Source organism: Gavia stellata, chromosome 8 (assembly GCF_030936135.1).
Source record: "Gavia stellata isolate bGavSte3 chromosome 8, bGavSte3.hap2, whole genome shotgun sequence".
In the NCBI taxonomy this organism is placed as follows: Eukaryota; Metazoa; Chordata; class Aves; order Gaviiformes; family Gaviidae; genus Gavia; species Gavia stellata.
This window is the reverse complement of record NC_082601.1, coordinates 24,839,747-24,977,535: the sequence shown is the minus strand read 5'-3', so window position 1 is coordinate 24,977,535 and position 137,789 is coordinate 24,839,747. Positions and strand designations below refer to the sequence as shown.

The 137,789-nt window shown below is 41.2% G+C and overlaps 4 protein-coding genes across 7 annotated transcripts; 3 read left to right on the top strand and 1 right to left on the bottom strand.

Annotated features, from left to right (window-relative positions):
* Nucleotides 1–35,549: 35,549 nt before the first annotated feature.
* WIPF1 (WAS/WASL interacting protein family member 1) lies at nt 35,550–48,385 on the top strand. 2 transcript variants are annotated; one of them, XM_059820295.1, is made up of 7 exons: nt 35,550–35,606; nt 37,142–37,271; nt 39,504–39,656; nt 40,881–41,645; nt 44,462–44,674; nt 46,368–46,481; nt 47,810–48,385. In XM_059820295.1, exons 1-7 carry the CDS (start codon nt 35,556–35,558, stop codon nt 47,863–47,865), a joined length of 1,482 nt encoding a protein of 493 aa, XP_059676278.1. In that variant the 5' UTR covers nt 35,550–35,555; the 3' UTR covers nt 47,866–48,385. The 2 variants fall into 2 exon arrangements, with proteins under 2 accessions (XP_059676278.1, XP_059676279.1); XM_059820296.1 differs by lacking the exon at nt 39,504–39,656 and having other exon boundaries at nt 37,142–37,270; nt 41,081–41,645.
* A 17,120-nt stretch (nt 48,386–65,505) lies between these two features.
* GPR155 (G protein-coupled receptor 155) lies at nt 65,506–97,574 on the top strand. Of its 2 annotated transcripts, XM_059820366.1 has the most exons (16): nt 65,506–65,612; nt 71,700–72,205; nt 77,575–77,974; nt 79,342–79,507; nt 80,801–80,956; nt 82,025–82,108; nt 83,432–83,552; nt 84,869–84,953; nt 85,036–85,126; nt 86,212–86,437; nt 87,080–87,181; nt 88,921–89,054; nt 90,597–90,692; nt 92,431–92,495; nt 93,249–93,386; nt 95,530–97,574. In XM_059820366.1, exons 2-16 carry the CDS (start codon nt 71,746–71,748, stop codon nt 95,750–95,752), a joined length of 2,547 nt encoding a protein of 848 aa, XP_059676349.1. In that variant the 5' UTR covers nt 65,506–65,612; nt 71,700–71,745; the 3' UTR covers nt 95,753–97,574. The 2 variants fall into 2 exon arrangements, with proteins under 2 accessions (XP_059676349.1, XP_059676350.1); XM_059820367.1 differs by lacking the exons at nt 93,249–93,386; nt 95,530–97,574 and having other exon boundaries at nt 90,608–90,692; nt 92,431–92,464.
* Nucleotides 97,575–99,986: 2,412 nt separating this feature from the next.
* SCRN3 (secernin 3) lies at nt 99,987–107,549 on the bottom strand. Its single transcript, XM_059820285.1, has 7 exons — nt 107,492–107,549; nt 107,165–107,346; nt 106,194–106,393; nt 105,288–105,500; nt 102,538–102,700; nt 101,992–102,172; nt 99,987–101,190 (listed from the first exon to the last, which is right to left on the bottom strand). Exons 2-7 carry the CDS (start codon nt 107,263–107,265, stop codon nt 101,035–101,037), a joined length of 1,014 nt encoding a protein of 337 aa, XP_059676268.1. The 5' UTR covers nt 107,266–107,346; nt 107,492–107,549; the 3' UTR covers nt 99,987–101,034.
* Nucleotides 107,550–107,825: 276 nt separating this feature from the next.
* CIR1 (corepressor interacting with RBPJ, CIR1) lies at nt 107,826–131,654 on the top strand. 2 transcript variants are annotated; one of them, XM_059820490.1, is made up of 11 exons: nt 107,826–107,917; nt 108,779–108,873; nt 109,415–109,488; nt 109,736–109,741; nt 110,696–110,709; nt 110,806–110,861; nt 111,222–111,270; nt 111,475–111,592; nt 126,799–126,905; nt 128,369–128,454; nt 130,159–131,654. In XM_059820490.1, exons 1-11 carry the CDS (start codon nt 107,846–107,848, stop codon nt 130,931–130,933), a joined length of 1,452 nt encoding a protein of 483 aa, XP_059676473.1. In that variant the 5' UTR covers nt 107,826–107,845; the 3' UTR covers nt 130,934–131,654. The 2 variants fall into 2 exon arrangements, with proteins under 2 accessions (XP_059676473.1, XP_059676472.1); XM_059820489.1 differs by lacking the exon at nt 109,736–109,741.
* Nucleotides 131,655–137,789: the final 6,135 nt, after the last annotated feature.

Below are 137,789 nucleotides of genomic sequence, written 5' to 3'. Positions count from 1 at the left end.
CAAATCCAAATGCTATGAACAAGGCACCATTCAGATCTTCAGTTATAAGTTATGCTGAATTCGTTATGCTGTGTTTGTTTCAATTCTGTTGAGAGGAGAAAAAGAAAATCATGGCAGATTAAAAAAAAAAAATTACTCTTGTTTTAGTAGCTTGTTTTTGAAGTGATGAAGCAGGATTCTCCTTTCCCATCTTCTTTTTTTCCTATCACTTATGCAGGTCATCTGCTAATTATTAGCAGCTGTGAAACTATGGAGTTACATAAGCATAACTAAAAGTCAGTGGAGCCTTGCATCGTTCAGCAGATCTGTCCATCACAATAACAGATCGGGTTTGTAACTCACTTGACACAGGTATCTAAATCTGAAGAGGGCATCAGCAGGCATGGAAAATTGGGAAAGCCTTTAAGTCATACAAATCAGATAGGATAATGTGTTATTTTATTGTTGCCACAACCTGTTGTCCAATTATGCATGTGCTTTGCTGTTCTGTGAAGAGAGCTGTGTGTCAGAGTAATACCCTGTAACAGCTGAGCCTGCCAGCTACATAAAGCTGAATTGTCTGGGCAGCTTTGCTTGGAAGATAGGTATGGGTGCTATGCCTGGCCGCAGTGGAAGCAAGACAAGTGTGAGTGCTTGTGAATATATCCCAAATTAGCCATGCTCTGTGGTATGGCTGAATACAACAAACTGTCTTAAACATTAGAAAAGGCGCCTTTACAATGGGACACGTGTAGAGCTGAGAACTTGGGATTTCTTGACAAGGGAAATACCTGCAGTGCACAGAGAGTGTGCTGGCATGGACAGCTCAAGGCTGGCAGGTCCAGACTGCCCTCAGGTTTATAACACTGGCTCAGCACACTGCAGGATTTAGTTAGCATGAGTTTCTTCTCACCGAACCTTGAGGGTATATAAAACTTCATCTTCTGTAGTTCTGAGTATTAAATCATAGACTACATGTAATGAATTTTCTGATCCAGACTCCGGTTTTGTTTTCAGATTTTTTGTCTTGTTTTTTCTTTTGCTGATTTAAAGATCTCCACAGGCAAGAGAGACTGTGAAAGGGTGAGTGTAGTATTACAAATGTGCAAAAAAGTCCTTAAAATACTTGTTCTTGGGAATTAAGAAGGTAAACTGAGTTCCAGCAGATAGAGTCCTTCCAGACCAGTCTGTGCACCCAGTGGCTCAGAACTGTGTCCTGGTTCCTTCCTCAAGAAGTGAAAGAGGAGTTTGCCTGAGCTTCCTTTTTTTCCAACTCTTTTTTTCTTTCATTTTTTTTCTTTTTTAAAGCAGTGATGTGAACAGTTAAGTTTGAGAGCCGCTGCCCTAGATCAGTGGTGTCTCTGCTATTTCTGCTGGGAACAACAGACAGTGCCTCATTAGCTCACCTCACTGGCAGGCTCTGAAAATGGTGGGACCTTATAGCCACCCTCAAATTACCCTGGTCCCAGAGGAAAGATGTAGGTGCTTGGAGGCAGCTTGCAAGCTCCAGCTGCTGAGGTAGTGCTCCAGAGTTGTAAGAGGGTGGCATGAATCAGGAATCTTGTTTTATGAGTAGCCTAAACAGGATGGTAACTGGTTTTGTAACTAGTATCAGCTAGGTAGCTTTTAATAGAAAGACATGGATGATGAAAAATATTGAGGGGGGGGAAGGGAAGGATTGCTTATTTTCCCCCTCACCTCCTACCTGAGGATATGTTCTTCAGCTAGTAATTCAAGGATACTACTTTGACACTCTTTTGGATTAATTTGGATTGCAGTCTGGCAAATGTGGACAGCATCAGCCATGCAGTACTAAGCTCTGCAGTCCTCTCTTCAATTTACCCCCAAGTCATCAGTCCTCCCATGGCCATCGCATCAGTCACGGCTCTCCTCATGTCCTGATTTACCCAACATTGACTGACCCGCTTTGCCTAACATATTTCCAAAAGTTTTTTTCTGGTGTGGAAATGCAAAATAGAGAATTTTCACTCTTACTTTCACATTTGAAGCTACTGAAAACAGTCTTTAAAGGAAGTATTAAATGTAAACTATAAAGGGTGCTGTGTGTTGCATATGTTGTAAGTAAACAAACCATGTGCTCATGCACATAAGTGAGTTTGCATGACTCAATGTATTGATCTCCTTATAGGTATCTCTGTTTGGTCAGATGTTCCTTCTTTTTCATATGATCGTACATCTTGTCTTTGATTTTAAGACTTCTGAGATAAGGAATGCATGTGACCAATGCCCAGTAATATACATGTTCTATTCCAATGGGATGAAATGAAAAATTATAGCAATGTGGTGGTAAGGAAGGTATGCAAGTATGACTATTTCAGTTTTAGGGAGAATACTGTTCATCTGAGGCCACAGAGGCAACACCTACTAGTATATCATTGTTCCTGTCTGCAGGTTACATTTTCAATCCACCCCAGACTAACACTACTTTGAAACTGAGAGAAATATATTCCTTAAACATACAACTTTTCCAATCCATAGTTCTGGTGACATCTTGGAACCTGAAACTCTGAAAAGGCAGCAGATAGCCCGAAAACTTTGTTCTAATACTAGGCAGCAACAAACCACAAGGAAATAATTCTCCCTTGGACCTTCCGGCTGTATTTTCAAATAAAAGTTCTGCATTTCATCTGAATAGGTGGCTTAGGGAGGGACAGAAAACTTGTTTCACGGCACAACTTTAAATAGATTATTCTTAATTTAATTGAGTAGAGTCCCTTGGGTGTAAATGAACAACTCATGTTCTTGTCTTGCTTAGTTTTAATTTCAAAGAAGATGATGCTCTTCAAAGTGAAGCATCTTACTCTGAAGAGTTGTTGCATACTTATACTTACTTATCCCCTTAAGTGGAACCAGAGCAGTATTTATTTCCTCATTTATTGGTTATCCTCTTCCTAGCAGCTCTCTGCAGGATCAGTGTCTCCAAGTTTTATTACAGCTTTTTCTTTTTTCATTTGTGCATCCTTAAAGTGTGCATGCTGACTGGAGTCAAGAGGAAGACAAATTAACTTGAGCTGCTATAGGGAACTAGAAAATGAAGTGTTCCATAACTGACAAACAGCTTGAGATGACTGGACAAGTTCCCTCTTTATTCATCTAAAATGTGCCAGTTGTTTAGCAGAACATCTCTGATAATGCAAGTGAATTGCAGGGTAAAACCCAGTTGGATGTCATCATGTGCAGTACTTAAATGAGAACACTGAGGGATTTTGTGCTTCCAAGGGAAAGAACTGTCATTGTTGTCTTCTGGTTTGTGTTACTTTAAAAGTTCCCCAAGAAAGCTTCCTCTTAGGAGGAATAATGGAGTTTATAGTTGTTTACAGTAAGAGCGTTATATGACTGCTCTTTTTTGCTTAGACTGAAAGCTCTTATTCTTCTCACAAATATGTTTGTTCACTGTCTGCTTACTAATCAGCGAGACTGATGAGGCATTAAAGAAACCATGGTAATGATACCACATGGTATATAATACCACAGCATTTACAGCTTCCAAGGCCTTTACTCCAGGCCATCTGCTTTGAGGTATGGATAGAAGTAAATGAAAACAGAATGGAAAGACCCTGCAAGAAGGAAAAGTAAAAAAGTGTATTTTCACCTTCTTCCCTTTATATAGTGATAAGGAAGTATCCCACATTTCTTAGCTGGGCATGACTTTATGCCCTAGGAAGTGAGAACAGACACACACCAAAAAAAAAATCACTCTGGACTAGCAAAAGGGCTGGTAGGTGCAACCCTGGGTCCAGTCCTGCCCTTGATGTAAGGTTGCTGTGAGGGGTCAGTGCTGAGAAGTTGAGCAGGATTGCTCCAGGCAAGGTCAAGACAGCGTTTCCTGGGGCTTTCCTCTGGGCTGTTTTCATTTAGTCTTTTGGAGGTGCTCCCTCTTTTCTCCAGTGTACACTGCTGTTTGTTTTTGGAAATCACCATCCTGAAGGTAGGATCACTCTCTCTTCTGCTTTAAAGCTCCAGTGCCCTTGGCATCTTTCTTCTAAAGTTTTGGAGGGTTGCTGACATGTGACTGTACCGGGGAGGAAAAAACCCAGAGTATCTGTGGGTGTGTTTCATGCAATAAACCTCAGTTCTGTCCAGTTAAATTGTCACAAATTGCAGTCTGACTTCTCTGTATTTAACTGTGGCACGTTCAGGTCCTGGATTCTTCATTTCTCATTGGAGTATGTGACCCCTAGTATCACTGCCACTTTCTGTAATGTGCATCGGTGCAGGATCTCGGACCCTGTCGCTAAGGAATCCTGTCTGGCATAAGGGCAAGTATAAAATAAGGGCTTTTTTTTCAATAGTTCTTAAGGTTATAATCATGGAAATAGCCTCATGGACAATCAAAGGTCTTCAAAACTGGAATTCCCAAGACTGACGCAAGATGCTGGCTTTGGCATTAGGAATTGAGAGAACAGTCCTTGTCCCATTTAGCGGCAAGAAGTCCAAAGTTAAATATGTCACAAAGTTTACTTAAATCCAAACTGTTAATGTCATGAAACCTCAAGTAGGTATAAACAGCCTGTGTCACAGCTGGTGTAGCCGAGCCCCTGCTGGCAGTGTGTAGCGACAGGGAATCGGGTGAAGAAACACCTTGAGACTCCTGCGGCGTGTGGGGATGCTTTGAGGCATTACCGAGGAGAGCCAGGGAGTATCGGCTCTCAATTCATCCTCCGTGAGGGACCGTGCCAGGATGTGCTGGCTCTGCTGGGATGTGGCCCGCAGACCAACTGGCAGTATTGGGCTCTACCAAAATGCCTGTGACTAATCTCCTCAGCTCCCCCAAGGGGCCCATGCTGTAGTCTTTCCCTTACTCTGGGGCAGCCATAATTTTTCAGGCCAAGCAGGAGGGTTTTAGGAGGCCCCTGCTGCCTTCCTCTGCACCGTTCTCTTAGGTCACTGCCGCGGCGCAGCCTCGCAAGGGAGCCAGCCAGCTTTGCTGAATATAGTCTAGAAATTGGACTGTAAGGCATTTCTGTTCTGTTAGCAGCAACTTTTCAGACAGCCATGCTTCAAAATACACAGTGCTGGGGTTTTCTGTTGTGCATAGGTAACACCCTCAGAGCCATAAGCCCTATACTTAGCTATAAATTTAATTATTCTGTTTTCTGAGCCTTTTGCTATTGGGAGAGGAAAGAAGAAAAACACATGCAGAGTGGGATACAGACAGATGATTACAAGTTCAGTTATATTCTTGTGTGGAACTTCTGCTAATGAGGGAGACCTGGTGCCAAGCCGTTTTGAGCCAGAATATCATACTACTGTCTCCACTCTCAATCTCAACCTGCATGTTTGGGAGCTTATCCTGATTGCCAGTTCCCAAGTGTGTTACAGGAACTTGCATAGCCAAGGCATCAAAAGCCTGGCTCCTTTTATTTGTTTAGATGTGGGGACAACAGGGTGTCCCCATACACTTTTGAGGTAGTGGTGTTGCTTTGACCTGTGAGTGCAGTCTCCTGACAACTGACTCAATTTCAGCAGCTGATGAAACCAGGTTTTGATGACCGGCAATATAGGGCATTTTATTTCTAGATCAGCAGTTTATCTCTAAGCCAGGTGAGCTGTGACCAAACTTTGCTTTCTATGAGGTTTAGCATAGTCTAAGTGCAATGAGTCGGTAATCCCAGGTCTGCAAGAAAAAAGTTCCTGCTCAAAATGGCATTGAATGCCTTCCACACTGAAAGCCATCATGGAGTAGTCAGATTGTGAACGAGGATTGAGACTGTTCCCTGATAGCTAACAAGTGATCCTTTCAGACCAGGGCCAGCACTGGGCATAGTGGTGTGCACAGTCTCGCTTGGATGTGTCCCATGTAGCTACCCCTGATGTGCAAGTGAGATGTAGGATCTCTCAGTAGGGCTGAATTTTTCACTGTCTAAGGAAACAGAGACCTTCAGCTTCCAAGGCTGTTATCTGGATGCTTTTCATGGACCCTGCAGTTCCCTGTTATTTTTTTAACTACTGTTCTCCTAATTCATAGTAATAAACTCTCTTAATTCATAGTAATTGCATAGATAATTAGATGAGAATGTGGCATGCAGTGGATATACATATTCATATACTGAACCTCCCTTTCTCCTGTTTATTCTTAGGAGAATATTGTTTTCAATAAATATTAATGAAAGAAAAACACATGATCTGATATTGCTCATCTTACTCAGGCATAGTTCCAATCAGTGTGGGATTGCTGGCACTCCTACCTGAGCAAGGAGTAAAAGATCTCATCCATTTTACAGCAGAGAAGCTGCTTCTGTTTTAAAATGGCCCAGCAAGTACGCCCAGACTCTGATCTGTGGCTATATTTGGCATCCAGATATTCCTGATGTGGAATATACCACCCATGGGAAGAACGCAAGAAATGGACTAAAGTTCCCACTGATTGGGACTTATTTTCCCTTAAAAAAAAAGTAAAAGGACATGAGCTTTGGATAGGATGCCCCTACTATGAAATGGTGCACAGTTCTTTTGTCTCTAGTGAAATCATGACAATATATACTCCTGTATTATCCTGCTTGTAGCCAGCTACTTTTCTATTTTCTACCTAATCACAAATTTTCAGTCCTTCCAGTATGAAGGGGAAATAAACTAAGCAGAAGTAACAGCTTGAAACCATAGGGCCTGTGTCAGATGAAAAATTGCTCTTGTCTATAAATATTGGGTTTGTAGCTTTAAAATGTGTGGATGCTGTGGTAGGTCATGATTTCTAAGGTGTAGATTTGTTTAGCTGTGTTTGTGTGTACATATATGTATGTGTGTATATATATGTACACAAATGCTGATGGGAAGTTTGAATATAAAGTATTACTCAGATTTAGGTGTGATCTTTTAAAAACACTTTGTTTTCTACCGAAATAACCAAGTATATAAAATTTCTTCATCAAATTGTTCATACCTGAAACTTTGTAAACTTTAAGACTCATGGTAATAGCTGAAGACCAATTGCTCAATAATAAATGCCTTTTAATATCACCGTCATAGCAACACTCATATTGACAAAGGTACTTGAAAACTAGGCATGCTATTGGCAAAGCATAACAAACACTGCTCTAGAAAAACAGCTAGGCAGTTTTTACTGGGCAAAAAGTGTTGAAAATACTCTTTGGCGAGATAGCATACATTGTTTCTTATGTTGGTGGACCTGTTGAGTAATCCCATATTCTTTGATCAGGTCAAAGAGAAAGTGTGTCTTAAGCTTATTGTATAAAAAAAGCTACAAATGAAGAAATTAAGTTTTATGTGAAGTATTGTAAGCAACAACTAGTGCCATTCCTTTTAATTAAACTTCCTTTTTGGTTCCTGAGAACATATTAAGGTTATTAGAAGTATCCATAATGAGATGAAGAGACTTCCACAAAGATAGAGTTCTCCTTTTAGAAATGTATCTTATGATATCTATCATAATATATGTGCAGTCCAGAACTTTTCTTAAGCAGTCTGTTAATATCTTTATTATCGGGGCAGGGAAGGCAAGTAACTTTGAGAGCAAGGTTTGTCAGTTCAGCAGTTTTCATTCAAGTCAAGAAATACATAGGTGTTTCTAGGCATATTATGTTTTCTTAGTAATGGCTTTTATTTACGTGGCTGTTCTCTGAAAGGGTAACCAGTGGCTAAAACCAAGGGTGATAGCTGAAAATGTAATGTCTCATACACACGTGGCTGTGTAAAGGGTTTTGTCCCAGAGTTTGGGTTTTTTCCTGGTTTCAGACAGGACTGGAGCAGTGTGAAAACTCTTCATCTTACACACACCCATGTGACTACAGAGGGGGAATTTGCCAGAAAATTTTTGACCTTCAGATCTTGTTCATGTCCTGGATGAAGGACAAGACAGGTTCTCTGTTTTATCTGATATGATTCTCCCACCCCCAAGGAATGCGTTAGTATTTCATTGCTCTGAAGAAACATAGTAGGCAACATTAAATATTTACATCTCTCTACGAAGTCACACGGATGCCACCAGGATACCTAGCTCTACATCACACATGCTCTAATTCACCCCAAACACCCACTGTTTACTAATCTCCAGCCCCCGTCTGTGCCGATAATGAGCAAGAGGAAATGGAAACAGCAGGGATTATATGCTACTGAGAAGTCCCAGTTTCCATGCCTGGTTGTAATTCTTTCAACAAACTCTTGCCGACTGTACTCCTGCTTTGAAGTTTGAACACCTCTGTATTAGTGCTTGGCTCTGGTGATTTGGCAAACAGATTTGGGGGTTTTTTTGTAGTTGCATATTAGCAGCTCCACCCAAGTGCTTACTCTTGCACTCGCATGTGTTGTGTGTGCTCAAGGTAAGGAGCAGCACAGATTGTTTTGCCCAATCACTGAAATATTAATTGCTCATATTTGCTGGTGACACGTACCTGATAGAAAACAGTCCCCACCATATCCACTATTCTCTGTGTGTATAGCCTTAGCCATATTGGTGAAGGGGGTGAGTTTCCATACAATGAATAAATAGGGCCCATTTTTATAAGGCAAGTGGTACGTGTGGGTTTTGAATGCTGGGATTCAGCATGCTCCATTAGCCTGGATCACCACATCCAGTATGCTCAATGTGTGGAGTTAGGGTAGTGCAGGTTTCTAACCTAAACCAAAAATCTCAGAGCCTGTGATTGCCTTTTTATCCCCATAGCACAGGACAGCAAATTATTTGTGTAAATGGCTTTACAGCTGTGTCTATTAACATCCCTGTGTAGCTTATCTGCCAGGCCACTAGGCAACTTGTTATTGCTGCCGGGGTGGTCCTTTATCCGTAAATCAAATGCTATTTGATCTCGTGGCAAGTGAAGGGAAGTGAATTTATGGTCTTAAAAACAACTTGAGCCATCTGCAGGGTTACTAACACATGTCTCCGTTAGGTACCCAGGTGTACATAAGGAAGAGCTTCAGGTATGCTTTCCACTCAGAAGATAGAGATGGTTTTGTCTTGTGTATATACAAAGTGAGATGCAGCCTTAGTTACAAGCAGTGGGCTTATGTAAGATTACTGCTGAAAATCCTGTCAAGGCTTGGGTCCTCTGGAAGGTGCCAGTCAACAGATTCCTAATCTGTGACAAGGATGGAGAAACAAGCGGTCTGTTTACAGAGGACAGAATTTATCAGGCTTCAGATGTTTCCCTTCGTGTCTTAATGGTCTGTGGTCAAAGCTGACAGATCCTCTGGTGTCCGTGGTAGCTCAGTAAATCCCGCTGCGTGAGAGGTCTGTGGACACGGCGAGTCCCCACGGTGTCACACAGCTGCCTTTGCTGTCCCTGCAGTGCCTTCTCCGCGGCCCCGCTGAAGGGCATGCCGAGGTGCCGCCTGCACTCTGAACTTGGCTGAAGCAACACCCTGGGAGGCCGTTTTCCTTGGAGGTAGCTTAAAAGCAGCTGGGAGACTGCTGCAAGATGCCTGCTGGGCAAACAAATTCCTCCCATCTTGAACAACCCGGAGTATCTGGGGGGATATAAAACTGCATTTGCCCCACCAGCGACTCCAAGCGCAGCTCTGGCGTGGTCCAATATACGCAGCTAGATCCTCACACAGCAGTTGACACATTAAAAGTGACTTTGTAAACGTAGCCCCTTCCTAAAATGGAGAGAAATAACCAGTCTCTTGTGAGGGATTTGGCTGTCTGAAAGCCCCTGGGCGAGCAGCTGGGGGAGGACAAAGAGGCAGTGTGCTGAGAGCAAACATGGCCACTTCCTGAACTCTTCAACTTCCCCTCGGCGCCTCTGAAGCTCAGGGTCCAGCATATCATGTCTCTGCACGCTTACCGAGGGGAAAACGCTTAAGCTGCATGCGTCTCTCTGCTCTCAAGTGTCTTCCAGCGTAAATAATACCTTGGCCATTTGGCCCAAAACTTTAAATGGGGTCAGAGCAGGTGCATCTGCGGACATGTGTTTGCACATGCAGTCCTGCTACAACCGCAGGAGCTCAGATGTGCATGCACAAGTAGGCGTGTGTGCGTCCAAAAAGAGTCTGATGCAAAAGCATCCATTTTGTGGACCAGTCTTTTTTCAGTCATGCATGTATTTCCTTTTGTGTGGGCATCCTCTGTACGTTTACACTGAAAATACTTCTGTCTCTTAGATGGGTGTGATTCGTTCAATACTTAGCTGCTGAAGTTCCTTGAATTGGAAAGGTTTGTGCTGGTCTCACCTTGTCAGCCTGAACGGATCCTCTCCTTTCCCAAGCTTGTCCCTTTATCCAGCAACTTTTTATACTGTGTCTGCCTACTTCCAGAGGAAGTAGGATTATCCTTGCGCAGCTACTCTTGCATAAGCACAGAACTTGGCAGCAGGCACGTGCTGCTGTGTGAAATCATGTTTTTTGTTGCCCCCTCTTTGCCAGAGGTCACTACTCCTGCATCTCTGTGGATAGGAGGGATCCTCAAAACCATTGCTACTCAATGTCCAGTGGGATCAGTCAGATGTCTTTACCTGGTACAGTTTAATTTAAAAGATGACACTTTTATTGGAAACCTTTTCATTTATGTAGAAATTACATAGAATGCATCAAACAATGGGCAAAGAAGTCATCCCGTTGGTTTGCTCTGGGCTTCTCACTGTAAGCTGTGGCCTTGTGTTACAGCCCGGGTAGCAGCAGAGCCAGCTCCATGCTAGCAGTTGTCCCCTGCTGTCGGAGAGTGAGAAAAAGAAAAAAAACTAATCAACTTTTGAACACTAGATCAGTTCCTCAATACGGTCCATGGCACAGGCTGTGGGACCACTGTGCCAACACACCTGAGAAAGCCGTGGGGCACGGTGGGAGAAATGAATGGCAGCGGGAGGACAGCCATAAACGAGTGTTGCTGCTGAAAGCTTTGCATCCCAAATGTACAGCATCGCTGTCTCTTTGCTCTCTTCCTGCCTTCAGGTTCTTCACACCCACACTTAGGTGCAGCTAAATCCATTCCATGCCCCAGCACAGATGTTTGCAGTCAGTCTCCAAGGGAACCCCTCTGGCCGTGTAACCCATCCGCTTTCACTCACTCCTTGCCGGGCTGGTCAGTGCCCCAGGCATTGCCTGTTGTTATTTCAGTTCTCACTAAATAAAGGGGCATTTAATTGATCTCCCCCCCTCCTTAGCCTAATTGAAGGGTGTTTAACATGCTCCACAAGGAGCATCTTCCAACAGAACAATATCTCCTTGCTGACCCTGGTAAGACTATTCTGCCTCTCCTCTGACACGGTAGTCTTCAACTTTATCTCCAGGCTGTGTCAGCATTTCTGGTGTTGGTACCATTTAGAATTAGATTGCCTTTCCAAAATTCATGTGTCTTTAAAAAAAATTCTGCCAAAGCACTACCTATTGACTAATCCTGTAAACATACTCTTCTAATCCAGGACTTTACTGTCCTTCCTTTTGTGACATATGTTCAGGCCTGTTTGTCCCATCACTAGATGACAATATATGGGTGCACACTGCTCCAACAGGGAAGACAACCTCTACTCTTCTGAAGTCATAAACTATTTTTCATGGGACTCAAACTCCTGTGAAAGCTGCTTGCTATGTTCAAATGAAAAATATTTCTGAAAATTGATAACTGCATCTATTTGGATACATCAATTCTTTACCACTCTGAAAATTTCATAAACAAATATCCTTGAACTGAAATTTCCCACGTCTGCAATGTGACTACGTTCTCCGCTATTGCATTTGTTTCCTCTTTAAAAGAAGAGGGGGAGCACTGAGCATACTGTAACAGAATCACATTCAGTGTTTGGTATTAATACAAAGAAATAGTACAAAAAGGTCCATTGAATCATGGAGTGACTCAGAAGGCAATAGAGAAGGGCTCTTTGGCTGTGCAGAAATGTCAGTGGTTCAACATGAGAGCAGAAAGCTCTTAAATATGCTGTAAGGGATAGTTTTACTTTTAAAAAGTAAGCGAAGTGAGTCTAGCAAGGTGCGGTGAGGAAGTGTGGTGTCACATGCCGCTCTACAGGAAACGAGATTGAAGTTGCTGGGGAAGTTCAGAACCGGGTGACCTCCAACGGATTCGAATAGCACAGGTTAGTCCTCTTAAAATGTCTCTCTAACCATCCTCCATGAGTTCTGCTTACGTATTGTCACAGATTTTTGGCCGGGGGGGGTGAAAAAGTGGTCAGTATGGCGCTTGTGTTAGCAGGTAGCGAGCGATGTGGCCTTTCAGAGCAGGACCTTATGGGGCAAAAATAGGAAGCTCGTTTGTGAGTTAGCTTGGTTTGTGAGAAGCTTGGAGCCCGCCTTGCTGTACCACAGCAGTGTGGACCTGAGTCACATTAAAAGTGTGAATGAAATCTTCTCAGTCTTGTTAGGACTTTTATGTAAGGAGCAAAAAGTCTGGATTTTTAATAGAAGTGTTCAGTGTTAATAAATATCAGAGAGTGCTTTTCCAAGCACAGATTAAAGCTATTGACTCTAGTTTGTTTTGGCTGTACCAGGTATATAGCTGTTCTGTTTGGGTTTAGTGGTGTAGACTCTTGTTAAGGTTTTCTCTCATTCCTGGTTGAGGAATTCCATCCTAGCTTTTTTGTGCTGGAGGGTTTTGGTTTGGGAACGCACCGTATCAGGAATGAAATGGTACCAGTTTGGTGCTGGAGAACTTGGGAGCTCTCAGAGGGAGACTGTTTAATGCATGTACATTTTGTATTCCTGCACAACAATACATTCGTTACTTTTAAATATTATTAGGCAATTGTGATTAATTAAATATTTTCAATGCAAAGTTGGGGTGAAAGTTAAAAAGAAAATAAACTTCAGGATGACATAATGTAGAATATTGTAGCAGTGCTTCACAGAAGCTGAACTAAAACCAAATCCTAGCGCGAGGCGCACGTGGTGCTGGGAGAGCGTGGGGGGAAGAGGAGGTGACGGCTGCGCAGCCTGTGCCGGCAGCGGTGGTCGATGGCAAAGGTGCAGAGACTCCCTGGCTTGCTAGGCAAGGTCGCAGCTTGCCAGGCGGAGGGCTTTGGACAGTGGAAGTGGCCATGATCCAGCATGAAGTGCAGCTGTTGGGGATGACAGATGCTGTACCAAGGGCATGCCAGAGATTAAAATCGGAGATTTGAGTGTCAGGCAAGTATTCCTAGAACTGTCCATACTTCTTCCCACATCTTTTTAGAAACATTTCCCTGATTCTGTAGAAAAACAGGCTAAGTTGCACTGCTGTTTTACCCTCCTCATACCACCTAGTGCGTTCATCCTGATCTCGGCGTAAAAACGTCTATGTAAAATGAAGGCAGTGGCTCAGGAAGGACCAGGCTGTGTGAGCGGGGAAGTCCTCACCTCTTCCTGCCCGGGGAGGCAGATGCTGGGCCTGGGTCTGGCTCTGCTGTGGGGCACTGAGGGTCTCAGCAATTTGGGAATAGCAGGGCCCCGTTTCTGGCAGTTTACCGCTCTGCATCTGGAATCCTCAGCAGCCTTGCGAAGCTTGCTCTTAGGTTTTGAGCTTTGGAGTTTCACGTGCAGAAGGCTCTGGCCTTAGCTGGGCTTCTCTGCTTCTGTAAAACTGGCAAGTTTTGCAAAGAGAGCCAAAGTTCTGGCCAAAGTCGGCCTTTCTGCTTTATTAGGGTTTATAGCCTTCACCAGCGCACTGTGAAACTCAACTCTGTTTAACTAAGAATGTGATTTAAAACCAATTTACTAAAATCCCGCTGCAGACATTTTCATTTCAGCTTAATCCTGCCTTATAGCAGCTCATCTCAAATAGATTAGGAGTTGTTTTAAGCTAAATATAATGGCTCGTAAATAACATATTTGAGCCTCCACGCAGTGGTTTGCGCCAGGTATTTGATATTTAATTAAGAAATAAACTGATACACTTTCCTAAATAAATAAAGCTTAACACTTTTACTCTGCTACCAGGAGTGAGCACAGGCAACCAGGACTGAAAGAGGAGGGAAAGAGTGGGAGAGGGTGTAGGAGAGGGGGAATTTCGGAATGGGCCCCTTCCACCAGTTTGCATTATGAAAACCAGGGAAAGAATGTTTCTTTCCCTAACAAATTAAAAAGGAAATCTGCAAAAAGAGGAAAGGGAATAAAGAGTATAGACTAAACAAAAGGAAATAAATATGGATTGGAATGAGAGAGAAGGAAACCAAAAAAAGAAAATAGTAAAAAATGGAACCAGATGGGGACAAATTCTGTGCTCAGGAAAAAAACCTCCTCTTTTACTGAACTTCAGAAGGAAGAGAGACTCTGTATACATGTTTGCACACATTCATAGCATCTATGGAAGACAAATTCATTTTTCTGTATTTTTTTAATTATTTATTTTGGTTTCTTTCCCTTGGGCAATATTAGTATAAACATTTGTAAGTTTGAGAGAGCCTCAAAGTTAGATGAAAGCAGCTTTAAAGTATCCCTAATTCTGCAAACAAACAGAATAAACCACTCGGAGTGCCACTTAAATCACTGCCCAGTTTTGCCCCCCAAAATCTACTCAGCTGCACTGCTCTGTTGACTTTGTATCTGCTGTGCACTTGGATCCACAGCACAATGTTGTCCTACTCTCTGCAAGGGAAAAAATAGGAGTTAAGATGTGCAACACCAACTAATGCAAACCTGAACTGGATAGGCCAGCTTCAGAGAGTTTATAGCAGGATCCCCTTGTGGGTTTCATTTCACCACATAGTGTATGCAAAAGTTTCATACCAGGGAGGGATTGGAGTCTCGAGACTTTGATCTCTAAATAGAAGAAAATCCATAAAAAGCTGAATGGTTACTGTTCCTATATTTTATTTTAAATTGACTGGATTGTTGAAGACATTTAGTTGTTTTAATATTGAACACATCAAATGGACAAGGGTATCTTTTGCTGGGACATTATTTGTAGCACATCTCTGTCACATCTTGCTGGCCATTCCCTCCCCCTTCCTTCCCCCCTGCACTTGAATGCAAGTGCTACAAATCATTCCTGTAATTAGCTGTTAAAAGTACCTAGAGGTTGAAGGAGGTCCCTTTTACTTTTATTTAGTTGATTTGTTTCAGCTTTTGCATGCATTTTTCTCTAGCCTCAACTATAGAAAACTCCTTACTACAAAGCTGTTCAGTGAACCATGGCTTTTTTAAGAGGAGCAACTGTAGCAGTGGATAACTGTTCAGTCTTACCGCCACATCCATGCACACATGTTTTTAGGCTTTTCGGCTTTCATTCCACCATTTATACCGGCTTTTACTATGCTATGCTGAAGGCAGGGGAATTATCTTAAATTTGTTTGAGAACAAATTGGGTCCTTTGGCCTCAGGGACTGATATGGAGAGCACAGTCAGTGTATTTTCCTGTTCTGATTCCTCTTTAGATGGAGGCAGGCTCCTCTTTACACACTGTCAGTTTCTTGTGCAGAATTTCTACTTACACAAGGAAATGCGTAATAGATATGTACCCAGGCTCTGTGGTCCCCAATGTTTCAGTTTCGCAATTAATAGTTCTTTTTTTTTTCCTTCCTTGCAGGAATGTGCAACCTGGGCAATGTTATTGTGATCTAATTAACTTCAGCAAGCGTATCCTGGACTGAATTTGCCAGGCCTCCTATTCTGTGCAAGCATCTGTCCTGCTGGTGAGGAGGTACGGAGCCCGCGGGGTTTGCACCGGGAGAGGGACGGGAGTGGGGAGGAGTCACTCTGTGAGCAGCAGCACAGGGAAACGTGTCTCCAGCATGTGTCATCCCTGGCCTACAACAGTCAGAAGGCATAGAGCCATCTCATGTCTTGATTTGCAGCGTGGCGGTACAGGAGTCATTCTTACCCAGGGCAGGATTAATGGCAATGCCAGTTTACTGACATGCTCTGACATGGCACACCTTTCCTAATGTCAGATTTAGGTGCTTTAGGTTACATCAAATTTTCTGCCAAATCCACAAGCTTTTAACACGTGCAGTGGGTTTTTCTCATTCCAGTAGCACAGGACTAACAGTGGAGGGATTTAGGACTTCACAAGCAGGTCAGGAGACCTAAGATAGATTTGACCAGGCACTGTGAATTCGTAGTTGTCCTGACTTAGAGCAAATGACGTTACACTTGAAAACTGCACAGTGAAGGCTGCAATATTCAGAGTTTGGTGCTAATGAACAGAAACAGTATGAAAAGGTCCACTGAGACAGATAGTGAATCAGAAAGAAAGAAATAACACCAAGTTTACTTTCTAATTTTTTTTTCATTGCAGCAGAGGCTCAAGCAGAAAGCATGTGCTGTAGATGGGCTGCACTGTGCTCACCTAGAGCTGGTGCAGTCCAGCAGATCAAATATTATTTCCTATCACAAATCCACTGTGTTGTAAGCCCTGACTGTGGCTTCGGTGTGATTAGTGGGCCAGGTAGAAACTGAACCTGGGAGGGTCCCAGAGGCGCTTGGGATTTTGGTTCCCTGTAGACATGAGCACAAAACCATTCTGGGCTGCTTCTTGATAGGGTCTATTGCTGGTCCATGTGGGTTGACACTTTGTAGTTTCAGCAGTGCGCTTGCTTTGGAAACCACAGTCTGGAGAAATCTGGGTGCTGGGCTTGGGAGATGTGAGAGGGAAGAGTTAGCTCCAGGAACAGACAAACGTCTCACTTCATTCGTGGCTCCACAACTCATACTGAGCATGACGAACTGCTGTCAGGATGAGGATTGGCGCAAAGCCTTAGTATTTGGAGAGTTAGTCCACATTAGAAGACCAAAAAAGGTGGTACTACTGTGGGATCAGTAGCCAAGCACACCTGTTTGGACACTGTGGGTTAGAAAGGATGGTCTGTTTGCAGGAGGGAGACATGCAGATAGGGAAAATATGGGTATTTTTAAATTGACATTTATATTTAATTTCAAATTAGTAAATTGGATGCTGCAAAAGAACATACAATGGACTACTGAGATAAAGATGGTGAGTTGTGTCACTCTCACCCATTTCAAATATGATGTGGGATTATGGAACATCCTAGGAATAGCAGTAATGATGAGAGATGGACCAAATACAGCCTGTGAGGAAAGACTGGAGGAAATATGATTACTTAGCCTGAAGAAAAGAAGATCAAAGAGGCATGTAAAGAGTTTTAAAATAGCTACAAAGAGGAAAGGAATAAATTATTCTGCACATCAATTATAAATAGGATGAGAAAAAGCAAATGAAACCACAGCAAAGGAGGTTTAGATTAGGTACTGGGAAAAGCTTCATTTACCTGTAAGGGTAACACAGTAGGTGACTGAGGGATACTGCAGAATTTCCATCATTGGAGATTTTTAGGGCGAAAAGAGAGAAATACCTGCCAGGAATGATATAATCGATAGTGACTCAGGGGAAGGGTAGATGCCCTCTTCCAGCCCTGCTGCCTGTCGTTCTGTATCTCAGTCTCCTTGTTGACAGTGACTTTAAATTTTTCTGGTTATTGATGAAAGCTGAATAGTTATTTTAAAGGCAATAAACACTTCCATATGTGTGGTACAGTATATCCCATACTCCACTTTTCAGGGAGGGAAGGTGACATGCTGTTCCTGAGTTTCCTGAGGAGGTTTTGCTCTTCTAATTTGGGAGTCAACAGATAAAATGAGTGCATTATACTGTGCACTGCAGGAAAGTATTGAGCTGTTATCACTAGCAGCTGGCAAGGTAACTACCAGGTCTGCTCCTGGCTTAAGAGGGAGACCTGAAAAGGCAGGCTGTGCTGCTTTCTCAGCTGAACAGTTGTGGGAAGACACAAAACTGCTCATTTTTATCATGGATCTCAAAACTCTGGTACTAATGGCAAACTTAAAATTCACGCTGGCTGTGCAAAAGCGGTTTGGTCTGCATTGAACGGCGTTTCCTAATAGCCAGCTTTGATGGATCAGGGCTCGCCTGAAGCAGCGTTTGGCTGCAGAGTTGAGGCTTTGTTCACACAGCAGCCCTGGTGCTGCCGTACCCCTTCTGTGCAGAAGGTGGGCTTTTTCTCTGTGCAGTGGTGCCTGGACCAGCACCACCTGTAACCCGGCCCTCTGTGAGCCAGCCTGCTTATAAGGGCCTTGGCAGATACAGAAGAAAACAGTGATCCTTGCAATAGCATTTGTTTGAGGACTGTCAGTCATCAGGACTGTTTAAGAGAGTTTAACAGAGAAAGTACACTTCGTGAGAGTAATAATGTCTTATGACCTGATAAAACCAACGCAAAGCTTCCTTTCAGCTGTGGGTTTGATCCAGATACAGTGGCTTTCTGAGTTCGGAAAAAGTTTTCTTTTTATCTGGAAGCTTGTGGCCTCAGATTTGAAGTGGTTCTTAACTCTCTGTTTGATTACCAACTCTGGTTCTAAAAGCAGAGATGTTCAGAGTAGTATTTCAGTCTGCCATATGCTAAACTTAGTTTTCAAACTTACTTAAACCCAGTTTGGTTTTGCCCATGCAAGCTAGCCAAACCGTTCAGCCAGTTTGATCAGGGTTTCAGCCGCATTTACAGGATTCAGCAGATGTGGTGCTAACTTTAGCTAGGGTTTAACAACTGTGACAACCACTCTTATTACAAAGAGATTAAAGGGGAAATTGCTGCCACCCTCCAATACCTGCTGTTTCAGGGCACCTGCAGTGAGCACTCTAGCCTGCAGTGACAAATCTGTTTTCTCCTCTGAACTTTTGGTAGATTGGCATTAGGAAGGACAAATTTGAGCAGTCCTGTGGAGTAAGAGGACTTGCCAATGAATGTTCTAAAGAGGAAATGCAAGTGTTGAATGATGGTATGTGGCTGCTTTTGGTTTTGCAGGTATGATTTTTTGTGGCAGTGGTATGCTATACCTAGGGGTTTGTTAGATTAAACAGCACCAAACTAATATTTTTTATGCAAAAAGCTGCATTCGGACTACCAGCAGGAGCTCAGCTAGACCTGCTGTCTTGCATGGAGGCAAATAACCTCCAAAACCAGCTGCTCCCTGGGCTCCCAATGAGCTCCTGCATGGAGCCGGCTGTCTCAGAGCTGCCAGCTAACACGGAGGTGCGATGCTCACTGGGCACCGCTTCCAAAAACCTGGCAGGAACCAGGAGCAGCTGCCCGGGGTACCTTGTCTCTCCTCCAGCAATGGCGTGTGGCTCCCATCGAATTCAGGCAAGATGTGGACTTGTCCCTGTAGTGCATTCACCCACCTAGTGCGTCCACGTGGGTCTGACTGACCTGTGCAGTCAGCTAGATATGACCTCATGTGTGATGTCACTACAGTCCCCTGCTAAACCTGTGCCCTCAGGGCAGGCACCAACATGGCACACTGCCTTTGACTACACTTGCTGCATGGAAACACTTGGTTGTCGAAGGTCATGGAAAATGGTTGGAAACAGAAATATTTCAAATAACATGCAGATAGCTGAATAGAATCTCTTTCTTTTAATTAACAATTACTTGGGCAAATGCTCTCTTTTAATGTGTGTGGACTCAACCACCTTCACAAGTAGAAAGTGGGGGGTGCTCCAAGTTTCCACGGGGTCCAGCCCGGGTTGCTGCAGTAGGCAATGTGGCTGCGCTGTATTTCTTCTCAGGAAGGCAACGCAGGACATGCCTCCCCTTTGCATAGGGGAAGATCGACACTTCTTGTGCAAGCAAGACTTTGCCCTGCCTATTTTTTTGGCAGAATCCATTAATAATCATTCTTTCCAGCTTCTCCTCTTCACTCGCTAGCTAAGTACTTGCCATGTGCAGCTGTAAAAAGTTGTTTCCAAAGAGAAATAAATTGGAGCAAAGACTTCTGTAATCGGAGACGTGGAGGAAAGCAGAAGGGCGTTTTCACTTTGTTGTCCTTGGTTGCTTTGGGTTTGATTTGTGCCATGCTTTAAACTAATTTCCCTTTACAGGACTTTGGGCCCCGTTGCTTGTCCACATATGTGTCCTCCCAGAGTTAGCTCTAGCGGCACCGACTCGCCCCATGTCCCTCCTGGTACCAGGTGATGATCAAGGCAGCGGGAGTCCATAAGAGAGCCCTGTGCTGGGTCAGCAGTGTCATGTCAACTCGGTAGCAGAGCTAGGAAGACGTAAGCATCTATCAACAGGATTTCAATGCCTCAGTTGGAAAATTTCTGTTTGGATATCAAAGTTAATGATTACAGTTATAGTTTTTCAGGACATTTTTATTGAAAAGCTTTTCTAATTAAAACCATTGGTTTATCAAAACCGTTTTTTTTCCTGAGACTGAAGGTGAATTTGGTACAAAATTTAAATTTCAGAAATTAGAAAGTTCTAAAATTATCTTTTAAAAGAAATTTAAAATACCTAAAGCAAATGTAAGCTTTGCTGAAATTTGCACTCCTAAGAACAAAAAGGTAAAATTTCAATTTTGTTAAATTTAATTATTTTTTTAAAAATCTTGATTGAAGTAAATATCTAGTCATGTCTCAGACTTTGACAGGACATAAAATTAGTTTCCTACTTCTCTCTATTTTTGTTTTTAATCCCAAACCCACATTATTAAATCCTCTAACATACCAACATACACAAATTTTAGTGTCTCTCCAGGTAGAACAGGGAATCTAAATTCCTAGACTGATTTAGTGTTTAATATAACATTAGAATTGCTTTGAGTCTAAAAGAACCACAGACTGATGCAAAACAGAACTTGTACTTTGCCATATATTAGTTAATTGCCAAGAGAAGTTGAGAAGGATATTTCATAAATTATATCTTCAGAAAATACCTTATAATTATAGGGCTTTCAACCGGAAAATGAAAACATTAGATTAAGTATGGACAGCTTAACTGTGTGCCCTTACTGTGGGTGTTTAAACTGGCATCCTCTGCTGCAGATGTGTACTGTGTACCCAGATGCATATGTGCAAATTTCATAATCCCAATATCAAGGCTGAGTCTCCAGTTAAAGTGCCAGAAGTAAAATCTGAACCTTCTGTTTGAGTGTTATCTCACCTGTATTTCATAAATACCTGTATTTCATAAATACCAAGTCCTGCTGCAAAAGTAGACAAAATTCCAACAGATATGTAAAAATGGCTTTACAAAGCTATTTGGAGTTGAATTTTTGTTGTAGCTCTACTCCAGTAAATGAAATAAAATGTAATTGTGGTTGGTCAACACTCTCATCTCTGCTTAGCTTATAATGGTAAAAATATGAAGAATATTAGTATTGCCTGGATTTTACTCTTTGCATTTTGGCAGCTTTTTTATGAAATAATTGAAACACTCTTAGCTGTACCCTTCTTTTCCAAGTGACTTTTGACATTTTTTCTTGCCAAAAGGCAGCATTGGAAATACTTAACAGAAAAATTAATCCTTGTATTACTCAGGATGTTTTCCAGATTGGACCAAATGGAAATTGTTGGTGATAGGAACAGTGCATGAGCACTGCGGGTGACTTGCACACATGCAGACTCAGACGCTGAAAGCTAAGGTCTCTCCTACTACGCATGGAGAGGTATTCAATGCACTGTGGATTAGATCTTTACTGCTTCGCAAAGAGCCAAGCTAAATCCAGAGGAAACAAAATTTCAGGTCTGTCCTTCCACCGCTCCAGCCCTGAGATAGCAGCCACTAGGACATCAGGCTCCTTGCCTGGGGATCTCTCTAAACACCAGTCCACCAGTTCCACCTCCCTCACGTGTTTCAATTCACAGGGCTGATCTAGAACTTAGCTCCATGCTGGCCAAAGAGTGTGGGTGTCTCCAAGCACCCTCCTGCCTTTGCTCCTCCACCCATCCCTCCAGTTTGCCCCTGGCTTGGAGGTGACCTGCTGCAGGGCAGTCACCAAACTGCTAATTTGCTCTGGAGCCGCTCTTCCGAAGAAGCGAGTCTAGAGCAGGAGATCCCCTGCAGGGTTTCTGTACGTATTTCCATTTGGTAGCAGTTTGTTTTGTCCAGTAACTCACCTTGGCAGCAGGGAAGTGCTCGCCAGCTCAGAATAAGGCATGCGATGGATTCAGTCGTTCAGTATCCCAGGAGGAAAAGACAATTCTTTGTCTTCCCTGCTGGTAGTCTGCTTTAGCCCTAGAGCTTCATCTGGCAGCCCTCATCGTTTATCAGATTCGCATTACTACTTTGGGACTGTATCTTCCTCTGGTATAAGAATTTGTACGTCTGGAGTGAAACTAGAGCAGTTTCTATCAGCTAAGGACAGCTGATACATTTTTTTTTTTTTTTACTTGCATTAAAAAATTAGACTTTTAAAATTAAGCTTTTCTTCCTGTAGTAATATAGGTGGTGAATTAACACAGTTAATATGGGTATGTTATAAAACTTATGTTCTTTAAAACAGAGAAAAAGATGGTCTGTTTTAGTAGATTTTATATATGATAAAGAACCAAACAATATAGACATAATGGCAACCTTCAATCTACTTTACTTAATGGTTATCTAATCTGTTAGTTTTGTACAAGCCATCTAAATATAGGTTTTGAGTTGTCTTATTGGATAATTTTTAATAGCAATAATGTATTGCTTCCTTTATCTATTTCTCTGAAGTTTCTTGCTGGATTCCAACCAGGCAAATAATCTGGTGGTGCAGGAACGTAACATTTTGGACTTGTTTTTTTATATGGATTAGAACAAGACATCATTTGCCAGTATATTAGGTGATTGTGTAAATTCACAAGTGAAATAATGTGCTCTCAGCAACACTGTTGCTTTTCTCTGTTGTTTTTAAATGAATCTGTTTCAGACCAAAATATGTACAGTGGGATATTTAAGGCTAAAATTAATCTCTTATTCTTAATTCACTTTGGGTTTGGATTTTTTTTTGTATTGCTTTGGACACAGTTTCTAAGGTTTTGCAGACCCTTTTGAAAAGATGATCACCTTTTGGCCACAGTATCTGAGTAGTCTGGGGTGAGCTAAGGTTGGCTCCAACATGAAGAAGGGCTGATTGAAGTCCTGGAGTTTGAGGAGGGGGGTTGTTTGCTGAAGTAGACCCTCTGTTTGTTTCAGATTGCTTTTTGCCTCCTCTTTTCTCTCCCCTTTATTTCCATCCTGATTCTAAAATCTCTTCCACAGATTTGTTTTTATGTTGCTGAGAACCTTTAAAAATAATTACTGAAGCCATAGCAGCCCATCTGAAAGCTTTCTGAGACGCAGTATGAACTAGACAGCAGGCCAGACCTCAGAGGGCAGAGGCCCTCTTCCAAGCGAGGAAGAACGGATGCTGTGAGTTGCTTTGATTGCTTGTGCAAACGGACAGTTTGTCGTCCAACTCCCTGCATGTGCCCAGCATACGCCCCCAGCTTCACATAGTTCAGGGGTTTCAGGCTTCGAAAGTGATTTTCATTTTTAATTACTGTAAGCTAGTTATTACAAAAGTTATGTTAGAGAGAGTTTTGTTGCTATTCTGAGAGGAGGATCTATGATAAAATACCAGTCATAGCAAATACTAAAATCTCTTAAGTATGCAAAGTAATGGTGTATTTTTTGTGTATTCATTTATACCTCAATAAGCTGAAAATTTTCCATTGCTTTATTTGCAAACTTGCATTAATTCCTTTGGGCATGTGAATTATAAAAAAAGTAATTGTTTTGTAACAGCCCAGCAGAGCCTACAAATAACTTAACTTTTCCTGGACATGTTAATAGAAATAAGCGTTTAAATGGCAGATCAAATGCTATTTTATAGCTTTTTGCATCAGAGGTCAGAGAAGGTTTGCAAACACAGGAGGTACAAGTCATTTGCAGAATGAGTCCTGATTTAGTATCTAGTCAGTTTATGAGGTCTGTGAGTTTCTGTTCAGTCTGTCATCTGTGAGTAGGGCACAGAGGGAATGTTATGGGGAATTTTTCAATAGGTCATGGTTCTTTGAGACAGATGACAGTATATCTAGCTGGTTGCTCTCCCCAAGTTCATGAAGCAAGATGCCAGCAGTGCTGAACACAAATGATGGCATCTCTGTGCAGACTGTGGCTGTGGTCCTTGCTCCACCAGCCTTCTGCATCCAAAAGACGGTGTTGTGGGAGCCAACGCCAACCTTGATTGCTGACTGTGACATTCCTCAGATTCATTACTTATGTGCAAATACGATTCAGTGCCTCACAAATGATCTGGTTTAATGGCTAACCCTGAGCTACAGTGCAAATCCCTGCACAGCACAGAACATCAAGAGACTTCACGGGATGTACTTTTCTTAGTCTTCAAGTGTGATCATCCCAAATAATAAAAAGACTTTCAGCAAAGTCATAAGGTGCAATGGGTCTCATCCAGTCCCCTCTGAAAACTGGCCAAAGCCTTTCCATGAACTCTAATGAAAGTAAAATCAGACTCTCCGTCTCCACCCATTTTAGTGGAGGTTTGGAGTCTCAGCACTTTGCAGCCTCAAATAATCCAAAATTAACTTTCAGAATGGAAACTAAGATTATTTTTTTCTTTTTAATTAAAATCTCTACCAGACCTGGCTGCCTGTTTCTCACAAAACTGATTTATGGGGCTTGCCGCACTGAACCGAGGCTTTTATTGACGGTAACCTGCCTCTGAGGTGGTATTCGTTTTTCTGAACTGTCTTTGGTGGAGCAGGCTGCCTTACATTATGCAGATCTGGGGTTGGGTTTTGTTTTGTTTTTCCCACACTCCAGGCAGATCAGTCTTTGATTGCTCCTCTAATGACAGGTATTCAAGTTACTCTCTAATTCATGTCGACACCTGGGCTGTAAAAACTCTAATGCACTCTTGCTTGTGTAGTTGCTCTTTCCCTGCTGACTGCCCCGGCCACTTAACTTTTTGTTTGGGCTTTTGATGTGAAATCTGAACTAATCTCTGTGCACTGTAGTTTTTCAACATTCTTATAGGAATATTGCAATATTTACAAGAGAGAGGGATTGGAAAACGGTGTTTTAAATTCATTCCACATGTCTGGCCCTTATAGGCCTCAGATTTCCCCTTTAGAGGTAGTCGCTATTTTAATATTACTTTATAGATGCTGGCTTTAGTAGACCAGACACAGTTCACTGTGGGTTTAGTAAGACTTAGTTGATTGTGATGAAGAAAACACTTTATGTTACAAAAGCCTATTTGAATGCTGAAGCCAATTGAATTTTAAATCTATGCCTACTGAGAAGTAAAATAATCTGACAGCGTGTGAGATCCTTGATCCTTTTCTGTGTGCCTTCATTATAGTAAAATGCTTTCGACTGCAGCTTCATGTCGTCCTGTTGGTCAGAAGAGAAAGGTGAATGAAGACAGCTTCAGCAATGGCATTACACAGGTCACAACGTTATTAATCTAGTGCTCTGGGCATGGAGAGGATGCGGTGTGGGGTGCCCCAGAGCTCCCATGGTGTAACCTGACAGGCTCTGCTCAGGATTTGCAGAGAGAAGCCCCTCCTTATCACCACTGCTGTGAAGGGGACCCATGGCATGCCAGTGGGCAGCTGTGGTCAGCTGAAGTCCACCAGCAAAATCCCAGGGCTCGCTCACCAAATTTGGTTCCTATGACTTCTTTCCACACTGGCTGAAAGTTGCAACAGCTCAAGTGTCAAAAAAAAAATTCAGACTAATTTCTGGTGCTTTTTGGCCCATTATGCCATAAAGCAGCGGAGAGAAAGGAAAAAAATTCCTCCAGACTTCTGTCAATTTGATGCAGATGGCAGAATTGCTTTCATGCTACACAAAGCAAACAAGTGGTCAGACCTGTAACATCCTAGGAAAAAAAAAATGTGGAGCAATAGGTGGAAAGGCAAAAGGCAGGGCTGCTAATGTGAACAAAAGTTATTTTCCCATGGTAACAAGCTGGGGGCTCAGAGGGCCAGCCCATGCCTTTCCGCTCTGGGTCACCAGGTGTGGGGTACGGGAAGCATCCCTTCCTGCCACCGCCAGGCCACGAATGACCCTGTTCCGGCCGCAGAGCTGAGCAGTGCTGTGTTGTGAGGATAAGCTGGTGGAAAAAGTCCTGTTCTTCAGGACTTCTTCCAACTTAACGCAATGCTTTTTGTTCTGACTTAGGACTGAGTGAACCTGGAGGCAATTCTCAGAAATCCTTAATTTCTGAACTAGCCTGTTCACCCTACCAACAGCTCCTAGAGCTTAAGACAGCTAAAGTTTTGGGGGGAAAGTTGTGCAGCGAAGTGTGTGCTGCTAAATAGCCACATGACACTGAGTGATCACCTCTACAGTAATGAGACACTGGAAAAAGCAAATCCATTGGAGAGAAGCTCTTGGGCTATGTATTAGGAACGGTATTTTGTGTACACAAAATGTTCACAAGAAGGAACAGGTGAGGGAATAAGATGGAGAGAGACATCAGGTCCTTCTTGCCCTGGGTATGTTGTCCCTATGTGGAGACCTTGTCCCTACAGCCTCTCCAGAGCCCCATAACAAGGGTCCCTTTCTTCAGGGCTGCACGCTGAGGTCGCCTCCAGCCTGGGTGAATCCCTCATCGGCCGCGTTGGGCAGCGTGCCTAGGATAACACAGCCTTGTGCCTTGTTTCAAACATTCGGGTTGACTACAGGCTGCCTTGGATGGTAGGTGACTGAATATTGCAGGCAGCTGTGCTCTGGACAGCTGGAGCACGAGCTCAGGCACAAACAGCTTGGTCCTTAACCATCCCTTCTGCCTGGGAGAGAGGGCGAAGCCGTTTGCTGTAGGGCTGTTCTTTGTGGAGGGGTTGGGGGAAGGGCTTTTCATTTTTTGGCAGGGAGGCAGGCAGGAGTGGGGAGGGAGCTGTAGGAGATTGCCATGTCTCAAGTTGTGTCCTCCTGTCCCGAGGGCAGTAACTGTAGATTTCTCTGCTGCGTTTGGCCCCAACCCCCTGCTGCGGAATGACACACACGTGCTTGTTTTAAAACACCGGCGAGACTCCCTCCCGTGGTGCCCGGTGCAGCGGCTTTGCCATTTGCAGGGCTGAGGTCCCGCTCCCCAGGACAAGGTCGCTGTGGCGGCGGGTGTGAGCCAACTCTCAGTGTCTGAGCAGACGGGAATATTTCTGTACATCTCCTCTGAAAGCACTGGCTGAAAGAAATTCTAGGAGCATGGTTTGGCTGGAAGCAATTTCTGTTTTCAGTGAGTTGGAGAGATACTTTTTGCTATAGTGTATTTGCTCTTACATTACCAGTAATGTAAGAGCTTTTCTCAAGTAAGAGCTTTTCTCAAGTCAACATCCAAACACTTAAACTGACCAAAAGCTTTGCTGCTTCTTCCAAACAGTTGACTCTGTTGGTGACTGGGGGCAGTCCTCCAAAGCTAGCCATTGCCTATGATCCTCTGCATATCTTGAAAAATATGTCACTGAAAAGAAAAATACTTGGATTAAAACAACATTCTGACACCATAGTGGCCTATTTCTTAGCTGTAATTTTCCATGGATGCAGCACGACTGGATTTTTGCCATGTAACTTCTGCTTGCTTTTGACAGATGAGGTTTGCTGGATGCAACTTGCCGTGGACCATGAGTGCATCTGGTTTGTTACTGCTTTTGGCACCCTGTGGTCATGTTCTGGCTCAGTGGTCTGATAGTTCACTTGTCACTGACACCCCACAGTAACCTGCTTTGTTCCTGTTTGCCTGTGATGGTAAGAAGTATATTGGAAGTGTTTAGGGGGTTTTAAGCCTGGGGAATTGCCCAGTGTGAGCTGCAGCCAGTGCTGCCTGCAGGGTCGCTGTGCTTGGCTGGGTGCTCGGGGATGAAGGAGGTGAGCATGAGGGGTGGAGGAAGATAGAGATGCCATAGGGTTGACAGGGTGCAGATGCTTGGGGTAACACACGCAGACATATGAAAGCACCTCACAGCATCCTCTCATTTTTTTTCTAACTAGTCTTGTGCTTTGTTTGCTGTTGTGGTTATTTATCTTACTGCTCCTCACTAGCTGCCCAGCACCTGCACCTTTCACATAGCTCAGCTACGCTATTGTAGATGTAAAAGATTAGAACTCTGCAATTTATTGAAAAGGGTGTCTAAAACCAAAAAATATATCATCTCTCTGCAGCCGAAGTAGGGCTGAAAAAATGCTCACTGTGATACTGGCTTGACATGTGTTTCTTTGCCAAGAACTGCCCCATGCTCTCCTGCCAGAGACCTCCAGGCTCTTGCTTTCCTCTTCTCTCCTTTTTGGCCCCTAACTGCAGCAGGATGGCGTTGGATCCCCCAAGCCAGTCACTGCCGAACTTGTAAAGGTGCACTTGCCCGTGGCAGATCTTCCTGTTATTGCCAGCTCCTGTGTGTCACTCAGTTTGGGTGAAGTCCTGTTTTTGGGCCACACATACCTCATCCGCTTTACACATGGTGGGCCCATGAACGAAGCCTATCATCCGTCACCGCTCCGAGGGCCGTTTCTGGAAAGGGAAAGGAAGCTCTGACTCAGGGTCCGGGCAAGAGCTCTCCAGCATTGCTGGTACCAGCCACTTTCTCTGCCTTGGCATTTTGCGTAGGGGGTGGCATTTTTCAGTCTGGTTGGAAAGTCATACTCACACCACTCATTTCAGGTACTGTGGAGAGTTTCTTTGAAATGCGAAAAGTCCCAAATAAAGTTGGCTTCCTCTCTCTGGCAGCAGCAGCTCCCCAGAATTTCCCTGGGTCTCATGCATCCGAAGTAACTTCTCCTCTGTTGGTCTCTCTTTTGGCTGTCCAGTTCTCTGCAAGTGGTTTTAAGGGTGAAATGTTAGTGCCTCCTTTCGCTACCACAGCTTCCTCCAGACAGGATAGGACAATTTGCATTCTCACACCCTTGTAATGTCCTTTCTCAGGCCACAAAGTCTTGTAATCCCTGCACCAAAAAGAGTGTTGTTTCAGCTAAAAGACCAGTCACTGATATTAAAGGACCCAAAAATACTGGGAGTAACATTTTAGGTGTCACTTTCTTCCTCCAGAGCTCCTCAGCTTCGAAAGGTTTATCCCAGTTAGGAGGAGGAAAATTCAGGCTCTCCTGCTGAGTATAGGGTGGTTATACAGCAGCCCCCCTGTGTCTCAATTAACAGTTGTATCAGGTTACTTTAGAGCCTGTCAGGCTTTTCACTCCTCTACGTGTGAGTGACTGAGGCCAGAGAGTCTCCTAAATATTCTTTCTTCACCCTATAGGGGAATTCCTCTTCGGTATATTCAGGTAGCTTCATGCTGTACTGGGTTTGGTTTGGTGCCCTCATTGAATTCTTTAGGGGCTTAAAACCATCCATCTGTATATTTATTTAAAGGTTTGTACAGATTTAGAAACTTTATTAAAAAGAGAAGAAGAAAAATACCTGATTTTTTTCAAATGGGATTTACTGGCATGGTGTTGCATGGGAGGAGTGTCTTCAGCATCCTCTAAAGCTCTAATTCACACCTTGCTGCACTCCCGCACCGACTCCCTTAAAGCAGACAGCCCCTCTGGCATTTGGAGGATACAGTGGTGGAACGTGGGATGTGTAGGCTTACTAATGACACGGATCCACCAAGGAAAGTCAGAGGAGGGGAACTCGAACAAATTTCATGATATCATGGTAACATTTTTTATCAAAATGATTTGCTAGTTCTGTACTCTGTTAAAAAACGGCTCATGAAAAAATATTGTGGTCTGTATGAAACTGATTTTAAACAGTTTTCCAACTACTTCGTAATGTGTTTACAGTTAGTTGTCCTTTTTGTTTTGAGAGCTATCTTACTAAAGTACTTGGCAACCTAGCACAATTTCCTCAAATTCATATTTTTTTTAAATTTTCCCTTCTTTCATTAGCAGGAAGTAGTGCATTTTGAAAGAACCAGATCAATACCAGTTTGGAAGTTAGGTCCTTTTGCATAGAAGGCCTATCAGCGTTTTAATTGGCGACTTTGGGGTTTTTTTTCCCTTAAGTTCTATCAATTCTATTTTATTTCTACAGTTGTTTGTTCCTTCCTCTTTTTTTGCTTGGAAATTAATCATGCAGGAAATGATTAACCGCAGTGAGCTGTCTGTCTGCCTCTGACTCAATATGTTTAAGAGGGGGCGCCTCGAAGCAGCTCCAAATGGCTGACTAGATGCAAACTGCGCTTGCAGTCCAGTTGTTCACACTGTCCATCCCACATTAAATGTCACATTTCTTTTTAGCATTTGTGATGCTCCTGAAATCATTTCTGAAGTACCAAATTAAATTTGTGTTTCACGGAATTCAGTTTAGTGCCACTTTTGTTTATTTACGGATTACTTCGCTGACCAAGGGGCTCTTTGCAGAATGCAAAACATATACTTTCTCTCGCCTCTATTTTGGTTTTTAATTGAAATTAGTTTTTATCACGATGTGTTGCATATCATAATACTTTAATACCGTTTCTAATAGTGACTGCTGGGTGTGCCTGGTAGCTTCCCGATGCAGCTGTGATCCTATAATTTACCTGGGATTAGGCGGGCAGCTCTGGGGCATCTCGTTTGCTAATGGCTGGGGTGGCTTTCTTAAAAGGCGGCAGATGCAGGCTGCGTGCGCGCCCTTCTCGAAGGTCGCCCGTGATCCGCAGGAAGGCTGCCCTGGCACTGGGGTTGTAGCTGAGGCGGTGCAGAGCGAGTGCGAGGACTGTGGAGAGGTGCTGCTCATAGTCATGGCAGCCCCAGCCGGGGCTGGACCTCTGGAGGAAGCGGCGGTGTGCACGGCGCTGCTGGCGCCTGCCTCGCAGCGGGAGAGCAGCTGCTGCTGCCAGCTGTGGAACTCCTTCTCTCTTGCTGACAATACAGACCTTTGTGTTTGGGGCTCAGGGGCTGACGCTGTGGTGTACGTGTGTGGGTTAGTTACCGTAATCCTTTCTGCTGCACAACCGATGCTCATCTAGATATAACATTTCCATATAGCTTCTTAAAAGCTGTGATAATTTACACTACTGCCTAGAAAATACGCAAGGGCACGCATCCTGGGTTTCAAAGTACCGATACACCTTCAGCCTTGGTCTTTTGGAATTGGTTCCTTTTCAACACCCTGCAGCACCAAGTGTTATAAGAAACTTGGCTGTTAACAGATTTGGTAGGTAAAATTTATTACTGGGTGGATCGGTTACTATTTCAGGTATTTTATAGTGTCAGCTGTTAGCGATTGAACATAATATCCATTTCTTAAATTCAGCTCTTTCCCACTGACCAAGAACAAATAATGAACTGAGTCCATTGCTGAAGTGTAGGACAGTAACCAAAGCTTTCCTCTAATTACAGAGTTACGCTTAGCATCTTAGGACATCTCTACGCTCTGCGCAAAACAGTGATCCTGAGAATCAGCAATGCAAAAAGCAGCTGCAGAATTCAAGTTCAGAATTGTGCTGACTCAGTTGCTTTGCTTCTGCAGCCCGAGAGGTGCTGCTCATCCCAAGGTTCAGCCCCAGCACTGCGCTGTTGTGCTGTGTGGGCAAGCCCCCAGGTTGCTGCATCTCTTCAGTACATTATTATTCTTCCTACAGGGTTACAGTGATCAAATTTAAAAATCCAGAGAGCACCTTTTTTTTTTGCTTACAAAAAGTCAGACAAAGAAATAGATTGTACAAAACCTAAAAACCAAACAGCAAGGGTGAGTTAAAGCTTCAAAGATAGAGCTGCCGTTTCTTGCTGCAAAGTTTCAGATTGAATTCCTGAAACTCTCTCTCAGCAGCATGAGCAGAGTCAGTCAGTGACAAAAGTAAGAATGAAGCAGTGTCGTAACTTACGTTTTAAGCTAAAATTTGACAAACTGGGGTGTTTTACTGGCTCGGTAAGTGTACGCGTTATACTTTTGGGGGGGGGCAGGTTTCTGAGTCATGCCATATGATCTCTTTTCTGATGGCTCCTAAAGGAAATGTGTGCTCTAGAACATCGTGAGTAAACAACTCTGCAGGATGCTTGCATAAAACTTCAAGCCAATTCTGCCTGAGTTTGGCCTATTACAGAAGATTGTCTTGTGCTTCCAAAACACTGTTTTCCAAACCCCCCTGCTAACTGCCCTGGAGGCTATAGGGCTTGTTCAGCAGTAGCTAAATGCTAAGCTCACCAGTATGCAGCTGTGTACCTCATTTCCACTCCTGTCCTGTTGAGAAAGCCCTTCAATACCCAAAGAGGTACTAGCTAGTGTGCAGCTGGTGACTACAGGTACATCAGAGGATGTCATCCCTCCGGAAGATGGGATAGGGAAGAGGGGGCACCCAGTGCCTTTCTCCCCCTTACCTCCTTGCAAATAGTGGGTGCAGGGAGGGTTTTGGAGAGGCTGGGTGTGTCCATAGGTCGTGGCTTCCCCTCAGAGAACTCAGGCTTTGAGTGTTACCTTGCTTCCCCTCTGTCCCCACCAATTCCTTAAGAAGCAGTTCTAAAACAACCGTGTTATAAGGGAAAGAAGTAGAACAGACCAGCACAAGCATGCAGAAAGCAATTGCTTAACTGACAAGGGGGTAGAAAAGTTATGGCGTTTGTAAAAATACTGCTTATTACGGAAAGCGCTTCATAGACCAGCTGGCTCACTTGCGGCATTCAGGTCTGGGCTGCCTTAAGGAATTCATTTAAAAGTCTGATATCAAACCAAACTTTATTCTGCCTGGTCTAGAAACTTTCCCGTGGCACGTGGAGTGCCAAAAAGACTCATGGCGCGTTATCCAGACTGCTTTGGCCTCTTATCAAAGCAGCGCAGAGAGCAGAATTTCTCTTTCTCTTTTTGATCAGTTGAAGGTGTTAAAAGCTTGGTGAAATAGCCTAATGGCACAGTTACACTAGAGACAACTGCAGCTGTGAAAAGACTGTGTTAAGAAACAGGATGGTTGTGGTCTGCTGTAAGAAATAATTTTCCTGTTGACTATTTTTTTAAACAGGAAGCTGAAGAACAAAGCAGCGTTAGTCTTGGTGCTTTTAATAGGCTTCAGATTTCAAATACTGCATTTAGGATAAGCAGATCAGGAAAGGATAGGGCTTTGTGCAGAGTTTTACGTAACAACTGAGAGCTAGAAATACAGAAGACAGGAATGTAACTGAATTCAGGCAGAGCCTCTGAATGCGAAGCTGGTGCTTCTCTGGAGACACCGTAAGATGTGCAGTAATGCACCAGAGGACTGATGAGAGCGTGCCGGTCCATTTGCAGGACTGTGCGAACGCATGTGTTTGCACAGCACTACATAGGCTGGGCTTCGCACAGTTTCCTCTTTGTCAGTCAGTCTGTCCATCCACCAGCTTCCCCTCTGCTCTGCTTGCTCTTTCGCAGTAACTGGAAAGAAAAACAGTTTCTGCAGTATGGGAGAAGAAAACCTGCAAACACTAGAGACAGTGGTAGTGCCTCACGCCACTTTGAACTCCATGGATTTTTCTAGATAGTCAGCCAGAGCTAGGAGTGATGTGTCCAGCTCCTTTCCAAGCCCTTTCCCCCTTTCCTCCCTAAAGATTTTAGACAAAATCCATTAAAGTCTTATTTCAGAAAAGCTTTCTTCTCAGGAAGGTAGCTCAGCAATATTTTTTTTTTTTGGTGGGTGTTTATAGTTGTATTCTAATTCTTTTGAAGCTTGAGCATCTGGCAAGATAAGTCTGTACTTCTAACCATTTTTTTCTCACACAGATATCATGGATTGTCTTAGAGCCATTACAGACTTTGTAGGTGGTGACTCAGCTCAAACCCTTACTACAAATGCCATTTTGTTCCGTTCAGAACATTTTCCTAATGCTCGTTTAAACTGTAAAGGGTACTGTACCTAGCATGAAGTTGATTTAGCAAATACTGTGCTATTAATGTTCTCTTCGGTTTTATCAAAAACAGTTAAGTGACTTCAGAAAGTAAGAGCTGTGTATTCTTGTAAGTAACTGCCCTGGGGACCTCAGTCATCAGCCTGGGGTTGTCTGGAGAATAACCCTTATTCCTATTTATTTCCACTGTGTTTACCTGTCTTGTGCAAATGTTATATAAATAGTGGTAAATCACTGTTACTAAAGCTGGCTCAGGTGAATGGGCAAGAGCAAAGCGCATGCTGAAATGCCATAGCACCATTAGAAAAGCCATGGAGCCTCTGATAGGCACAGTTCCAGCAAGCAGTGGGCCAAAATGCCACAAAAAGCCCTTGTGACTTGAAAAAGTTTCCTTGATGCTTGTCCTTTCTTTTTTTTTTGCTTAATATTTTCATTGCAATGAAGTCCTACATCTCAAGTAGGGTAGGAAGGCTCTGCAGAGGGATCTGGACAGGCTGGATGGATGGGCTGAGGCCAATTGGATGAGGTTCAACAAGGCCAAGTGCCGGGTCCTGCACTTGGGTCACAACAACCCCATGCAACACTACAGGCTTGGGGACGAGTGGCTGGAAAGCTGCCCGGCAGAAAAGGACCTGGGGGTGTTGATTGACAGCTGGCTGAAGATGAGCCAGCAGTGTGCCCAGGTGGCCAAGAAGGCCGATGGCATCCTGGCTTGTACCAGAAACAGTGTGGCCAGCAGGATGAGGGAAGTGATTGTGCCCCTGTACTCGGCGCTGGTGAGGCCGCACCTCGAATCCTGTGTTCAGTTTTGGGCCCCTCACTACAAGAAGGACATTGAGGTGCTGGAGCGTGTCCAGAGAAGGGCAACGAAGCTGGTGAGGGGTCTGGAGCACAAGTCTTATGAGGAGGAGGCTGAGGGAACTGGGGTTGTTCAGTCTGGAGAAGAGGAGGCTGAGGGGAGACCTTATTGCTCTGTACAACTACCTGAAAGGGCATTGTGGTGGGGTGGGTGTTGGTCTCTTCTCCCAAGTGACTAGTGACAGGACAAGAGGAAATGGCCTCAAGTTGCGCCAGGGGAGGTTCAGGCTGGATATTAAGAAAAACTTATTTACTGAGAGAGTGGTCAAGCATTGGAACGGGCTGCTCAGGGAGGTGGTGGAGTCACCATCACTGGAGGTGTTCAAAAAACATGTAGATGTGGCACTTCAGGACATGGTTTAGTGGGCGTGGTGGTATTTGGTTAATGGTTGGACTTGATCTTAAAGGTCTTTTCCAACCTTAATGATTCTGTGATTCTGTGAAGTGTGACCCTTGTAGGACTGCCCTAGGTTGGAAGTTCTGCTTGGGGTGGGGAAAAGCGGGAGCCTGGTCTCCAGCAGGGAAGCTCGGGGAAGGCTGAGCTTTAGCAGCTGGGCTTTTCCCTCTGCAGCAGCCTGGGACTGAGAGGCCGGGCTGCCTGCTTGCTCTTCCTCCTCTGGGAAAGTGCACAGAGCATGACTGTGTGTGCTGCTCCTGAGGAGGAGGAAGGTGCATTCAGAGGTGATGATGGAGCTTGGAGTCTCCAGAGCAAGCAGGGAGGAACGAAGCAGCCTGAGTCTTTCCTAGAGCTCTGCTGTTCCACCCTACCCATAACAGTGGTGGTGGTGGGGAGGAATCTTCCAGCAATTTAAGGGCTTTAAAAGGTCATCAGCTCTTTCTGAGTATGATCTTAAAGAGATGATGCCTTCTCGAAGGATTGATGGTATAGCTATGGGATTATCCTGAAGTACTTCCACAGGAACAAGATTGTTGGATTAAACAGAGTTCAATTTTGTTATTGCATTTTTGTGCATTGCCATAGCAATGCATGGGTTGTGTATATGTGCAAAACTGGGTATGTATGTCTGTGAGTTTGTATGGCAATGGGGATCATGTAGGGAGCCCTATTTAAGAATGCAGCTGGTTTCCATACAATGAAACGTGAAGTGCTTTTTACAGATTGTTTAGACTTAGAAAATGTAGCAGATAAGCCTGTTAGCTGCAAGGATGTTTTTTAGCTGAATAGGAATATATTTATTAAGATTTATTAATCTCTGGGCCTTGTGCGTTTCTGTGTTTTGCTGTGCAGGTTTCTTAGCAAGATCAGACGAAGCTCAGCCTTCCACCATGCCCGTGCCTCCCCCTCCAGCTCCCCCTCCGCCCCCAACACTGGCCTTGGTAAGTTTTACAGGAGGTAAATGTACAGTATACACTGTCCTCTGTCGCTGCTTGTCATACTGAATGGGACGTCCAGAGGCATTGAGGTGTGGACGAGGGTATGCGTGACATTTGGGGAAAGCTCTCTGACGTTTTGTTTACAGTTGATGATTGATCCTACAAGAGGGACCATCGTTTCCACTCCCTTCCAGTGCCCATATGGATGTCACTAGCCACATTCATTCTCCATCCTCCTCTTCTCCCCACGCTGGTGGTTTGATCTGGTGTAGGGATCCTGGGTGGAGAGGCACAGCTCCTCAACAGCTTGTCTAAGTCAGGGGAATTGAAGCCTTGCTCTCCCCTTGCCTTTCTCCAGCCATGTACTCCCACCTTCTCCCTTGTTCTACTCTATTACTTACATGACCCGAGCTGGAAAAAATCAATCCTATTGTTTAAATTTGGTAAGTATAGTTTTTAGCCAGCATAGCTCCCTCAGCCAGCCTGTGGTACCAGAACACAGGATCCACTGCTGGCACAGCATGGTGGGTGAGACTACGTCAGACCTGATTTAAGTCAGCCTCAGCTGGAATAGAGCTTGTGCTGTGTTTGCCCTCCAACAGTCAGTGACCTCACTGACAAGAAAGAAAAGGCTTCTTGAAATGCCATTGTAAAGTACTTGGATATTTTCATAGCAAAACTCTAGCTGGTTACACAGATAGGTTGGGCTGTGCTGCTGAAGAGTCTTTTCCCTCATTTTCCACCATAAGCAAGATACGGACTCTCTGGTCCCTCTGTGGCAACTCTCACCACCTTTCAGGAAATTTCCATAACACTGATCTGATAAGTTAGAAAGCTTTTCAGGAACCACCATTTCCTAGAAGAAATAACCATATATACATGCGTGTGTGTGTGCGCATATATGCGTATGGTTTTTTGGGGTTTTTTTGGTTCTTTCTTCTAAAAGTGTGTCACCAAAACATAGACTGAAAAGAGAGGACCATTGAGACAGATGTCATGCATCTAAAGGTTTTATTGGGTCTATTTGAAGAGGCCTATATTGTTGAAGTGGTGATTGCCATTTTAAAGTATTTCTAATAAAACTAAAACAGTAGATAAAGCTCCATCTTTCTTCTGATTTATCCAGAATTTGTATATTAGGAGTTCTCACTACAACTTTCAAAGATGTCCACTTTTTTGTGTAATCAAGTTATGTGTGTAGTCTGTTCTTGTTCAGTCTCCAGAATGGCAATTTGCCACAGATGTGCCTTGGCTTTAAAAAATCAGAGACTCTAAATCTTGCGTTGAAAAAATGTGAATTCATATAAAAGTGTTCTGTTTCCAGTGAATAGTGTGGGTTAGAATAGCAGCAGTGTTTGGGGTCTTGAGTCAGTAACAAGGCCGGCTACCTGTAACATCTTTCACAAAACCAGACGTGGCATGCTACCCACTCCAGTGCTGTTAAAACAGAAATTGAGATCTCAAATAACTACCATATTTGAGCAGAACTTTGTAGTTGAGGTTTACTTTGCCTCCTCATTTTTAATTTTATTTTGCAGGCAAATACTGAAAAGCCATCCCTAAGCAGGTCAGAACAAGCAGGGAGAAATGCTCTATTATCTGATATTACCAAAGGAAAAAAGCTAAAGAAGACTGTTACTAATGACAGAAGTGCTCCGATTCTAGACAGTAAGTATGATTCTGCATTTTGGAGTTTCTGTATGCATGAATGGTTCTACGTATCTGAATGCAGAAAATTATTTTATCTATCATGAGATGAACTGCCATGAGAGAAGTAGGTAAAATAAAATGCCAGAAGTTGGCCTGCATAAAAATAAATTCTGTTCATCATGGATTAAGTAAGCTGAGAAATCAAGTACTGCTTATGAAATGCAAGTGTTAATTTGTTTGCTTACTCTCATAAAGCAGTTCATCTTCTCGTTTGCGTAAATCAGAAAACTATGCAAACCCTACTAGGAGCTCTGCTGAAGAGCTGCAGCATATCAGGCAAACAAAACCCCCATCAGGGCTGTGGAGTGCACAGAAAATAAAGTGGAATTTCAGACTCTACTTTTGCATAAGCAGTATAAAAATAAAGGCACCCCTGGCACGACACCATTGGCTTGTTAATGGCCCCAGTACCACTTAAAACCAGAGCCAGGAGCCGCAGCCCCACCTGTGTGTCACTCTGCTGCACAGTTTTGCCACTCCTGGAGTGACTCAGGGGTGTTATCTTTTTGGCAGAGCCTTGCTGCTCAGCCTGCCCAGCCGCGCTCTGGCACAAGGCAGCAGCTCCACTTACCTGAATAGAGACAAGATCTCCATCCAGCTGTGCTGCTACTGTGTCTCGCCATACATGTCGGCAGGTGCCGAGAGGAGGCTGGAAAAGCCCCTGTAGCAAAAGTATTGGGAAGACAGAACAGATACAGGAGATGAGCTACGTCGGAGGACCAGCATTTATTGCCTAGGGAGAGAAGACACTTCTACACACTGATTAGCAAATGCGATACAACTCAGTCCAGGTCTGGCCATGCAGTTAAAGGCTGGACTGTGATAGGAGGATGATGAGGAAAGAAGGAAATGCCCAAAGGAGTGTGACCAAATAAGAATAGTTAAAAAAAAAGATACAGTCCCGCAGTTAGCCAGGTACTTAGTTTTTAAACACTTAAGTATTGTCTCTGAAAGCAAAGTTACATGTTCTAGCTATTGTAATGAGCTGGAGAAAAGCATTAAGGGGATTAAAGGGAGGGGTAAACAGTAAGATTAAAATGATGCAGCCTATTATCTTGTTTACATGAATTAGCAAATCATGATGAAAGACTGAACCATAGTAGCAGCATTTCTCCAGAGGTTCACACCCTATGTGAGTCAGCTGAACTGAGCTAACACGCTTAAGAAAAGAGAAGGATGATGTGAAACATTCCCTCATGAACACATTCTTCTTCCTTTTTTCTGGGTGGGATTATTAGAAGTGTTTTTCATCCACAGGTTTTAATTACTTTAAAGTCAGTGAAATTTTTACCCACCCAAAGTTGTGGAAATTGAGATGCGAAGAAATTAAGCAATTGATCCTCAGCCATGTAGCCTGCCATCTGAGAGCTGATCTCCACAGGTATCCCAGCCTGTGGGCCTGCTCATTTTGCAGTGATGCTCTGAATAGGGCTCTTTCCCTGTATTTGTAGTTGTTACCTGTATATTGTAGTTCTAGCATCTCAGTGTTGTCACAGCAGAAATATTGACATTAGAGAAATGGGAGAGGAAGGGTTGATAAAATAATTCCTGCCTATTGGAAAAATTAGCAGCCAGCGAGCATGTCAGTGCATTTCTGGACCTACAGGAAAGTCATCAGAAATGAAATCTCTCCCTACTAGGCTTTCTTTAAATAAGTAGATATGTTGTAACATCATCAATAGCGACAGAGTTCTGTGCGTTCCCAGAAGTGATTGCCAGAGACACCTCCAAGAGAAAGGACACCTCTGTCTTCCTCCTTCCTTCCTCATTTCTCGTGAGATTGCCCTGTCTCTCAGTTTTCTTATGGAGAAGTGGAGGGGAAGGGTAAGAGAGCAAAGGTGTGAAGAAATGGGAAGCAGCTACAAAGACAACATGATATTCTCAGAGGTCCCATCCATGCTCAGTTCCAGATTCTCCATTGTGACTCTTTCTCTGCTTTCCACTCCAGAGCAGACTAAAGGAAAGTGATGGCTTAATAAAACACAGTGGCTATTTTTATTGCACCACCTCTTCCATGGTGCAATAGTGGTGGTGATGGTAGCTGTGATGATCCAACCAGAACAAGGACTTACATGTTTTGAAAGCTCATCCATTTTTCCGCAGCTACAAGCGTTGCTCTAATGAAAGAGATGACTTTGCAGGATCAGTCTCACTTCTCTGCCCTAACGTGGGGGATTTTTTTCCCAACAGAACCCAAAGGACCTGGTGGAGGTGGCGGCGGTGGCTTTGGAGGAGGTGGCGGTGGCAGCGGCGGGGGTTTTGGTGGTGGCGGACCACCTGGCCTTGGAGGCCTTTTTCAAGCAGGAATGCCAAAGCTCAGATCTGCTGCGAGTCGAGATGCCGGTAAGAAAGACCTTGCAGTTCCAGTGTGACAAAGTAAATGACATTGCTTAAAACCTTCAAAGTACTGCAATAAATTACCTGCTGGGATTAGAAAAGTCTCCAAATATCTTAGGCTCTTAGGAAACGTAATTCTCAGCTTGAATCTTGTTTTATTCTTAATACTAGGTTTCATGAGGGAGAAGTGAGACTCCTCTTTCCACCCATCCCACTGGTTATTGATGAAAACTAAAAATCTCAGCAATGTTGAATTGCTACCTGCAAAGTAGTCAGGCAGACTAGGTCCTGTCTTAGCTGCTGGTGTGCAGGACCAGAGGGAAGCGTAAGAGGATTCCAGGTTGATTCTCCCATGTGCACCAGAAAAAAGGATCTGCTTTCCAATGGAAAGTACATCTGCGTCAGCTCCACAACAGCATCATTTACCACTTAGGGAGTGCATGAGGCATCCCAGCTGGCTGGTACGCACACTGCAGTTGGAGGCTTGTCTGGGGCATGCACTGTACTCTTCTGGCTGGCGAAACAGCTGCCTGAAGCCTCGTGCCCCTTGAAATGAAGGAGATCTGGGGCCAGTGAGTTTTGTAAGGTTAAGGATGTAGGATTTCATGCTTGTTGAAGGAGTGGGCAATGGGGGCTGTTGGGTGTTGTGAACCTTACATATTTTATAGACTAACGTAACTTTTCAGCACATGTGTACAAAACAGTCTCTTAGAGCTGGTGTTTTCTATTGTGTCATGGTCTATTTTGGGAACTCGTATTAACACAAAAGTTCCTGGCATCACAGAACAGTACTTCAGCTGCAAGGCTGGCTGCCTTCTTCCTGACGTGCACAAGCACATCCTTAGACAACAGCTACTAGAAAGGGCTGAAAAGAGCCTTTTGCCAGACAGTTGTTGTTAAGTATCATTCAGAAGCTAAGATTTCTTTGCTTTCTGGTTGATTTCTTCCCTCCCTGTGTTATTGCTTGCTGTATGATGGCTGCATCAGTTCTGTTACCTTGCAGCCGCTTTGGTCTCTCACAAGTAGTCCCTGGTAAGCATTATCAGGATGTAACCTGCTACTCCGGAGCGGTTGCCCACCGCTATCAGACCGGCTGCTGTTCCTGGGTGCCAAGGCCTGAGGGCTTGCGTGCCCGTGCCGGGGCTGACCCCCTTGGTGTCTGCAGTGCCTTAGGCCGCAGCCCGTTAGCAACTGCCCGGTGGATGCCGACGCCCTCTCCTGTGTCCGCAGATGCCGGGGGAGGCCGCCCGCCCGCCCTGCCGCCCGGAGGCCGCTCCGCAGCCGCCAAGCCCTTCTCTCCGCCGAGCGGCCCGCCGCGCTTCCCGGGGCCGCCCTCGGGGCCGCGGACCTCCGCTCCCGAGCCGCAGAGGAGCCGCATGCCGCCGCCGAGGCCCGACGTCGGCTCCAAGCCCGAGGCCGTGCCGCCCCCGGTGCCCAGCACCCCCCGGCCCATCGCCTCCAGCCTGCACAACAGGGGCTCGCCGCCGGTGCCGGGCGTGAGCCGGCAGCCCAGCCTGGGGCCCTCGCCCCCGCCGTTCCCGGGCAGCCGGAGCGCGGGGTCGGCCGGGCCCCTCCGGCAGCCCGGCCCCAGCGCGCCGCCCGCCTTCTCCGGCCGGCCGCCGCTGCCGCCCACCCCGGGCCGGCCGGCGGAGGACAAGCCGCCGCCCCCGCCGCCCCCCGCCGGGCACCGGCCGCCCGCCGCCCGGGAGGCGGCTCTGCCGCCGCCGCCGCCGCAGAACAGCAAGCCGCCCGTGCCCTCCGCCCCCCGGCCCACCCTCGGCGCCCCGGCGCCCCCGCCGCCCCCCAGCAGGCCGGGGCCGCCCCCCGGCCCGCCCGTCCCCGGCGGCAGCGACGAGATGCCGCGGCTGCCCCAGAGGAACATCTCGCTGGGGTCCTCCTCGGCGCCCGGCGGCGGGGGGGGCCGCTCCGGACCCCTGCCCCCCCCGCCCAGCGAGAGGCCCCCGCCGCCCGTCAGAGACCCCCCGAGCCGGTCAGGTAGGGAGCCGGGGCGGCGCTGGAGGGCGGGGGGAGCCGGGGGGGCTGAGGGTCCTGGGCTGGGCGGGGGTTGCACAGAGGGGCGCGGTGGGATGAGGCGGCGATTCTTTTCGGCGAGGTGAGAGCTCGGTTTGCCCAGCGGTGGCGTCGGCCGTGCCCCTCGGAGCGTAACCCGGAATCTTCAGCCGTCCCGCGCTGATGCAGCCCCGCCGGCGCTCCACCGGCTGCCACCCGGGAGGCGCAGCATCGGCCCGCCGGGGCCGGGGCCGGGGCCGGGGCGCCGCCTTTTCGCCATGCGCAGAAGCGCCGGAGGAGGCGGGCGCGGCGCGGGGCAGCGCCTTCCCCGCGAGCCGCTGCCGTGCGGGCACCGGCTGGGCACGGGCAGCGGGAGGCACGGGGGGCTCTGCGGTTGGAAGCGAGGGTTCACGGGCACCACGGTGGCTTGAGGAGAGTCACGGTGCGTCACCAGCCTGCTCACGTGTGCTTTTGGAGATCTCGGCAGCTTTCGTTGTAATTACTGTAATTAAGGAGGGTGGCAAAGAGGGGGTTCCCCATTATCTTCTTTGGTGCAAAGAAGCTGTTTTATCCAGCTTCTGATAGGTGCCAGCCTTCGCCTTCCTGAGTCACCCAGCGTGAGTTAGTGGCGGCGTTCTTGTGAATGGAGGTTTGCAGAACCCGACCTTCTGCGTGTTGGGAGTCACGAACACTTACAGCCAAATAACGCTTACAGCCAAATACAAATTATTTTAATAAAAGACCTAGCCGACAGTTGTTGAATATAATGGCAGTTGTTACAGCGTGACTAACTGTTGTTACTTACCACACGCAGGTTTCAAATGAGATTAAAAATAGAATTGTCTCCTTTGAGTTATTTCATAATATACTTTGTCCTCTGTGACAACTATTGTTCGTAACTTTTAAGAATTGCACATCGTAACTTAGCTGTCTTAATACCTGATGGTTCTCCCTTTGGAGATGAGAGAATTCAGGCACAAACAGCCAGGCCCTGTAACATCAGGAAGGGAGAAGCATCGCACGGAAGGCAATGCTGGGAAGCTCCATAGAGTTGCCTTTCATTTCATCCTTTGGAATAAAAATCTGGAATCATCTCAAACCCACCCAGTCCTGGACAATAGAGATGAATGTCATGGGAGCTCCCACAGGCAACAGCCTTCTCTATTGCTTTCCAGCTCCTTGAACCAGCCTGGATCTCCTATAGCACAGCACCTGCAGCAGCCATGCAGCTACAGAAAATACGGGCCCCGAAACCGTGCTTTGTGGCAGTGGTTGCCAGCCCAAAGGATGGCACAATGCCAGCGCAGTAAATAAATCGGAGAAATCTTGTCATGTTTGACTGGGAGCATGGATCAAAGCTGCAGAGCGCGTCTGCAATTATTCAGACGATTCCAAGAGCTTCTTCCATGATGGCCTCTGCTTCCACCACTGCTTTCCTTGTTGTTTTTTTTCTGAGGCAGATGGCTTTAGCAAATCTGCACTACCTTTGTGCTGGCTTAATAAGTAGAAGGAAGTTGCGGCAATAAATTACAAATGTAAATACTCGTATTCTGCGGCGGTTCAATATAGATCATGGGGTTTAGGTAGGTTTAGAGAGAGAGCAAGCAAAACTATTCTGAAAGTTGCTAAATGCTTCTCATTCTTAGAAACCATTCCCTAAAGGAAAAATTTAGTAATTTGTAAAAAATGAAGGGGGGAAAAAAAAAGACAAAACCCCACAAAGTACAGCACGTTTCTTGAAGCATGTTTCAACGCTTGTTGCTGGAGACACGGTATCTGCTGCTCTCTTTTTCAAAATGTACGCGTGTAGTTAGATTTCATCAGGACAACGAAGCATTTCATAAAAATGAACATAATTGTCAGTTGCACAACCGTGCCAAACAGAGGTAGCGAGACCTTTGAACACGCATAGTCCTCCACACCCTCTGCTTCGTCTCCTGTCCTAACCATTGGTACCTCTCTCCCTGGCAGCAGCAGCTCTTGCCTTTATTTACCAGCTCCTCTCAGAGAAGCGCCCTTCTCCTGCCCTCAGGACAGCCCTGGTCCTGCGTTACGTGGGCTGTGCCTTCATATTTGACCTGTCGTGTCACCATGCCAGTTACTCAGATACACAGACACTGGGAATGCTAGTCTACGTCTGAGGTCTGTTTCCAGTTTAGCGGGAGGTTTTTTCTCTGAAAAACCTGGCATGCAGCACATACGTTTATAAATGAGCGAGCTGATTCAGGGCTGCTTAACACTGTCACTCCTGGGCTGAATTCCCCTGTGTGCCATGGCAGACCCTGGCTGTGACACCCAGAGGGGACCACCCCTATGGACAAAGAGCCTCTGAGGGTAGCAGAGCTCTTCTCCTACACGTCCTCTTGCCTTGCAGTGGTCCACGGGAAGGGAATGGGCTATGGTTTGGACCTCCACAGTACCCTGAATTCCAGCTGTAACTTCTGCTCGTTGTGGCCAATGTAATTTAGAGTGGTTTAAAAGTGGCTTCAAGGACCAGCACCTCTACAGAGGCTTCTGTAGCTGAGAGAAATGGGAATGTGGGCACTGAGGTGTATTTATGCTTAGGTATACCCTGCTCCCCTGATCTCTACTGTTCAAATCAGCATCAACTCCCGAGGGAGTCCTGGAGAGCAGGGAAGTGGGTGCTGACGTGATTTCCCCTTGAGGCCGAGGGTCCCAAGGCAGCCCACCCTCCCCGGTTTGTTAGCGGGAGGCTGTGCGACGCAGGCAGCGGCTTACCACTGGCTGAATAACCCCTGGTGCAAATGGCGTTTGTGTGCTTGCTTCTTGTCTTGCTCCAGGCCCGCTCCCACCACCTCCTCCCATAAGCAGGAATGGAAGCACTTCAAGGGCTTTGCCCGCTACTCCCCAGCTGCCCTCCCGGGCAGGGCTGGACAGCCAGAGAGGTGGACCACGACCGCCGCTTCCCCCCGACCGGCCAGGCTCGGCAGCGCCGCCACCACCACCGCCGCCTTCATCAGCTGTCAGAAACGGCTTCCAGGACCCAGGTGATGGTAAGCCATCCTCCCAGTTGTTTGCCTTTGATAGAGACTGTGTAGCGGCTTTTGGCCTTAATACGTCAAAAAAGGTTTGGGATAGAGGCTTTGTTTCTAGTGCAGACCTTTGATTTCTGACCAACCGAGGTGTCATTTGGGTCTCGATTAATCCTGCCAAGTAAGAACAGAGTAAATATGCCATATGTAGAGCAGAACTGCGAAGTTGTCAATACAGTCTCTAAAATAACCCTTTGAAAAATAGCCTGAAAAAAAGAAACGTATTCACCGTGCTTTGCTTTGCTACAATACAGAAATAAGGCCTAAGGGGATTGTTCTGATGCTTAGTAGCTACACTAAGACTCTTTGGAAGTCAGAACAAGTTAGGTGATGACTCAAAAGCTGAAAAACAGATGGGGGAAGAGATTGTCAGAATGCTGCTGAAAATGTCAAGTATCTCTCTTTTTGCTAGTGTTTATTGAGAAGGTAAGGTCCAAGATTGCTGTGTTTTAAAGATTTATCGTGCTTTTCTTTTTAACTGTTTTCTATTTACAAAGGACAGATAAATCTTTCAGCTAATTACAGGAGGCCAAAATTGGTATTTCTGACATTTGTAAGGTTAGAAAAAGCAAGCAGAAAATAAAACTCTTAACTCACGCTTTTGAAGCACCTTCACGCATCAGATAAGGCAGGTGGGTCACAGACACATTTTTTCCTACACAAGTCATTTGCAGGGTTCAGAACGTGCAGCTTCTTTACACACTGGTTTCTAATTGCAACCATTGGGAGTAAACATAGAAAAACTGGGCGCCAGCAAATAACCACATGTACAACTGCCAGGCAAAACTTACTCAGCTGTTCATTACATTATGCAATAAAATATAACAATATTGCCAGAAAGTTATGGTTGCAAAGACCTGAAGCAACCAAGTGAAGAAATTACAAAGTTTAAGATAGCGCACACTTTCTTCCTTGGGCCTCCAAATTCAAGTGCAGAACAGAGCTCCGTAAACATTTCCTATTATTTCAATGAAGAAACTGATCATCTTGCTTTATTCTTTAGAATCCTGTAGACTCAGTAAGTACATCAATGGGGCCCCTGTAGGCTCAAGAGATACAGTTTCAACTGAAGTATTTTTTCATTTTTGACACTAGTTACATACAGGTTTCTCTGTCATCGTAGATTTTATCATAATGGCCCCAAATTTTCTTTTTCCTCTATAAAAATAAATAAAGAAAAAACACCGCTGATAGGTCAGTGTGCTTTTAATGATGCTTTTGAGCTCTGTATATCAATAAAGTAGGAATATCAGAAAATTCTATACCCAGGAACAAAATACGATTCTGAAGTAGGAGATGCTATGCATTTCCGGTAACACGTATACGTGTGTGTGTGTGTGTGTGTTAAAAAAGCAGATCTATTATACATGGAAGGGAATGTAGCACTTATTTCAGTGGAATTGTGGCCATTTTCCTGATCTGTGATTTTGCATTAAATTGGCTAAATGATCAGTTAAGTTCAATAAGAATTTTCATGCTCAAACTAACCTAAAGCATCTTATTCCCTGACTTCCTAATAGGATGCTGGTTCAATACTCAGCTACGTAATCGTTTTGCAATATAAAACATGTATTAAACAAAATGTTAATGTCAATGTACTTTCCTGACGCTGTGTCACAAAACTAATGAGTAAATTGCATGGGTTTTTTTTCAGATGAATGGGAAAGCAGATTTTCTTTTCATCCTATATCTGATTTGCCACCTCCAGAGCCATATGTACCTGTGAACAGAAGTTATCCCAGTAAACTAGCAAGAAATGAAAGTAGAGGTAAGTTTGTTCCACTTCTGCTGTTGGAATTTCAGCATATCATCCTAAAAACAACGTGGGTGGGGAAGAGACTGGATGCTGAGGTTTCAAAACTTCTCAGACTAACAGCCTGGTCACCGTTCCCCACCACACTGAAAAATCTAAATGCAGGTTTGCAGGCACAAGCCTTCTTAAACTTGTATTTGAGGGGGGAATTGTTTGTTTTTCAAGTTGGAACATGTATTGTAAGAGACCACCCCTGCCATTATAGTCAGCCCTTCTGCTACAGACAGCCAGAACCACAAAACCCCATAGGACTTCCTCCTCATTTCCCATCTAAATTCATGTACAACTCATTTATTTTTGTGCCAACATCATGCTTGAGTTTAGTTATCCTCCCTCCTTGGTGTGTGAAACCCCTAATATTTTTTAAGACAACAGTCATGTCCTCCTCTCAGCTTTTGTTTTGCTGGGCTGATTAAATCAGAATGTACTGCGCTCTGCTTCCAAGCTATGTTCTCTGATCATCAGTGTTGCTTCTGTGTGTATTTCAGTTTGATTTTGTCATTTCCAGTCAGTGTCACATGCTGTTCCAGTTCAGGTCTCAACCGTCTTCTCTACAGCAGCATAAATGTTTCCTGTCTGTATTTGTGGTGTTTTGCCTGATACACCCAAGGATCAATTTACTACTTTCACAACCAGTGACATCGATGGCTCATAGTTATCCTGTAATCATCTGTACACTCAGATGTTTCAATCTCTCTCCTCTTTCCAAATGTTTAGGATTTGATTTGGAGCAGAAATTCCTGTTAGTCTCTGACCCTTCACTTTGCCCTGCTAGCTTTCATCCCGTTTGTATTACTCCATGAAGAAAGGCAAAGTAATATATGCATTTTTTTATGTTTCCTTTCATGAGTTTGCAATGATATATAGGGAAAATATAGGGAAAAACTGAAGAGCTTTGAAATGTTACTCTATTTAGAGCTTGCCACTTTCATTGAAATTTGCATGTGTTGCAAGTAGCCCTGAGAAGGTATGTGTTCGCATAAAACAGTAAGGCTAACAAGAGCTATCAATCTGTTTTGAGAAGGAGACAAAGGTCTAAAATGCATATGCTTTCCAGACATTTGGGGATAGCGTTAGTTAAAAACTTTCTTTTACACTGTTTGAAGTTCTGTTGTTGTTCAATAAACTAACCAGAAACTCTACAAACATTTTTTTTTTAGTAAAATGGCTAAGCATGAAAATGAGTAGATCTTCACCAGTTACTGAATTAATGGCTTAGATGTAAACTCCCACTTTAAAAGAAACCTGGAGGAGTAACACAAAACACTTTCTTTCTCTTCTAGGTGGCTCTGGCCGAAAAGAAAGAGGTGCCCCGCCGCTTCCGCCTATACCAAGGTGAAATGGGTTCTGGCCCATCTTTGGGCGACGTCTGTTTTCAAGTTTCTTTCGAGTCAGCTCTCCTGTCCACATCATTGGAAAGTTGTCTGTTTTGCTTTATTTCCACTTTTGGCTTGTCAGCTGGAACAATCTTCAGTCTCTATTACAGAAGTAATAGATGCAGCTTATGAACTATAGTTGCTCAAAGCTATAAATTTTATTTGCTTAAACTGCAGGCTGTCATGAAAGACATTTTGTGGACCATACACAACATACGTGCATCATACTTACCGCATCCAGCCCTGTCCCCTTGAGAGCTCCACGAGAGGTCTGGCTTTGAATTTAATGAGAGCTGGAGCAAAGCTGTTTCATTCACTTTGGGTACAGTGGCTGTATTATTTGAATGATAAAGTACAATCTATTTTCTGTTTAAAAAACAGTTGCTGGGGAACATCGTGTAGCCAGGAGTCCCCCGGAGCCTTCTTTCCATGCCTAACTTGGCCCATCTGCTTCTGCAAGCCATAGAGCTACTGCATGGTGACCAAGAGTTCATCCTAAACCTTTTCACTTCAGCTTAGCCAAGCAAATCTTATTTTAAACAATAGATAGCACATCCTGCCCCGAGGATGGAGTGTGTCTGGTCTTGTTTTTATCTGCGGAGAATCTTCCAAAGAAAAGCACAAGTGAAAAAATCAGCAGCATAAAAAGACCTTTTTTTTTTTTATCCCTCTTTCCTTGTGTTTTAATAGTGTTATGCTTTTAGTCACCTGATTCTTTCCTGCTCTGGTGTGGACCAACCCGCAGTCATCCATGTCCTGGATTATTGTAATGCCCTCTACCTGAGACTACATGCAGAGTCCTCAGAAATTAGTCTTGGTGCAAATGCAGCAATTACTGTAGTTGCAGGCTCCTTCTGTAAAGCATCGCTACCACCAGTGCTCCACAAGACTGCTTTCCAGTTGTTTCTTTGGTGCAATTAAATAACGGGGTTTGACTTAAAAAGCTTCTTGGGGCTTAGGTCACAATTCTCAAAGAGATTGTATTTGACTTGTGTTACAGTAGAGCAGCTGAGGTCAAAAATGTGCGTAAGTGAAAGCCCTTTGATGTAGTGAAGGAGGTCTGGGGTTTGTGTGTTCAAGTGGGAGCATCAGCTCCAAAATTTACTGTCTGCACTGGTTCAAGAGAAATGGGAAGATTTGGCCTGCTGAGTTTACCATGAAGCCTGTCCTTTCAAACTTTGCTGAAAGGAGTCTCTGCAGAGAGCTGCAAGGCTTACATTAACAGAAGAGAGAGTAAAGTATTCTAACATTGTGACGATTGGTTAATATGTTTAATGGCTTTTGACTTTTTTGTATATGAGAAAAGAGTTCATTGTATGAGTGCATTTTACAAATGGATCTAAACGTGTATAAAATGCCTTTGGAAATGAGAGGAAGATTATAATTCTGGATTTGAAATATTGCTGAATTTGTTAATTGAACTTCTGAAGGTTAGCTCTGAAAAAGTTCTCCTCTGTCTCCTCAACAGTTTCTGTTTCTTCAATGTACTCCTTGGGATCTCTACCAAGCCTGTATCAGCAGCCATGCTTCACAGGGTGTTGCTCAAAAAAAAAAAAAAAAAAAGAAAAACTAGTCATGTAGGTTAAGAAAAGTTTCTGTAGCAGGGGACACATTATCCTAAGTACGCTCGGCGGCTAGAATAAGGTCAGTCCTTGAAAATCTAGGGATTTTGGCCGAAGAGAGTCTGGACCCCACTGAAGTGTTTGCGTGTAGGGCTTTTTGCTCTGTCAGTGGGCGTGAAGGGGCAGATCCCCTTTCTGCCCGGCAGCCTGGACAGTCACAGTGAAGGCGATGAGACAGAGTTGGATTTGGCCAGATCAAATTTAATTTGGCCTTTTCAGTGTTTGTTTACAAAATCTTGTTAGCTGTGATAGCATTTGATTATGTACCTGTTTTTCACATTTTTATATCTAATGACCTATTTTAAGTTACTATTTATGGTCTTGAACCTGCAATTAAATGCGCAGGCGCAGGGATGTATCTACATCTAATTGCAGGATCGTGGCTGTAAGAGTTTCTTAAACAGATATTAGGGGGACCTCCATGTGACAGGTGCACCTTGGGATCAAACCTAGAGCAATACTGAATTTGTATATGTATTTTATGGATGTCACTTAAACAAAGTGCCTGTCTCTTTGGGATATTATTATGTGAATAGAAGTCCAAATAAGATTTTTAGGATAATAACTTAAACAATAAATTATTGTATTCACGTTTTTAAACTGAAGCACTTATAACTTTCTAAGGAACAACATTTTGAATTTAAGAATACAGTATTTTCAGTACCTTGACCTGCCAAATCCTTATTAATATCCAAATAGCTATGCAGCCAAAAAAGAAACCCTCCCAGAAGCTATACCTTTTTTGTAACTTGCCTGCTTCCAGCATGACTGTTTTACTTTGAGTAAGTCAATGAAAATGCTGCGCATTGTTCTGCCAACTCTGCATCATTCAAAATACTCTATATTTGATCTTTTGAGCAAGGTTTTCTGACCAGAAATTCTGGACCACTACCAAAGACTTGGCAAACCAGCTTCAGTCTCACTTCAAAATGTGCTGTGTAAAAGGCCCTCAGTCAACAAGCCAAGAAACCTGAGCTGCTTGGGTTTTAGGGCTTCTTTGTACTATAGAAACCTCTTCAGAGTGGATGTTCGGCATATATGTAAAATAGCTTAACAATGGAGAAGGAGGTATTTTTTACCTAACAACAACTTTACTATTTATATCTTTTGCTATAAAAGCCCCTAGATATATTCCAGAACAATGCAGCATTTTATCATTCAATATATTGCTTCATATATCAGTAGCTAGTTAGAATATGATCAGTATTAAAGTATTTATTTCACTATGAGGTGTTAAAAAAGAAGAATGCAAAACATATTGAATCAGTGGTGCCTTATGACTTTTTAAGTCAACTTTTCTGTGACTCATTAGAAAAATTAATAGGCGTTGCTCTTCCAAGTCCTAATGTACATAGTGCCAACAGTAGCATTATGCAGTGTTTGAGCCAAGTCCTGCTGTGGTAATGTGCTCAGTCTGCTAACTTCAGATTGAGCTCAGCGTATGGCGAGACTATTGGATCAATATTTAGGGGAGATGTAGGTGGGCACTGGTTAACCTCATGATCAGTTGTTAATACTGCTCTGGAAATTTAACCCTTTCCCAAAACCAGTGTCTCACTCTGCTGTCCATACAGCTGACTTCAGCATGGTTACATAGGTTATTAGAGGACTAAATTTGATTCACTGCTTGCATATAAGATTTAGCGGGTTTGTTTCAATGGCATTGTATTATAAACCTTCACTCCTCAAACTATCTTTTTATGTCATCACTAAGACTCGCATTGCATGACAACAGCCGCGGATGTTCATTTTTGTTAAATTCAAGTCAGTAAATAAAATGGGAATAACTTTCATACCATGTGGCAATAATTTCTGCTCAATATTTTTGGAAGAAAAGCACATGTTATGTCTGTTATGACTTTCTGCACCAGCCATTGGGAGAAGAGGTCACAGTGATTAATGTTCAGAATTGTTAAAGGTAACGCAGCTTGTGATTCAGGAAGCATGTATTTCTGTAAATAAACTACTTCTTAAATAAGGTCGCAAAGTTCTTGTTTAGAAGCCAGCATTTCCCAACACTAAAAGAATCATAATAACAATTTATTTTTTTTCTGCAAGACTGAACTATTAAAGAAGTTCCTTAAATTGTCACTTAAAAAACTGGACGGTAGTTTCTCCTTGCAGCAGCAACTGTTTATGTGTCACTTGTAGAAGTAGGTCTCTGTTGGCGCAGAGGATGAGGGAACTAAACTGCTATCGTGCTTCACATGTATTGTAACAGAACAATTTTCTGTGCAAAAGCGTGAAAACAGAAAGGGTACTTTTTGCCTTGGAAGCAAAGAATGGAGTTGAATGATCAAACAGGGATTATTTCAAGCAGAATGTCAGATCTCAAGAGACCTAGAGAGGGCCCCTCAGCCACAGGACGCTGGAAAGGAGAAGAGTGCTGAAGGAAATACAAACCAATTGGCTGAATGTTGCTATCGATACTAGAGTACAAATCACGATATAAAATGTGCATGTGCGTAATACCACATTGCAATAGTGTGAACACCATTGTCTCTCAGTCAGGTGCAAACAACCTGTTACAGCGGTACATTGACTCTGTATAACATATATTGTATGAACTTCAATCTTTCAAATGTATTCACCAGGTAATAAGGAGAATCTCTTACCTAAGAGATCCCCTAACATATTAAGTGTAGCTAGTTCATGGAATGGTTCTTCATGTACATTGGGAGAAAATGGGGATCTTTTAGCCTGTAAGGTGGAAGTGTCTGGACCATTCAGTTAAGATGCAAACCTGGGACAATGGCAAAAAGGTGAATGTTGGAGTTACTCAGCAGAAGCAGGGCACACATACATGATCTCAGTGGGTGAGTAGGCGGCAGTTAGGTAGGCAGACTAAAAGGAAAAAATGGAAACCGCATGTCTTAAAAAAGGGAGTAACCCTTCAGTATGTCGCCATTTTGAAATACAGTTTGTCTGTGATAAATGTTCTTCAGTGTAAAGTAATGCATGCAAAGGAAGACCTTTAAATTTGGACTTAAAAAGCCACACAAGATTATGAAAGAGAGAGAAACATAATTTAAAACACAGGCTGAGCAGAAAGTAACATGTTTTTATCAGATGCTTAAAGTTTGAGCTTTTTATAAAATATTAATCTAGTTCTGTGAATATTTTTTTGCTTGACATTTATTTTGTATGTGATTTTGTTCCCCTTATTTTTCTGTCCTATGCCAAATAAATTTTACTTTTATTTAATTGGTGGTGCAGACTGTTACACTGAGAACAACCACGGTTTCTTCCTTGACAGAAACACGCATCGGCTTTAGCAGGAGCGTAAGAGTGAGCCTGCAGGCAGCTGGGGCGGGTTGTCCTCCTCCCCCTCTGCCTGCCATTGCGCAGCAGCACAGCGGTAATGCTCAGAGGACTTTGGGCCTCCATACAGTAAAGATTAGACACCTGCAGATAAGGAGAAATAACAAGTTTAGTTTAGGATAAAGAATGATTGAAAATCTGTCGTCAGTGATGCCGTACCTGTAGATGGCTGTTGTGTGAGCTATGGGCATTGGCTCTGGGCAAGACAAGCTAGGCACTTGCCATGGGGACATGACATGGAAAATCACTACTTAAGCAGATTTTTGTTCCTCTTATGTCCACTCGCTAGGCAGAAGGCTGCCAGAGAATATCAAACAAATGAAACCCTCCTTTTGACTTTGGAGCCCTGTTCTTGATCTTCGATGTTAACCTTTTCAGATAATTTGGACCAGGTTCATCACAGAAAGGCCCTTTAATGAAAGTCCAAAGGAGGCTCAAATTCAGGCTGCACTTCCAGCTTCTCCTCAGAAATCAAAAAGGTCGTTTAAAACCCTGAGCTAAAAAGCTCTATGCTGTAACTCATCTATCTTGCAAAGACTTAGGCAGCAGGTTTACTCTTAGGCACATGGTGGATCCTTTGACATCTGTGCGGACCACTCATTGACACTTTCATTTTACAGGCTGACTGGACAGAGACCTCGACTTTCTTAAAAGGCTACAGACACTCATGGCTCAGATGTAGACTAGAAGCCCACTGGTCCCGGTGCCTGGGCTATATAAATAGAAGAGCCATGACAGGGGGTGAAGGCTGTGAGTTTGGGAGCCGTAAAGGAGCTGGCTCTGCCGGCTGAGAGACCTTTGTTTGCAGATCTTAGTGGCAGTAGCCTTGAACTAGAACTTGGAGGTATGAATCTAATAATCAGCTAGTTGGACTGTCTATCTCATGTTTTACCAAAGGAAACACAGTTCTTTCTGGTTTTCAAGAAATTAAATTACTTGCTTGACTTTGGGAAGAGGGAACTGAACTGAGCATGCTGTGACATAGTCATAACCACAACATAATCCTTCCACCACTTAACTAAAAAAAGCTGTTGCTTTAAAAGAAACTCACAGAGTGCACTGTAAAACAGTTCTGAGTGCTCCCTGCAGTTGCAGGAAGGCTCACATGTTGTACACAGCACACACAAAAATATCCAACTCCTTTGATCACGGTTCAACAATTTCCAATGACCTTCCTGCCTTGTGTGTGCGGGCTGCTCCCTTCTGCCCTCTCACCTAGTCTGACTCTATTTTGCATTGAAAATAGTAAATTGGTCCTAGCCAGTTATTGATTGGGGGGCTAAATATTGGCCCATACATCTCTGTACAACAATTAATGTATTATTTAGGTTAACTAACGAAATAGACAAAGAGCCTTCAGGATTTGTTTTTCTCTGGCTAACAGCAAGTGTAATGAGCAATTCTTAACAGCTCTTTCTGCTGTCTTATGGTTCTCTGAGAATTACCCAAATATGTAACATGACGTAAACTTGATTCCAAGTTTCATTTTCTGTTACTCTCTTAGAGGTCCTATACATTTTATTTTATACATAATGAAACTGTGTGGTTTACACTTTTAAAAGAGCTCATCCTTTTCACTTGTTGAATAGGACCCTCTGTAATCCTCCTAAAAAGTTCACACTTACTCTTCCAATCTGTAAGTGTTGATATGCTGGTTGATACGCTTTTGGGGTGTCTGTGCTGCTTGGTCTACATGTGTTTACACAAATACAGACTACCAATCAAAAACTTTGTTGAAGCATAAAAGTAAACAGGGTGGCACTTTGTGTCCACACTGTAGATATTGCAGCAGCACTGGGAATAAAAAGCAATAGGAATAATTTCTGTTTCTAATGTGAGCTAGTAAAAGCCTCTGAACACATGGATTACATCCACTGACTAATGTCCAGGTCTTATAAAGACACCTCTGAGCAGAATGATTGTTTCACATTGTAGGATGATGTACTTGACTTCATCAATAATAACTAGCCTTTTATGTAACTTCTGGAAGCGTTCCTCCAAGAATTCATTAATGCTGCCGTAAGACTCAGAAGATGCTCATCTGACGACTCCCTCCCATTGCCTTTCTTGTGCCTAGGAAATCTCCCAACACAAGCTTCATTAGTCCAGTCATTTGTATCCTAGCAATGTAAGTGCACTCTTCTTGTGTAGCACACCCATGGTAAGCAGCCCTGCTATCACTTCCCAAAATGAGGCAAAACTGCTTGTTGTCTATCTTACAGCCCCCAAAGGCTGTAAGGTGGCAGCTTAATGGAAAAGACAATGTCTCAGTTGTGTCTTTCAGTTTCCATGGTCAAAACTCTCTGGGAAAGACTGCAGAATGGATTCCTTCTGTAGTGGATTTTTCAATTGTTAAATTAAAAAAAAAAAAAGCTACTAGTTTATTCTGTTCTTTCATAGGTAGTGTAAACAGATATTTGTATGTTAAAATTTTGATACCCAAGGATCTTCATTTCAACAGAATTAGGACACAATCATTTGAAACAGTTATGAGCCTCCACACTTCTATTATTTCCTGCATTGGCAATCAGGCTCTTAACTATCTAAAAATTTCAACAGCAGTCCAGGTACAGAAATAATCCTGAGGAAAGGATGACTGACACAAAAATATTTTGATTAAAACACAGAGAATAAATTGGGTGGCTGCTGCTGATTCTTCTATCTGTGTCCAACATCAATCCGTCTACTGAACAAAAACATCAGTTCAGATAATCACTACTTCAATCTTAAAACATGTATTTATGGATTAAGATACAGCTTCTGCAGCAACTACATTCAAAATGTAAAATAGAAATCTATCATGAATGCTGTCCATATGATATTGTCAAACTTTCTACTCCACTCCAATAGGGCACTTTTTAATTTTCGTAATTTTTCCTCTCTGTTTTTACCACTCTTTTTTTCTTCCTCAAATAAAAAAGTTGTTTCTCCAAGAATGCTAGAGTTTAGCCTACAGAAATACCTCTCTCATTTTGAATATGGGCCTGTTCTTGTTATTTAATTTTTTGCTAGAATACAGTAGAAATCTCTGCCTAAGCACCTCTAAGGCAGGCAGAGGGGCTGAGGACAGAGGGGCTGTTGGTTGCAGTTCATCCTTTCTCTCGCCAAAAAGGGAACCGCTGATCCCTCCCTGCAGCTGGGGCAGGGCTTTATCACTGTGCAACTCCCTTTTCAAAACCATTCCCTTCCCAAAGGGGACCGCTTTGGCTATGTTTCACATTTACGTGTGTGCATAGTTGTTTGGCTCCACGCTTGTGTGAACACCATACTGATAAGGCGCATAACCAATTCCCTTCTGAAAATGTTTTTGTGTTCACGCAAAGATGGGTATTTAGGTAGTTCTTCTTCTCACTTCCTACCTGACTTGAAGTAATCATGTGAAAACGAGTCTCTCCTGTCCTCCATTCTAGCAGAAATTTTTGTAAATTCAGTTACTGGTGAGCTCTCGTCTGCCCTGTGGAGTAGCAGAGGGCACAGGGGAGCCCATCCAGCTGAAGGCTGAGCACTCCCAAGCCATGAGACCAAAAGGCGGCTGAAGCACTCAGAGTGCCTGTGAAGAGAGCAAGGTAAAGGCTATGGGTGAAAGTCTAGGCTTAAAACCCAGCCTCTGTCATATGTATGTTGATACTGGAACTAGCGTACCTCCTAAATAATGTCCATTGCAGTGCTTGTCAGAGACTGCAGAGCCGGTTAGTACTTTCTGTGCTGCCAGAACGCCAGCCCTTGCTGCAGACTGCTCAAATCCTTCTGTTGACTCTTTTTTTCCTCCCTGTTTAAAATAGAAACGTTCACTTCTGCTATTTGGCCAGTAGCTTGGGTTACTTAAGAAACTCTGGGACCTTTGTTGGAAAACATACAGATATCCTGTTCGTTTTCTCTAAATATATAGTTTATTCTCCTCAACTGCGCCTGCAGGACTCCTGCAGCACCTTCATCCAAACACCTATCAACTGTGGGGTTGGTGTGTTTGCTCCAGATTACTGGTGATTTAAAAACAAAAATCCTGCTGCGTGCTTTAAAAGAATCACCACATACCCTCTGTGCCAGGACCTTCATTCCTTGCCCTCTTACACATACTGGCCACTTGTGTAGCACTGGGGGGGGAATTGTAGATCCATTTTTAGCTGCAAACATTTGCAATATAAGTCAAAGTACAAGCATGCATTATAAAAATGAGAAACTTTCTATGTTTGCATTTGCTTTTAACTAAGCAGTTGGGAATAGGTATGATGCACCTCCAGCCTAGGAATTTCTCTTTGTGCTGAGAAATACTCCACCTGTGATGCAAGAGCAGCTTTGGGTCCAGGAAGTTATCTAAACTTTGCATTCTGAGCAATCAGAGGCTCAATACATTATGTCAGAGCATGTTAGACAGCCAATTAACTGCAAGAACATTCCCTGCAATCATCGCCAGGGAATTTTATTTTAAATGCTTATTTCTAGAGCTCTCTTGTTTTACGAATTTTTTTTAGCTACCTTTTATTTCCCCCCCTATTTTCATCCAGGAAATTATTTATTCTTGTGAAAGGCTCTAGTTTCCCCAGCAGATGACAATTATGAGTCCCAATGGCATAGTTTGCCAAGCCCTGCTGAAGCAAATGGGTGAAATGAGGGCTTCCTTGAAGCTGGGGCATCATTCCCTGGCTGCAGCTGGATGAAGGCAGCGAGTGTGGGCCCAGGGCTGCGAGCGCCGACTCAGTTGCAGAAGCTCGCTTCAAAACCACTTCGCTCACTCCATCGGCTGCTCGCAGCACGAAGGTAAGCTCCGTGGGCTAGCCGGCTTGCCGACTGATCACCTTTTCTTCCTCTTCCCACTCGCTTCTGGCTTTGAACCCCTGTCTCCTTCGGAAGTTGCGTGCATTTCTTCGCACAGCGGCTGCTTCCGAGCCCGGCCCGCCGGGGGGGCACGGCTGCGGGACAGCGCTAGGTGGCACTTCTGGCCGCTCCGCTTCATTCTGCGTGTCCCAGCCAGGAGCGCGCCTTTAATGTCAGTGTCAAAACTTGGGGATTATGTCAGCTGGAAACGTTTCGCCACTGTTTCACTGCTTGTGCGATAAGCAATTCGTAAGCTGTGGTCCTAGTATTTAACTACCAACAATTTTGATTGTACGGTTTTGGTTATGAGCATATGGCAATGTATAGTTCATCATTTTAGGAACCCTACACGTCGTTCCACTGTTGGCACAGCGGCGTGTTCACTCCAGACGTATACGGCTTGATCTTCCACACAGTTGCACAACTCTTAGGCGCGTAAAATTCCAGTATTAGCATAAAAATGATGCAACAGAATAACACGTCTGACTCTATTCTGTTTCAGTTCAACCAAAAGCAGCGTGCTATTAGACCTAAAGAAATAAATTCTTTAACAAATAAAGTTTAACTGCAGCTGGAGAAGAAGAATTAAAAAAGATACCTTTTATATTGAAAATTTCAAGTGGAACTAACAGATAGTTGTAAGAAAGCCACTCTGACAATATCGCAGTCTTAAACCCAATATTTACTCAAATATTTAACAGAAGAAATTCCTTTGTATTGTGAGTCAAAGAAATAGAAAACACAATCAGTCTGGCAATCCCTATGAGATTAAAATATTGGCCGTGACTTTAAATGAAATGCCAAATTGCTGAACATAATCAGGAAAAGGTATGAGGAAGAAACAATGTCAGGGCAGAATCTGTAGGTTACAGAGGGAGAAGTATGAAAAAAGTATGGGTACAGCAGCTTTACGCGGAAGAATTCAGGAAAGGTTATATTAATACTCTCCTGTGACAAAGTAACAGAAAGGATTGAATGCTATAGCAGGGGTGAAAAGAAGAAGAAATAAATGAACAAAAAACTACTGGATTTCTGCCAAAGGAGACAATACACTACAATCAATACATTTGTTGGATAATGTTTAAACTGTGTTGGTGTAAGTAATAAATAGTGGCTTGAAAAATGGTGGGATATGATGTGATCACAAATGGAAACTTAGTAAGTGGAGAGAGTTTACAGAGATTTAGGTCATATTCTGAAAATATTTCCAAAGCTTTTAATTTGTGACGCCAAAAGTGGTTTTGTGGTTTATTTGTTTGTTTTGGGGGGGCTGGTTGTTTGTTTGGGTTTCTTTGCTAATCGATTGCTTGCTGAATAAGCAACAGGTGCAGCAGATCACACATCAGAAACAGCTTCTTTAATCAGGGCAGCTTGCTTTAACACAGTTCTCCTGAACAAAGCAGCATTTACTAACTTGTATGCAATACTGATAACGCTTCCATTTTTTGTTTCGGAGGAAGCAGGTGGAATTTGCGTAGTCTTACAGTGACTGAGCAGTGAGAGTACTGAGAACATGTAAGTAACAAGCTGTGTATGTCAAAATGAATGAATGGGTTTTCTTAGGTCAAGAAAGAGCTGCAACTCTTATGTCCTGTTCTTAATAATTTCACCATATACTGTTAGTCATGTAGGTATGTGAAAATGTAAAAAAATATTTTAAGTGTCTACATACTGTAGATACAGCTTTAACCATAATATGAGGCAAATGGACAAGACTTGATAATAATTTTCCGGATAAAGCACTCGAAACTGCTACATTAAAATAGTGATTTCTTTGCGTGACTTTTGCATGCTTCTCATCCGCACCCCTCCCCCAGTCAGACTGGTTAACTTGTTAACTCCTCTTTGAGTACTTGTATTTGACTTCAGCAAACTTACCTTCTTGCTGAGCCAAGTAACAGGTTGATACTCTAGCACCAATGATGGAATTTATACATTTAGGACGTCTCTGCAACATTGTTTTGTCTCCCTTGAGAGAAATGTCAGAAAATATCTCACAATATTGGAATCATATGGGGCTATTCTGAACTTTACTGAATTCACTGCAATCCAATTTGAACTTTTTTTCTTTACTTTTGGCTTTAGAGAGGTGAATTTCACCATGCACAACATCTACTGCTCTTGCTTACAATAACAATCCATTTCAACAGACTTGAACATACATAATTATTACTGAAGTTTTAGTTTGACTTTCTGCAAGCTGACTGTATTAGCTTTATGTATTTTCTTTTGGCAGATACAATATTTTGAAGACTATAATTGCACCTACAGCTCTGTGACATACCAGTAACACATGCCTTGTCTCAGCCACAGAACAAAGTGGAAGTGAGTGAATAAGGTACAGTAAACATGGACTTTGCAAAACCAGCTTGAACGTACACGTTGTCTTATAAAAGATACTCTAACAAAAATACCAATTAAGTTGTCGTAACCAGCATAGATAAAAAGGGGTACTACTGTGAAATTGTAGATGAGCAGATAAATAGCCTTCTTGAGAACGAAGATGTTTTACAAAAGCATTCCAAGGTAATCAAAGTGAATGTAAACATCCTGTGCATCCCTCATCTTTTCTGTGTTAAGAAGCTTCAAGCTCATGGGTAACAGCATCTGGCTAGGCATTCTCCTGGCCTCTGGGTTAGATTGCTCTCAGGGACACAGATGCTGGATTTCTCATGGTGTTTAAGCCTCAAATGTTTGGGAAATTCTTTCACAAGACAGTTAAGTGCTTTGCCTTTGACATCCCCATCCAGAGATGAAATCCAGAGGTCTATTGCCTGTCTGCAGATTAATTTTCCTCAGGTTTCCCTTGTTGCTTAACTGCCTCATCAAACATAGGTATATTGTAAGCTATAGTTTATTTTCCAGTAACCATGTGAGTCAGTGTAAATGATCAGACACATCTAGATACAGATAAGCACTTCATGTTCTTCCTGAACATCCTACGCACAACTGCAAGAGAACAGACGTTAGAAAACAACAAACTTTCTGAATCCTGAACAAAGTTAGACATGCATTTTCAGATGGAGTCAGCTAAGAAAACTTAACAGAGGTTGAGCAGAGGTCCCTGCCTTGTGCATTATATCATCAATTCACCTGGTAAGCAATGAGCAGTATGAGAACAGTACTTCTTCCAGTACTAGAGTTACGAGGCCATGTCGTCTGCAGGCATAATTCCAATTTTCATACAAAATATGGCTCACAGTCAATAACCAAGGAGCACTGAGTAAGTATTTTTCCTGTAATTGAATGTAAGGAGATTACCTAAGAAGTGCTAGTCTCTCCACCCATTGTTGTAATTATTGTGTTAGTAAGATATTTAGATTTTTCCATGCTGTTGAAAACTAGGTGCACAGCTGTCTGGAAATCGCACTGAGATTATACCTGTAGATTTCCAGACAGATTTCATCCTGATGCATTTGCCAGCATTCTTGCTGTCTACTCATCCTCTGTATTCTTATTTCTGTCTATTCTTAGAAAAGTCACTTTGTTGTAATATCCTACTGAGAGGTTATTTAGAGAGATGTTGGTGCTACATTTTCAATCAATAGTGCTGCTTTGAAGCTCACCTGACACTTCCTATTGTAAGGCAGTGTTGTCTTTCAGTTATCACCATACCATAACAATTTCGCTACAAGTTCCATGCTAGCCCTCTGACTCTTTCTAGAAAAAAACACACTGTTAGTTTTAGTATTTTCAACAACAAGCTGGAGAAATGTACTTGCTTACAGTAAATTCTTGAAGGCTTTTCTTCAGAATACTCCAGTGTTTCAGGCTTTGCAGCAAGCACTTGCAGTTTATCAGTAAAGTAGTTTTCACAACAAGTACAAAGATACATTTGTAATCCCCTGAAAATCTGTCTAACTTGGCTCAGTTGTATGCCTTTGAAAAATACGTTTACATGTGGTCACTGCTAGATCTTAAAAGCTAAATTATCTGAAGCCTGCGCTCATTGAGAGGGTTAAGCCTCTTGCAGCTCTTGTGCGGGGCCAGCCTGTATAGATGTAATTGTCTTAAGGTAAATGAGTAAGATGAAAGCCACAGATCAGCAGGACAACTCATGTAATGGTTGCTCTAGCTGCTTTTCACTGGTTGAGCTGTTGCCCAGATCAAAAAGCAGGAACTGTCTCTCCCATACACTCGGTTGACTACTTTGGTGGCACATAAATGGATGGAAACATCTGATTTGAGTGAAAACAGAACAAAAATTAAGGGGGAAAGCAGTTCATGATTATGTAACGGGTGGTATGGGAATGCTCAAGAGGATCAAATTAAGATTTTGGGGACACCTTTCCATTTTATGTTTACTTAGTAGCTATTGGAAAACTTGGCTTTGCAATGCCAGTAACGGTGTTTTCTGTGATTTACAGTTAAATTGCCAAAGTTGAGTTGCCAGTGGTGGAGGATAGCTGTGATCAAGAGCTGATGGACTGTATAAATCTGTCCTCTCAGTAGTTTGTAGACAAAAATCTTGCCTCTCATGTAGATTAGTCACACTATTATAGCTATGGTCATCACTAGTCCAAATGTTGGGGGTTTTTTTATTAATACAGGGGGGCTTTTTGATATTTCTGTGGGTTGGGTGAAACTCCATGAGAACTGGTGTCCATGACTGCCACCCTTAGTTTACAAACACCTTAAAAGGAAAGTAAACCCAGGGTGCTGGAACACAAAGAGGCTCCCCCCAAAACAAAGGTACATTCAAGGGCAGAGAAGAACATGTGGCTCAAATAAAAAGTCTACAGAGCTTTGATTAAGTATTGGGTGAGCGGGGAGGAGGTTTCGAACAGTGAGAAGATACTGTAGAAGATAGTTGCTTTGCTGTCCTGGGAAGCAGGTCTTTGTGCAGTCTTTGGGAATATGCAGGAGTATCCTGTGTATTCAGTACTGCATTAGAAAGGATTCTTGACTCCAACATTAAGTTATCATTGCTAATTATCCAGGTCAAAACATGCTAACAAACTGTGCTCCTAACAGTTCGCAACCAAGTGGAGAACTGGTCATGTAATCCAGTGTTTTAGTTACTCATGGTGCTGTTCTGGTCGTACAGTCTGGTTAATAAAGATTTCATGTTTCTTAACAGGGTATGGGGTCAAATCCTGGTGCTCTTCTCTGTTCGTCTCAAATGGCTGCATGTCAATGACAGATAGTTGCTAGGCTGCTTATAGTAAGTTTAAAAAAAATAAAAAACTTCAAGAGGAAATATGTGATATTGTCCTAATTATTGATTTCCTTGCATATTATTTTCCCTTATTTTTCCTTAGACAGCAGCTATAATTCACACAACTTTCTTGAAATAATTAATCTAAATTCTAAATAGAATTTTATTGTATTTTTCTATTTTCTTTATCTCATCCTGTGCCTTTGGTACTACAATTTCATACTTTTGCGTATTTCCATTCCTCTGTGTTCCCCAAAAGAAAACACAAGACCCAGGTCAAGTGCACTTTCCTGATCCAGGAGTGTGTACATGCTAGAGCTGAGATGGAAATACATCCCTCTTTCCCATAACTGCTCATCCCCTGGAAAATCATGCTGTTGGTTAGTGGATATTGACAGCAACCAATGAGCAGCCTATCCAGCCAAATGTATGCTCCTGTAAAATAATGCACTGAAGGATGATCATATTTTAAAATACTTTATTAAATGCTGAATCACTAGTGATCTTTTTAAGAGGAAGAAATGAGTTCAAAGGAAGAGAAGGCATAAATGCTTGCCAAGATTTCATAGTACAGTCTGGTATGCTTCCCTTGCTACTCTCCAGAGCATGTCCCTTTAAGGCATGTCATTTCTATAGGGAAGAGTGCAAGGCAAAAAGCCAAAAAATCTGAAAGATCCTGTTATACTGTACTTCTGAAAACTAATCCAAATCAGTTTCAAAGTGGCCTTTGTCAGGTGCCAAACAGAGAAACTTTAACATTGAATAAATTAATGAAGGGGTCTTCTTTATTAGTGTTAGCACCAAAAAAAGTCTCACCCTAATGTTACAGCAGGAGAGTGTTACCTAACAGGCTGTACCACCTTCCAGTAATAAACATACATTTGTTGGCATGGCTTTGGTAAGAGCCCTCACCGATCTTTCGGTTAGGCTGTGTTGGCCCAACGCAGAGACAGGATGGGGACAGTAACGAGAGGCAGAGAGGAGGCAGGCACTGACTTCTGCATCAGCATTGCTGCTAAATGTCAGTTGGGGTCGGTATAAAGTGTATACATTTTTAGTGCGGCAAGACAAGAATTAACTCATTCAGCATCGGTACCTTTAAATTAAAATGAAAGCAGACATACAATATCAGTAATATAGTACCTTCTGAGAGTTTCCAACTGACATTTTTATCCTGACAAGTTTCCGTCCTTGTCTGCATGATTTATCGGATTTTCTTAACCATTTCCTGGCCTCTCATTTAATTCCCTTACATGTTATTTTTGTTGTTACTACTGATATTGCTCTTCTTAATATATAGTATCTTGATTTGTTTCTGGTAAGGTTCCTGTAAGTATTCTGACAGTAGAACTTGTAGACTGAACCGACTATGGGTCAATTTATTTGATCATATCTGAGACAGCACTTCATAAATTGTCAATCACATCTTTTTTGATTGTTTCCCCTTTCCCTCTGTTTTGGTCTCCTCTGGATGTTACATGACAGGGGAAGAGGAACAGTTCTTTTTCTGCCCAAAGTTCCCAGTTTGGAAGGGGAAACCACTGAGCACGCAGACTCGGGATGGCAGGAAAGCTCACTTACTCCAGTTAGCACACCTATTGCCATATGTCTGCGCACACTTACCAAGTAAGACAAGCTGGTTTGGATCAAATAAACTATGGAAGAAAGCATACAATAGACATAGTTTCACACTTGCTGTCTTTGAGGCAGCAATATCTGGCTTAGCTCCTAGAAAAGGGTCAGCTTGAACTGCTCTCTCCTTGGCTGCGTTAAAAACAGGAAGCATTAGAATGCAGGATCCTCTTTTTCAGCAAGAAAATCTTTGGTTATTACCAGCTTTTAGTTTTTACTGGGGAAATCATCGACTCTCTGACCAGCTTTGAGGAACTGACACCATGTGGAAAACGTCGCATTTTATTTCTGGTTTTGTTTCTAAGCACTCTAACTGCTCAAACCGTTGAAATTAGTGTAGAAAGTCCAGGGATCGGGGCAGCCTTCACACCAGGCAAGAAGGCCAAGCGCCAGCCCTGCTATCGGTCCGTGCTGAGCTGACAGCAGCAGCCCTGTCTCGGGCAGATAAATGTCGCCTTGGCTGGGGAAGATAAATGTCGGTGAGCCCCGCACTGGCCTCTGCTGAAGCTGGGGGCTGTGTTTTCCCTCACATCTGTGAGCGGAGGCTCTGCCCCGATCCTCCTTACCCCCGCGGGGAGGCCTGGGCCCGGCTGAGGGAAGGTGGCAGCGGGCAGTTCGGTCTGCCCCGGGTAGAGGCCGAAGGCGGCGGGGGCTGTTCAGCTCCTGCCAGGGAACGCGGCTCCCGAGAGCGGGAGAAGCGCTAGGGGTAAAGGACGCGGCGCGGGCAGGCCGTACCCGGACCTCCCGCCCGCTGCCGCCGCCGCCGCCACGGAGGGCTTCGCCCGGCGGCTAAAGGGTCTAGCCGCGCGCCGCCGCCATCTTGCGGCTGATCCCTCCCACCCGCCTGCGTCCGCCGGGCCGCCCCGCGCCCCTGCCCGCCCGCGGGCCCTGCACGGCGAGGCTGGGCGCCGGCCCGGGCCTGGCCTCCAGCGCGGGGGGCGGTGCGCGGCAGCGGCGCTCCCTCCCGGGGCGGAGGCCTCAGGGCCGGCCCCGCCGGCTGCGAGCGTCGGGCTGCCGCTGGCGGGGCGGGCCAGGCCGGGCCAGCCCTCCCCTCCTGGGCCTAGGCACCGGCGGGCTCGGCCTTGGGGAGGTTCTCACCTTGGCGGAGTGCAAATCCTCTATACGTACCCTTGTGCGGAGGCGCCTACCAAAAGCTAAGTAGGTAAGCTGCCCGCTCCCTCCCCCGACTTGTAGCTTTATTTTCTAGTGAGGCTGCTGTCACGCAGGACGGTGCTGTTTATCTTTCGGGGGTTTCTGAGTGAAAATGCTGTGTGCTTGTAGCTGGGGTGACCGTGGAAGGGAGAGCAGTGATGGGCAAGGAAGGGGCAGGCTTTGCTGTGGCTTTCTCGCTGTAAATCAAAGGGTGTTTCAGCCCTATTTGGCAAGTGGGGTAAGTGAGGCACTTCTTAAGGAGTGCCAACAAGAAAATAGAATCTGTATTTTGAAAAACGTTTTGCCATTTGCTTCAGAAGTATGTATCTATCTGTTGACAAACCCTAAGATGAGCCTAACTGAAAATTAAGGGAAGGTATGTTCTCCATTCATTTTTCTGGCTTGGTATTTTGTGCTGTTGGCAACTGTTGCTTCATTTGGTCTTGTCTGAACACCCACACTGACAGATTCTGATGTAGCTTTAAATGTTGCTGTTGTGAGCTCTGCCAGTGGTGTGCTCAGGGCAGGCCCCGGCTTCGCTGGGCTTCCTGTGCATGCGGCTTCCCTGGCTTCTCTGCTGTGCAGGTGCTTTCTTGTAATGACAGCATGGAAAAAAAACTGAAAAAGGAAATACGATCTTAAAGAACAACTGCTCAGAGACATTTAAGGTCTGATATTTCTTGTCGCGTAGTCTGGATTTCAAGCTAGTGGTGGCCCGCTTCTGGGGTTAATTGCCATTACAGTATTATCCTGTATCTGCTTTCTTAGCCCAGCAGAGAGAAAAGTAAAACCTGCGGTTAACTTACAGGAATAGGAACTGCAGTAATCACTTCTTCCCACTTTTATCATTGTAACTCTCTAAATTGCTTCCTCTTTGACTTACTGTACAAACTTTTATGCTAACATGGATATGGTACACTCTTATCTGAGCTGAAGGCAAGGTACTAGAACTGCCATAGATGGTAACTCTTCCTGCCCTGATTCCACTTTCAGCCTCCTGAATAAAATAATGTGTCATCCTTGGGATGTTTCTACATTGCATTAAAGTAGGAAATGAGGTCACGTTGTGGAATATAATTTATGAACAATGTGCACAGCCATGCTAGTGTCACCAGAATTATCCTGAGAGTGATGATCAACTGAAAGCTTGAGAGTGAGAGACCAGAGAGAAGATATACATTGAAGTATCTCTTCTATTCTCTCATACTGTCTTTGACTTTCATTAAAAAGGAAGATGAAAGGGATTTTCCTGCTAGAAAAGGAGACAACTTCTCTATTTTGGTACTCAGAGAGGAACCTGATGTTGCTTAACTCACAGCTGCTGGAGAATTCAGTTTCTGGTCTGGTGAATTTTAACACTTTACAAATATTGACAACCTACGAGAGAAGTGGGCAAATACCAGTGCTCCAGTTTGTTTCAAGGGAATTGTAAACTGCACTTGTTCCTTGCTCTCTGTCTATTGTTGGTCTTCATACCAGGCTTCCTCTGGTGCTGGCTGCGCTGTCTTTCCTTAGAAATGCAAGCTGACAGTCTGGCTGCAAGCAGCTACGCTTGACACAATCGATGGCAGATAAGGCAGCCTTATTCCTAAAAGCTTTGTCTTCATTGGCCTGCAGTCCCCAGCAATGCAGCTGTGTCTGAGTTTTCAAGGATTCGTATCTCAATCCTCAATCCCTGAAGGGATAACCACAAAACATATTGTCGTATGGAGTCAAAGCTAAGTGCTTTCCTTTGGGACTGTGTTATATTTCCTTATTTTAGTGTCATTTGACTAGTTAATTTGTTACGTTTACTGTAAGAACAGATGAGTTTCTGTGTAGAATATATAAGGCTTTGGTTTTGCATCAGATCAATATCTTTGATTTCATTAAGAACTGTGATTTGAAGACATTTTTGCTCATGTGAGATGCTCATTTGAGTTAAGCCCCAGGTGTGATAAGGCTGTATGTTAAATCTGTGATTAGTCATTACGTAATCTCACAACAGTTATGTAAATGCATGTATTCTATATAGCAAAAGGGGCCGAGAGATGTATTCACTGTGTTAAGCAGCACGCTGTGCAAGAGCTTGCATTTCTGGAAAATACCCACGGGTCTGCAATAGATAATCTGTCTTAAATGTTTTGGGATGTGCGCCTCTCTGGAGCTGAAGAGATGATTCACACTCAAAGCCCTCTGAGGAGTGCCAAGTAGCTGCTTCGCTGTGATGCAGTTTTACTCTTTGAAACTCATGTGGTTCACCAAAAATTGGCCCTGACTGACTTTACAAGGCCCGTTGTAATGAAGTTCAAGGTGAAGATAGCCTGAAGGAAGGTTGCAGGAATATTTGTGGCACTTTACAAAAGATGGTTGTAGGATGTGTGGGTGTATATCCATGTCAGTTTTGATCTAGTGGGGAAGATACAGGATTTAGCATGTGCTGCTGACTGATACAACTAGAGAGTCGGTCTTCTGCATATTTATTTAAGTCCTGAATTATAAAATGGAGACAAGGGCACTTCTATATTTTGTAGCGATTTTATGAGGAGAAATAGTAATTTTAATACAGAGGGAAGAGAGGTGTAATAATTTTAATACAGAGGGAAGAGAGGTGTTTATTAATTTAGGCACAATTTTGGTTGAAAAGTATGTAGTATGTAGCTATATTGATAGATTCCCCTGTGAAGGCTTAGTTTGTGCAAGCAAAAAGCCTGGATAGCTCAAACCACTTTTCAGGAGAGAAAGATAGGAAGGAGATGTTATAGTGGTAAAAGTCTATATAACTGTATGTAGACTGTGGCTTTTGTCAGCAGGAATATCCGAAAAAAAATTTTGTCATTAGTATTGACACGGTGGTAAAAGATACAGCCTTGCATAGGAAGGCACGGGGGATGAGAAGGAATGGCAGAATTTAAAGATAGGTACAGTCAAAGTACACTTCCACTACAGATCAAATGTTGCATTCGGTTAAAAAAGCTTCACGTTTATCTTATTGCTGAAAAAATACCTCAACAGAGCAGGGAGTAGGTTGAACATGTTGCACAGCCAGGAGCCTTACCTCTATGCAGCGCTGTAACCTTGAAGAATTTGAGGTGGGGCTGTGCCGAAAACCTGCTTTTCACCATGCAGCTAGTGTAGAATGTGGCTGGCTTCTTTCAAGAACTCAGTGTTGGAAATCTGTCTCTGAACCTCTTCTGGACATTTTGCAAATCACAACAACTTCCTTAAGTTTTGCTAGTAGAAGAAATGTTTTGTTGTCTGCTTTATTTATTGCAAGTTTTTCCATCGTTCTATGGTAGATAATGCTTTGGGCTTCTGGTCCAAATACATCTAGGCGAGTGTACCATCTATAACATCAGAAAAATACAATCTTGAAAATAAGCCTTGCTTGGAGTGAGACTCATTTGCCTTGGGAGAAGAGGTAGCCAAGGCTACTAGACAGATTTGGATGATGCAGCTGCTCAGTCCAGATAAATTACAACAGCATTGTAGGATTTCTTACTAAAAGCCTCAGGCATAAATAAAAGTAATGAGTCAAAGAGTTTATGCTGCATGTGAATATGTGTATGCTGGGTGCCAGGGTGTGAAATAGGGCATACAAGATCTCACCTATGCTCTGCCTTGATTTACTTGCTTATTTACCTGGCTGTTATGAGTTCTCTATTCCCTGAGGATAGGATACAAAGAGGCTGGGAAGACTCTTAAACCAGTCATAAATTTGGGCAGATCTAGCCATTGTGCTGTACAAAGCACTGGTTTGGGAATCTCAGCTTTGCCACTGATATGTTAAATGGCTTACAGCAAATCAGTCCGCCTTTGCCTTAGTTTCTGTCTCTACAAAATGGGGTAAATGATCTTGGCTTCCTTTCCAGAGTACTTTAGGACTTAGTCATGTCAAAATTTTATATGTAGAGGTAGCTCATGGACTGCACATTTTTCAGAGCTGTATCACCAAAGCCATATCTGTTTCTGGCAAGACCTTAAATTGACTGCTGAATATGGGTGTTTGGTGTCCTCTCTCTTCATCTGAGTTGCAGACTTTACATGTCTACTTGCACATAGAACCTGCTGTGCTATAGTCAAAGGGGATCGCTGGTAACAAGTGAAGATCAGGAGTCGCAAGACATATCTGTTGTACATGAGTACTTCATTTAATGCATACTTAAATGTCACTGTCACGGGCCTAAAGAATTGTATGTAGGAATATGGGTAAGCAATAGCGTGATGAATTAGATCAATGACCACTGTGTCATATGAGGATCCCTTGCTAACTGGAAAGTGTGTCATTAGCACATGATACTGAAACATTGGGAGAGGTCGAAGTTGCACAAAGCAAGGTACAAGCTTGAAGGGTAATATGATGATTTGATCTCACAGTCTTTCTTGAAGGTAGAGAGAGCCTTGCCAAATGTTTTTGGGCAGGGTGGAGAAGCTACAATTCTTGGTCAAATGTATCTTCCTTGCCTGGCACTCGTGTTCTTGTAAGGGCTATTCCTCTTGTTATTCTGTGATAGATTTAAGAGGGCATAAGTTTAGACTGTAAAAGAACATGAAAGCAAGTGTATTTTGATGTGTGGAGAATGAGTCTGTAGAAGAATGTACAAAAAAAGAACCGATACTGATCGACTATGAAGATTTTTTCCTTGCAACAGATTTAGAGATGAATATGAGTTCAGTAAGTTTGCATTTCCCTCAAGTTAGAGGATTTTGTAACCTTTGTCACTCGCCCCTACGAAAATAGGTATATGGCTATATATATCTTTTTGGTAGAATAGGAGAACAGGTTCAGGCTCATTGGGCTTGAATTGACAGCAGGATATTCACAAACGAGATCTTGGAGACAGGCTGAAATGATAGTTTTAACAGAAGAAGATAGGTCTGGATTAGAAGGAGAGATCTATGACTTATCTATTTATAATTGAATAAGTGCTTATGAAAATACACAGGCAGAGGATGTAGGAAGACAAAAGAGGAAGAAGGAAGGAGCCCTATAAGCACCCACAGAAATTTAGAGGGATCCTCCCATGTAAATGTTGTAGGAACAAGTAGAGATGGGAGGAGAATTAGGAGGAGCTGTAGTTACAAAAGATATGGGAAGGGCAAAATTTCAGAAGATGATGATTATGATAAAGGTGTATGATGGTCACAAAAGATGAAAATGGAACACCAGTTCTGAGAGTTTAAGAAGATTTTGGCCTCTCAGGATTTTGGTAAGAGCTGTTTCAGGGGTAGAACCTGGATTAAATAGGATCTAAAGGTGGAGGTGAAGGAGGACTCCCAACCATGCGTAAAGCTGAGAGTGTGGGAGCAGAGGTGAACAGCAGTAATTAAAGGGAGGTCAAGAATGGGATTTTAATATTGGGAGTTTAAAGTGTATTTTTATTGTGAAGGAAAAAGAACCAAATAGGACATGGTCTAGGGAGGACCTGAGATAAGGTATCTTGGGGCAAACAAAAGGAGTTAGAAAAGAAAACTAACAATTTGATAGTTGCAAGCAAAGAGTATGTGAGAATTGTAGTTGGGAACTGACAGTGAGCTGAGGAGGTAAGAAGGGTTACAAGTTGCTAACGAGTATGTAAAGAGTCTCATGCTTTCCTGTTAGAGAGTTAACTAGGCTTGTAATGGTAGTCCAGGAAAGCAAGGAATGTACACCGAGAATTTAGCAATTACTGTTTTCTGAAACAATGAGTGGTAAGTGCTGAAGGGCTGTAATTTGTTCTAAATTATGCTTAGATCCTAGAATAACAACAAAAAAAATCCTTGTTATATCTCCTTTCCTTCCAATGGATATTTGGCTTTTTGAATGCCCAAGCTACATTTAGTTTTAATATTTCAGTGTTACGCTCAAATTTCTTTGGGAATTTTTAGCCTCTGTCAATTGCCTTGTTGAATTGTGTGGACTTGTGAGAAGATGTCTGAAGATGATGTGTGTATGGAATGATTTTTCAGCATTCATCTTTCTCAGTGTTGTTTCTCTGTGGCTACTTATTATTTGTCTCATTATTTATTTGTAATGTAAGTGTAAACTCTTCTGTCAGCAAGCCTGATACCATAAATATTCACAAACACAGTTTTGGAAGTTAATAAATAAATACTTTTTTTTTTTCTTCTTTTACAGATGAGATCATTTCAAGCTCTTTTTTTGGAAGAGGTGGTCAAAGGAAATGGATAACTATTCAGACTTCAATACAAAGAACCTCTCCTCTTCAGCTAATATGTCTCTTTCTCTGCCTGGACAAGTTGGACTCAATACCACTGGCGGTACTCCTTCTATGTCAATAAGCAGGCTTTTCCCAGCCCTGTTAGAATGCTTTGGAATAATTCTTTGTGGCTACATAGCTGGCAGAGCCAACATTATCACGACAACTCAGGCCAAAGGACTGGGAAATTTTGTGTCTCGTTTTGCACTCCCAGCTCTACTGTTCAAAAACATGGTGGTACTTAACTTTTCTGATGTGAATTGGTCCTTCCTGTACAGTATTTTAGTTGCCAAAGCTGCTGTGTTTTTCTTAGTCTGCGTTTTAACATTGTTGGTAGCCAGTCCTGAGAATAGATTTAGCAAAGCAGGTTTGTTCCCTATTTTTGCTACACAAAGCAATGACTTTGCATTGGGATATCCAATAGGTAAGTAGTTCCTTATGCTTTCTTCTTTAAAACTATTTTTCAGTGTTCTAGACATGTTTGCTTTTATTTTTCCATAATTTGAAATTGACTTCTGGACTGAAGTTATGAACTATCTAAGCCATTTCTCAAGTCACATTTCTTGACCTCAGACCATGTAAGGGAAGAAAACTGTTAGCTGGTATGAATGAGACAGAATTTAAAACAATCCAACTACTGTTATCTATGTGATCTTGTCATGTTAAAGTAAATCAGATGGGGGGGAAAAAAAGGATTTAAAATATAATTTCAAAATTGGTATAATTTACCTTATAGTTACTGCAGGTTAAGAATGCCCTTATGTGAAATTGCCAGCGTTTCCCTCAAGACCAAAATTTCTTGCTTTGCCAAGTATGAGCCTGTACCTGTGGCCTCTGAAATAGCTGTAGTGGGTTTTTTACTAATTTGGCATTACCTCTTGATTTAGCTCAAAGAAAATATCTATTTATAATGTTGGTGCCTACTGGTTGTGGAGTGTGTGTGTGTGTGACAAACTTTAAATCTGTTCAGAAGAAACTTCTAATTTTTGTGCTACTTAACATAATCTATGTAACCAATCATGTTTTATCCCTTAATCTTTATTCTATTGTGGCCAGTAGACATGCTTTAGGAGATAGTCTTGGAAGAAGTCTGTCTTTTAAAAGCAAGATTGCTGCATGATTTGTGGTAACTTGCATTTGTGTATCTCAAATTGGAATTTTATGCAGCTGTGATGCCATTCTTGGGATGTGTAACTAACCACTAATCCAGTGGAGATAAAACAAACAAACAAAAAACAAAGAGGCATTCAGAGTATAACTTGTATAGCTGTTTACTCTTGTTCTTGTAAGCCTGTATTCTAAATTCCAAGCAATATCAGTTATTAAACTGAATTTTATGCCGATATGCAAGACTATTATTTTCTATCCTTTTGTTAAGGAAGATTTTTTTTTTCTTTTTCCTTTTCATAGGTTTTCTTAATGGTTTGTTCATATGCTTTTAGTCATACATACTATGATACTTGGGAAGTGATCTGGAGTTGTAGCATGCTTCTCCCACCTGCTACTGTCTGAATTGCAGTGCTTTTTACCTGCCTTGGGAGGTTCTTTCATGCCAGTGTAGCTTTCAGTGCTGTCTCTCCCCAGGGTGACCCATGTGGCTGGTGTGGGAATGCACACTGCAGGTATCAGTATTCTCAAAATACACCTCAAGTGGAAGGCATTTGGAGAGGATGCCTGGACTGTGTTTTATGTTTGCTGCTCCCTGAAGAGAAAGTACTCTGCCTCTCAAATTCTCTTGAGATCACTCTTATCATCCAGACAAGGTAAAGAACAAAAAAAAAAAGCAAGTTTGTTCTAGCAAAGCAAAAAGCAAGATATTTGATTACCAAATTGAAAATACAGTTACAAAAGAGAAGCTTAAGCATGCAATTCCAGATTATACATAACAACAAGTAGCTCCATATTTTAGATTACTTGAGGAGTTGGGAGTTTTATTCTCCCTATTCCAGGGCAGCATGCTCAGGAGAATCTTGAATCTTTCTTACTCTCTTCAAATTCACTGGAAATGTATAAAATATAGATAAATGCAATTGCAACCTTTTTCTTCTCTAGATGAAAATACCTTGTTTCCCTCAGTTGCATCTCCAGAGATTTATTCTTCTTGAGAGAAATCAGAAGTGTATCACAAATAAGGCTGTGAGGATTATGTCGTTGTTTCTTGGTACTGGATTAAAATGCCAATTAGGGTTTCTCTTTTTTCTGTTTTGAGGTTGTCTGAAGACATTTCCATTGTATCCTTCTAGTTAAAACATTCTTTCTACTTTGAATGACTTTCTTGTCAGACTGCATTTTTCTTCAAGTATTTCCTGATTTATAAAATATGATTCATATTTCTTCTGTGTACAATCTAGCTAAGTTCACAACATTTAGTTCATTAAGAGCTTTACTGGAATACTTAATGCAACAGTAACACTTAAGCGTGGGAGAAGCGTGCTACAACTCCAGGTCACTTTCCAAGTATCATAGTATGTATGGCTAAAAGCATATTAACATACCATTAAGAAAACCTGTAAAAAGGAAAAAAAAAAAAATCTTCCTTAACAAAAGGATAGAAAGTAATAGTCCTGCAGATCAGGGTAAAATTCAGTTTAATAACAGCACTTAAGGGTTGGTAATTTCTCAGAGCTGTTTATTTTTTCTCAGAGCTGTTTATTTCCTTTCCTGTCCTTTCCCTTCTCCCATCCCCAAACTTTCACCAGCGTTTGGTTCATGCTGTCAGGTGTGCAGACTTTTTACTGGTAGTGGCTTCTCTGAAGTGTTTGCAGGACTAGGCAACTAAGAATGCCTTGCTTATTTCTTTTTATGTATGATGATAGGTAGTGTTTTGAGCAAAAACCTGATCGTTTAATGGAAATATATTTTTAAAGGCTGCTTCAGTTGCAATTTGTGAAGGAAAAAAATTAGTATTGACAAATCTGTGTATTATAATAACACTACTAAACCAGGCAGTTTGAACTCTCTTTAAGAGATAAATAACATCCTGAGTTTTCATCCCATGTAAATTTTTTTCTTTAATAATCACTATGCTATTTTTTGCTGTTGAGCAAAGATTTGCACATAGGAAAATTAAAGTTTTCGAAGATCACCACTCTATTTTTCTCTAATAACTGTTATGACAATTCTACACTACAAACTGATGTTGGTTCGGGGTGAAAAACAACTGGTACAGAGATTTGCTAGCAGACCCCCCGATACCGATACAGATGGAATTACTATGATAGAAAGCTTTGTTTTTTTGTTACCAGGTGAGATGATACAACTCTGACAGAACAGCTTCATCTACTCTCTGCTGTTGTATTGTTAAAGCTTAGGTGTAGCAGAAGTGTTGTGTAGATGATGGCCTAGTTACCATGACTTTAATGGTGCTGATTGTATTAAGCATGAGCAACTAGTGTGTGATTTATATGTAATTTTGAGCATCTGGGATGTGCAAAATTGTTTTTTTAAAAAGTATTAAAAGATCTTTAATTTCAATTTTTTGTTATGATCAGCAAGCAGGCACCTTGATTTAAATAAATAAACATTTTTCACCAGAGATAGAAGTTGTGGGTTATTTTCACTGTCTTAATGATTCCTTAAGAGTGATTTCTTTTTTTTCCCCACTGACTCAGCAGTCTACATTGGTTCCACTTTACATTACTCAGTAAAATGCATTGTGACTTCATACATCAGTTAAATTACTTACAGAGCTTAATATATTGTGTTAAGTGTACAGTTTCACTTTGCCAAAAAATAATGATTTATTACATTTTTCACTCAGACATTGTTTACATATGACTTGTGTTGAGTTGCATTTGAGTGAAATGGGCATTCTGTATAAAGCAGTATAAAAGCATCACTCTAAGGTTTGGGGTTTTAGAAAATTTTGAATTACATAAAAAGTGTCCAGCATGTTTACAGTGGTTTTATTTATCAGAATATATTTAGTGTTTAAAGGTGGCTTGTTAAATGCAGTAACTAACTACAAACTTGTTTGTTCAGCAGTTTATTCAGGAGTTTAGGACAGGTAGCTCTTGTATGCGTACTTTAATCATGCCTTGTAAGAGGAAAAGCACCTTTAGTGCTTTTTCTTATGTACTGGAAATCAATTAATTGCAAATATCAGTTTATTCAATCTAAAGAGGAGGCTGTTTATAGTAAAAGCTGATTTAGCACTTAGGAGATCCTGTCATTCCAGATGCTTAACCAATATGAAGGTTAAAATTTTGAAATTTTTGGATTTTGAAAAGCATAGTCACGAGGGAAAACTTTTTCAGAAGAGAACAGGTTTAGTATACAGGGAAATGGAAATACATGCAACAGTTGGCTGCTTAATGATCTTAAACTTCATTTAGTACTTTAAGAGTGCTAAGTTATCCTATAGGAAGGTCCAGTAGGTGTATTTATGCAATAGCGCTTCCTTTTTTTTATATTCTTTGTAGTACAAATAGAGCTGCATGTTAAGATACTTCTGCCTGGGGAAGAATGTGTTTCTCTCTAACTTGGGTAGAAAAAACTAAAATGGAAAGCATCACTCTGCGTATTTCTGAAAACTATTGGAAATAACAACATTATAAGGCAGGTAAAAGGTAAATGTTATCTTTCCAAAGTAGTTTGGAAAATTAACATGGCATTCTTACACAGATAAGCTCTCTATTGTTAACCATATAAAGAGCAATTTTGGTAGATTTAATTCATCATTTAATACACGTATAGGAAGTACAACAGTATAGACTTAGAAGTTTTAAAATAAAGTAATTTCACTTGAACTCTTTGTTTATAAAACACATTTAAAATGCAAACATGAAGCAGTGATGACAATTTAAACGTTATTTTACTGCTTATGTGAGAAAGTGCTTTATATGCATAATTTCTCCTTTTCCTTTTCTATTTTTCAATATGAAGTAACAAAAGTATGATAGGGAGACCAAAACCATCTGCATTCTGCAGGATTCAAGACCTCCCATCTTTAGAAGTAACTTTCCTGCCCTTAATGTAGGGTATTATAATTAAAAAAACCCAAAATCCTACTTTAATTTTTTTTTTTTTTTAATTCACCCCAGGATAGAATCTTGTATATATTTCCAGAGTCTTTTGATGATTTTGAAGTGCTGTTAGCACAAACTTCAAGTAAGAAGCAGTTCTACCTTGACTCACAAGTATGTAGTAGCAGTGAAAACAAATGCTCATGATTTAAAGTTCCTTCAGGGACCCGAACTATGGCAATAACTCTTGTCAGGAGTAGTCCTAGAAAATGAACTAATAATTATGTGCTAATGTATTTTTTATTTGGTTGTTGCTTTACTGTGTTGTATGGAATCAGTGTAGAAAGATTACACCTGATTTATCCATTGAAAACTGGTTAAGTTCCAGAGGTGTGAGACTCCCCTAAGATGAGAAGCAACTTGTGACCTGCAAAGGTGCATGTAATTCTCCATGACTCTCATGTTTCTGGGGAGGAAAGGCAATTCGGCAAAAAAACAATTTTTTTCAGCATGTGGGATAACTCAAAGGGCCTGTGGCATTGTTATGTTATTTTCTTTTTTTCCTGTAAATGTTGAATATTCACAGAATCATTAAATAGTGTTGGATATCTTTGATCTGTAATGTGTTCATTAGATGACTGTGGCCTAATGGTGATTGGGCGTACTTCTCTTAACTACATCATCTTATATCGATTGTAAATGCAGTTACCTCTAAAGGATAATGAAATAATTTTTCTCTAGTTTTCAGACAACAAAACTTAATTTCAATGTTAATATATTCTTGTACTGAAATGTTATTACTCATCACTTTTCATTTCCTGTCTTCTAGTTGAAGCTTTATATCAAACCACTTACCCAGAATATCTCCAGTACATTTACCTAGTGGCTCCAATATCTCTTATGATGCTAAACCCTCTTGGGTTTATCTTCTGTGAAATCCAGAAGTGGAGGGATAATCGCACTGTCTCACACAGCAAAATCAAAATAGTGGGCCTAGCACTCCTTCGAGTTTTGCAGAACCCAATTGTGTTCATGGTCTTCATAGGAATTGCCTCAAACTTTATTCTTGGCCAGAAAATTCCTGAATACCTTGAAAACTTCCTTGACGGACTGGGCAGTTCATTTTCTGGCTCCGCACTTTTTTACCTTGGACTAACTATGGTGGGACAAACAAAAAAACTGACAAAGGGTATGTTTGTTGCACTGATCCTTCTCATCACAGCTAAACTGTAAGTTTGATTTATATACTTTTATAATTTTGTTCTCTAGATGTTTTAAGCTCTGAATATACTGGTCAGATGGCTTTTCTCTCAAAATCATTACAGTGACAGTATGTTTCACTTCTAGTATTTTGGGTGAGTGCTTCCCAAACTGATAGTATACAACTGTTAACTTGTAAAAGAAATTTTGCACACGACAAACCTGTTGTGAGGCTCTGCAGAGAAAAAAGTTCAGGGGTGCTGTGGCTTCATGGACAGCCCGCAGGCCATCTGTCATGAATGGGTGTTTGGGAAATTACTAGCTTAAATTAAAATTTACTAGTTAAACTCACTCTTGTCTAACTATAACTATTTAAGTATTATTTGATTTAGTATTTGTATTTTCTTTGGATTACACAATACATCTCTCTATTAGTTGGTTTTCCTTGCTTTGTCTATAAATCTTTGAAACTGCTATATTGGGAGAGCTTAAAAATGGTCGCTTTATGCTCTTAAACTGTCTGACATTTAAGCATGAATAAATGACAATTCGTATTTAGAACTTATGCCATCATTACCTTCCCTTGAGTATATCTCAGTTACTGGTGAACTAAATATTTTATTTGCTATGGAGCTACAACTGACATAATAGAACAATTGTTTGGTGGTTCAGTTTATACTGTAAAATTTGAAGGTGCATTTGAATATCAGTACAACTAACTAGCAAACTTAAAGACCTAGTTTGTAAACCCGCTCAGTGACAAATTTTGTAAGAACATGAGAAAAAATGGTTTTTAGTGTTACCACTTTGCTTTACTGATGAGTTTGTGATTAGCATATGTAAGGCTTACATGGGGAGTCTGTGTGAGATCTGGGGTACTGCTGAAGGCGAACAGAATAGCATTGATGCAGGGGTTTTTTTTGCTGGCCAAAACTTTCAGAATGGGGTAGTTAAGCTTGAGCCCTTGTTATATTTCAGACAGCTTTAGGAAAGGTGGTCTGAGTTTCAAAGCTGCTGACTACTTATAGCTACAGTTGAAAAATGAGGGGGTTTTTTTTGTATTTTACCTTTCTAAATCTGAGGTTTATACAAAGAATGTGTCTGCACAGAGAATGTGTTTATAACCCAGAGTTTGTTGTCATTTTTACAATATTTTTTTTTTGTGTATGGGGTTTTTTTTTTGGTTTGACTTGTGATACAAAATCTTGAAGCAGCTGGTAAATGTCCTGGTAACAGTAAAGGCAATCATCCAAAGTGATGTCAGTACTTTGCTTTCCATAAATAGTATTCAAACAAGCCTTAAATTTCCTTTTGGTTCATTTTCTGAGTAAAGAAGAGTCTATTGCTATAGCTTGAGTAATTTTTTTTTAATTACTTTTTTCCTCTCTCTTTTCAGACTTATGATGCCGTTTCTCTGTAGAGAAATGGTGGAACTCTTGGACAAGAGTGACAGCGTAGTCAACCACACCAGTTTATCAAACTATGCATTTCTTTATGGAGTTTTTCCAGCAGCACCTGGTGTCGCAATATTTGCAAGTCAATTTAATATGGAAGTAGGAATTGTATGTAGTTAGCTTTTCCCAAACATGTACTAACTTTGGGCTTAACTCTGTTGATTAAATACTTAAATAAGTAGGTTTAATGAATTTGCTTTTCTGTAGTATAGACTCCTTAGATTTATTTGTACTCCCTAGATCTCAAATAGAATTTGTGTTTCAGGTTATTAGTTAAGCAAAGTAATCTTTCCTGATGTCTCAAGTGTCTTGATAGTACACGTTCATAAATAAGTCCTCATACTTTTCTTATTCGTGACTCTAGTAGGAAGAACTAGGATAACTTTAAATGTAAAGAACTTGTATCTTTGTTGTGGGTTTGTTATGTTTTGGTTGTTTTTTTTTCAAAGACCTTATCTTTGAGCTACTGTTTTTGTAAGAAAAAACAGAAATTATGTTACTGACTTTAGTAGGAACAGTGTTAACTCGATGCTGAAAACGTATGGAAGAACTTACGCTTTAACTGATTCTGTTGTGTTCTCCTTCAGTTAAATCTTGTGATAGAAATGCATTTTACTTTTTTTTTATAGTAGAGGGTATCAATTATCTTTTCAACTTAAATTTTATAAATTTCATAACTGTTTCCTTTCTTCCACTTGAAGTGACATTAAAACATTCCTGTTGAATTCCATTATTTTTAATGTTATCTGTTTTAGGTTTGTTTAGTTGGGTTTTTTTTTAAAGAAAAGGAAAAAAAAAAGGACACTAAAAGTAAACCTTACAAGATAGAATTTTGTGCCAAACAAACTCAGGAAATCTCTTCAAAACAGAGATCTGTATTATGAGTAACAATTCACACTTCCATCACTGTGCAAATTCTAGAAAGCAGAGAGTCAATTAGAAGCCAAAATAGAAATCACTTAAATATAAATACATATGGCTTCTTCTCATGAATTGGTGCATATTAGTATTTGCGTAACTACATGTTTTCTTATTTATTTACAGTGTGAATCTTTGCATCCAAAAGTAAATTCTGACATTGTAAATCCACTCCTAGACTATAGTCGTTAGTATATTTGACACCCATGAAAAAGCTCTGTAAGAATCTGCAGTGGGAAACTCTATATTCCTACTGTTCCAGAAGCTTGTTAAAATTTTCAGTTTAACTGTGTGTATAAAATGGGTACTTTCTGGCTCAAATGCAAAATAATTTGTTATAGAAACAACTCAGTGATTTGTTAAAGGTCTATGTATGTTTAATTCAAAGGTACAGTTTTGCCAATGGTTGTAGTCCTGAAAGCAGATTATTTAGCTTGAGATCTGAGTAACTCTCTTCTTGTTTCTGTTTGACTCTTTTTGCAGATTACCTCAGGCATGGTGATAAGCACTTTTGTGTCTGCACCTATCATGTATGTTTCTGCGTGGCTGTTGACCATTCCATCTATGGACCCCAACCCGCTGGCATCTGCACTCCAGAATGTTAGCTTTGACATAAGTATTGTCAGCCTCATTTCTCTGGTAGGTGTTGATGAAGTGAAATACAAAAGCACACTGTCATGTCAGGATAGTGTTAGTATACAAGTAGCAAATAGAGTCATGATAAGATGACTCGCATTTCCTTGTTGTATCCTGTTGCAGAAGGATGAGGAAGGAGTTAAAAATCTTCTTGATTTAGCAGTGGGTGAACTGGAAAGCTGCACTGTAGAGAAAGATAGGTAAGTGAATTAGAGCAGTAGTGCAGGGCTTAAGAGTTTGTCCTTTTCATCTTTTGGTTAAATAACAGGGTGTGCGGGAATAACAGTACTAGTTTACACCTCAGGGAATAATTACATCAAGCCATGTGAGGTGCTTGGATATCACAGTAATGGAGGCTGTGTACAAACTTCAGCTCCAGAAATGTCAGTGAATATTTATTTAATGAAGTATTAATGAAAATGTTGAACTTGGAAGTTTTAATTTAGTTTTATCAGATTTCTTTCCTAGAAATTCTGGGTTCACAGTTCTTAAAAAGTGGGTTGATAATCCCGAAGTCCAATGTGAATTGTATTTTGGCTTTATAGGCACTACGGGTAGTGTGTTTATTTTGTTTGCTTTTTTAAAATAAAAACATCCATGTTGGAGGGAGTTGGAATTTTCTTAAGTTGTTGTTTTACTGAAGTCCTCTTGTCTTGAAACTGTACCTCGAGGGAAGCCACAAGTGAACACTGGCTCTTGCTGTCACAGATAATTTTGGGAGATTCAGGGAAGGGGGGCAGAATTTTAAATTCTAAATTGCCAGGCTACTCTGTGGTCATTTATGTCCTGAGGAACATCCAGCCTTCTGCGCACTAGAGGCAAGTTCTTGGTGCTTCCTGGAAGTACTTCACCATCATGAGAAAACAAAGATGCATTGCTTTTTCTGGACATAGTTGCTGAGGCATAGGGACTGGCAGCAGATGGTGTCAAGCTGACTACAGTAGTCATGTTGCTAAGAAACTTTTCAAGATTTGTTGTATATTTAGTTTCACCATAGTCTGCCAGAATACTCATCTTGTTCTTTTGGGTTTTGTTTCACTCTTGAATTCAATTTTTTCTTGTATGTTACAGATCTGGTCTCTTATTGTTGTTCTTCTGAGTAAGAAATACAAACAGCTTCCTCATATGATTACAACAAATCTACTTGTTGCTCAGGTCAGTAGTAAGAAGAATGCTGTTGTGTGAGTTTTATTGTTTGTTTTTTTTTAAAGTCTTTTAACATTTTTACAAGTTTGGTTTCTACAGTGATATCTTTGTAGCCATCTATGGAGGGTAGGGGAATCTAATGTGCGACTTGCCTGAACAATTTCTCTGCCTTAAAATACACCCTTGAAGAAAATAATAGTTGATGCTGGTTTTCCAACAGAACTATAAGCAATTAGAATGGAGGGTGGCTTCTGAAATATATTTTTAGCTTTATAAGTTACTGCCTAATACTGTTAAGTGCACTTCTGTATCAATTTGTGCCAATCTGAAGTCAGCAATGCCAGGATCAGCAGCAGCGTATGTTTGACTCTATGGTGACCTGCTTCAAAGAGCTAAATAGAAAAATAATCCCTGTGCTGGTTTAGCTCCCTTAGGTGGCTCTCTGAGGGATCAGACAGGTGCCAGTGCTGATGCAAGGAAGGGGTGTGGGAATGCATGGCTGGTGGCTAGGGAAGGGCAAAACCAAATAGCTCTGGATTAATTTTAATTGTTATTTAAATGAGAGAAAACTATAGAGTACATGTTCCTTCTTCCCTTGAAGTCAACTGCAAAACTGCAGTTTAATCCAGTGAAGAGGAGCCTGTGCTTGTAATATGGCTGTGTGGTAGTGCTTTCTGAAGTGTTTTGTAGTTTAAAAAAAAATGCATATATTTAGTAAACTCTCTGAGGTCTGATCAGGGAGTCACAGTTAAAAAAAGTCATATATGAGAATTGCAGGTGCTTCTTGTCTATAATAGCAAAGGTAGCTTTCATCTTTAAAAAAATTTTGAACTACTGTATTACTGTTTCCATAATATTTCAGCCTACCTTTTCAGATTCTTTAAGTACTAAAACTGTCATATATGCAGTATCACTGGGTGAAAACTTGTGCAATTCTTGGCTGAACAAACATCTGTTGATCTCAGCTTCATGTCCAAATCATTTCAGATAAATGGTTTGGACTTAACAAAAGCTTTACATTTTACTTAGATATATAAAGATTATATATTTTTTTTTTCTGACTTGCCTTCTACCAGTTTATCTGAGCTATATAATGGCTGTCAAAAAAAACCCTCCTGCAAATAGGGTACCATAGTCAGTGACATAACTGTAATACTGAGTTTACTGCTGCACTGCTTTACTGCTATGAGAACTATCCAATTCATAAAATCACACTCCAGTGAATCTGGGGTGGAGTTTCAAAGCTTATTGTAGCTATATTACACTGTGTTCAATTTTTCTTGTCATCCTGCTTTCCCAGTTTGAATGATAGTATCTTACCTTTCTTTCCAGTTTTTTGCTTGCATTGGAATGGTGGTATGGAATTTCATTGTTAAAGAGAAAGACCTCACCATGCAGATTCTAGTATTTATATTCCTCTACAGCTCGCTTTATAGCACCTACCTGTGGACAGGTATGATTTTTCTAGGCAGAACCTAGGTACTGTAATAAAAGATTAATGTACTGAAATAATTTTATTATATTCTTCAGAGTAATTGTTCCTTTCACTTGAATGTAGTTCTACAAATATGCATACTTGTAAGCTGTGCCAAGCTGCAGCACTGGCAACACAGGGTTCTGTGTCAGGCACTGCTTCTGCTGTTTGAAGCTTATACCTAGGCAGGTCTTGTTTGTCTTTGCTAGATACAGCAGCCTTGGTAGCTTGTGACAAAAGACAAGAACCTACTCTTAAGGCAGAAGTGATTACAAGTAGAGTGAATGTGGTGGGTTGCCCTTCAGCTAGTCAAAATCTTACTGGCGATTTTTAATTAAAGCAGATTTTAAGATTTGTAATTATTCGGCATTAAGTAGATTTAAAAACTTTGTGCCTCAAAAAAGTAGGAAATACAGAATGAAGGGAAATACCGAAGTAGCTTTAACATTTCTTTCCCCTGGCAACTGTAATTTCTAAAAACAGCGTGTGTGTTCTGCAGGTGTAGATGATTAACAAAGGGATTACTTGAAATAGGCAGAATTGAAAGATGCATCAGGAAGCTTGGAGAACCTTACATGTATGATTGAAAAGAGTCTTTGTATATTCAGGAGACTTTTTATACCCTTCCTGAGTCCAGAAGTCTAAGGGTTTAATTCCTGTGGTGTTTTTGTGGAGTAAGTTTTATTTGTGTTTAGCTGAAATAGGGAGCTCATGATTAGTATAGCCTAACATAAATACTAGCTTTGCTTCAGCATGGGGAGTGTTGCTGAGCTGCTGAGTTGTGAATAGAATAGGCAGTTCCAGAAGATACTCCCATATATAGTTATATATGTAAAAATATGTAAAACTTTTTTGTTAAATTTATCATTTACTTTATAAAGGAATAGTCAGTTTTTAAAGGAATGTTAGAATACAACATTATTTGTTGGTTACTTAAGATTGTCAGTCTAGAACTGCTGTTGATACTTAAGAAATTAGTTACTTGTGTCTTAAATGTTCTTACGACATCTTTTATATGCTTGTGAACCTTTCTAAGCATTTAGAAGTGGATGTTTAATATAAAATGTCCTGGAATTTCTTCAATGTTTTATTATTAATATGATTTTTTTTAAGATAATAGGTGTTTCTATTTTACTTTCTCAGAATACAAATAGAAAAACAATTTTGGACTATTTGAAGGTCTGAGAAGTATATCTTAGTTATTGAGCAGGTCACATCATAGAGTTTCTAGACTCTGTATTTATCAGACCCCTTTTTAATAATAAACAAGGCATTTCTTTTGCCGTTTTTTGTAGGTTTTCTATCTTTATCTTTGTTTCTGTTGAGGAAGAGAGAAACAGTAAAGATTCCCATTGGATTTATTATCATAGCTGGTTGGGGGTAAGTTAATTCAAATATTTCCCTGTTAGAATTAGTGGGAGCTTGCTAAATATGTTACTTTGTTCGTATTTTGCTCTTTCAGAGTCCCAACACTTCTGGTGGGAATCTTACTAATCGTTGGTGAACATAACAACATTAGTATTGACTCTGCCTTTTTCTATGGAAAATACCAGGTATGAACATGTTCTGTCCTCATCACTTCAGACTTCTGCTGTGTCCAATAAATACATTATTGAGAAATTGCGTTCTCTGTTTCTTATGTAAGTAGCTTTCAGTTGAAGTACAGGCTACCGTAATAACAGTATCATTATAGAATGCTTATAGATTGATGCAAAAATGTATTTCTGTAATGAACCATTAGGAAAACTTGTTTGAACAAGGACCTTCACGTTTAGGCAGTTATGACTAAGAAAAAGAGGCTTCCCAAAGAAAAGGCTTAGGAGTGGTAATGAATTGCAGAGCCCTACTCCTGGTGACTAATTTGTAGTCTCTCGATAATTATCTAAAATTGTTACCATCCAATAGCTAATTAATGGCTTTTGGTCTGTAATAGATAGGTTCTACATTACATGAACTATGGGAGGCTTCTCTGCACAATCATGAGTTGAAAGTCCCTGAGCCTGAACTACTGTTTTTACCAAAAAATAGTTCCTCTTATCAGAGGATGTGAAGTGCACTGGCATAGATATTTGTCATGTTTTCCCTCTGTCTTGCTTATGGTTAGAGCGTCTATGAGTCTCTCGGGGTTATTCATGTGGCATTTTCACAAGTACTAAAACAGCCTCACAGTGGACTCTGGGTATCGGTGGCAGATGATTAGAAGGAACGATTAATTAACGGGATGCTCCCCATTGGGGAAAGCATAGAAATTAGAGCTGTGACAGAGGGTGACAAGAGCACGTTCCTCTGTGGAATTAAAAGGTACCTGAACAGAACTAAAACTGGAGCAGTAATGATCCTGAGGGGAAAGATGATCATGATGAGGCAATGTTTTTGGATTGCATGGGAAATAGGGGTCCCCACTTTAAAAAAAAAAAAAAAAAAAAAAAAAAAAAAAAAGTGCTGAGTTACTCAGGCAAGGAAAATTAGTCTCGTGTACTGATTGCTCCTTCAATACCACAAGGTGCAAGAGCAGTAAATATAGAAAACTCTGTCTTATTCAGACGCACTTGTTAGGAAAGTACAGAAATTAGGCAGATACATGCAACTATTTTCCTTTATTTTGTATTTAAGTGTATTTTCTTTGCTCTCTTAACAGATAATTACCACAGCAGTGATCCTGTTCATCAGTATACTGATGTCAGGTATCTCACTTATGTGCATGAACAGAAATAGGCAAGAGTCAAGCTATGAGGTATTGAACCCATATTCACCGCATAGCCAAGTGGAGGAGGTTGGAGTGGAAGGGAGTGAGGGTAATCAAGTTTCAGCCGCTGTGCCTCAGCCTTCTGCAGGATCTTCTGCACAGGCATCTGCAGAAAGAGGTAGGAAAAGTAGATTTGTAAAAGAATAAATGGCTCAGGATACAACAAAATAATGTTCCAAATTTAATTCTGACCTGGGAAGGACAGTTGTTTACACCTTCAAGTGTTACACTAGGACAGAAGAACATATAGATATAACTGCCCAAGGATTTAGGTTTATGTTTCTAAGGAAAATTTGATGGTTATCACTGTAAGGGTGGGGGAAGTGGACAGGAAAAAACGCATGTGTATGGTTTTTATGTAAGTAGTGGTATCTTGATAGGGATATGATAAATGCAGTCCACTAGGCGTCTTAGATTGTTTACCCACTAAACCGTCTCTCTGCGAATGAATTATATGCCTGCAGCATTGCTACTCAGTATGTTTCTAATCCTCCTTGTTTGTATGTAGCCTTTTTGATCACTTCCCTTATGTTTTCCCTCTAGGTAAAAGTACTTGTGTTGCTTCTATGGTGGTAGTGCTATGTTAAATATTTATATATATTCATAGTGTAACCCATTTAAAAAAATTAAGTCTGCTTTCTCCTTTTGGGTTATTTTTGAGCATAATAGTTAAAGCTATATAGAATATATGGTTATACTTGGAAAATAAATTATGGTAGTGAAAGAAGCTAACTATCCTGTTACTGTATACACTTAATAGGTTGCTGTTCTTGTCAAACAACAAATGGTGAATTATCCTGTGCTAAAGAGAGCAAAGCAGTGTCAAATGCTGTTGGAAGCAAGGTTCCTTCAATTGAGACAGGTAAAGCAGTAGTGTGTCTTTGTTTTAATACTACAAACTCTTCTGCAACATTTATGTGTGGTGTTCTCACAAAGAAACTGTTTGGGCTGTTGTTCTCTCAGCTCTACCTGGATAACTTATATTTCATATTAAATTCAACTATTAGGCAATATGTTAGGTGTTTGTTCTCTTCTGCCTGATAGTTGTTAGTAATCTTTCAGTGCTCAAGATGGACACTTGTTTTGGGTTGTTTTTTTTCTACCACTAAGCTACTTTAACACGTCCTTCTGAACATTTAGACTTTATCTTTCCATTATTGCCTTGTTTGGATGCTGGGAAGCTGAATGCATAACCCTGTTTTTCCTCAAGTTTTCAACTTAAACACACTTTTTTACATGCTTATATTCACATCTTGTGTCTTCTAAAATGGCCTTTGAAGCCTTTGTTGTAATCATGTTTTGAATGAGAAACTTTAGATCTAGAGGAGCAAGCACTTACTGCAGATTAGACGAAATGTCCATGCTGCTGTATTATCCATGTCTAGGGGAGAGAGATGGAGAAAATCGGCTAAGGGGCCTTAGGAGTCCCTAAAATAGAAAAAATGGATCCAAGTGTCTGTTCAGCACCTGATGGAAAACTTGCATGCTCAGCCCATTCTCATTGTACAACGCTTTCAATAATCAAAGCTAGCTGCAGTGCAACCTTTCTTTTTTTCCTGTTTTCTTGGTTTTTTGCATCCTTAACAAGGAAGTTCATATCTTTATGCTTTGTTTGGATGCAGCGTAACTTTCAACGAATCTAAATATTTCACACTGAAACATACTTAGTTATGTCTCCTCTCTTACAATGCTAGCTTTCCACCTATTGCCAGCTATTTTATCTATTAAGTAATTCAGACAAGCATCATAAGAATGTCTTCCAATGATGAAGGAAGGCCAGTTTAATTTTCTTATCCTAAAAGATAAGGTAGAAGATACCTTATGATTGAGTGGAAATTTTTTCGACCTACTGAGTGAATGCTTCAAAACTATAAATCAGTTAAAGCAAATTGTAATGGATACACTTGTGTAACTCTGGCTGCAATAATTACTAATCCTCCTGCTATCCTGTTGAACTGCTGTGACAGGTATCTGGTACAAATACTTAGGTATGTCCTTGCCAGGAAGTTTTTCACTGCCATCTAGAGGAAGATACTCAGAATTCCTGAGAACTCTGTAGCTGGAAGACAAGCATCCATTCTCTGTGTGTTTGGCTCTTTTGATTGATAGAATTTGACAGTGTTCTGATATACCATGTTAAAAATACAGTCACAGAACTGAAATAAATACAGTTGATTGTCTGATCTAGAGCTCAACAATGCTGAGATACAGAGTAAAAACATAAGAGCTGATGGTACATTTGAAATATTTATTCCAGAAATTTATTCTAAGTTTAAAAACTGTTAGGAGAAAATGCTATTTTTTCATTATTTCTAGTAGTGTTTTCTAAATGTTAACCACAACTGAAGTTTGCATTAAATCTTTGAAAGAAGAGGTTGGTTGCAAAAACTTTCTTCATTTCAGGAGCACGCGTAAACTACTGTTTCATTCGAGAATAGATGTCTGAACAGGTTATTGTCAAAGCTAATATTAAATTTTGTGTGTGTATGACTTCACTAGAGATACTTACAAGGTAATTTAACTCAGCAAGTTACATTAACAAGTTTGCTCATGGAGTTTGTAAGTTAGAAGCCTAATGAAAAATTCTGGTTTGTTTTTCAGCTGATCAGTGTGTGAGTCATTGCAGTGCTCAAACCTGCGTATTGGCTCAGGAAGAGCAGCTTCTACAGACTGGAGACAAACAGCTGGCCAGACATGTGCTGCTGTGCTTACTTCTTATTGTTGGCCTGTTTGCTGTAAATATTTTTTCTCCCCATGTTGTTTAACTCGTTGAGGTGGAATGACTTTTAGGAAAGCTATGTAGACAGTCCAGTAAAAATCTTCTAATTCCTCATGTAGCAATTCATTAAATAAATTAGAGGCTTTATTTTGTTCCCTTGCTGGAAGAGGAAGATCATAAAATTAATTTTTCTGTGCCACATCATAAATTAAAGGCAAGTTAAGATTGACGGTGTTAAGTGAGCAAACCACACAGGAGAACCCTAAAGGGGAAAAAAAATGGAATTATATAATTTGGTAATTAATTCATCACTACCACCTCTCTTCCCATTTTTCTCAAAAGGTAGTCTTATTCCCGAGACAATAATTAAAAATTAAAGTCTTCTGAAGGAGACTGTACAAAAACTGTTTGAATTTGATCGTGCTTATATTTGGAACTTGTATTTCCTTGAGGTGCTTCAGTAATGAAGAATAATGTAAGACTTTATTTGAAATGGGGAAAATGCAGTTTTGTTGCTTTTAGTGGTGGTTTGGAGGCAACATGGCTAAATTGGTATTGCCAAGCATCATTGCTGACTAGATCCCAGCTGTGAAGGTGGCTGCTGCTGTGTAGAAGTGTGAAATACCAGAATGTAAAGCATTGGGGATATAATTTGAATTTTAACTGTGACAAAGGTGAGAAACAACTCCCTCTGTTTGAATGTAATGCTCAAAGTTGAGCTTCTTGTGGATGACAATTAGGGGGGAAGTATTTTTATTTGAAATGGAAAATTTTGGCACAAATTATGGCACAAATATGTAATACTGCAAAGTAGGACAGTGTGGTACAACTATGTAATGTAATAGTTACTACTGTTGCTTTTCAGGTCCTGTTAAATTACAAAACAGATGTTTTCTCTCTCTCAAATTTCATGAATCAAATATTCCATGTTGATATATTTTTTACATCTTCTATATTTAAGAGATGTCCCAAATGTTAGCATCTATTTTAGTTGTATCTCAATGATTACATAGATACAATTAAATGAGACCAGTTACATTAAAGTATTAGCCTTTACACCCAAAGGGGTTAACTTTGGAGGTTTTTTTTCTTTCTGTCAGGCATCTAAAATTGGTGGTATGTGCTTCAGCTTAATGCAATCTTAACTATGCAGAAAATATGTAGAAACCACTGATCTCAGCTAAACAGACCTAAAGGCAAATACTGCAAATCTGTCTGGGCTAATATTGTCTGTGTTAAGTTGAATACCTAAGTATGCTTAAGTCAAGTTCCCTATGTAAACATGTAAAGGGGCAGGACCTCCTCACTGGTATGTTTTGTAGTATTTTATTTAAAAACAAACAAGCTCTCCCCCTCCCCCAGCTATTAAGCCTAACTAAAATGATGTTTTTAGGTGTTTATTCCCTCTTATTTTTATTTATCTGAATCATTTGTTAAATAAAGACAGTGATAATTGTCCAAGAATCTGTTAGCATTTGCGAGTAAGAAAGTGCTTTTGATTTTTAACACTCAGGTTAGTTTTGTGGGGTTTGTTGGTTTTGGTTTTTTTTCTTAACAGAATCTTTCCAGTTGTTTGTGGTGGCTGTTCAACCAAGAGCCTGGACGGCTATACGTGGAATTGCAGTTCTTCTGTGCTGTGTTTAATTTTGGTCAGGTACTTATCGATGTTTGTTCTGAAAATAACTTTGTTAGTGTTGCAGCATATGCTGTTACAAGCACTGTAAATTGAAGTCCTCAGACAATGCTGAAGTCACCAACTCCTTATGTTGTTTTGCCTTTTTTTCTCAAGTTTTTTCTTTTGCTTTGATAGCTTTCGTATCATAATGCATGTCTTATGTGCGTGAGCATGTTTTATGCGCATGAACACTTTGAAAGGTACAAATGACAACTGAGTGCCAAATGCCTATGGAAATTGAGTAGGATTTTAGCTTTATTTGTACCAGAAAGTTTCATCGGTGTGGCTTCTGTAGAATTACACCAGTATAACTGAAACGGTGCAAAATGGCTACATGGATACTTTAGCTATAAGGCTTTAAGATATTATTTCTTCAGTTTCAGTTACAGCACCATTAACTAATAGCTGACAATTAGATGTGTAATTGTTCCAGCTGCACATAGCCTATTTCAGTGCAAACTGACAGAGGGTAGCTTTGTTATCTACGAAGGTGAATCACAGAATCACTACGGTTGGAAAAGACCTGTAAGATCATCAAATCCAACCATCAACCAACACCACCGTGCCCATTAAACCATGTCCCGCAATGCCATGTCCACACGTTCCTTGAACACCTCCAGGGATGGTGACTCCACCACCTCCCTGGGCAGCTTATTCCAGTGTTTCACCACTCTCTCAGTAAAGAAATTTTTCCTAATATCCAGCCTGAACCTCCCCTGGCACAACTTGAGCCCATTTCTTCTTGTCCTGTCACTAGTCACTTGGGAGAAGAGACCAACACCCACCTCTCTGCAACCCCCTTACAGGTAATTGTAGAGAGCGATGAGGTCTCCCCTCAGCCTCCTCTTCTGCAGAATAAACAACCCCAGTTCCCTCAGCCACTCCTCATCAGACTTGTGCCCCAGACCCCTCACCAGCTTCGTTGCCCTTCTCTGGACATGCTCCAGCACCTCAATGTCCTTCTTGTAGTGAGGGGCCCACAACTGAACACAGGATTCGAGGTGCGGCCTCACCAGCACCGAGTACAGAGGCATGATCACTTCCCTACTCCTGCTGGCCACACTGTTTCTGATACAGGCCAGGATGCCGTTGGCCTTCTTGGCCACCTGGGCACACTGCTGGCTCATCTTCAGCCGGCTGTCAATCAACACCCCCAGGTCCTTTTCTGCGGGGCAGCTTTCCAGCCACTCTTCCCCAAGCCTGTAGCGTTCCACGGTGAAAGCAAGGCAGTGTTAATACACATACTAGGGAAATGTTTTACAGATCCATGGACAGGTGTGCCTACAAGATGCACTGCAGTATGAAGTAATGATAGTAGTTTTGATACAAAAGCGGCGCAGAAAAATGAATTAACTAGAGACCATTCTAGCATTCAAATTACAATAAGTAAATTTTTTTCTTCACATTAACAAAGACAGATTTAAATAACTGGCCATGTAATGATACTGATGTTTTAAGTGTCAGGTGGCATGTCAAAGCGTTAGGTTTACCGAACTGTTTTCTTGAAGAGTTTCTTTGATGGACTGCTATGTGTTAATCTTTCTTTTTAAGGCCAAATGAACAATCCAAGTAGAAACAAAATGCATTTTGAAAGATATCTAGCGAAGATGGATACTTTTCACATGTGTTTTGGCAATGAGTTTTTAACATTTTATTTCTCTTCTTTAGAAACCAAAGTTTTTGCTTAATGTTGCTTTTCTAATATTTTTCCCTCCAGGGCTTCATTTCCTTTGGTATTTTTGGCTTAGATAAGCATTTAATCATTCTACCATTCAAGCGAAGGTAAATAGATCTTTACACTTACACCTATAAACTTAATTATTAACAATAATAATTTTTAAAGGGTATTGAGTGTTCAGTGCCATCGCATTCCATTTCCTATTTGTTTGACCTTCCAAATTTCTTTTCTCTCCTACTTGTGGAGAGCTAATTGCAGTTCATTGTGCATGAGTTTTTACTGCTGTCCTGATGACACTCCCAAAGACAAAATTCCCACAGACTCCCTATAGACAAAATCTTTGGCAAATGGTGGTGAAGTATGTGATTGGATCAGTGAGATAATGGATCTTCAGAAATAATTTCAGCTGATAAATTAAAACTTAGATGTGAATGCTGAACCAGAGTCTATTATCACTGTTTTAAAGTCCTGTATTCGTAACCTCATGCAAGTGCGTTGTGTGGATGGACGCTTTCATTGGTACCTCACTGTGGAGGTGTAAGTTGTACAAAGCCATCTTTTAACTTAGAGCTAGCTGGCTGCGGTATGAATCCAGCAGCTAAAACTGGCTCCCAGCTACTCTCTGTCTTTCCTTCTGCCTGAACTTACAATAAAACCTCTCAGTGTTCAAACAAAGGCCCTACAAGTTTATTAGGAAGACTGTATATAAAGTATTGGGCGCAAAAACAGTAGAACAGTTGTGATAAGCTTCCTATGAGTTCTGTTCCATTATTTGCAGTTTCCTTAAAAATGCCTCTGGTTGATTTGCTGTTTTTAATTTATTTTCTTTTTTCTTTTCTTTTTTTTTTTTTTTTAAGGCTTGAATTTCTCTGGGGAGGAAGAGAAGCAGCAGGGCATACAGATCCCTCTGTACCTGAGGAAATCAGGATGACCTGTCAACAGTTTGTTCGTTATCATAGAGATCACTGTGTCAAAAGCATTGTCAGAGGCAGAAGGTAAGGTTCCTCCCTGCATGTATAACTTGTCACAAAGGTCATAGCTCACCTTTTGGAAATAATCTTTCTGTGGGCGATTCCTGTTGCGGCATATTTATTCAAACCTCAAGGTGAGGATTAAGAATTTAGCAGTAACGGAGAAACGTTCCTAGTCTCAGAAATGAATCCCATCTAGGTTTTACATAAATCATAAAAACTTTTATATCATTATGGCATGGCCCCAGTTTTTGCATTTAGTTGGAGTTTGGGAGAGAAAATCTTTCTGAAGAAATGTATATGGTAATGCCTGTAATTGAGTGTGTCTATGAGTTTTGTCAAACTTGAGACCCTTCATTTGTTTTGTTTTGAGATTAAGAAGGTGTCATTATTTATGTGACTGAATGTTTACTACTAAATAGCTTTTACAGGAGGCGAAGCTTTTGCAACTGATGTCAGTGTGTACTCAGAGACCACTCAATATGTGAGATTATAGTGTTTATAGGACCTTTACACCTTCTGAGTTCATACAATTTCTTTTGCTCATTCCTCTTGTGAGGCCTAATCCTCAATTTGTGAGATCAGCAAAGCTTTCAGATGCAAATTATGATACCCAAATCAAGGATTATGTATTCAGGTATGTGTAGGCGGATGAAAGAGAAATGCAGACAGAAGCAGCAGAAACAAGAAAAAGATTCTGCCTTTATTTAAATATTTACTGTATGAAATGGAAACATGAAGAACTGTTCTAACAGGACACTTCTACTTTTCTTGGTATGTGAGCTTTTAAGTAGGACTAGTTTGGCGGGATGGGGTGGTCTTTTAATGGTCAGATAGTCCAAAACCACATTCCAGACCTGGATTTTGACAGCATCATGTTCTTGTTCAGTCTTCTCAGGAATTAGTAATGTTCCATAAGAAATAAAGTGATAAAGTTATCCATTTAGGAAAAATGAACTATGGCAGTTCAAGGACTTGCTTCTTTCATGCCAGACAGAAAAGATGTATCAGAAAGTGTTTGTTTTGAAATAGGGGAGGTTTCACAGCTGTGTTTCCTGTGCCTCTGCTGCTGTTGTGGTTTCTTGGGCTTTGGGCTGTTCATTTGATTGGGTTTTGTGGGGTTTTTTTGATCATATATCACCTGAGAATGCATCAAAATCTGACATTTGTTGCTTCATTGTTTTAATATTATGTTTGCACGGAACTAGTTTCATGTCTTATTTCTCCTTGTGAGTTAAAAGAAAGCATTTATCTTCTCATTTTAGATATTCATCTAACTTGATCCCATCCTCTTTGATTTAAACATACTGTAACTGAGACCTGGTATCATGGATTTTTATTTATTTTAATTTTTGCTTCTTTGCTAATAGATGTTAATACTTGCTCTGTGTTACTGCTGCTTTTAACTTAAAAAAAATAGAGAAAGAAGTTCGGGTTTTGCTGTGTAGCTGTTAATCATCTTCAGAAACCCTGCGCTTGGGTTCCATAGAGCAGATTTTAGATAACCAGAAACATTCATTGCTGCAGGTAAATTTCCGAATGGTATTTTTTACTGCAACTAGGTAGATGTTAGTGGCATTGCTTCATAAATATGTAAAAGAAAATTAGTCGAGTCTTCTTGTAAATTTTTTTGTTTATTCTTAGTACTGCCTGTGTGGTAAATATTTAACCGGATATGCAAGTTAAATGGGGTTTTTTTACAATATATGTAAGCAGTTAGTGTCTGTTTAAAGCTGTAGAGAAATTACAAAATTGAATTAAAGTGCAGATTGAGTTCCTGTTGCTGCGGGCATGCTGCACTCAAATCAGATACTTTGTTGCAGAAATGGTCATTCTAATAAGTACATGGGAAGTAAGTCTCTAAGAAATAGAATTACATTGTGTGTGTTTTAAGGAAAATTGCTACTTATGTTCACTGAAGTTTATTTGCACAAGCCTAAAATAACTTTCTACATACATTTTGCTTCTCATGGAAGTGTTTGTAGGAAGAGGTAGTGAACATTGGCATGTCCCTAATATACAAAACTTGCAAACTCTCTTCTAACATGCTCTTAACTATCATGATGTCTTTCCTTGTTTCCTGCTATTTTTCCTTGCCTTTCCCCATCATGCAGTGGTGATACCAGATTTACAGAACATGTGGGTGAATCATTCCTTTGACATACAGGTGTGGTGCAAAGATCTCCACCGGCATCTTCTTTGGCTGTGACCTGGTGAGCTGGCTCATGCAAGTTGGCCTTGCCTCTGACCGTGGTGAAGCAGTGATGTATGGAGACAGACTGATGAAAGGAGGCGTCGTCCAGCATATTACGAATGAATTTGAATTTCGGGATGAATATTTGTATTACCGCTTTATTCCTAAGAGATCAGTTGCAGTCGAGAGCCATTGACCTCAGCATGTAGGCAGAGGACAGGCAGTTAGGGGTGAATGTGACCATCTCCTCTGCCTTCACCACTGAAATTGGAAGGATTTCTTTCTCGGGGCTCCTCAAAGAATTGCGTTACTCTCTCTTATAAAGTTAAGAGATGTGGTTCTACTTGTGTCTGTACTGAAGGAAATGGTAGCAAGTACTATTTAATGACCATTCCAACCAGAATGCAACTAGAACAAAACAAGATGCTCTGGATTTAGAGCATTTTTTCCATTTTGAGCAAAACAAATAGTAAAATGGTATGTGTCACTGTCGTATTATTGAGGCTTTATAACAGCAGCTCTAGTGACTGGTGCCACAATGAAAAAAAAACATGAATGAGAGGTATTTTTCATGTTGCTTTATGTTTTTCATATTTTAGTGTGATTAAATATTGATTCCTGTTTATGGTCAGGCTTCCCCCGACTTCACAGAAGTAGGATTTCTTCTATTGTACCCCAGTATTTACCACTCTGCTCTTGTCTAACACCAGGAACATTTCTAGCTGTTTACACCTCAGATCAGGTGGTTTGTTTCTCCCTTAAAGATAAAATCCTCTATTTGTAAAAGCTGTATTGTTGTGAAGATGGTTCTGATGTCAGAGGATTAAAGCTAAGGAAATATTGAGTGGAATAAATAATGGTTTTGTACAAACTTACCAAATCTTAAAAACATATTAAAATACCTACCGCTCCCCCCAATTAGGAAATTATGTAATGGAATTTCATATAAACAATTGGTTCTGAAGTTTTGCCTTATGGTGGTAGTAACAGCTTTGTCAAGAGTAGATTTCTACCTTCTGAAATTAGCCTTTCCAGTTTAATTCAGAAGTGCCAGCCTGAAATAAAGATGTTATGTAAGCCTTGGATACCTGTGCCAGTCAAGATGAAAAATTTTATCAAATCATAAAACCTTTTAAATTAAATACAATGACTTTTAAATCTATTGCATAAAGAATCCTAACTGAACATCCAGGTTAGGGTTTAGAGTAGCTAAAGATCCTAAAATTTTAGTATTGATTGCCTATCGCCAGTTTCTAATAAGCCTCAGGCATCCCCCTACGATGTTTAAATAGTTACTCTAGTGTCATTCAGATTCTTGTGCACTGGAGGCAGAATGTGAGAATCTGTGTGTCTTCTGCACTATTTTGAAAAGGTTAAAGACAAACTGTAGTATCTGATAGCCATTATGCTGCCCTTTTAAAAGTGCAAGAACAGCATTTATATGTCTATATAAAAATTTTATATAGTGAGGGAAAGGAACCCAGGTATAAAAAAAAAGAAAAAAAATTATTTGCTCAAGCATGAGAACAACCCTTCTCATCCATTTTTTTTAAAAAGTCTTTCCCTTTTTTTATTTTAGTACACAGGTTTTTATTATAGCTACTTATGCATCTACTTTGTATTAAGAATTAAAAGTGATTTTAGCAGCATAAACTACTGTTCAAGAAACAGTTGGTTTATGGTAGCTATAACTCCATGCAAGACTTATATTGGAAAAATAATTTCTTTTACTGTCAGTCTTATTGCACATCTGCAGTGTGCCCAGAAACATAACTGCATCCTACTGCATATGTATGCTATACAAACTGACATATTTTAATGTTTTCCAGCAACAAAATAATTGACATTTGTATCAGGCTGTGGCCACAAAGGAAAACAATAGTGTATTCCCTTTACAACTGCTGAAGATGGCTGCATCGAGTATCTTGGAATAATTAGATACATGTGACTTAAGAGCAGAAGCCATGAGTATATCTGGCTTCTAAATACTGTAACTTGTCAATAAATTGGTTACTTGATTTCAGAGTTCTGAGCTGTGATGTGATGTGAGGTGTGGGAGGGTTATGTGTGAATGTCAAGATTTATGACAAATGTGTTTTTTCTGAGAATTTTGTTAAAGTGGCTCTTGCGTTTCAAATGTGGTATTTCGTAAATCCACCCTTGATGCTTTTTAAGTAGACAGAGGACTTGTTAATGGGTGTTCACACAAAGACACCAGTTTTTGTCTAACAGGCTAAACAGATCTTTAGGAACGTTTCACATTATCATCTACTTACCAAATACAATTTTTAATTTTTTTAAAAAATTCTTCAGATGTTCAAGAAGTTGATCTTATGTCAGTTTTACAGTCCTATGCATAGTCATTGTTCTTGCACTCTTTGTCTTTCTCATTTTCATCATAAAGTCCTGCCCTTGCCTCCCTTTTTATGATCTCTGCTATTCTCTAGATTTGAACACAATCTGTTTTAAGTAAGAAATTGCTCAAAATTTCTGCTTAGAGAAGGCTCCCTGTTACAAATCTAATGAAGATAACACCTTTAATTGACAACTGACACCAAGTTCTGTTATATTAACTGTTACAACATTGTGACTGCTGATATCATACCCATTAGTCCAATGAGAGTCTATGATGGTTAATAAATAGACTAAAGAAACTATGAATGAAATACGTGATATGATAATCTCTAAATTACTGGGTACTTCTGGAAGCTAAGAATAGACTTTGGATAGATTTAGAAAGTTAAATAACTCTTTTATCTGATAAATATTTGCTTCCACCAAGGAGCACTGACAAGTTTTAAAATAGTTGACAATTTGATGTATGTCAATAGTTGATCTACTGATGTGTGAATTTTTGGTAGTTAGAAGTAGCTTTGCTTTAAAGATGTGGTCAGTGGTGCAATGAGTTGTTTTATTTTGAAGGTGGATTAGTTTGGGATAAATCTCAGTTAACTTGGATGTTATAGTTCCATGAAAACATCCACTGAAAAAGTAAGTCCACGAGAGTCACCAGGGAAACACTGGATCTTTTTTCTAGCACTATTCTCAAAATAATTGTGATAATGGACAGGGTGGATATAAAACTTCTTGTTTTCTAAGTAGCAATATTAGTACTCTTTTTTTTTTTTAATAATGATCCTTCATGAAGCTCTAGACCTTTTAAAATAAGCTGCAAGAGCTACTCCTAGATGAAATACATGCAAAGATTGCCCTCTAGAGGACATTCTGATTTTTTTGCTTTTTTTTTTTTTTAATGTACGGTTGTGGGAGAGAGGGTTATTTATTCCTCCTGACCTCATCTTCATTTTCTGTTTTTACACTGCATGTGTTCCTAGGAGGATGAAATCCCAGGGAAAAAAGGTACCAAAATATCCTGTACTCTGTTGGCCATCACTTGATCTATCCCCACACATCACGTTTTTACTCTGTATCCTGTAGCACAGAAACTAGAGGAACTGTTGGACTGTATCTGCCTGTATTACATCCAGACCGATATGCTTAACCTCGTTAATTGCCACCGCATGATTAAGTGGCCAAGAAGTTCACTTGAAGGCCTGCTCCACCACCTTCACTACGTTCATTCCTGTGTAACTTCACTATGTTTGCACTGTAGCATAAAATTGTTTCTCTTGTTTTGCTATGCTACCTGTAAACTGGACTCATGCCTTGGTTTCCAGCACAGTTTTACCTGGCATTTATTGCTGCTTTGAAGTTATCAAAGAGCTAGTGTGGAAGAGCTGATGATCCAAAATAGGATAAAGATACACATGACTGACAGATATATAGACATCCATGAGAAAAACAGGTAAATACAGCAAAATTTTATTAAATATATCTTCCAGTTCATGAACATCCACTGTACTATTGAACGTCTAAGAAATGTTGTTGGCAACACAGGCACAAAAGGTTCAGTCAAACTCAAGCTTACTTTCAGTCTTACCTGCTACTCAATCTTACCTGTTACTGCCACTTGGTACACATAGGATCACTAGAACTAGAAAGTTCAAGAACCTTTCCTGACACATTAGTTTCTTGCTGTGGATCTGAACATAGTATCCCAAATTAACTTCTACGTTTTTTGTAGGGTCAGGAAGAACAAATTCTGTCAGGCTCTTCATTTTCTTACTCATTCTGCAAACTTCAGTGTATATGTATTTGTTTCTTTTGTTTGCCTATACTTACTTTTTTTACCAGTGGGGGGATAGAACAGTTTACAAAATGAGAAGACTGCATGTGTGTAGCCCCATCTTTAGCATCTGAGATGATTCTAGAAACTGACTAAATACAGAAAAATCATCGAAGAATGGTTTTTCTGTGGTCTGCTGTGTCTTTGTGTGGGGATGCTGTGTCATGTCACATACTGCTACTGCAGCTCAATGCTCCACTTCATGTTACTTGTTCTCTTCTGAAGGTTTGCAGAAGTGCTGTTTTGGTTTTTGTTTTTTTCCTTCCCATCATACTTTTTATCCTGCTTGATCATGTAGTGAAGTCAGAATCTTCTTTCTTTGTTGTTTGCTCAGTTTGTCCCTTGCCACAGATAATAAAGGTAGTGTCACATATTGATCATTAATTTTAAACAGGATCAGGAAGAGTTCCTGGCAAGGCAAAAAGCTTGATTTTTTATTTCATAGTCTAGTAATTTTGGCAAGACGAGTCATGGTTAAAAGGCTTTATATGAAGTGAAAAAATCTTAGAAGCCCTTTTAAGTGTCCTGCTGAGTACACGTATATACTTGTGTACCCCAACCTCTTCCCTTCTAGTTGCCTGATTTTAAAAGTAACAATTCAAGATCATATTAAAAAACCTCCCACTTGATGTTATAAAGTGTATTGCAGAATTAATTTGACAATAATCACATTGTACGTAAATAAGTTAGTTTATTTTTGGTATCAGGGTAGGGAAAATAATAGACAGGGTAGTGAAAATTGTGTGGTAACTTGCAGGATGCTTGCGTTGTTCAATTCCATGTAATCAGATTTCACAACAAATCATGGTAAAATTGTAACTGTGATTTGGTTTTAATATACCTTATAATAACTTCTACATTTTACGAAATCCTTCAGCATGGCCATTTTAATTCAGGCAATGTGAAATTCTGCTACTATTATCTTGACTATAAAAGCTGCATGTGTGTACACTAGAAGTGAGTTCTCTAAATCTGAGTTCATGTTCTTCATCCAGAGATGGGGTTGTTCCGCAGTGTAGTCAAGCTATTACATTCTAATTGCATCTGTTTGTTGATGAAATCAATCTCTGCTGACAGCTTTATGCCACATACAGACAAAGCCACTGCCTAGCTGTTAAGAGCCTTTTCAGTGTTGCTTCATACAATCAAAAGCTGTTTGGCCTGAATATGAATCCCCATCTTTAAAACTGTCCATACTAACTGGTATATTGAAAATAAGATTTAATCTATATAGCCACTTCATTAGAAAAGTTAATCATAAAACTGAATTTTACCACATTCAAATAGTAGTTCTAGCTATATATTTTGAGTTCTTCTTCTACACACTGTGAAAAAAGGTTAACCACTTGGTTAATGTCAAGACATCCATTTTGCAGGATTGATTCCATTTCACTTATCTTCTGTTTCTCCAACTCCTGTATCTCTTTCAGCATGTCTTTACCTTTGCCCTGCAAAAAGAAACATCTGTATTTCACTAAAAACTACACAGAGTATGTAGTGTTCACCCTAACAAAATTCTGTTCTACTGTCCTTATTTTAACTGCTTAAGAGCTGCTAGGGTACAAGTTTGTGTTGGCAGAAGTTAGCACCTTGACAGGTTTTCTTAGGTATCTTTCCTAATATCTAGCACATACTTCATCTCCCTGCATCCTTGTCTGATGGATTGAAAATATACAAAATTAAAGATGCTCTAGGTATTTATGCTCCCAAAACTTAAGTGGGCATATGTCTTATTTTTTAGAACATGTATCTGTAAATAGGAGAGATGCTACTGTTAAAAGTAAGCAACTACTTCCCCACTTCACCTTTGTATTCAGCTATCTTTGTGATCTTGTTTCCTTTCCTGTCCATACCAAGCAATGATAAAAGGCATGCCCTCCTTACTGCCTGAGACCAGGGTCCTGGAGAGTTTTAAGTACTCTTATCAGGAGGTGTACATTTACCTGTGGCTGCTCAAGCATTTCCCCATTATCTAACTAGCGCAGGAGTATGTGTGACCTGCTGCTTTGCAAGATGAGCAGTACAGATACTTGTCTGGGGCTAGGCCTGGGGGTACAGCAAAGTGCTAGTAGCAATTTTTAGTGTTTGAAACATATGCCTGCCAGATGCCAAGACGATGGTCTTCTGGTGCACTACAATGTTCTTCACAATCCATCAAAGGGCATTAAATGGTATCACATTAACAAAATGTGAGCAAGGAGCTTATATAAACCACCTGCTTGCATTGAAATCTAATTTAATCAACGTACCTGGACAGTTTCCATAACTACAGCAGCACTTTCATGTTTTTTATAGAGCTCATGTCTTCGATCTGGCTTATTCTGAAAACGTGGTTGCTTCTTAACTGGATCATCATGACCAAATGTAGGGGAGCTAGTTTTTAATAACTGAGTAATATTGGGCACAAAAATGAAAGGCTTGAATACAGACCTAGAAAGAGAAAAATAGAACAGACATCCTTTACTGATAGTTTTGTTAAAATCGTTGAGTCAGTATATTGCTGTATTTTTCCCCATTCTTCTAATTCTGTCTTTTAAGAAAGAAATTTAAAAAATAATAATAATCATCTCCTAACTGATCGTTAAGTCAGTGTCATAGCAGTGTTTCACTAGGTAAGTTGGTAGATGGCATTAATGTACATAATGTACATTATGTTCCTCCTACTTTTTGATTGTGCTTTTTCAGGGGAAAAAAACCCAAAACAAACCCCAAGGCAAAAAGGAATTAGACAAATTGCAACACTTCTCATTTAGATATTTGCAACTTCTTATCCTAATTACTTGCTGCTACATCACCTCGCAGGATCTGGAGTTCCGGTAAAGAAATGAATACACGGCAGATTAGGCTGCAGAGGCAATACAGACACCATGCTTCCAGTTGTCATAAATCCACCTTCCATATTAATGCCACTCTCTTTGTCACGAAGAATTTCCATCATTATTTCAGAAGTGATAGATCCTATTTAAGGTACAATACAATTATTTGCACACAGCACTACTTATAATACCAACTAAATGGCATGTTCTCTACAACTGGGTGCTTTTTCCTTTAATAGGCAATGCCAATTTTAGTTTGTCCGTGTTAGCAGGAAAAAAAAAAAAATCATCCTAACAGCTCACTTTAATATGTAACACACTTAAAAATATTATTGTCTTCCCCAAAGTATTTATTTCAAAAAGTAGGTGATAATGAACTATAACATTTATGACTTAGAAGAGGGGGAGGACGGTGACACACCATGTTTTCTGGAAAGGTAAAATACATATGGGTAGAAAATGGTTGTTCATACAGTAACTTTTCAGATGGAAGTTAGTAGCTGGGATTAAAGGCTGAATTTTCTGAGCAATGTGTGAAAGTTAAGATAAATCACTGTAATAGTTATTGGTTGGTATTTGCACACAGTTAATACCCCTAGGTTGCTTTGGAAATGTAAAAATAGTAACAACTGTGCATGGATTTTGTGTGTAACTTTGAAAATGAGATGCCAAGACTTTTTTTTTTTCTTACTTATTTTAATCATCTGACCTTCCAAAGCACTTAAGCTTCAAGTTAACAATTGAAAGGATGCACTGGAGTGTTCTATACTCAGAATCAACAGAAACTACAGTAGTACATCCATTTGTAAAGAAGTCTTAACCAACTAGCTATGTGAGGTGTAGTGCCAAATGTCTCTATGAAAATAATTTTTTCTTCTCGGTTAGGTGAAACAAAACCCTTTCCACATATACCTCTGCATCTAGTGTTCAAATGATATTGCTGTTTATGTAGTGTGCACTGAAGCTTAAATACTGGCATGGTATCACTAGGCAATCCGATATTCTAACAGGCAGCACTGGCAGTAGTTTTCTTTTCAAATTTGGTGTACCAGTTGAGTGTAGGCTCACAGCAGAAAAACATTAGTCCATTCACTGCTTTTTTTACTTGAAGGTATCATCTACCATTTCATCTTTTAGTGTTTCTCTCAGTTAAGTTCTAGCTGCATAAAGATTTTTTTTTTTAAGCTGCCTTGCTGTTTCCTCTCAAAATAATCACTCTGCTGCCAATTCAGATGTCTCCAATACTATTTTTTACACACTATTCAAATTTTCAAATTGCCTGTAGACAGGCATGCAGCACTACATTTCAGAAAGAAAGAAAACACTCTTAAGTATTCCCACAGTTGCCTGGGAAAGTCAGAGAATTCAAGAAATCAGCAAGCTAGATGAATCAAAGAAATTAAAAGAAGCAACAGTCAGTTTGTCAACTGCAAGTTGGCAACTTGTCCAGCAAGAAAGAAGGTATTGTATATTTTCCACTAGACTTTTTTATTATTTTGTATTCCTGAAATACATTCCCTGTTTTCTGAAATATAAATAATGTTTATCTAAAAATGGTCTTCACGTACTAGGCAGCCTGGAAAAAAACTGTAATATCACTGAGTGAAAAAGCTGGGAAGAGTAGTAGATTAAGAAACTAGTGATTTTACTGATGCTGTAAACCAAATACCTTGTAGTTAGGGCACCTATTTAAAATAAATCTAAGCAAACTAAAACCATATGAGGCTGATAACCTGAACACCTACTGTGATTTTTAAAATGGCTCAGTTAAATGCCTGAAAATGGGGATTTAGAATGAAAACACTAATAGAATCTCAGCATTGTTATAATATAAGTAAATACAGGTATTATGAAAATGCTTTCAGTATTCAGAACCTGCAATTCCCAAAATGAACGCAGGATTTACATGATCACTAGAGCAGGATAGCAAAAGGTAATTCGTTCTGATGCATTAACTAAATGCTAAACCTGGTCTGGCAGAGCTCAGCCAAATAAATAAAAAAACACAGGGGTGCAATGTAATTTTGGTTCAGATTAATTACTTCAAATGAGCAAGTGAATACAGATGCAGCAAAAACCTGCCAGGTGGATGCAGTTAAAAGAGAAGTAATAGCTTCATTCCATAGAGGTCTGAAAAATAATAAGTTAGTGATTAGGAGCACCTGCTTAGAGTACAGAAAATTGCTTTATTCTGCTCTCAGTGTGTTTTATTAGACTACGCAAGGTTAGAGCAGCAGTTACAGTGAAACCACAAGGATTTAAAAAACAATCTCAAAAAATAAATGCAAGATATGTATCTGAATGCTGTGCTGTTGTCTTAGGCCAAAATGAATGGTACCAAACTGAAGTTGTTCATAAGGTTCTGTCTGTGGCTGGAAACCACTGGGAGTCTGGTTTAGCTTCTGATTTTTTTTTCTTAGAGGTACAGTAATAACAGAGCTAGGTCTTATGGAGTATTTAGCAGTATGGTGACCTCTCAGTGTTGTTACTGTAGCTGTGTTTGCTTGATATTTGACCATTGTTTTAATTTTTCCTTATCAACAAATTGGCAAAAATGGATAGAAGACTTCAAGTTCAGCGTTTCTCCTTTAGGCAAAAAGTTATTCTAGTAAGTTCTGGTTCACCAAATCATGTGAATGATTGCCCACATCAGGTGTCTAATAATTTATGATTTAATGTAGCTCACTAAATGCTTTGCATATCTTAAAAAAAAAAATCAAAAATGATACCTTTGTGTTTGTTCAGAAGTTTATAGCCTTCACAATATCGGCCTCTGGATGTGGTCATTCTGGCAGTATTTACATAAGAATACGTGGCAGCAAAATCAAATTCCTTTTCCCCATCCCACCAGCCCTTGCTTTTGGCATATTCCTTCAATTCTGGGTGTTCTCTGTCAATCTTGGTTGTGATAGAGAGCTGGTTGGAAATATTCCGTACACCTCCTGTTTGTAAGGTGAGGAAAGAATCATTTTAATACATCGAATGCTTTCTCTTTGTATTTTGTTTACAGTTAGCTTACTAAAGCAAATTATGCACTCAAGAGTTTCCTACAAGATCTGTGAGTCCTGTGGTTTATTTTTGGCCCTCTCTCCCTGGCTATATGTATCCTTCTGATTGAAATTCCACTGCCACTCAGTTCTGACTCATTTGCTTCTATTGTCAACATCATATTTCAGGTTCTGTCCTGAATATTCCCATCTCTGCATTCTTCCTCTTAGATGTCCAAAGACATAGTTTGTCCTTCTAAGTCCACTGAAGGAATCAGCCACTTCAGGGCCCGCTGCACCAATCCTGTCACTATTAGCCTGTCACCAAATGAAATTGTCATCGATTGCCACCATCCTTAAGACCATACGAACTGCTGTCATGCTCATGCTGACCTTCTTGTTGTCCTCTGTTTTCCAAGTGCAGAAGTGGTCATCTCTGACTCTGAAAAGGCCCCCTCTGACTCAGCTTTTCTGTGAAACTGCTAGCCTCTCCAAACTGATGCCCTAGGAAGCAACTCCTGTTGTTTACAGGCACATGTACATACCTGGAGGCTAGTTTGATGCCTTAATGAAATGGTAAATGAAAAGTGGAGAGCTGCTAATTGTCATTGCATTTGAAATATTTAAAGGGAAGAGCATCATCCATACCTTCTACTTTTTCTGCTGCCCAGTATTTTCCTGATGTCTCCAGCACCCATGCTTCCCTTCTGTCAGCTATCAGAAAACTGTTATGGTATGTAAATACCATGTGGCTCTCCATACAGTTTCCTCCCTGTCCATATTTTTCTAGCAAATCAACTATGACGGTAAGAGCCTTTTCAGCTGTGTCCGCTCTCTCGAGTCCAAGCCTAAAACAAAAGGAAGATGCGTTTTTGGAACTATAAACTTTACATACAACTATTCAGCCTGAGTATTCAAACTGAATTGGAATGCTATTTCTATATGTACCTGATGCTTATATGATCTAGTAAGAGAAAGGAGCAAGTCATTTAAAGGGCTTGTTTGAAGTAGGTCCTGTATGTCCTTGACATGGGGAGAGACAACCAAATGGAAATACAGAAGGAGAGGGAGAGGGCTCCTAGGAAACGTCTCCAAGTCTTGGACTGGGGCGAAACAGTACCAAGAAGAACTGACTGACTGCTGTAGGTTAGTGAGAGGTACCCTGGCACCCAGTAAGGCAGGCAAAAGAAGCTGCCATTATTTACATGGAGATATGTGGCTAAAACTGAAACTTAAGAGCATGCATGTAAAAGATGGGGGAAATAGGAAATGAGAGCAGACCCCAGAAAAAGGCTCAAACACTAGATCCTGAAGTCCAGCTGTGCTCCAGTTAAGCGTCTTGTTTCAGTTTAGTATAAACTTTGTAGAGAGAAAAACATTTGACGATTTCCTTGACAGATTCTGTTCTAGCACCTGGTACCTCTCACAGGCTCCCACCTCCTGGCAGAGATCTAACGCCTGTGCCAAGAAACACTTATTTTTAACCATGGCTAGAACAGCAGAAGAGACAGGCCGGTCTTCTGAAAGTGAAAGCGCGTATTTCCCCATATAACGCAAACCAAATGTTCTTAAATTAAATTCCGAATTCAGCACCGTTTACCAAAACAGCCTGTGCAAACCTTACGAGGTCCATGCCGAGGAGAGCTTCGTCGTCGCTGGTCTCCTCTCTCCCCCAGACCGCTTCGTTCCCGATGCACACGCCGTGCTCGTTGGCCCCCATCTCTGCGCCCCAGAGCCAGGAGGGGCGGCTCAGGACCACGGCGTGGGTCTTTTCCACCTGCTCGATTTGGATGTAGGTGCACTGCAGGGGGTCAGAGCACACAACGGATTATCTTTCACGCCGCCGCTTGGCGTGCTTAGTCGGCCCAACTGCGGGCTAAGAACAAACAGAAAATAGGATGAAAGGGCCGTGCTCTAACCCACCCGGCGTGCCCCCGCGCCCTCACCTCCAGCGCGGCGCCGGGCGGGTGCGTGGCGGCCGGGAAGTGCACGACCTCCTGCACCTCGTCCGCCGGCCGGTCCGAGTTCTTCCCGAAGACGACGCGGCCCCCCGCCGCGGCGGGCGGCAGCGCCACGAAGGTGTCGCAGGAGCGGGGCGGCGGCCGGGGGGACATGCTGGCGGCGCGGGGGCGGCGCCCGGTCCTCCGGGCCCAGCGGCGGCGGCGGCGGGGCGGGGCAGGGCTGAGCGTCGGCAGCGCCGCGCCCCGCAGGAAGGCCCGCCCGCTGACCCGGAAGGCCCGGCGGAGGCAGCCGGCTGAGGGCCCGTGCCGGAGGCCGGTGGCTCCTTCCCCGCCGGCGCCATGGGGAAGTCGTTCGCCAACTTCATGTGCAAGAAGGATTTTCACCCCGCCTCCAAGTCCAACATCAAAAAGGTGAGGGGGGCGGGAGGGCCTGGGCCGGCGGCGGGAGCCGTTGGGGCGCTTGCCGGGCGGCTGCTCTGGGGTGAGGCGCCGCGGCTCCTCGGCCGGTCGGTCCGTCGGTCGGTCAGGCCGCGTCCACCCCGCACCGGGGGTCTGGGACGGGGCCGGGCGGGTGGCGGGGTCCCGGCACCGCAGCGGCATGAGTAGGGCATGTCGGCCTTCCTGTGGTGGGACCGGGGTTGGGGCAAGGGGGGAGGAAGAGGTAGGAAAGAGTTGAGTAACACTTGAAGCTTCAGGTTTACCCACTCGCAGGTGTGTGTAACTAACGCCTTTTCCTGGCTCCAGCTTTTCAGCGCCTGGTTCTCTGGATAAATAGTGTCTATTTGACACTATACACCGTGCAGGAAAACCCCATCTGTCATGGTGTGCCCCTGTTTTCCCGGTATTTCACACCTGCCTCGACCTGCTTCCAGGTCTTCTTCCTTCCCCAGAACTGTACTATTCCAGGAACTCCCGAGGGAGCCTGGGATTTGGCGTCTGGTGAGACTTAGGTGAGGAATTGTTGCTACGGGGAAGGCAGTGGCACACCCAGGGTGTTTTCTGAGCCTGCTTTTCCCTTTGCATTACTAAACTTTCCCATTTCTTTTATGTTCTTAAATGTTGTTTGGAGTTGTAGCCTATCAAAAATGCTGTTTGTGTGAAGTTCATTTGTTGAAATGCTGGATGAAAATAATTTGTTTGATGTGATTAGAGTGGGAATTTTCCCTTGTTAAATATTTTCAATAGATTAAGCCAGTTAAGTATTTATACATTAATGCGTTTTGTCATAGGTTTTGTATTTGTTCAAAATAGAAACTTACTTGTTTTCACTAGGTATGGATGGCAGAACAGAAAATATCATATGATAAGAAGAAACAAGAAGAATTAATGCAACAGTATCTTAAAGAACAGGAATCCTATGATAATAGGTGAGAATTGGCATAAGATCACATACTTTTTCCTGCTGTCTCTTGTTTTCATGGCAGTGCAGGATATCTTATTGTGAGTTATTTGAAATACTGTCTCCCACTGACTGTAGTAGTAGGAGAGGACAGTGACTCGTAAATGGATGTCTGATTAAGCAGAGTTCACAATAACTACTTTCAAGTGGCTTGTGTGTGTCACGTAATTAATTTCAAAATACATTATGTTGCACAGAACAGCAGGTAACCTTGTATTTGGATCACACAGAAATCTGTCCTCCATGATTGTCTGGACACAGAATTATGTTTCAGTGGTGACTGAAATGTGTGATTTTTTTTTTTTTTCAGTGCACAGTGGAGCATGCAAAAGTATTGACTGGTCTCTCAGGTTTTTTTGATATTAAACTTTTGATACTCAAATTAATAAATGAAAAAAATGACAGTTATTATCACAATTTCCTGCTGTACACTACTTTTTTTTTTATATAACTAATACCAAAGTGAATATTTTGTGTCTAACACCCCAAACTCTGTCCTTTTTATTTAGATTGCTTATGGGTGATGAGCGTGTGAAGAATGGTCTTAATTTCATGTATGAGGCCCCACCTGGAGCAAAGAAAGGTATTCTGGTTTCCTGATCATGAGCAGACAGTACTGCAAAGCTAAAAACCCTCTGAAGACATAAGCATAGTGTCTTTTATTTTTAAGATAATGTTTTCATAGTGAGGTAATGCTAGAAGGTATGATTTTTAGTTCTTCCTGTGCGAATACGCAGAGATATATATAGTATGTAATAATTTTGATCTCATAATATTTTAATTTTTTTCAAACTGAGAATGGTTGGGTTTGTTGTTTTGGGTTTTTTTAGGCAACAGTTCAATGTGAAGGGAAAAACAGATAAAGTATCTTTCCAGGCAACAGCATAAATTCTGTCCTTGCCCCAGAGGTGTTTCTTTAGCCGATTATAAAGCCATTGGATGAGGAGGAATAGACCTTACTGAGGCAATGACTCAGACAACGCCAGCCTGTATTCTGGCCTACTCTCCTTTTTAGAAATAGCAAGGTCACTTTTGCTTAAAAGTTCTGCCCATAATTCAGCTTGATGCATGTCAAGCGTAGGAAATACTAAAGCAAAAATTTAACTAGTGAAGTTTTACAAATAATAAATACTGAGACTCTGTAGTCAAAAGTGCTGGCTGACCTGACTGTGGTGGGTCTGTGACTGTATTTAGTAGATTCATAAACAGAAGTTACTGAGTACCTGGTGGATACTCATATCACTTAATTTTAGCAAAATCTGAATATAAGTGCAGAATTAAGAAAACATGTTCCCTTTAAAGGAAAACATGTTCCCTTTAAAATGCATCTTTCCCATTTGCATGAAAACGCTTGGAAATGCTTGGATGGGCTCATTTTTGTAGAGCAAATTTTGTAATTATTTAACTAAAAAGCTCTTAAAGTAATTCCTTAAGCTTAGAGCAAATGCAATTTTAAGCTAGTGATTTTTGCTAAAAAAATCTTTTTTAAGATTTTAAAATTAAGTATTGTTGCTACTTTTGCATAAAAAGTTTAAAGTTTTTTGTATTTGTATATCAAATCAATATAGATTTAAAAGGTTATTCTGGTTTTACAGGATTTGTAACCATATACTAGAGGCTGATTATTTATAAGCGCACTCTATTTAAATAAAGTTACTTTCTGAGTATTTGCACTATTGTATTAGTATAAATCATAAAATATTTTGTCTCTAGCTTAGACACCAGCTGCATTTTACATGTATAATTAATATATAATTTCTTTTCTTTCCATGATTTCTGAAAATTCAAAGAGGAATCTAAAGAGGTATTTCATTACATAATTTTTTTTATGTTTTCTTCCTACTTACTTAAAATGTATTAAAATTTTTTTTTCAAACTTACCATGCTTTCTGTTTTATAGCAAGAAGGAGAGACTGAATACAAATTCGAATGGCAAAAAGTCGCCCCTCGAGAAAAGTAAGATGTCTGGATTTTATCTAGATACTTTTTTTTTTCTTACTTACCTTTCATATCCTTTTCTTTTTTTTTCCTTTTTTTTTTTCCCCCCCTGTTTTATTTTTGAGCAGGTCATTTGTGTAATCCTGTCATGTCCTGGCAGTTAATTAGTAAAACCTGTAAACCTGGAACTATTTCCTTGATCAGCTTAGTTTTTGTTTCAGTTTTACATCCGTATTTGAAAACACATTAAAACTATCGTTTACCAGAAGTACTCTCTGAAATGGATACACACTTAACAAGAAAAGGTAGTTTTGTATATGATGGCTTTAAAAAAAATAGTGAATTGAGTATTTGTTTTCTTTTGTGTTTGTGTAACAGATATGCTAAGGATGATATGAATATCAGAGATCAGCCATTTGGTATCCAGGCAAGTTACATAAATTTCACTCTGTGGATGTCTTGGGTATATTTCAAATATTATCTAACTGCAGAACATTCACATGGACTCTTAATTTTATCATCTGTTTCTCAGTGAGTTTAAAAGCTTCTCTTATGCCTAATAACATAGACATTTCTGTAAACGTTAAGCTCTATTGTTAACTAAATTATGTCAAATTTTTTTTCCTCTTAGGTGCGGAATGTGAGATGTATTAAATGCCATAAGTGGGGTCATGTAAACACTGATCGAGAATGTCCCTTATTTGGCCTTTCTGGAATTAATGCGAGTTCAGTCTCCAGTGATGGTTCAGGTAGGCAGTGAATGTCTTTTAAAGGTGCTGGTTAGAAATTTTGGGGGAACTCATCACATTTCATTTTAGAAGGTTGAAGTTTATCATATTTCAAAGAGTTGATGAAATGGGGAAAACGCTTTTTTATTCCAAATGTAGGATCCACAATTTCAAGTTAATTATTTCAAATTAGAGGGACCTAATTTTGTAATTAGTAACACGTTTTAAAAAGATTCCATAATGACTGGTGCTTTGATTCTATCTGTGGCAAAAATTCAGGAACTGCAATGAGATTGTTTATATCAGAATGACAATATTTGCGTCACCAAAAGAAATTAATGTAATGGATTGTCTAAGACTGTCCCAGTTCAGATTCAGGCAAACTGCTTAGAAAAGCTGGAATATATCAGTAGATCTTTGTTAATCACTTGGAAAAAAAGGAGAGGTTTGAGCTTTTTATATATGTAATTGTGCTTCTATAAGTGGACGAGCACTTGAAACCTAGATTTCCAAATGCCTAGTTTCCTTTCAGCTGGCTTCTTGCTGCTTCCTGAACTACAATTTTTTTTCGTCTATGCACTTTCCTGTTACGTAAGTCACACAGCATTTAGTGTTAGATGAGGTTTAAAGAAGTGGATATACACATTCAAATTGAATAATTTTTTTACTACAGTACTTTGTTTTCTGTAAGTTGACCCAAGTTTGTAACACTTTTAAGATTCTTAAAATTATGGCACGTTAAAGAAACACCTGGTAACATGGGTGAGTCTTCAGACTTGCTGTACTGTGATTTAAGATCATGTGCCGTGTTGTGTATTCAGTTTTGCAGGGATACCATTACAGTGGCACACTTCACAACATATGGTTTTCTTCTGTTTTTTTCCTCAGACTGTCTATTTTATGTGCTAGCTCTTAGTTTTATTACCTATTTAGCCTACCAACAACCTTGTTTTTCAGAATTAGATCACCTAGATATGTCATTTATTTGAGATGAGGCCTGGAAGACTTAAGTTAACGGAAATAGTGCTTCTTACTCTCCTCTGCTTTTAGGCACTGTCTGATGATTATATCATTGTATTAGCCATCCTGTAGTTGATATTCTCAGCCTTTCTATTCAGTATGTTAGAACATTAAATCATTTTCTTGCCTTATTCTTACCTTAGAAGAAATTGTGCCTGCAGTGTTTGGTGATGGTAGAATTATATTGTGCAGCTCTTATGTGTCAGATATGCTTTTGTGCTGCAGAACTCTTCCCCCCCGCAGTTGAAATGATGTTCGTAAATTTTTAGGAATGTTTGGCTGGGAGAGCAGGATGTATTTGTATATGCTTGCACAAACTTGAAAATGGCCTCCTTACGATTCATACCAGTGTAATACAGACACTTTGCATTGTCCATATAAGTCTAACTGCTTGTTTCAAACCTAACTGAACTAACTATCCAGGTGTAGGCAATGTTTGACTGCTGTGGGTGTTTCCTAGCAAGACAGATGTTCTCTGGGTAGCTTTCCAAACTGTCTTTCTAAGCCTAAGGAGAGGGATTTAACACGTGGTGAATTTTGCATGAAGGAAAGTGCTATAAAACTACTTAGATGTTCTCAGACAGCGCCAGTGTGCCCTCTCATTTTCAACTCTGGAACTTAGAAGACGGTGTGCTATGCTGAGCATAGACTTTTTTATAGGCTGAGGAAGGATTTCAGAGAGTAGGGGTGGGCGACAGATCAGGGTTTGTATATATAATTTGTAAGACACTGTTCTGGGATTTGAATAGTCAGCTGTAATGACACTGCTACTTTCTCTTTCTTTCAGGGAAACTATATGTAAAAACACTGTAGGTAAAGTTTAAAACAATTTTAAGTTCTTGATTTAATAGCAGATACAAGGCTTATAGGAAGCGGTAATATCATTAATTTGATCATCAGATAAAAGGTTGTCTGCTTTTTCTAACCTCAGGAATATGATCCTTTCATCCATTTTTCTAAAACTTCATCTGATTTAATAACAAGCTAAATTATGCTCCTTTGATGACTTCTGGAAATTCCATGTGTGTAAATGAAGTACTACAGTTAAGTGAGAACACAAGTTACTGAATTCACTGATTCTCTTAAAACTCATAATTCATCCACGTGGTGTGTTAAAGCTTACGTCACACATTAAAAAAAACAAACCACAACCTGATTTGTTTTAACTAGACCCTGACACCAGTCCTGTGTTGTCTGGGATGGGAGAAAGTAATAATCTTTGCATTGATGAGAGTTCTACCCACTTGTTACAGTGCTGCAGATCTGCAGTTAGCTCTGTAAAATTAACCTACACTGAGAGTAAAACAGTGTGTTAGCATTTCCTAACAAGACACTGCAACATTAAAGAGACAAATTCTATCATGTTCTGATCAACACCCCCAACAATATAATCTTGTCTTGACCATTTCTCTTTATTGCTTTGTTTCCTCTCATTACTTCTACTTAATGCTTTGTTACTAGCCCTAATGCTGAATCAGTATCCACCTCTAAGACCCTTCTTCTTTTCCTCTGTACAACACATCTCCTCAAGCTCTGCTTCTTCCTGCTTCTCTTTATCAGTAATTGCATGCACTCCTAAGCTGCTTTTATGTCTCCGGACTAAATTCCTAATTATTTTCTGATTATTTTATAATACTGCAAAAATATCCATTACCACATCATTCTTATTTAGATTGGCTAGAACTGCAGAAAATACTGCTTTGTAAGGGACAGAGACTTTATGATACCATCTTTTTATGAAACCTTTCTGTGTTTCATGAACTGATGATTAGGCTTAAAAAACTCCAAAGCACTTGAATTGCTTCCCACCCACACCCCCGCCACGTGTCACAAATAAGTGTCTCCTCATGCTTAGAAAACTGGTAAAAATCATGTAAATAGTCCAGAGTTTTCATTTATTGTGATTGTCAGCAGCAAAAAAAAAAAGTGCAAAACCACTTGGCTTCTAAGGTCTGAAGTCTAAAGAACAGTTTTTAGAAACTGTCTGTTCATTTCTAGAATGTAGAAGGAAATGTGCACCTCTGAAGAGAACAATTAATAGGGATTTCAAGGGTAGGGAGTGATTTCTTATAGTATACAGCAAATCTGGAATGTGTATTTAATTTGACTGGGTTTTTTAATAGCTAAATGTGTAAAAAAGAAAAGAAAAAAAAAACCAACCCAAAATCTTTGCAGCCAGGTCTCAAGAAAGAGTTGAAAAATGTTGGGCTACATTATTAGAGCAAATAATAAATTTTAAAGGTCAGGAAGTAATTCCATATGTAGAAAGTCATCTTTGAAAGCTTGTTCCTAGCTTTTGTGTCAGGAAATTGAAATATAAATATTGTCTCATAAATGAAAGGGTACATCTGAGAAATACAGGTATAATAAGGAATAAAGGTGAAACCAGAATAAAATTTTAGTACAATACCCAATATACCGGGACTCCAATTAGTTGATGAAATTGATTGTGTTAGAAGGACCAAATTTAGGCTATAAATCATTAAAACTTTAAAAAAAGAGCAAATTGTTGGAATTTTTTATAAAGTCTTTGAAAAGAGCTCTTTTGCTTTCAAGCTATTTACTTGGTGTAGCACTTTATTTCCTCTGATTTATAGTCTTTTCATCCTAATAAAAGATGATCTCTCATCCTTTTCTTGCAAACTGAACTGAATAATTTTTTTCTAGGCAATGCATGGTAGTTACGCTACCTAAATTTAGATTAGGATTCTTTAAACTTTGAAAATACTCTCCCTTGTTAGAGCACACCATGCATCAGCACAGTGTTGGAAGACGCTAGTCCACGTAGTACAAAGCATCCTGGCTGGTAATGAATCTCTAAGCAATCAGTGCTTGGGAACCCTCAGCCTCATGGTTCTGAATCTGATATTCTTAAGGACATTGGCATCACTAATTTCTGCAGAAGCAGCTTTTAAGAAATGGTCTGGCCTCCCACTTTTAACAGGCCTTGTTCTTCTGAACCTTGTTCTTTTGCTTTAGAGAAGCACACTTAACACACAGGAAAACAGATGACTTTGTTTTGTGCACTGCTGTCTTCATGCATTTACCTAAATGTGTTTCTATCCACAGAACAGTAATGGTAGAAACTTCAGATGCTCTGCTGTAAAGAAGGACTGAAACATCTCATACATGCAAGTTTAAGAACCATGGGAGAAATTCATTATATACTAATTAGACTCATGACTGAATTCTGTCATGTAATAGCTTTGAGGTCTTTAAAAATCTCTAGTGTGGAAGGGTAACTGCTCTCGGGAACATTACTGAACAGAGTTAATTAACCTGGAAAGGAAACAGGGTGGTTTAGCCCAGGTGGGTAGCTCAGCCCCACACGGTGCTTGCTCACTCGGTTGGAGCAGGATGGGGGAGAGAATCGGAAGGGTGAAAGTGAGAAAACCCGTGGGTTGAGATAAAGTCAATTTAATAGGTAAAGCAAAAGCTGTGTGCGCAAGCAGAGCAAAACAAGGAATTAATGCACTACTTCCCATCAGCAGGCAGGTGTTCAGCCATCTCCAGGAAGGCAGGGCTCCATCACGTGTAACGGTTATTTGGGAAGACAAATGCCATAACTCTGAAAGTCTCCCTCCTTCCTCCTTCTTACCTCAGCTTTTATTACTGAGCATGATGTCGCATGGTATGGAATAGCCCTTTGGTCTGCTGGGGTCAGCTGTCCAGGCTGTGTCCCTTCCCAACTCCTTGTCTACCCCCAGCCTACTTGCTGACAGGGCAGCCTGAGAAGCGGGAAAGGCCTTGATGCTGTGCAAGCTCTGCTCAGCGATAACTAAAACATCCGAGTGTTATCAACACCGTTTTGGTCACAAACCCAAAACATAGCCCCATACAAGCCACTGTGAAGAAAATTAACTCTGTCCCAGCCAAAACCAGTACAAACAGTGGTAGCCACAGTATTGCTAACAAATCTTTATGCATGTATAAAGGATTGGCACTTACCCAATTGGAGGGACATTTTCATCCTTCTCCTTGGTCAAAAGCAAAATCTTTTGACAGAAAATGAGGGTAAAAAAATTGTTTTATTAGGATAACCGAATTTATTGAGTTAAAAACAGCAAGAGCAGCCATTCCCTGTCCTTCCCTTTGTTCCTTCAAAAACTGGGCCTTCAAAGGTCTTAGTTGAATAGCGACTTCAATTTCATAAAAGCCCAGGGGGTAATGTTGGTTTGTTTAAATGCCCAAATTGGTGAGTTTCAGTAGGATGTAAACTCCTTTGAATAAAAAAATGTTTAAGTAATGCAGAAGACAAATCCAAGAGCACTTGATACAAGTTCGGTTTGTGTTTTGTTCTGATTTTTTTACTGCTTCAGAAAGAGAGCAAAACAAAATGTCTTATTTGGACTCAACTATTTTTTCAGCTTCAGAGGAGGTGTTTGAGTTAAAATGAATGGAAATGAAACTCCTATGTCTGATTTAGTTGCATTATATGAAGTTCTTGCTCTGTTTCTCTGTGAGGAAGAAGAAGAGTTACTGATTGCCTACATACTTCTTTTTTTTCACATCATAAACTAACCACCAATATAGGCTGCTTCTTTCCCATAAATTCTGTAAGCTGCGATTCTCTTATTTCAGGAGAAGGATACTTGTCTTTGAATCTTACGTGAGGACTGCATTGTAGTCTTCCTCTTTGCACAGAAACTGATTGGCAATTGCTGTTTTGAATTCAGTGTTGAATATCTTGTATGCAAAGAGCAGTCGTGGACTTCAGTTTACTCTGGTGGAACCACTGCAGGGCAAAAGCATGTCTGTGGCATAGAGAACTGTGTTCTTTGAGAAGACTGCTGTCTTTCAAGGTCTGATACACACTGCAGTGCCCCAGCAAACAAAAATAATTACAATCAGTACCTTAACTTAGGCATGGTGGCTTGGTATTTTGCTTCTGGGACCATTTTACTAATCTAGCTGGTAATTCATGCAAAAAAAAAATAATAATCTTACCATTAAAAAAGCGCCTATTGAATAATATCTCACCAGTGAATAGAGATTATTTTTGCAATAAGGCAATTTCAGTGGATGTGGTTATCATGGGATAATCACACCCCTGGGGTACAGCCTTGTCTGTAATCTCCCAGGAGTGTAATTATTTCATGATAACTGCACCCCCTGGTGTTTCATTATTTCCATTATGAAATTCTTAGTTTTAGATATGAAGTAACTTACTTTGATCACTGGAAACTGCGAAGTAGTGTTAGAATGTTCCAGCTGTGAGGCTTGCAGAGACCAACTTATAAGATTTACTTCTCCTTTACAAAGCTAAATTAGGCAATCAAAATGCTTCTTTGGGCTAAACTGATTTACAGGGTTTTTACTGATAAAATCCTGACTTTCAAAGTTCAAACAAGATGAAAATATCAGTTGTAGTTCTGACTTTATGTGCCACTGTGTATATATGCATATATAAAATATGTAATATATACCAGCAAAAAAACCCCCAGGTCACTAGCATCTTAAAGTTTGTATGTTTGTACAATCCTTTTTTATCATTAACCAGCAGCATCTGTTGATTTTTGTGCTTTTCAGTGCTTTTTTTGTGAAGCCTGAAAAACCTTTGACTTTACCAGAACAGAGACTGGTAGGTTTTCTGTGCAAAATGTTTTGAAGTGATATTGTTATTTCACTTCAAAATTGCCTGCAACTTTCTTGGTCAGGTGAAGTTAGGACAATACCTCTTTTTAATTTTTTTTCTTTTTTTTTTTCCTTTCCCTGCAAGCAATCTGTCTTATTCAGTGAAGATTGGAAAGGGATTGCTAAAAAGTTATGAAAGCTTAAACGTTTACAACTTCTATCGTATGTTTTTAGAACAAATAACCTGCTAGGAATCTATTACTATCTTAGAAGAAAGGTATCACTATCTTAAGAAATAAGGCTAGTGTCTCAAATGGGGAGGTAATTTTATGAATGGTATAGTTAGAAGTGGGGTGCTAAGGTTGTTATGCTCTTGGCCTATGAAACTTAAGCCTGGAGAATGCTGGGCATTCTTCTCTGCTACGGACTACTTTGAATGTTTTACAGCCAACTGGCTCCATATGTGATCCATCCAGTGAAATTACTGAGAAGAAAGAGAGTACTGTAAAGTGATGGATAATTCAGGCAAATAATGTTAAAAATGTAACGGAGCAACATGTATATGTATCTAGTGTCTTATGGTCTTCGAAGATAAAGACACTCTAGGTACATCTATGCAAATGCAGCCTTGTAAGGACTCATTATCAGCTCCTAGAGTTTGTGCCCTCTCTTTTCATCGCCTGAGTGCCCGTAAACTAAACTTGTGGTTGTGGTTTCCATCAGTCTATCACTTAGTGTGTTCAACTGATCTTTAGCTTGTGGGTGAAATTCCTTTCCACGGTAATCATTGAAATTATCAGTCACAGAGAGACAGCAAAAAAGGAAACCTATGTCTATGTTATGTCTATATCTCACTGCATTTTTTCAGTGACAAATATGGTACTTTTTTGTATCCCAACAGACAAAAATCTGCATTGTATCAGGAATGCAGGAATTGGTTTAAGTGTTCTCTTGAATCTATAATAACAAAGAAAAGGTATTTGAATATGTTAACTGTGAATATTTGTATAAATGGTCATCTGTAGAAACATACAGGGTATGAAACCTTCCTTTACGATCTGCAGCTGAGACCTTTGATTGTGAACAGTAGGAACCTTAACTAAATCTTCACATAGTTTAAGAACTGTCACATTTTAGAATAATCCTCCATTTATATTTCGGAAGCCTCTGTATTTGGTGTGAATGCATAAAATACAGATTTCTGTTAGCAGTCTTGTGCTTGGCATTTAAGCAATAAATATGGATTCCTATAGCAGTTTGATAAATTGAAATGGTTTTTACTACTCAAAAAAGGAAAAAGGAAACTCAGGATTCTCTGAAGTACCCTATGACAAAAGCATGGTAAATTGTACTGAAATTATGTGCTGAAGTGTTAAATTTTTTTTAAACTGCAGACCCTCTGAACAAGAGCTAATTAAAAGCCAGAGGTTTTTTATTCATTGATTTCTCTCAATGCCAACTGCAGCAGTTGCTTTGAAGTGTAAATATGGTCTGAATGCAGTCATCTCTGAAATAGATGAAAAGGTTATTAGTAAAAAATGATCAATTCTGAGTTAGTGGAGGCAGCATAAATTTGCGATGTTCTTCATGACCAGGATCATGGTCACATAATTTTGATAATAGCTCTTTGTCCTTTAGATAAATAAGTGTCTACTCTTATCTCTGTCACAACCGCAATAAAAGTTCACAGATGATATTAGGCTCAGTCTGTAATTTGTTTCCACTTTTTGTTCAATTTCCTTTTAAGCCATATTAAAAAAAAAACAAAAAAACATGAAACTCTGTGGAGAGCACAAAAAAAGTATATGGATTTATTGACACAACTGTCTATGCTAATTTTAAAGTTAGTTTCTTTTTTACGCCATAAACATAAAAAGCCTTGTGTCATATGTTATGCCTTTGCTACTGCCCAGACAAGGCAGCGTTGTGAATGCAGAGTATATTCATCCTTCATGTGATTGTGTACTAAACTAAAATCCACCAGCAGAAGGGTTTTCTAAAACCTGGTTAATGTGAAAGAGCTATTTGCATACTCCCTGGAGTATTTATTTGGTTTTCAACAGAAGAGCATAGCTTTAGTATCACTGTTATGTAGAAAATCAAATTTCAGTTTGGAAGAGTTATGGCCTCGTGTTGTCCAAGATGCATATAAGAAAGAACAAAGACGATGTGCCTTAGGCCTACTTTGTTAACAAAAATTATGTAGTAATAAAGGATAAGCCTTGAAAGTATCTTGTCCTTGATTCATAAATCAATTTTTAAACATGGTAGAGTGTGACACATACCAACGAATTGATAGCAGATATGCTATTGTGCTTTATATTTACATTCATGTAAATTATCTCTCTGTTACCAAGTCAGGAGAAGTCTGATGGTATGATAATGGCGATACCTTTAGATGAAAATGATCACATCTGTAAACTAAAATATGTCCCACACCAGAACACATTGTCAAGAAGGGGAAGCTCTAGAAAAGCCCTATTCTAAATTTTCTGGTTTGGTGATACACAAAATGGGCGTTAGTTAAAATAAAAAAGTTGTAATTAAAATGACACCTTGAAGAATCTACTGCCTTTTTCAGTAACTTTTATACTGAGTAGTCTGCTTCATTTCATAACAATACGTAACTGCAGCCACTATCTAAGTACAACTGGTTACTGTAATTTCCCCTGCCACAGGTTATACTATTACTGCTTCTTACCTCTTTGCTTTCTTTACGTATTTTGCAATAAAAATCCATTTAAAACTTAATTGATTGCAAAGAATAATTCAGTTTGCTCATCAGCACTAGTGACAGCAGTGAAAGTTTTTATCAATAAATTGAGCGGATACTGTCAAGACTATGCATCATGAGTAGATAGAAGTAAAACTGCTATTTTTGGTGATACTGGCGATCATGACATTATGGTCTATCCTTACCGCCACTGAAACTGTTGCAGAAAAAGTGGTAGTTAATCACAGTTGTTATGAAAAGAGAGTTTAGCATATTGCTCTCTAATATTGGATAATTTGAAAAATGTGCTTTAGACATTTTAAGGGAGTCCTACTAGATGGTGTGTTACAGCTAGCATTGTTCCCCTAAGAGGAATCCTGTGCCCATGCCTCTAGAAGAAACATTCTGGCAAGAGCAGTGTTACATACGCTCTGCATTTGTAGCTTCAAGTACAGACAGAATCAAAAATTAATTGTAGCTATAGGTTTCTCTTGTTTCTGGGATGGGAGTGGGTGTAGTAATGCAGGGTGGGAGAGCTTGCTTGTAAGCTAGGCATTTAAGTATGCCCCAACCCTGGAAGTGTTCAAGGCCAGGTTGGATGGGGCTTTGAGCAACCTGGTCTAGTGGAAAGTATCCCTGCCCATGGCAGGGGGGGTGGAACGAGATGATCTTTAAGGTCCCTCCCAACCCAAACCATTCTATGATAAGTAATTGAGATCCAGAATTGTATTTCCCCCCCTGGTTGTTTAATAGAAGCAGAACTGATTCTGTTAAACTGATCTCAGTTAAGCGTGATAAGAACTTAGAGTGCTCTTTGTTATAAAAAAGCAAATTTACAACATGTTGTAGAAATCATAGTATGATACCCTTCTGCAATCCAGTATAATTGATGCTCGTAAAGGCTTCAGAAAAAATCTATTTACAGCTCTTCTGTTTATTTAATTGTACGAACATTATAAAGACACACCAACAGCTGTCAAGCTAAGGTTGCACTCAGGTTGTACTTCATGAAGACTAAAATTCTTCTTTTCACATTTCATTGAATGGTTTGAGTTTCCAGATTTTGTGCCCTAACTCTTTGACTCAGCTGAGCTATCTGGATTTTTTCCTTAAGTAGTATCTTAAACAAAAGATTACAGAGAGAATTAATGCAGCAAGAACTTCTGTGGGAAGTAAGAAGCGGGAAGAAACTGTAGCCTATTTGCTTGACAACAGTATTTCTTGAGAATTATAAAGGCCATGAAAAAATATTTTAAAAATCCTTTGGTGGGTTTTTAACTATGGAGCCTCTTTTGTGCAAACCCTTAATAGAATTTTAAGTACCTGTAGCTGTAGAAAACGTAACAAGTTGTCAGTTGTCTTAGTGCATAAAAATAAGTATGATATCAGCATGCAATTAATTCCACTATGTGGTAAAAAGCTTTTCCAAGACTATGAATTAATTTTAAAGCAGATAAATGTTTTAGTTTTAAACAAGTGTCATCTGGAAAAGTTTTAAAGGTTTTTTCTTTTCTTTTTTTCCCTATCAAAATGTAAATTCCAGAAAATAAGCTTGACAGTCATATTCAAAAATAGCAAGGTACTGTATTTGACTTGTTTCAGAAAGAATAAGAAACAGATGATGAAGCATTGTAACTTTGAACTTATTTTTAGTTTGCTGATGGAAAAATGCTGAGAGACTAGTTGTCAGAAGTCATAGCAATCAGCTATTTTTACAGGATCCCTGTATCTAATGTTCTGTCAACTCATGGCATAGTGTCATCTCTAGATGTTTTCACCTGCATGAGATCACGCAAGTAGCTTCTTCACAGACTGTCTAGCAAGTCCATAAGGAATGCATATATGAGGAGATCAGTTTTCATAGTGCATAAAGTATTTTTCTATGCCTGATGTAGGAGTGATTTTTTGCAAGTTGATGGGTGCTGTTCAAGAATCCTTAGCTAAGATCAGTTCCCAAGATTATAGCCAACTGAGAGCCTCTCAGCTCAATCTTACTATCTGTTTTACAGTTTATGACTTAATTGGAACTTAACCAGATGAAGATACACGGCTGTCAGGTATACTTAGTACTGTTTTGTCTGAAGATCTTGGAGGGTGATGATGTAAGTGTAGTCATAAGCCAAAGATGGGCTGAAAAGATTTAGCTCTTTGGCTTACCAGGCAAACCAAGTTTGATCATGCTGGGCATAGTCGTGTCTCCAACAAGCAGAACTCCACAATCAATTCACACCAAACAAAGGAAGAGGCCCTCTACCAGCCAGTATACTGGTGGCTCCAAGATTTAAGCTTTAGCTCCTAAATAAGGAAGCCAAGGACAATTCTGAGAAGTTGACTTTTTCAAACCTCTGTTAAGTGAGGTTCAGTGTTTGGGGTTTCTTTTACAGTTTTTGTCTCCATCATTTGTATTAGCCAGGAGAAATTCCCTACCTAATTTTATAGATTGTTTGCTCACATATTTAGGTATCTACGTCTTTTAAGACTCTGAAGAAACAGCCCAAAAAGAAGTGTGTTACAAGCCTTGATGCTGTCACATAAAATAGCTGTGCCCAGGAATCCTGGAAGACCTCAAACTGTCACTGATATTTCAGAGAAAATCACATCTGCTTATCAAAATCATTAAAGCAGTCTGTTGAGGCATGGATGGGAAAAGAAAGTCACGAAGCATTTGATTCCAAACAAAGGAGTTTAATTATGAGAATAAAAATTTTCTTGATTCTCCTTCTTGTGTTGCAGAAAGTAGGTAGTGGTAGAGGTTTGCTATTAAGCTGTGCAGCCATTGTCAGATACAATGTCTTAATTGAACTTCTCAGCCTGGACTTGTAACCAGATAGAAAACAGTCTCTTTAGACTTCCCAGATCAGATACTGTTTTCTCCTTACTGTGGTCTAGCATTGCTACCTGAACAATGGGAGCGATGTGGTCTTGCTGTCATTGGGCAGCAGAAGTTCAGTGGCATCAGCTGTTCAGAAAAAAAGTGTGAGGAGGTTCACCTGTGTCATCCTCTCAAAAATGTTAACGTTTTTTAAACTGCAAAGATCACACGCTGCAAGAGAGTCCTCCGTAATCAACTGTTGTGAACAGCGTGCTTCTGTTGTGCCTGGCTGGGGTCTGCACGCAGAAGGGTTGTGAAATAGGACTGTGTTTTGACTCTGCTTTCATTTATGGGGTTGGTTTATTTTTTGAATCTGATTTCCTAGTGTTTTCTAAAACCTTTAATTACAGTAAAAATAATGTACATAATAAAGCTTCATGGAGATCCTTGCATCTCCTCACAAGCTAGACTGAACCTAAATTACTGATTCCCTCACCACAATTAAAGGGAGACCAAACCAGGAATAATTTATTTCATAAACCACTCTGAAGGTTCTGTAGGTGCCTTTGATGTAACTTGTATACATCCACAAAACAGGAATAACGGTGATTTGTTAACCCTCCTTGTCATGGTAATACCATGTTGCAACTAAAATACTGTAGATGGAGCTATGAATGTTTCCTTGATGACATTAATAAACAAGGGAACAGAAGGCATACACATTTATTTTTAGCCTGGCTTGCTTACCTGTGTTTTTATTTTGTAAACCTAATGATGATTTCACTTCTAAAAAGCATATGGAAGCTAACTTAGAAGTTTGCATGTGGTTGTGTGTTGGATCCCAGCTTGAGCAGCCACTCTGATGGGCCTTTTGATCACTTGTATTGATCTGTACATTACAGCACAACGGACATTGGGCACAACTGCACAAAACCCAATAGTATTGTGCATTCATTATAAGCATTTTATGTAAAAGAGGAAATTATTTTCCTTACTCTTTATAGTGTTATTCACAAAGAATGCCTGAAAGGTTTGTTTCTGGAAAATAATTTTGAACTGTGCTTTTGAAGGCTGATATGCCTTCATGCATCTCTGGTCTCAGTTCTGCCCATGGTCCTTTTATGGAACCACAAAGTTAGGGCTTCTTTTGCAGATCTTCTGTATAGATTTGGAGAAGCTGTATTCCTCTATTTATCTAATCACTTTAATGAGAACAAATAGGTGTCCGATACACATCAAAATGTGTACAGTGCTGAGACACTGAAGTGGGAATAGCTGGTAAGTTACCAGCTATTTACTTTGTTAGGTTACTTTGTTAGGCAGTGGTTCTTACTGCCTTCAAATAACAGGGGGATTCCAGGCTTCAGTCTCGTCACATGTTTTGGTTTCTTTGGTATGGTGAAATCTTCTTTCATGACTCTACACCTCATCTCCATTCAGCTTCCTCATACAGGCTATTTGACTATATTGTATGGCTGGTTTATGTGGCCTTTTCAAATCAAGACATCAGCTGGTACCAAATTCTGTTGTTACGTTTCTGTTAGTTTCTGCTCCAGCCAGAGTAGATTTCGGCAAGCACAGCAAGGTTTTAAATTTGAAATAAGCAAAACTGTGGATACTGGAGCCCATATACATTCATTAACTGTCAGTGAGCTTACATTTACACTGTAACATGTAAAAAGAAGAAACACTTTTGGTAAAATACATGGGAGGGAATAACCCCCTACTTAATAAAAATGTGAACTCAAGGAAAGACTAAGGTATCTCATTAGAAAATTCTGCTGCCTGGCAAAATAAGGAACTTGTGAAAAGAAAGTCAGTAATGCAAGGGCTCCTTAAACAATTTTCAAAGTTTTATCTTCTTCCTTCCTGCTTTACACATAGGCCTGTTTGTTTCTGTAAGCAGTGTATTATACAGGAAAACTAAGAAAAAGTTGAATTTGCCATTTTACTGGGAAAGTGCTATTTTACTTTCCATATATTTTCCATAGTAAAAATATCCCTTTACTTTCCACACTTTTTTGTGTTAGAAATTTGTGAGTTTTGTCCACCTCCACAAGTAAGAAACTCTTAAAACCACAAAGCAGGATCAGATGTTTCATAAGACTAGTTAATCTTATCCTTTACAGTTAGTTTACTGAAGTAATAGTAATCTTGTGCTCCACGCTCTATTTTACATTGCTTCTAATTTAGATTTACCTTATACAGTAGTGCTAATTCATTGACAGTAGGGTTAGTGAATGAACTGGTAAGGAAATTTACTGAAAGTGACCTAACAAAAGAGTGTATGTTTAGGGCGAAGGAAAAGTACCTAATCAGACAAGTCCGTGAGGTTTTGATGATCACAGGCGTTCAATTAAAGCAAAGGAGTGAGTTACAGGGTTTCTAAATTACGCAGTCAGTTCTGAATGATCCAAAATACATCCCATATTTTGCTCCTTGTTAGATGTTTGCAAAGAAAGATAACGTGCCTAATCTCAAACACCTACTCTAATGCAATATATGGTGTATTTTTTAAGCTGATATTTTTTAAGCAGAAATCTGTTAGGAGATAACAACCTAGAGACCCAGCATATTTGGGGGTCCCTAGAATAAGTAAGGACATAAAAGAATTTTTTTCATGTATTTATTTATTTTCCATATGTATACTGAGTTTCTAGTAATGGTTACTGTCTACGTTTAAGTTCAAAAATTTGTGTCATTATGAAAAATGCCTTGTTAGTGACGTATTAGAAGTGTGTTTTCCCATTGTTTCAGAGGAGAGGAGGCACCTAGAAGTCTTATTTAATGTGCTTTCTTTAGGTTTCCTGCGCTTTTTTACTATAATAAAAATATATTGCTAGACTTACCTAAATATATTGTTTTCAACATGACAAAGTTACATAAGAGAATCCCCTTATACTTAAAGAAAAATGCAATTATTTTCTATTCTGAATCTCCAGACTGCTGTTTTAGAAAATCATATCTGATTATTTGCTCAGCAGAAGATTATTGAGTTGATTTAGCTGTGATTTTACTTAACAAAGCTTCAACTGAATTCCTACTGTGGAGTCCAAAAAAGGTAGAGAGATATAAATGATACATTCAAACTGTGATTTTTGTGAACAGGGCCATCAATGCACCCCTCAGAGCTAATAGCGGAGATGAGAAACAGTGGGTTTGCACTGAAACAAAATGTACTGGGGAGAAACTTGACCACAAATGATCCATCACAGGTAATGATCTTTTTACCAGTAAGCTGAAAATGTCTATAAATCTAAATGTGATTGCTTGTGAATTGCTACTCAATGTTTTCAAATATGCATATCCATAGGAAAGCTGAATAGCTGTACCAGTAGAAAAATACCCAAAAACTTAGTTTTCCAGCTTTGTTTTAGTCAGAATGGTGAATCATAAATTGCTTCTTCTAAAACCATATATAATCAATTAAATCCCTCCTCTGGGTGGCTAGAAATTGAATTTTTCATAAAGGGGATGGTTAGGGGGTTTGCCACATACTTCTGATGCAATGCTAGCCTTTGGATGCCGTTTGAGCAAGTATGCACAAATAATTACTGCCAGGAATGCTATATCTGAAGATTTTTTTACTTGATTGACTATTGTTACATTTATTATTTCTGAAAGTGAACACATTTAATTGTCTTTACTTAAACTGCACAGGGTACATTTCTAATTGAGGTGCTTTAATTAAAATGTAAAGTGAAAAATTCGTATACACTCCTTGAGTGAGCCACCATGAAATAACCTTTGTTCATATGGCAGGATGGTCAAACCACTAGTAAAGAGGGGATGACAGCCCTCAGCTGGTCTTGAAATCTTGAGTAAATCAGCAATTCATTGTGTCTCCACAGATGGATGTACCTTTGTATTTAAAAAAGCTATGTAGCCCAGAAAAGTGTAGCATATGGGCACTGTTAAATGAATCACAGTGATATCAGTATGTTTGGTGTATGTTAGGTGTGGTGCGGTTTTTTTGGAAGAGCTTTTTTATTTCTTCTTTCCCTTCCTGAGTGTGGCTAAAATTAAAAACATCATGGTGGAGAACTGTAGTGTACCAGATGCACATAATTTGAAGAATTCAGGGTCTTCAAAGTAGCTATGCTTTGCTGATTGCGTTACTGTATGTAGATTGTATGATTACAGTATTTTGCATTGCTAGAACACTTCATGATCATTTAAAGACTAATAACACAACAGTGAGGTAGATGTGTTAATACCCATTTTCCTAATGACTAAACCGAGACAGAAAAGTAATTTGCTTAAATTACTCTGGGTTCGAGCAGGACTAGCATCTTACCTATTCATCCAAGCATGATAACAATGGAGTGACTTATCCTGGGGAATCATGTGAGCTCCAAAATTGGCTCATTTTTATGAACATTTTCAGAAATGTTTCTTTCCCTAGCAGTGATTTTTTCATATGTTACTAATAACTCCTGTTGTATAACCCCCACATTATAACACCTACTCAGCTTTGAGACAGAACTGGGGGAGGAGGGGTTCGCTTTGTAGCGAGTTTGCTGCTTTTTCCAAAGAGTCTTAAGCTGATTTAGTAATACAAATATATTTCTGCCTGTGCAAAAATAAGGTACACAGAGGCATCACTTTTAATACAGAAATCTGAATGAAGAGATTATTTTTATATATAATAACTTAATGTCTTACCACATTTTCCTAGGAATTTGTTGCAAGTGAAGGAGATGATGATCCAGAAGTTGAATTTTTAAAATCACTGTCAACCAAACAAAAACAGAAACTTCTAAGGTAAGTGTGGTACCTAGTGGAGGGGAGCTGTATCGCCAGTAATTCTGACTCCATGATTGTCCCTGTAAGTCTTCTATGCCATTGAAGAATTCAGCACCATCAGTACAGAAGAAATCAGCTTAGCTTAACATACGCTTGACCACAAATGGCGTTATGCAGCATGGTTTCTTAATCCGGTTGTTTTTTTTTAATCTGGCTGTTCTAATCTAGTTGTGATACCTTTGCATTGGGGCTCGTTTCCAATTTACCTGGGATACTGAAATAATAATTGGCTCACTGAAGATGCTGTCAGTTGCTATTTTGGAATATTATTTTACACTCCATTGTTTACAGTATCTTCTTCCAGGACTAAAAATTCTGTGCTCTTGTTGACTGGTTTACAACTTGGCAAAGTTTGTTATCTTCTCCTGTGCAGCTAAACTGAGCCTGACGTTGCACCCCAGGGCCGAGGCTGGCCTAGCTCCACACTGCTCTCGGGTCAGGGGTTATAGTTGCTGCTCCAGCAGAGGCAGCTCCCCCTGGTTTTGTAGTTCTAATAAAAAGTTAATGAGGTTTTCACTGCTTGCTTCTATCCTACTGATTTCATATGTCAGGTGACTTACATTTTTTTTTTCTCTGTTGATTTGGAACATTATTTTGAAATAACCTGAAAATGTTTAAAATGAAAAATATTAACTACTGCCTGGTAGATCCCATACAGGTATCACTAGTTAAAACAGCCTTTTAGGTTAAAAGACGTTCTGTATGTGGGGAGTGGGAGGGGAGAAAGGTGAATGGCTAAGCAGGTACATGAGTAGGTAAGTACGTATAGTATTTGCATATATAATAAATCATTCTCTGAAAATAATTGGCATATTTTATATTCCTTTTAAGTAAGGAATGTGTATGTAGTTTGAGTAATTTAAAACTGTATTTTGTTTGACCTTCTGCTGGCCCAACACAATGAAATTGTAATACTTTGTATTTTGGAAGTTGAAGTTCAGTAAATATTTGGGTCCTTTAGATTTTACTAGTCTGAAGGGTTTTTTTTTTAATACGCTGAAAGTAGTTTCACTATTCAGTCACTGACTTTTTGAGAAGAATAAACACAGAAAGCAAAATAAAAACTAGGTGAAAGCAGTCAAATAGCAGTGAATGCATGTGCATGATGGAATATTGTACTTATGGCTAGAAAATGTAAATTTCTAGTTGTGACAGAAGAGGTTATTGAAAAGATGAGTATTATTTGCCTGGAGAACTCAGAGAGTTAGAGTCTCAGTTTCCATCATTAATAGAAAGTGAATACTAATTGCGTTTTTTCATTTTCAAAATATCTTATAAAAATGCACAAACAAAAGCAGCAATGATTTTCCAAAGTCTCCAGAGCAGGCTGACAAGGAAAAAAAAAGCTATTGAATGTATTAATTCCTAGTTACAAGGCCAAAATTGACATATCTTACTTATCTTCTTTAAAATTAAAGAATTAAAAAATCATGTTCTTCCTGTTTCAGCGGTGGATTACAGGAGGATTATGGTTAACATCAGGTTAGAAGTTTAAAAATAATACTTTGCTGAAAGAGCAGAGGAATTCAACATGTTTTATGGAAAATAGTGTATTTACTGTGTAGGTCATCAGAAGTAGTGAACTTTAAACGACAATGACTTTGTAATTTTGAATATCTTAACACGACTGATTGCGCTACTCTTCTGTTTTGAAAATAAAAGGAAGTTGGATCGTCTGGAGAAGAAAAAGAAAAAGAAAGACAGAAAGAAGAAAAAGCAGCAAAAGAAGAAAAGCAAAAGTAAACACAAGAAACGTAAGATGCGATCCTCTTCCTCATCCTCCAGTGAGACTTCAGTAAGCAGCAGTGATAGCGAGACTGACAGCAGAGATAAAGCAGCACAAAAGAAGATGTATTCTAAGAAAAGAAAAAAAGACAAGTTTTCAGAGGCTAGCAGCAGCAGTGATTCAGAAGGAAAAGCAAAGACGAGGAAGGAAAAACTTTCTGAAGATCTCTCTGGTAGTCACGGTAACAAGGACAAAGATAGGGAGAAGTACAGACTTTTAAAGCAAGATAGTTCTGCGGAGAACAACAAATGGAGCTCCTGTGAGGGGGAAAGAAAGTCCAAAAGCAGATACCATAGCACCAACAAGAGAGAGACTGAAAGAAAGGAGAGGGATAGTAGAAGCCAAAGCATGGATAAGGGGAGCAGGAGAAGAAGCCCTTGCACAAGTCACAGCAGTTCCAGGCAAAGGCAAATACGAAAAAGTCCAAGTCAAAGCCCTGGTGAAGAGTGGCCCAGGAAAAATGAAACCAGAAGCCCCAGCACAGATGTGCACAGAGAGAAGAAAAAATGCAGAGAGCGCTATGGGGACAAGTGCAGTAAAGTGGAAGACAGAGAAAGGAGCAGACGCAGTAGAAGCAGAAGCAGACGCAGTAGAAGCAGAAGCAGACGCAGTAGAAGCAGAAGCAGAGAGATAAAAAAGCAGATAGTGTAGGGGACAGGTGCAAACAAGAATGTCTCCATTTTTTGATGAATACCTTTAACAAGGGCTCAGTTATGTGTTGCTGTTCACTTTCTAACCTCTGTAATTAGTGTTTCCTACATAAAGCCAACAGCGTCATTTCTGTAATGTTGGAATATTTGTAAATTAGGTATAAATGTTATGATATTTTTCTTACTGTATAAATATACTTGTTGGCAAATACCTCTTGTATACATGCAGTAATTTATAGACCTGATTTTAATGTTTTAAAATATTTCAGAGCAGTGTATGATATTCTTGGTTTTGTCAATGATGATTTCTGTTTAGATGCAACTGTGAGGGGAAGCAGAGAGTAATTTGGGGAGAGTCCTGGGGTATCTTAAGTGCTAACAAACGTTTAAGATAGTTCTGGATAAAATCACTGCTTCAAGTATCAAAACATTGTGTACAGGGTTTTTTTTTCGTACTGAAGCATTTTTCCTAAAGTTCCCTGTAAGAGATCAATTTCATGAGTTAAAACAACAGAGAGACATAGTTCTCGTAAGTGTGTAGCCAACATTTTTTGACCTCCTGCAGTGTACAACTTGGTCAGGGCTATCTAAACATCTTGAACCCCTGTTGGTATATGTCAGTACAATGTCAAGTTACTGTTCAATAATCTCTCAAGCCATGAAAAGAATATTTACTGCCTCAGCTGTTTCAGGTATTTCTCTGTTTGTGGTAGAAAGTTAATGTAAATAGTCATCCTTCTGTTTTCGTGAAACAAACTTTGTTTTGTTAATGATTGACAGTCATTTTCTGCACACATTGTTATGAAGATGAATTTCCATAATAAAATACCTTATTCTTTAAAAACAGTAAGAATTGCCACCTTCTCCAGAGTTCTGAATCCGTACAAATGCACGAGGCAACACCCCACGGTGTTTTTATTGCAAAGGAAATGCTTCTCTGCCATTTCAGGGTGGCAGATGGAAGTACATTAGTTAGTGGACAGGTGAAAAGGTGTCACTGTACTCAGTATTCCGGCAAGCAGCTTTCTTCCTCTCCTCACTCACAGGACAAATGGGACTTTCTTGTATTACCAGTCCACTTCTTAAAACAGTCACTCAGAAGTTTTTCAATAGCACACAGAGTATAATATATGATGGAAGTGACCTGGCTTATCTTTTAAGCGCATGTGAATGAGTTTGAAAGGGTGAGCCATTAAGGGATGTCACCACTTTCTTTTAAATGCGGTTACATTAGGTTGCTCCCAGCGTTCTTGCTGAAGTAGCTGGGAGTTAAAAGGGCATGCACAATTTGGTAGAGTCAGGCACTATATTAACGTGGATGTGGAAGCTCTGATTTCGAAAGAACAGGAGGAGACTGCCAAAACACCTGTACAAATAATCTAAACAAAACCGCTTGTGAAGAATTTTATTATCCCTCTGCGTAAGAGAGGACAGACAGAATAATGTGATAGGGGAAAAGGTTTATTCTTGTAGAATGTTTTCATGTTAAGTGCAGCATGAAAGATACAAGGAACATCCAGTAAGTACTGGAAGGTGCCTCTACTCCAAAGAAAGGTCTCTCGCTTACAGGTCAGTCTGATTGTTGTGTGTGTGGCACAGCGATCTGCCCACCACTGTCTTGCCAACCACAATGCAACAATGACCCTGACTTCTACCTGAAAAAGGAAGGACAGCTCAACATCTGTAGTTCTAGGCAGTTTTGCGGGCTCTGCATTTTATTCGTTTGCATGTAAAGTGTACGTTACATACATCTTCATTTTCACATAGGAAAAGACTGGCAAATGGCATGGGTTTATTGTGAGGGATGGCCACTGAGAACAAACGTTAAACCAGAAGGATAATGCCATTTTGGATGTATGTGTCTCAAAGACTACCTGTTGAAGAGCTTTGAAACAAAACACTCATACTCGCGACACCTTTCCTGCTTTCAGTGCAGCCCTGACGGCCTTGGGGAAGGTCGGTGCAGCTCTGGAGGAAGAGGCTCACTGCTCTCAGTACTTCCCTTAGACGAGTTTGTTCCACCTTACCGGTGCAGGAGCCGCCCTGAGCGACGGACAAGGCGGCTGTGGCCTCCTTCACCACCCTGGGGCCCGACAGCGTTGCGCCGGGAAAAGGCGGTGGGTTCAAAACCCGATCAGAAGGAGAAGGGCGAGGGTCGCTGGGGCGGCTTTCCCCGCGGAACCTGCGGGCCCCCGCTGAGAGCCCTCACGGCGTCGCCCGGGGCGGCTCCGCAGGCCCCGGCCCCGCCCCGCCCCCTGGCCGGCGGCGCAGGCCGCCGCGGGACGCCGCCGCCCCGGGCCCTCAGCGCGGCTGCCCGGCAGAACGCGCCGGGGCCCTGTAGGAGGTGCTGTCGGTTCACAGATGACGGTAAGAGAATCTTTTTTTTTTCTTTTTTTTGCCTTAAAAGCCGCGGAATAGGGTTAACCCTCTGCCGCGCGGCTGGGCCGCGCGGCCGGGGACCGCGGCGCCGTGAGGTGGCTCCCTCAGCCTGGAGGGGAGACGCGGGGCCCGGCGGCGCAGCCCTCCGCCGGGGACGGGAGCTGGGGCTCCCTGGGGCCGGAGCGGGAGAAGCTGGAGCCGAGGGAGGGCCGGCGGCTCCCCGAACGGCCGCGCTCCTGCCGCGCGGCCCGGGCGGGCTGGGGCAGGGGCTCGGCCCCGCGCTGAGGGCGGCGGCGGGGCGGGGCGGGCTCCCGCCCTCGCCGGCTCCGTCGAGCGGCCCTCGGGGCGGCCGAGGCGGGCGGCGGAGAGCCTCCGTCCGCCGGCGAGGGGGTCCCGGGCCGCCCTTCAGCTCTGCCGCCCCGCGGAACCGGTCCTTTGAAATTAGTGCTGAACCGTAAATTATGACTGTTCCGAAAGTAAATAAGCAGGTGACTTCCAGATCAGGTTCCTGCTCGGATCGTTACAATAAATATCCCTGAAGGAAGCTCTCTATTTATGTTGTCATTGATTAATTCTCGCTACCTCATTTGATTTCGATTTAGAACGATTTGATTCTAATTTAATTAGCATGTAATTTGGATGTACATAATTACTGTAATTATGACATTCAGGTAAGGCAGCTTTAGGCTGAAAGGCAATTTCAAATTTTCTAGCAACCTACTTTGTACTAGGAAACGGACAAGGACTTCGCGCCCTGCCATCCAAGTAGCAATTAGCACATCTCGGAAATAGGCACTGCCGCGGGTTTGTGTTACAACAGCGGCGCGAAGGCGGCGGCGGTGCCTCGCCCGGTGCCCGCCGACGGGTGCCCGCCGGCAGCCGCGGGCGGCCCCCCGGACGGCCGCAGGTGCGGGGCCGGCCCACAGAGCCGCGCGGTGGGCGGGGAGCGGTGACCCACCCCCGGCGGGGTGCCGGCATTAATTGTGAAGGGCCCACCCGCCCCCTCAGGTGACGGCCCCGGAGGAGCTGCAGAGGCGAGCCGGCCACCCCGCCCCGCCGCGCCGCCGTCTCCCCTCAGGTGGGTGCGCGCTGCCGCCGCGGGCCCGTCCCGTCCCGCCCCTGCCGCCTCCCGCAGAAGTTCACCCCAGCCCGCCCGCTCCCGGGGGCCCGGCCCCGCCGCTCCCGCCCCCCTCCAGCCGCCGCGGCCTCCCCGCGCTCCCGCCGCCGGCTTCTGGCCGCGGCCCGGCCCGCGCCGTGCCACCGCCCCCGCGGCGGGCTCCGGCCGCGCCCCCGAGCCCGCCGCCTGGCCGCGGGGGCGGCGCGGGCCTCTAGGTGGCGCCCAGCAGCCGCCGTGCGGCCGCGGGCTGGGGCAGCGGCAGCGCCAGCGCCGGGCGCGATGGCGAGTCCCGGGTTTCAGGCTTTTCTCTTTATATTTTAATGTGCTAGGCTGTTATTCCTTGAGGAAATTTGTAGCTAAATTAGTCTCACTTAAAATAAACACTTGGTGCACCAACTACCCGAAGGGGCGGGCTTTCTGTTAGATTCCCTTCATCTGCGTTTCGGGAGGGTGGGAGAGGACCTTGGCGAACGGATAATGGCTGCAAATAAATTACAGCTCCCGCAGATAAAGTTTCCATTTGAATGGGAAGACGCAATTAAGAAACTGTCCGGGCACGGGATCGGGTGTTTATGTATTATCTCATTAGAACAAAACCATGAATGTTACCTTTTAAGTGTAAAACGAGCCGTGAGGGCTGTAATTCGCCGCGGGGGGCAGAGGACACGCTTCCTGCCAACCAGGGAGTCGGCGATCGAATGACATTTACTAAATAATTTCTCCTGGCGTTTTACCTTTTGCCGTCGGTCGGTGGTTGCTGCCGCTGGCTGGTTTTTAGCCGCCTTTTAACGGGCTGGGGGAGCCGGCGTGCAGCTGCTGTCCCCCGAGGTGTGGGAGTGGGAAGCAATTGCTCGAGGAGCGGTAAATGGGAGCTGGGCTCAGCTCACCGGCAAGCCCGGGGCGAGCGGGGCCAAGGCGGTGGGGAGCCCGGCTCTCCCCCCTGCCTCCCTCCCCGCCGGAGCCCGGGAGGGCATCTCTCGCTCTTTCCCGCTGCTCTCCTGCTCTCGGGTTAGCGGCTTCCCCCTAAAGAAGTGGTGCTGAACTGCGGATTCAAAAAGTGAAATCAGATTTATTTTTCGGTTCTCACACCGTCTGCTCTTTAGTTTTTTTCTTTGTGTAAAAGTTCCCCAGACCATATAATTATCGCCAACATGTACGAAAGAATGGTGTCATTTATTTTTAAAAAGGCGACATGCTTTCTATTTTCCCGGTTAAACGAACCGGCTCTGCGGCCCAGAGCTGCTCCCTTCTTCGTTTCTGGGGAGTCTGTAAGTGATGGACGTTTTCTGACCCGAAGGGGCAAAGGCAATGCAAAGAGGTCCTTGATCACTGAGCTGCGAATTGTAACCCCGGCCTGGCAGAAACTGGACCTGGATGGTTTCCTTTGATGTGTTTTATTATAAATCGAAAACAAAGCTGACTTCTGCCCAACACCCCGCGCGGGTGCGTTCCTCCGCAACCCGGCGGGGAGGGGAGCCGTGTCCCGCCGCCCGCCGAGCCAGCCCGCTGTTTATTTTACCTCTGCCCGAGCACGTCCCCCTCGCCCGCTCCCGTTGTCCGTCCCGTCCCCGTCCCCCCCCTCCTCCCCGCCCGCCGGGAAACATGCCGGCACCCGGCCGCCGGCGGGGCGGGAGAAAAGGGACCTTGCCGGGATGCTGTCGGCCAGAAAAATTCCGGAGCGGCTCCGGGGCAGAGCTGGTGCTGTCGGCAGCCAGACGCGCGGTGCACCTCCCGGGAGGCTGCCTTCCCCCCGTCCGCGGAACGGCCCGCCGGGCTCCCGCCGCCGCCCCGGGGCAGAGGCGGTGTCGGCGCTGCCCGGTCGCTTTTGTGCAACAGTGGCGCGGAGGAGGTGGGAGGCGGTTATTAGTATTCACGGCAGATGTATTTTCTTTAACGCAACGTCTTTATTCCAGTTGGTGGCCGACAGCAGAATCCGTTTCCCGATGTTATTTGCATTCCCTGTTTTATGGAGGATTAAAATATTTGTATTCCTCCAATCTGTACCGGGCAGACTAAATCAACTTTTTTTTTCCCCCCCTCCCCCTTCTCCCCCCCCTTTTTTTTTTAATAACACAATTATCTCATTTAACAATTTGCCTTTAAAAAAAATACTGTGGCTGTTAGGTTGGTGGTCAGGAGACAAAGGGAGTGAAAATAATTTTCATTTCAATAATTGCCTTCTGGTCAATTTAACTGTGCCTTATTTTGAAAGAGCCTGTCTAAATGAGATTCCTGTCCCAAATGTGTTCCCAGGCCTTAGCCCAGCCTTTAATTATTCCTGAGTTTTTTTTCTTCAGCATAAGACGCTGCACTGAGTAATCACAAAGAAGTCAGAGAGCATCCTTGAACCTTTTCAATAGCAGAGCCACTGATATTCAAATAACATGCAAGGACCATTTGACTGCATGGGGACATAAGCATTTCCAATTCACTATTTGCATAGATCAACTGTCTTTGAAAAGGAAAGGAGCAGTTGTCTTCCATAACATTAAAAAGCCTAGTTATCAAATCAAGTGCTTAGTTTGGGGCTTTTAAAACGTTTACATTTTATCTCAGGTTGCCCTTTACCGTTTGACATGCAAATTTGGTGCAGTTAATTTGGACAATTAAAAGGATCTTCAAGGGAGCTTTGTCACCGAGAATATTCGGAGTTTTCCCCGTGGACCAGCTGAGATAAAGTTGGCCAGAACAAATGATGTCTAGGAGATTAATTAGATATCTGATAAGACATGAATCCCTAATAAGGGAATACAAGGCACAGGGGGCTGCTGTGTGCTCTAAGTCAAAATTAATAACATTTAACAAGATTTTCATTTAGGCATGAAATGTCTTTTCCGGAGTATTGACTCTAGCGATTTATTCCCCCGAGATCACCTCCCAACCTCGGCAGCCCTCTGGCGCCAAAAGCTTCTTAAATTAAAGAAATCGTTCCTCAGCGCAGTCCGGTTTCACGCGATTTCGGGGCCGGTTTCCCCACAGGCGCTTAGGGCTCGGCCCGGGTCCCGGCTGGCGTGGCGGGACTCGGTTTAAATTTGTTTCTGAGAAATAAACCAGAACTAAGGCGGTTTGAAAAGAGCGACCGGAGCGCTTCAGCGCGCCTGGCTCGGGGGCCGGTTCCGTCCCCCCCCGGCTGTCGCTGCCTGCCCTATTTTTAATCGCGGTCACTGTAAGGAGGAGAGGGAGGGGTGCGAGGGCTCCCACTAAAAACCCGACCCCTGCGAGGGCTGGGCGGGGGGGAGGAGGGGGCACGAAGAAGAACAAACCCGTGAGTATATTGTTCGGAGTCCTTTAATAATACCAAAATGAAAATATGTCAAGATTTTTTTTCCATACAGATAAACGCATTTAATTTCTTTAAGAG

Coding starts and splice junctions, on each gene's coding strand:
- WIPF1 (XM_059820295.1), top strand. CDS start 35,556: ATGCCCGTGCCTCCCCCTCCAGCTCCCCCTCCGCCCCCAACACTGGCC. Junction 41,646..44,461: donor AGACCCCCCGAGCCGGTCAG/GTAGGGAGCCGG, acceptor GTCTTGCTCCAG/GCCCGCTCCCACCACCTCCT. Junction 46,482..47,809: donor AGCAAGAAATGAAAGTAGAG/GTAAGTTTGTTC, acceptor TTTCTCTTCTAG/GTGGCTCTGGCCGAAAAGAA.
- GPR155 (XM_059820366.1), top strand. CDS start 71,746: ATGGATAACTATTCAGACTTCAATACAAAGAACCTCTCCTCTTCAGCT. Junction 82,109..83,431: donor CAAATCTACTTGTTGCTCAG/GTCAGTAGTAAG, acceptor CTTTCTTTCCAG/TTTTTTGCTTGCATTGGAAT. Junction 87,182..88,920: donor GGTTCCTTCAATTGAGACAG/GTAAAGCAGTAG, acceptor TTTGTTTTTCAG/CTGATCAGTGTGTGAGTCAT.
- SCRN3 (XM_059820285.1), bottom strand. CDS start 107,265: ATGGGGGCCAACGAGCACGGCGTGTGCATCGGGAACGAAGCGGTCTGG. Junction 106,394..107,164: donor CTCGGCATGGACCTCGTAAG/GTTTGCACAGGC, acceptor CTTTTGTTTTAG/GCTTGGACTCGAGAGAGCGG. Junction 105,501..106,193: donor GGCAGCAGAAAAAGTAGAAG/GTATGGATGATG, acceptor CCTTACAAACAG/GAGGTGTACGGAATATTTCC.
- CIR1 (XM_059820490.1), top strand. CDS start 107,846: ATGGGGAAGTCGTTCGCCAACTTCATGTGCAAGAAGGATTTTCACCCC. Junction 126,906..128,368: donor CCACAAATGATCCATCACAG/GTAATGATCTTT, acceptor ACATTTTCCTAG/GAATTTGTTGCAAGTGAAGG. Junction 128,455..130,158: donor CAAAAACAGAAACTTCTAAG/GTAAGTGTGGTA, acceptor TGAAAATAAAAG/GAAGTTGGATCGTCTGGAGA.